The sequence below is a fragment of the Podarcis pityusensis genome (genome assembly GCF_964106645.2).
Source record: "Podarcis pityusensis genome assembly, chromosome: 5".
NCBI classification, from domain to species: domain Eukaryota; kingdom Metazoa; phylum Chordata; class Lepidosauria; order Squamata; family Lacertidae; genus Podarcis; species Podarcis pityusensis.
The window spans coordinates 52,210,581-52,354,759 of NC_138032.1; the positions used below are offsets into that span (position 1 = coordinate 52,210,581).

The 144,179-nt window shown below is 41.7% G+C and overlaps 1 protein-coding gene across 1 annotated transcript; it reads right to left on the minus strand.

The window, feature by feature from the left end:
* Nucleotides 1-26,212: 26,212 nt before the first annotated feature.
* LOC308477090 (uncharacterized protein) lies at nt 26,213-75,693 on the minus strand. Its single transcript, XM_081005345.1, has 2 exons — nt 75,623-75,693; nt 26,213-26,943 (listed from the first exon to the last, which is right to left on the minus strand). The coding sequence occupies exon 2, from the start codon at nt 26,836-26,838 to the stop codon at nt 26,458-26,460; it is 381 nt and encodes a 126-aa protein (XP_080861471.1). The 5' UTR covers nt 26,839-26,943; nt 75,623-75,693; the 3' UTR covers nt 26,213-26,457.
* Nucleotides 75,694-144,179: the final 68,486 nt, after the last annotated feature.

The following is a 144,179-nucleotide window of genomic DNA, read 5'->3' on the forward strand; positions in this document are numbered from 1 at the left end:
ACATGCTTACAAATACACAGATCTCCTAATTATATGGTAGGGTTGTCACCTGGAGGCATGTGGTGACGCCACATCATGGCGTGTGTACTGTAGGAAGTGTGAATCAGTTCGTAGGGCTGATATACCCATGGATGGACATCACTTGGAGATTGCAGCCTCAAGTGATGACCTGCAAGTGTGAACAGACCATTGCAGGTCAAACACTGCTTGAAAGAACTAGGTGGAGCTTTTAAGGACGAGTGCTTTTCAGTGGAATTAATTCACATGCTCAGCTGGGAGTCTACAGTTCTGTTCAGTTGTTGTCTCCCCACCGTCCCACTATGCAAATATCAGGGGGAGCTATGGCAAGACTGCTAATCTTGGGAATTTATTTACTTTATGAATAAAAAGCATTTGTATACCTCTGTGTCATAAAGATATACATATCACAGAGGCCTACAGCAACAAAAACATAAAACCCTACAATAAAACCATTAAAAAGTTGAAAACATACATTGGATGTTCCCAGAAACATGCTTGGGAAATTTTCTCAGCTGCTGATAACCTCAAGGTTGCAGGCTTGATATGGGACACCTGCATATTCCTGCACTGCAGGGGGCTGGGCTAGCCAAACTTGGCCCTCCAGATGTTTTGGGACCACAACTCCCATCCTCCCTAGCTAACAGGACCAGTAGTCAGGGATGATGGGAACTGTAGTCCCAAAACATCTGGAAGGCCAAGTCTGGCCCTGCCTGGGCTAGATGATCCTAAGGATCCGTTCCAATGCTACAATTCTATGGTTCTATTTTAAACTCCCTATTTTTTATTATTTTTTATTGGGTGTCTCCTGATCTATTTCCCCCTTTTTATCTTGTGTCTGAGTATTCCCTCCAGGATTAGTGGTGGGGCATCTGCCACAGGGGATGGGTTAGGCTGTGGTGAGGTGCATGGATGCACTGTCACAGCCAATGAGACATTCTCACTGGTGCATCTGCACAGCCCTGACCTCCCCACTGCCTCCCTGCCCCTTTATTGATACATGGCAGTGATGTCACTGCCAGGAGGCTATAGCTGCAGCTTTGCCAGATGAGCCCTTGGAGTTCTTCTAAGGTCCAGTTGGCATAAGGGCAGGACATAGGGAGGAGAGCCTCTAATAGACCTCAGCACCTGGGCAGTCCTTCAGCCAGCTACTTGCAAGGGGTATTCTATACTGAATCGAGTGCATGACTGGCCTTAAATCAATACAGTGGTACTAGTTCTTTTTTTATTTATTAAAAAACCCACCTCTTTTAATCTTCACATTTGCAAGGGGGGAAGTTCTGAATTATGGCACCTTGAAGGCTGTGGCAGACCACATCAACCAGAAACTATGCAACCATTTGTTTCATGCGGCGTGTGTGAGTCTTGCCCCTGTTAGAAACCAGTAAAATACTTATTCCTCGTTATCAGTATGACTATAGCGTATGTGGAAATCATAGCACACACATTATTAGAAGGCAGAGCTCATAAGTCTGTGTATCAAATGTGATTATGGTGTGGGCAGGTGGAATGACTGCAGGGGTGTGCTCACTGGGCCAGTTTAACACATGAATGAACATTTGGAAAGACAAATGATCTTTTGGAATGGGCATGCTGATTCCATCAAAGGCCAGTACCTGGTGTTAGAGATTGAGAAAGCGGCGGAACAAAATAAAATAATACACATAGACCTCTTAATCCAACAGGACATTGATGTACACGGAAAGTCAGAATCCATTCTCTGGGCATTATGGCTATCTGCTGTGCTTTACAGTTTGGAATCTGATTGCATTTCTCTTCCAGTGCTGAGAATTTGATTCGCGTTCTCAGCCTCCGCTGCAAATTCCATAGACTGACTGAAGCATACAGTGACCATTTCCCTCTGGTTGTTTCTCGACAACTGGAACACAGCTAGGCGTCGCACCTTCTTCCAGCACTGTAAATCAAGGAGTTAATCGCCCCAAACTGCCAAAAATCCAAAGGCATGATCGGGTTTCATCAAAACCTTTGTTACATTAAACATCTCAGTCAGCTCTCATTATCCAGATTACGCAACCCTGTTTCTGGAGCTGATTGGCACAGGCTAGTGTAATAACAGAAAAATAAAGTTGTACGGCAGACAAGACTCCCAGGGGCCATCTAAAATAACCGGCTAGTGCCAAAGCAAGATCCAGCCACCCAAACAGTGAATGTGAAGAAAACAACCCCCAAGTAATGAATGGAGGATATTTTTAAACTGAGCCAGAAATTCAGGACAAAGATGAAAAGCCGAGGAGATCTGCAATTTGGAAGCCCAACAGAGGCTGCTCCTAAGAGACTAGCCGAAAAGTAAGAACTATCGGGTTGTAGGTTGATAGGGCTTACAGGGCATGTTATAGTGATATCTGAATGCTTTTCAATTACTATATGAAGGAAGGAGCTGCTATTACTAACACAGGGAGCAGAGAAGAATTCTTCCCATTTTAGAGATGGGAAGGGAGCGACGGAAGTGAATTAATCCAAGTGAAAATATCATTTGGATTAATACAATTTGTATAATCTTTTGTATAAAGGTCATTTAAATGAAAATGCTATATTGCTCTCGGGACCTCTCTACACACTTGTAGCCCTGCACTAGCATCTTTGGACCTACCTTGTTTTGGAGTGGAATCATTTCATTCCAGCCAGGGTTCCCCTGCAGAATCAGATGGCAGGAGACACTGGTGGCTGGCAGTGTGGCAACATTGCCTTGACTTTATGTTTCCTACCCTGCTGCTGGGAAAGGGACAGCAAAGTGGGCATGGTACATATGCTCTGGCAGAGTCAAACTGGTGCTCCTGCCAGCAGGAAGTGAAAGGAACCCTTTTACAGCAAGGGTGGCTAACCTGTGGCCCTCCAGATGTTGCTGGACTACAACTCCCATCACCCCTGACCATTGGCCATGCTGGCTGGGGCTGATGGGAGCCAGAGTCCAATGATGTCCAAAGGGCCTCATGTTAGTTGCCCTTTTTCTAAATCCATGGCTCCCTTATCCAGAGCTGCATCCTGGGAATTCTCCCTTCATCTACACAAAGACTTGGTATCCACTTTCCCCATAAACTTGTTCTAATTTTGCCACCCAGCCACTCTCATTTCCCACTCTGCTTTGACAACTGTCTTGTATAAAGTTTAATTGCCTCTCCTGAAGCCAAGCGCAAGGAGTGGCCCTTGCTATCTTTAGGGCTGCAGTGTGTCATTTACTACAAAGCCCCAGAATTGTTACCTTTTTCTTTGTAGGCTCCAGACCAAGCTGTTTTACAAGGCAATAATTTGTGGTATCAAAAAATTGCTTCTACAAACCACATCCAGATGTCACATTCAACCAGTGAATGAAACTCTTTGCAATAATAATCCCTGTAGCTTTCACTTCTTTTTGGATGGCATCAAAAATGCTAAATTACACTTTCTTTGTTTTCATGTATATATCAGTAGCAGTTGTGCTAAACAACAGTCATATTTTTGTGTGATCTGTTAATACTCTGAATGACTTGTGCAGTCCAAAAAAACAAAACAAAAACCCCTTACATATGTGATAGGTTTCGTCATGGCCAACTTTCAGATTATTTTGTGTTATAGTTAATGCTCTGGTAACCTCCCGTTTACACTACTGAAAAGGCTTATGAATGGGGCTGCCTTTTAAAACAATCTGGAAAATGCATTTGGTCCAGAATAGGGCAGCAAGATGTTTAACTGGGACTGGGTGGTTTGACCACATTAGGCGTGTGCTTTGTCAGTTGCACAGACTCCCAGACCATTTGCAGACCCCATTTAAAGTGCTGGTTTTAACCTTTAAAGGCAGAAATGGCTTGGGGATCAGGTTACCTGCAAAACTGCCTTTTCCAATATGTATCTACGCAAACCTTAAGTTCGTCTTCGGAGGCCCTGCTTCAAGTGCCTCTGCCAAAAGAAGGGAAGCAGGGAATCACTAAATGTGGGGCCTTTTCTTTGGTGGCACCCCAGTTATGGAACAGCCTTCCCAGGGGGGCCCACCTGGCACCATCCTTGGGGTTTTTTCCACGACAGGTGAAGCTTTTGCCATTCACGAGACCTTTCAAATAACTTCTGTAACCTGGGCTTCTCAGTTTTTATACTTGTGTTTTAACTTTGCTTTTGCAGTGAGTATTAATTTTTGGTTGTTGTTTTATGTACCTTTTGATTTTATGTCTTCTTTTGTATTTTAATTAGGTTTTCTTTTACATGCACACATAAACTTTTTTTGCAGATGGACCTGGCTAGACACAGATGTTCAGAGGAGGGGCACTATGCCTATTACTGGGTTGCTAGCCCTCTTTGCTCATTACTTGTGTGAAGGTGGCACCCTCACAGAACTGGAGCTGCACAATTGGCTCTGCCACCAGCATCAGGCAATGACAGCAAATCTGAAACTGGGTGGATCGAATGAGCTTCTTGATCACAGAGTACTTTTCTACCCAGATTGGATGGCTTACTTTTCTTCTGACAGAGCTCCTAGGTTTTTTTTATCTTCCCCACAACAGGCAGGCATTCAACCAGTGCAGCATGACCCATCGTGCCCCAATTTTATGTTGGGAGACACTGGAGAATGAAGCTCCTTCTTCTTCAGCAAATCTGGTTTCTTTGCCATGGACCATGCTTGAAGATCAGAAGTGATAATGGAAACTAGTTTCGCTGTGCCTTGCATCATACAGCCATGCTCTTCTTTTTCCTTAACAGTTTAGACCTAAACTCTGCCTAATCCCACTGACTTTTGATAGTTCGCATCTTTCCTGAGTTGCCACAAGCATTTACCAATTTCTGCAAAGCTTGTGCCAGATACACAGGGTTAACATTTCCACAAACAGCTGGTGCTAAGCTTATGGTTGCAAGTGCCAAATGTCTTTTGGAATCAGCCCAGGAGAAAACCAGCATTTAAGCAAAGACAATAAAAGTGGCTAGGCAAATTTTCAAGAGAGCCTCTGTACTTGGAGTTAACCAAACTTTTATGAATGTTTTACAAAGTATGTGATATAGTAGTTGTGCTTAGCTATGTGCTGAAACCTGCCTGCCAATCTTGCAAATGTTTTCTTCCCCTGCAAAAGAGGCTTCTGTTTTTCTATTTCACTCACCGTTCATCATTACATTTTCAGTGGGTGCAGGATGAGTATACATGATGGTTGCAAATTGGCCAAAGGCTGTGTCAAATTCCCACTGAACTGTTGTCAGGTGCCAAGCAGGCAGCCTCCCTGGCTTCCTGAGTTTATATAAACAGCCTGCTCAAGGACATTATGGGGTTTTCAGACAGCACAGGCACCCAGGAAGGCTGCAGTATGCAAACCGCTAGGGGGATGGTTTGCTGAATGAGAGAAAATTTTTTAGCCACCTTGAAAGGAACAAAATAAAATCTCACCCATGAGAATTTCACTAATTCTTTTCTCCACTTTGATAATTTTTACATGCATTAATTGACGGAGAATAGTAAATACACACACAGAGAGTCACACACACACACACACACACACACACACACACACACACACACGAAATGGTTAGCACAACAAAGATTGTTCTTAGCTAAGCCTTGCCTGCAGTGACTGGAGTGCAGGTGTACCCTTAGAGGTATGGGGACTAACAGATGACAAGGCCAGAATAAAACAACTTTTCACTTTACACACGTTCTTTATATATTTTCAAACACTTTGAGAAATTAGAAAATATTTACACATATGACCCACCACATTGGCATTTATTCCTTTTCTTTACCCTGTGGTAGTTGTTACTGCTTTCCAGATTAATCTAAATGTAAAATGCAGCCTCCGACCTCGATCTCATAGTTTTTCACTTGGTTTTAGTGAATTTGCATTAGGCTCAGCTTAGGGGCAGGTGTGTAGCTACCCAGAAATAAATGGAACAGTTACCTTTGGTACAGCAACAAAGAGGTGAAATGTGCAGCATGTCCAATCCCTGAATGAAGTAAGTATTTGGGGCATATTTTTTTTAGTCCATTATATGAAGTTGAATATTTGCAGATATAAAGGGCTGCAATATGAAGTGCGGAAAGGGAGGAAAAAAGGGCTAAACTATTAAGCATATGAGCTTCCTCAACTGCACGGTAATTTTGCTTCAGATGTAAAAGGCCGATTACTTCATGACAGCTGGCTTGTAAGTGTATTAAATGGACAGAGGCAAAGAGAGTGTCCTTCAAGATGAATTTCTTGTCATCTTTTCTTGTGGAAAGAGGTTTATCCCATCCCTTCAAAATCTGTAGGGTATCCTATTTTTTTTTAGTCTTAAAATATATATTTGGTTTTCTTTGAAGATGAATAAAAACTGGGATGCTATTATATTCAGTTCCTACTTTGCAGCATCCAGAAATTCCTTTGCTATTAATATGCTGGAGAAACAGATTTCTTTGATTTTTTTTCCGTTTAGAAGATCAAAAGCTGTCAGAAATTGTTTCAAAAGAAAAATAAATCTTTGAGAAGTTGGATTTGAAATAATGAGTCTCCTGCATGTTGCCTATACAGTGCGCAGAACAGTTTAATGATAGTTATAATTTTAGTGTCTTGCTACCAGCATCACTCACCTACACAAAACATTTCAACCATCTTCTTAGGCTCCCCTTACCTGTAAATATAATATCAGGAAACTGGATAGAAATTACATGGCAAGTATTATTTTAAAGTATGCATTAATAGTTGTTGTTTTTTAAATTGTATCTCAGATGCTGTTGTAAAAGCTGTGCGGAATTTTTCTTCCAAACATTGTCACGACGACTTAATTTTACTTTAGTTGGTATTATGAAAAATGTCTTTTTATTTCATCATTAACATCTGGCTGATAAGAAAAGCAGCAAGCTGAAAATGGAAATGGAAGCAATGCGTCCTTAGTGTTTTATTTCCCTCTGTGAAATGCATCTGGCCTGATCAATGCGTTTCAAAATCCTGAAGTCTATTTTCTGTGAAACACGACACACCACTAATTTTAGGTGACACGTTTTGATGAATAATAACGTCAAGTAACATGGTCAGGAGAGATCAGTTCATCATAGGTCATAACTGAAGAAAAGAAGGATAATGAATTTTGAATACTTAGCATCACACCCTGCATTTCCACGGCTTTTACAAGTTGTGTGTTTTTTAGTTTAGTTTTTTTTTTAAATGCCAGCCACAGATAAATTGAGGTTTAGAGGTGAGTGGAGCTTACCACTTTGGGCACTGTCCTTAAGCTGTCCTTGCACTTCAGATGTGATCGGTCCCATCACCCATCCTATAAAGCTTTAAACATGGCACTGGCTGGATCTTGAAGAATGGATCTATCCCATTCTACATGGCTACCATTTGAATGCCATCCAAACAGAATGGGCCCAATCCTGGGAAAGCCCATGAGAGAGATCAAATGTATGTACAGCTATAACCTTACCATTACAATCTGGTGCAAACTCACTTGAGAAGCCACCCCATGGAACTCAAGAGGGGTTTACGTGCGGGTGGCGCTGTGGGTTAAACTGCAGAGCCTAGGACTTGCCGATCAGAAGGGGTGAGCTACCATTGCTCGGTCACAGCTCCTGCCAACCTAGCAGTTCGAAAGCATGTCAAAGTGCAAGTAGATAAATAGGTACTGCTCCAGCGGGAAGGTAAACGGCGTTTCCGTGCGCTGCTCTGGTTCGCCAGAAGCGGCTTAGTCATGCTGGCCACATGACCCGGAAGCTGTATGCCGGCTCCCTCGGCCAATAAAGCGTGATGAGCGCCGCAACCCCAGAGCCAGTCATGACTGGACCTAATGGTCAGGGGTCCCTTTACCCTTTACCTTTAAGCATGCACAGGAGCAAGCTACACGTTTCATTCATTTCAGCAGGACTCACCGCCAGTCTGTTGAAATGAGTCTCTGCTGAAAGGATTGCTTGGTGTATAAAAGAACAAAAAAAAAACAAAAAAACAAAAAAGGGGGGGGGGAGCAGGAGGAGCCTTAAAGTTACCCATCAGTGCCCAAATAACAGAATGAGCAAGCACCCAAGTCACCTGGTTACAGTTTTCCTCACTATGGATCATTATCCTGATCCTAAGCTTTGTTTGCTCCAAAGGAAGTCTCACTATGTTCAGTGGTGTTGCTGCATTAGTCCTGGTTCACTTTCTGTAGTTGCATCTTGGGAAGCACACTCACCATACTGACCACCCCAATCATCCTGTTTACATCCCAGTAACTACTGCAAAAACAGGAAATGATGTAGAATGATGTCTAGGCAAAGGGATGCATGTTTGTTATACTGCAAGTAACAGTCAAACGTGTCTGTGTGTCTGTCTGTCTGTCTGTCTGTCTGTGTCTACGTGTGTGCGTGTGTGCTGAATTTCTTTTCATCCCAAATTTAAAACATTTAGTGCTTCATAAAGCAGCTGCTATTTAACTGCCAATAATGTTTAACATGAATTTGCACACCGCTACCTATCCTTGTACTGTATAATTTATAACACTAAGCCCTTTCAATACTCCAAAATGCCAGATAAACTTTTCTCATTTGCTCTTAATTTGGTCACGCAGGATAATACCAACATCTGAAGGCTCTTTAAACTGCTTTTTTCCCTCTTTAAAAAAAACTGCATTCCTGAAAGCATCACCAATGCTACCTCTGCTCCTTGTCATCTTCCATAATTATTTCCAATCCAAAGCAGTCCTTAATGCGCTTATTAATCTGGCATTCTCCTCAGTGTGAAGCACATTCAGCTCTATTAATTTTTAAAAACCCTTTTTATGGGGGACTGCAGATGCTTGGCTATTACTGAAAAGCTATTAGAAGTTAACACCTTTCTCTCCCCAGAGACTGGCAGCATCCAAATGCCTTCAAATGCCACCCTATTTTACATTATTAGCTGCTAAGACTAAGATATATATATATAGACACACACACACACACACACACACACACACATTCTTCTGAACTGCTAATGCTATTATTAGCTAATGGCAGAATTCTGCATAGCATTTAGATACATATACTGGGTGCACAGAGACAGTCAGAGAGGGTTTGTTAGTTTTTTTTTATTTATCTGTTCCTGAACAATAATATTGCTGAACAATAATATTGTCTCTCCAGAGGTTTCCGCCATTTATGCTATATTTCCACAAGTAGAGATTCCTTAGGCCTCTACTTAACTCTTCATAGTTATCCTTTTCCTAATTCTGCTTTTAAAAATGTGCCCCTTAGTCAAGGATTTGTGGGTGCATCATAAAATCACATAATAGCTCATTTGCTAACAGCCCCATGCATAGGCCTAGGATTTTTTCTTTGTGTGGTACATGTGCACGAGACAATTTCCCTTTCCTTCTCCTGTCCCTTACATTGTCTGTGATGCTGTTTTGGAGAATCCCTCAGCCCTGGAGAGAAGCCCTTTGGGAGTGGGGCCCTATAGTTGAGAAAAGAGGGACTGAAGACCTCCAGTATGCACGGAGAAGCATGTTTCTTTGGATCCTGGCCACAGAAATTAAGGAGAAATGAAAAGAAGAAGAAAAAAGGTCGATGTTTTCAATTAGGTGAAGGGGGTTGCCCCCATTTGTAACTATGGCAACAGAGCAACCTATTTCTAATGGAAATGGATATACTTAACTGGCTGGCTAAGGCCATTATCTTTACAAAGCAACTGATTTGGTTGGTTTCCTCTTATAGTTTCTAGCTCACATCAACAAGATCACAGGTGTGGAAGGGAGCCACAGATATCATCCCGAATGACTCCCCAAACCTATAACAACATGAATAGCATCATGTACAGTTTAGTCTAAAAATGACAAAGGGCAAACTCAACATTTATGGGAAGGTGGCCACTGACTTTAATGGACTTTGGATTGGAACTTTATTGAAGAACAATCTCAGATGAGTAATGGTTTCTCTTTTGAACCTACCTCATTGACTTATTCTTTGGCTAAATAAATGTAACAGGAGCTGTCAGGGAAAGGTCCACAATTCAGCACATGCTTTGAAGAGACAAAAGGCCTGAGATCCAGTCCCTGGTCTCCCTCAGAAGAGCATAAAAGAGGACTCTCATCTCAAGCTTTGGAGAATCACTGCTAGCCAACCCTGAGCTTGACAGACCAGTGGTCTAACTTCAGATGAGGCCTCTTCCTATGTATATTCAAAATGCAAATTTGATGCTAAATATATTTGAAAATCTGCTACAGAAATGAGCAACAATAAATATTTGACGGTATGAAGAGCCGGATAGTATGGAGTTTACAAGCATAAAATTAATTTCACCCTAATTTCACCAGGACCACTGGGTGACCTTAAATCCCAATTTATAATATATATCACCATTTCAACCACCATTTATCATATGGACAAAATAATACTGAACCTATATGAACACTTAGGAAAAGTGAACATGTTGCTGCATTTGTTTTGTTGTTGTCGTCCATGGTTATGCTTATCCTGCAAGAGCTTCTATGTAAAATGGCCCAAGTATGATTTTCAGACAAGACTGACTCCATACCGGCACTTCCGGGTTGGCGCCATCGCCGAATGGCGGACTCCCTCCGAGCTCCGGAGGGAGTCTGCTCGGCAGGGGCTGGGTCCTACCGCACCGGCGATGCGGGGACCCTTAAAAACCACGGCCACGAGGGTCGTGGACATGGAGACTCGGCTGGCACCGCTAGCGCCCTCCCGACTCGTGAAGGAGCCTTTTTAAAGGCTAAGGATCGGGTGCCGGGGAGAAGCGTGGTGCTTTGAGTCCTCTGCTATCCCTGCCGAGCGCAGCCGCATGCCATCCGGCGGAGAGCGCTGACTTCTTCTATTGAAAATTCGGACTTTTAGACAACAACCCGTGAGTAATTTGGAAACTGGGTGTAAAAGGAGGAAAAAAAGAATTTCTTTTTGAATTGGATACGAGCGGGGGGGGATCCAAAAAGGAAGTCAGTCCCCCCCCCTATTGTAAACCTTTCAAGACAAGGACGGGGTAACCAAGGTCCAAAAAGATTTGTTTGCTGATAAAAACTAAGAATTTCACGATGGGGAATTATAAGAACTGTGCTGGAGGATGAACTGAGGGAGAAGAAACGTAACCCCCCCCCCTGGGAACCGGGGTGATTGAAGAGAGAGCCTGGTGAAAAGAGTCGGAGATTTTGACAGCTGTCAAAGTAGCTGTCAAAGTCGGAAAGCAGAGAGGATTTTATTATGAGAACTTTGCTGGCTAAATTTGTTACAATTTGCTACAATTTGTTAAAACTTGGATACAAAATGGCGAAAATATGGATAACAATCGGACTTTTGGACTAGAGAAGACAAAGTTATAACAATCCCCCTAGAGGAGTTTCGGGACATTACAAAGATGGTCGTAAGTGAAAAAAACACCATTGGAATTTTACAGGACTGGTTATCTTCTGGGAAAGCTGCGAAACGGAAACAATATTTTGTCTACAGGGTGTTCAGCTAAAGGAGACAATAGAATTTTCTATTGAAGAAAGGAAGGGACTGAACGCAAGTTTTTGTTCCTGAATAATAATAATCCCTGCAGACTTACTAAGCTTCTGAATTAGAACGTTTCAGCAGCGGAACAAGAGAAAACTGGACTACAATTTGGAAAGAACAATGGGGGGAGTTTTATTACAGATCTGAAGTTAAGTGTTCTAAAAATGTTTATGAAAGGGAAAAAAAAAAAAAAAAAAAGAAAAGAAAAAACCAGCAAGGAGTTGGGGGAAATAGGTGATTTATGGATTGTAAGAATCCCAGGCGGATAACATGGTTTGGTGGTCAGGGGGAAATTAAACCGGGGACAGGGGGGGAGAACTATAATCCAAAGGCTTGTTAACTTCTTTTTTTTTTGAATTAGCTTCGTCCTATCTATTATACTCTTTATTTCTTATTTCTGATACTTTTATTATGTGGGGAGTTTTTATTATTAAAAAAAAGGAAATTGTGGAATGAAAATGGGGTGGGCCTTGGGAAAGAAATTCTCTGTGTTTTATTAAGGGTATTGATGTGGAGTGCAGAAATTTTAAATTCGAATAATGGTTTAACAAATTAAGTTTTTAATTAGAATTGAGAGCTTGTGGAGCCAACAATATGAAAAAGGAATATGGTAGGGGTGGGGGAAGGGGGGAGTCCCAGAAAGCGGATATATGAAAATAAGGATATATGAAAATATGTAAATTCTTGCTTTCTGTATTTTCTTTTTTTTCTGAAAATTTTAATAAATATTATTTAAAAAAAAAAAAAAAAAGACTGACTCCATACCTCTTAGCTAGAAATTAAGCTGTTCCACATGACATAAGCTTTTGAATTCATGACACTGTTTACACATGCATTGCCAAAAAGCTAAACACGCACAAACTTTCAAAATGTGAAGAAAACTTGCTTCTACTTGCATGCAGTTTTCCTCCCTCCCCAAAAATCATTTTAACTTTTCGTTATTCAAAACAATTTCTCTCTAAATTAAAAGAACAAAGTACTGCAACCAACAGACAAAAACAAAACAGCACTGTTTCTTTTGAGCCAAGGAACACCAGGGTACGACAGAACATATTTGTTGGGGCAAAGCCTCTCTGGTTTTACTGAAGATATTGTGAGACAGTGGTGTGTGTCCATGTCATTGTGAGTTCATTGTGTCTCTCTGCCTGTGAATGGCATATGATGGTTTTCATCCACACAGTCCCTGACTGGTGGCACTAGTGCTGTTTCTGCTTGCTGAGTGCAGCAGAGCTGATGGATCACTCTTGCTTACCAAGAAAGGCAGGGGGAGTGAGGAGGCAGTGGGGAGGCTGGCAAGGTACAAATGCCCTGTTCCTACCCCTTTCCTGTCTGATAAGCAACCGTGACACACCTGCTGGTAAGCTAGTATAGCAGCTCCCTGCTACCTCGTAAGCTGCTTTTATTTCCAGGGACTCTCTCCTGTCTCTGTGCCTGCTGCTGGGTTGTTGTTGTTGTTGTTGTTGTTGTTGTTGTTGTTTTTGCACAATTTTTGTATTCCCTGGTGCAGTGCTACCCCCTCCCCTCCTTGTCCAGGCTGAGCATGCATAGGATATTGAGCAATAATTGGAACTTAGGATGGCTCTGCCCATCTCCAGAGCTGACATTCATGTGAAGTCTTCCCTTCCCCGGAAAACTGCAAAGATAGAGGCTGTTGTTGTCTCTCGAGCAAACAAAGAAACATAAAGTGACTTACTTGGGAAGGGATTTTTCTTATACAGATGGGCTGAGGCTTTGATTCCATTGAAGCATGCACATTCTCTTGAGGATTGGAACTTAAAAGCACGTAAAAAATATTAGAGAACATCATTTTTGAGCTAGCAGCAATGGTTGGGAATTGCATTTTCTTTCTTAAAAACAGCTTTATGTCTGGGCTACTCATCTCCGAATCGCACTGCTGTAGAGGAAATAGGGCAGTGTTCAATCGGAAGGATCAGCTGCTGTGCTGTTGGCTACTCTGTGGAGGGCTTTAAATCAAAATGCCACTTTGCACGTTAAGTTTAAAAGGGAAATGCACTTTCTGCTTCAATCCGGGCTGGTTTTCTAACTTTGGATATCTGTATAAATGATAGAAAGTGAGGAGCAACCCCTAAGCTGACATTTATTTAAGTAATACACCAGCAATTGTATTGAGGGTGGGGGGCATAAGTCGAAGACATGATTTGCAGGTTTAAGGTTCTAGATTCAATCCATAGCATCTTGGAATGATTGGGAATGATTGGGGAACCCCTCTCTGGATCCCTGGAGAGCCACTGCAAGTTGGTGTAACTCAGTAGTGCTTACTTCTGAATAAGGATCGGCGAATCTGTCAATTTCAGTTCCTTTCAGCTTCTAGTTTTTCTAGTTTCCAGTTCAGTTCTCCACATTTATGCGATTTTTCTTTAATGTAAGCAAGTAATTGTGAAAATTCACAAGCACAATTCTCCCACAATTCTCCCATTTTTGTAGGCAATTCTACCTAAGACACACAATTTTGCAAAACATTTTCACCTAATATAATGCATCCTGGTATGTTATTTTCACTGATATGTGTATTTATCTTCACCCTGCGTTCTACTTCATGCATTGTGTCCCTGTTACTTGGCTGGAGAACTATACCGCAAAATTCAGGTAAGTGCAAATTTCAAACAGTGGCTGGGTTCCACTTGGTGTGTGTGTGTGTGTGTGTGTGTGTGTGTGTACACACATATATATGAAATTGTGACTTAAGTAGGTTCACCTTTAAAAGCAAACTGAATCAAATTTCTGCCCCCTCCCTCCTTCTCAGTAGACATGTATAGGGTTACACTGCTAGGGAAATGATTGTGTTCAAACATAGTCTGGAATAATGGCAGCAGAATTTGCCCATTACGTTATATCTCACAACCTTGTGAGGAAGCCAAAAGGTGGGGGAAAAATATAGGGCACTCTGACCTGGCTGTTTCAAAAGAAACTAAAGGCAACAGAGGAGCTTAAGTAATGTTAAAGTTTTGTTATCAAAGTAAAAGCCTGATCTCACATCTTTTGACCCAAACAACTCATTGATTAAGCAATTAATGTTATTGTGATCCCTTCGCACACCCCACCCCCTTTCCCATTATCTTTAATTGCCCCTTTCTTTAGAAAGCAGTGAAATCAGAGAGCAGAACAACTTGTTTGGAAACTTTTTAGCTTCTGCAATAAATAAAAACCTCTCCCTAACTGGGCCAATTCCCTTTCTATTAAACAAATATATTAATTGTCTAAAGAGAAGAATGACCCTTTCAAATGAAACATAATTAGGTAATTATGTAATTAGACTGTTTTCTAAAATGCACATTATGTGCTAAGTAGGCAAGACTTGCTTCTTGATTGGCATTCCAGCCTATCCTTCAATTATTCCATTGTTATAAATGTTCCTTTATAAAAAGGCTTTCCTATAGCCTTGTCCACACACACACACATATACACACACCAAACACTGCCAGATAGAGCCTCAGTGGATGGTAACACACCTGCTGTTTGGTCAAATTATCATGATTTTTTTGTGGTGTGTGTTTGCCCAGAAGTGGCTACTACTGTACCTCTGAAATGGGCAGGCCTTGGTATTGATCAGGGCAGTTCATTTGAGTTCTGTTGGGTTTCGCTGTCTGCGTACACATGTAGTAGGGTCATTTTGTCACAGTGCACTTTTGTAAGTAGCAGTTAGCAGTTGTATGCACCTTTGTGCAATAACGTCATCTAAAGTGTCAGCTACCATCCCTGTGGTCTGTACATGCAGATGGACGTGTTTTCAAACTAGTGTGCAAAAGTGTTCTCTATTCCCTTCCCCTCACTTAGTGGTTCCACAGAAGTGTGCCTTTCAAAAGACAGGAGCTGGAAACTGGTGTGTTGCTATTCTGATATTTTGAGAATATATAGCAGTATACGGAGGTGGCTCAATTACTGTACTGCTACCTATTTTGCCTGTTTCATTCATTGACAACAGGGTGAAGTGCAGTGGCACAGTCCTACAATGCCGGTATCCTGCTTTTGTATTTGTATCTTACTTTTCCACCCAGGAACTCAAGGTTGTGTATGTTTTCCTCCCCCCTTTTATACGTGCATCAGCCCTGTGAGGTAGGCTAGGCTGAGTTAATATGTGTTCATAGGACCAGATTGAACTAATGTGGTGTGCTAATGGAAACCAGCCCAAGGATTCCCATTGGTGCACCAGGACTTCTCCCCTCCTCTCCCTTCCACCCTCTAATCTGCTCTGGAGGGTTGGGAGAACCCCTCAGAACAGTGAGGGTGGATGAGGGGAAGGGAGATAGGTTCACCTGACATAATGGCACAACACTGACTTCTACCATCTAGCAGCAGTTCTTGTCAATAGATTGCGGGGGAGGAGGAGATGTAAGGGGTCCGATCCACACAGTGCCAGGAAGTGCAGTTGGCATCTTGGTGAGGTGGGGGTGGGGTGGGGAGATTTTTCTACTGCAGGGTTCCTTTTTCTCCAGAACAGAAATTAAATTCCAGTTTTATCATTAACCCCAACAAATCTGTGATGGTGTTAGGCTGATTAAACTGTTTGCATAACCTTATTAGGTGCTGAAAGGGGTGGGGGTGGAATGTAGTCAATTTAAATGCTAGTTATTTGCCCAGTTAGTAAAAGCCCATTTTTCCTTGCCAAAAGTGTAATTCTTTTGCTTGAGATTTAGACCGTAGATATTGACAGAAGAATAGATAATAGATAATTGATGTCAAAGGCTGAATAAGGAAGTTGTCGATCAGCCGGGGTCTACGTTATCTCTACGCAATGTAAGATCAAGCAATGGCAAATTGTTGCTTGAAAAATTGCTGCATTGAAAAATTCTTTGGGAAGAGTGGGGAATATAGATGGGTTTTTTCAAAAGGCCTGTTTCCCTCTCCTGCCTTCCCAACTGAGCTGCTGGATCTAATTATGTGTATTTTGCAAAATTGAATTTTTAGAGGACAGTTATAATGTTCAAACAAGCACAATGTAGAATAACCCATCTTCACCATCTAATCCAGAGGCATTCATACTTGGTCTGTGGTCTGTCCTCGTATCAAAAAAATAACAGTCTCCTGAAATGCCAAGCAAAACTGGAAGTCTCACTGAATGTAATAGAATTTATTTACGTGTAAATAATATGTGCAGGATAAGGGTGCTCATCTCACTATTGTGAGCTCAGCAATACACTAGAGAACATTTTTTTCCCTTCCATTTTCTGTTGCATGAGATTTTTCAACTGTTCTTATATGTTTTTCAATGCTGATTTCAAATCTGAAATCGATTTTTGTGTACATGCTATAATTATCTTTCAATTTCCAACTTTTGCTGATATGTCACTGGGGATAAGTGGACACTGACACGTTGATCTACCCTAACCACATGGTAATTATTGTTTTGCAAACTTAATTTTTCTTTATTTTTATAGTTTTGTAACCTAGATATTTGTATTTTTCAGATTGGACCATGGCTTCTTCAAGTAGACAAAAATGTGTAAACAAGCCTGATGCCTTTTATTATGCATGTGGCTGCTACACACTTCCTCGTCAAAGATGCAATATAACAGCGTTTGTGAGGCGTGCCTATAAAAGCTATTTTGAAATTCCCCTGGGCAACCAAGACAAGAAATATTTTTTGTCACAATTGTGAAGAAATGCTTAGTGACTGGACAAGGGAATACATTTTTTTGCATACTCCAACTGTACATAGATACACATGTCATTTTCAATGCTATACATGTCATGTTCAATGCTATATAAGTCACTTACATTTATACTCATATTGTACTACTTTGGCTATGTGTTTAATAAAATATTGAATTCTTGCACTGTGAAAAACAAAGATTACAGTATGGTGAAAAGTGAAAAACATGAATTGCAAAAAAAACCCCAAAACACCCTAGAGCTTACAGAACAAAACCAGCTTCAGATATGAAATCAGCATGTCGAAATTAGGTTAGAACAACTGCAGGTGTCAATGCAACAAGATTTTTGTTCCCAAGTGAATTGGAGGGCTGGCTGCATGCTCCGACATGCTAGAAGACTGGTTTATCTTATGGATCAGCACCAACTTTTGCAGCCTTGAACATGCGGTCCCTCTAGATCAGGGGTTCCCAAACTGTGGTTCAGGGACCACCAGCAGTCTGCAAGCTTAATTCAAGTGGTCCATGGTGTGGGACGCGGGTGGCGCTGTGGGTTAAACCACAGCGCCTAGGACTTGCCAATCAGAAAGTCGGCGGTTCAAATCCCCGTGACGGGGTAAGCTCCTGTTGCTCAGTCCCAGCTCCTGCCAACCTAGCAGTTCGAAAGCACGTCAAAGTGCAAGTAGATAAATAAGTACCGCTCTGGCGGGAAGGTAAATGGCGTTTCTGTGCGCTGCTCTGGTTCGCCAGAAGCGGTTTAGTCATGCTGGCCACATGACCTGGAAGCTGTACACCGGCTCCCTCGGTCAATAAAGCGAGATGAACGCTGCAACCCCAGAGTCGGTCACAACTGGACCTAATGGTCAGGGGTCCCTTTACCTTTACCTTTATAGTGTGCCTGCAAAAATACAATTCAAAACAATACAGCATCTAGTACAGTGTAATAGAATTGCTGCGAAAGAAAAAATAAATAAGTGGTCCACCATGAACCTCAGCAAGCTTCAAGTGGTCCATGAGAGGAAAACTTTGGGAGCTGCTGTTCTAGATGTTGTTATATTCCAGCCCCCATCAGCCCCACCAGCATTGCCAATGGTCAGAGATTATGAAAGTTGCAGTTCAAAACATCTGGTGGGCACTATGGCGCGGAAGGCTGTATTACTGAGTTACAACCTGAACTAAGATGTTGTGTGCAAGCAGAACTACTGCCAAAGTTAAGAGGTCAGTCACCAACTGCTTGAACCCACTGAGTCTGAAAAGGTGGAAGATTACTGGTCTAGAACACCCCGTCAGCTTGCACCGAGGAAGCTGTCATTCAGAGATTGCCTGCTAGTACAAACGTCTAACTGGGGGAACACCTGATAATTTTACTTTACTTTCTCTTCTTCTGCAACACATCTAATCTAGATTGCAAACATGCAGTCTATTTTAATTATTGTAAAGCTCCTAGCATGACTACTTCAAGAAAGCCCAGATTTCCCAGCGCATTGCTGGGCTGGCTCCCAGCATAGCTGCATAATGTTTAGTAAGGGTTGGATTCTCCCAGAATGTTCAATAGTTTAGAGAGGACTTGAGTAGAGCACAAGGAGTGAAGAAGGTCATCAAGGGCAGGAGGAGCAGGGGCACGGGGATTAAACGGAGGATGTGTGTGCAGAGAAGGAGGCCGTTTAAGGCACAGCAGCCTTGTGTCATAGCACGGAAGAACAAGATGCTTGATTATTTGAAAACGAAAGCTGAGATTCTGAGAAAGCCAAATTCTGCAGCACATTCCAGATTCCATGCTGAGTGATGCCTATGCAGAATATGCAAAGCTCTGGATTTAGGTTTTCCTTTGCAGCTGTGTGCCCATGTGTTAGACCGATATACATTTCTTCTTTAAAAAACCAGCGGCATTATTTTTGCGATGTTAAAGGAGGAGGAATTCACAATTTCTTAATTCAGGCCATAGCTTTCATACCAGAGGCAGAGCTATGCATGATGGCGAACATCCCAGTATCCACTGGTGTGCAGCTTAGGACATCTGGGACATTAGAATTCCTTCTCAGGAAGTGCCATTAGTAGCTTCATTTTTTAAAGCATGTGTGTTTAAATGTCTGAGTCCATTTGTTTTGGTTACAGTGTCCTCCAAAGAGACAGAGAGCTCAAAAGAGGACACTGATCTTTATAAAAGTTGTATATGTTAATGTATATGTACACACCATTTTATATAGAAAAAAGAAAGTGACTGTAAATGGACATACAATACACCTCACCCTAGTGGGAAAGACTGTGATCAGGTCAACAGTGTGCCTGCTCAGTCTGTGGTCTAGGTCCTAGGTGTTGATGGGTGCTGCCTGCCAATTAGTACTGGGCTAAGTTCAAGGTGATAGTTTGGGTGTGTAAAGAGCTATACAGCTTGCGACAAAGATACATGAAAGATCATCTCACCCTTTATATTCTCAACCAATCCCTGCACTCTGAAGGCGTGGGCCTCCCCCACAGACCATCTTATCAGGAGGTCCATTCTGTACAATATAGGAATTGGGCCTTTAGTATTGTGGGACCTACCCTTTGGAATTCCCTCTCCTTGAATATTAGACAGGCGACATCTTGGTTGTCCTTTTGGTGGTTTTTTTTGCTTCCAATAAACCTTTTATGTAGAGATCTTAAAAGGTTTATTATTCCCCAGTGTTGGAATTATTTATAACATACTTTTAATTGTTTTGTTGCTTGTTATTTGCTCCTCTGGGCTCCTCCGGGAGGAGTGGGATATAACGAGTGGGATGTAAATGTAATGAACTGATTAACTAAAAGCCCCGCTCCTCACTCACCTGCTGTCCCTTCTGGACAGCCTTCAAACAGAGGACAGTTCTCTGTAAAACAGGCCATATGACCACCTTATCGTTGGTGCAATATGACCCAATTCTTGGTGCAGTGCCATTGGCAAAAGCCAACGTTGCTGTGCCTTGCCAAGTGGCAAAAACCACCGTTGCTGTGCCTTGCCCCAGTATTTCACCATGATGTCTTACATGGGGACACATGCAGAAATGTTGTGTACCCAGAGAGGGTTGTTGTAGTGTGTGAAGAGATCCTGTCAGGTCTGGCTCTCTTGCCACCCAAAAGGCAGCACCGCTGGCGCCACTGCAGCTAAACTTGTCTGACTGGACTAGGCTGCAGAGTTTAACCCAGGAGTTCAAACACCTGTTCTTAGGTTTGGGACTCCAAGCAAAATGCTAATGTGCCAGAGCTTTGCATTAATTCGGTTTTGTTCAAAGGCTGTTTTTACAGCTCTTTGACTAATGGCACTAAAATCTTAAACACATCCTCAGAGATAAAAGGCATCATTAGTTAAGTCCGTAACTAGTTCCAAAACATTAATTGCTAGTCTCATATACAGGCCAGGAATTAGTCTCATCTACTTTTAATCAAGAGAAGTTGATGTTCTGTATAATGAACATACCTCAAAGCATCAGATCAAAGGTAACAATGACTTGCATTTTATCTTCCCTCAATGTGCTCTGGAGCAACAGGTGAGGTGACTGGATAAGTTTTTAAACACACCCTTGCTCTTCTAACACTAAATGAAGCTCTATGTGCTGTATAGGCAGGGATCACCAAGCCTAATAAAGCAAGGCTAACTCCTGTAGGTCTAAGCTGGTTTAAATTATCTGTGGGTGTTCTGCTTCAATCCCAGGAAGAACCCCACATAGCAAGTCAGATCAGCTGTCATAGCACCATGAAGAGGGAACAACTTGTTCTGACAAGCATTTGAAGTCTACAAAGTCCTTTGAGCATCTGCCTTCAGCCCACCTTTCCTTGGCTCCAGGTTTTTCTTGGTAAACAAGTTTCTTAAGGGCCAACACTCTGGCCTGAAGATGGACACTTCTCCTGTGCTTCCAGACCTTCCCCCAGGTATACTAATTATTTGCAAAAACATATGCAAGAATGTAGAAAAGAGTTAAACCCATAATACACTATATTTCTGCACCATATTTTTATTACCAAAAACTTTTATTCATATATATGCATTGTCATATTTATCTGCTGATGTACTGGTTACTTCAGGAAACCAAGAGCATATATCCATATAATATATGTATAATAATGTTTATAGTATGCAAGGATTCTTGATATTTGTAGTGAAACCAGAGGGTGGCAGGAAATTGAGATTAATGAGTGAGACAGGAAATATCTATGCAGATAAGGTCAACATACATTTTCAGAAAATTCCATACCTTGTGGGAACAGGGGGCACAACCCCCGTTCTTCTCCCATGTTTTCATTATCCATGGATTATGAACATTTGCCCAGTAATATGCATGCATGAATGAATCAGCTGTTTTGTGCTAAGTCATCCTGTCAATTTCGGAAGTTCTCTGTGTTGATGTTACTGGGCTTTTGGCAGTCTGGATACACCTTGCTTGTTGAAAGCAACTGGGAAGCAAAGAGTTGCATGAATCTTTTTCTGAGTTTTTCTGAGTTGACTTGAAAAGGTGTTTTGGGGATCATTCTTTAGAGATAGTAAGACTGACACTAACCATTGTGACAGATGTACAGCTGCCACTGCCTGAAAATGACTCAGCTCCTGTCCTCCTCCTCCTCTTTTCCCAGCATTGTCTAATCATATCAAAAGGGGCAGTGTTTGCGACACCATCCCTTTCCAAGTTTGTGTATCTCTTCTTTCTTTGATCGGCTGCTGCATGCAAGGGCATTGGCGCAGGGGCATAATGTGTGTGTGGGGGGGGCAGGGGGCCCATAGTCCTGTGTGCATGATTTTTCAGGGGTGCAAGCCAGGTGACCACATGCAAGGATCCCTGTCCCACCCTGCCTACCTCGGGGGGGGGGATGTCTCTCAGAGCCCTGCTCCCTTACTGAATAGTCACCTGGCCAGCATCAGGGTGGGGAGTTCTGGCCAAGAGCCGTGTTTGTTGACTGGACCCCACCATGCATAGGTGGCCAGGACTGAGCTGGTGCACGGGCTCTGTAAATGTTTTGTGCCCTGTGGGTGCATGTCCAACAGTGAGGCCTGGCCTAGCCTGGTGGGTTCTGTTGACCTCCCACACCACAACCCCTCCTGGCATGTGCACACATGCATGCGTGCCCCAGGTGCCAGAAAAGGATGCAAAGCAGCTCCGTTGGTGCGCTTCTAGCACAATGATGCCATGTCATGTGCTTCGTGTTGACTAGACATAACAGCAGGATGAAGTGAAGGAGATGCAGGAGTGATGCCTTTGGTATTGGCCATGCATGTGACATCATGCCCAGTTCCAATCTAAGGAAATGCTCCAAGAATCTAGTTTACTTTAAAGATATTATTTGGGGATATTCCGCCTGGAGAATTAACCACAAATATTCATATTAACGTTTCCACATTGGGAATCATCTTTAAAATAATAAATGTCTTTGTACAAACACAGTTTGCCTTCTGAATAACAATGAAGTTGAGGGGCGGAGGAAGAATTCCATAGGACATGGGTCAGCATCTAATTTCTAAGAGGTACCAGATTTCCAACTGAAGAGTCAGCTTGTGCCCACATATGCTCAGGCACAGGCAATGGAGACAAGAGGAGAACTCTCACAAAGCTTCTGCTGCTTCCACACTGGAGGAGATGGAGCTACAGAACCCCCTCCCTGTGTCTTCACTAGCATGAAAGGGACCAAGTTTCAAAATGCTCTATGTGTGCAGAGGTGGAGTGATGGTCCTTGAGATCAGGAATGGATAAGACATCTGGAGAGCCTTTGGGAGCTGGCTATGGCTCCTGGGCGTCCAGTTCTCCATCACTGGTGAAAGATTTTAGAACACGCTTTCTAAACTGGTGCCTCCCATATGTTTTGACTATAGTTCCCCTCATCTCTGATCATTGGTTATGTTGGCTGGGGCTGGTGCCTCTGACTGCCTTTCTTGTTCCCACACTCCTGCACCTGACTCTTCAGACTGACAGAGTGGCCCAGAAGCAGCATATCCCTTAGGTGGCCAGTAGAGGCACTACTAGGCAGTCTTGAGATCTAGGTCTTGGAGATGGGGGACCCAGGACTGGCAGGTTGAGGAGCCAACCAAACTGGGTCGGAGGAGGTTTTTTTTTTACTGCAGCCTGGCAACAGCTCTCCTGGATTGCCTATTCACCACTTCTTGTCATGATGTAGTTGGCAGGATCACCTGTCTGTTTCCAGGTGAATTGCAGCATGACAACGCTACATTCTTACATTTATATATGGGGGTGGGGAGGGAGAGAACAAGCCGCTTGTCTCCCTTGAGTTCCAGGCACATGTTTTTAGAAATAAATATGACCAAAGAATCTCACAGGGAAAAATAACTTGGGGGACGAAGTCATGAAAGAAAAGTAGTGGGTTAGAAAGTGTTAAACAGCACCCTAACTCCTCTACTTTTGACATTGTGCCAGGACATTTTAACATGGCATCATCTCAAATTAAAACTGGAAGCTATCCCTAGTGTCTTCATTTTCATTTATGGACTGCTAGATTTGGGAATTTGGTTCTGTTCCTTTTAAGATGGTGTACTCCTTTAAGAAACCAGATTTAGATATATATCCTTTAAAATCCTGCAGCTTCAGGGAAGTACAGATCCAGATTTTGGGGTGTAAACTCATATTTTCTTGAAATAATTTGCAACTATCATTATAATGCATCTACCGTTTAAAGTTACCACTGATGACTGTTTAAAATCAAGCAGAAAAGCAAAGACATCTTTGATGGATTATCAAGTTCTCCACATAGCATAGGATTGCAAAACGACACCATACCACTTATCTTTCAGCCCCATTAAGTTTAAGGCGATGAAATTGCTTTAAAGACTTTTGACAACTTCGGCTAGATTCTTTCTATCCCCTTTACCACTTCTACTTAGCCATTGTCACCATTTTGTCAGAAATTAATTCTGTTAGTGGTGAGGTTGGTAGGGATGTCAAACTGCTTTAAAAGGCTGGTAGTTGGATATGTAAGTATCAGTTTGCATCTGGAACTTTCTTAAAGTATCACCAGCATTCCCTTTTAACCCAAAACATTCATCCATAAGCCCTAAACTGTATCTTATTTAAGAAGTATGCATGTATTGTAATTGTACCAGGGCCAAATGAAAGAAGATGGGCCTCTGCCATGAGGGTGGTTTTCATAATTGCAACTCTTTTGATATCAGACTAGTGATTTTCATTAGTTTAATAGAAAGATACTTGAATCCTTTCCAGGAGCTGTTTAATGAATTACCCAGACTACCTCAACTGTTACAACAGCAGCAAAATCACCAGTGGCCAGATTCAATAGCAGCATTAAATAGATCTGCTCTTAGATTGCTAGGAGTCACATTGCTAAACAAGCAATGCCGCAAGTAAGTTAGCAAAGATGGTGGGGCAGAAGTTCTACATGATGATATACATATGTTCTGTGCTGACTGAAATCAATTTACGCACAAGCTGAATAAGCTACATCCTTGCCTATGTGCCAGTTTATATGCAAATATAAAAGTTTATTCTTTCTATCGCTGTTGCCTTTTCTGTTAGAATAATGCACTTTTTTTGGTAATGCTACGGGACCTCTTAAACTTGACAACACTTCGGACCTCAGCAAGCCTTAGGCTGTGTATACATTACTGTTTACTCTGGGTTCACTGCACTCCCAATGCTGTTTGTTTGAAGCTGAGAACACATCACCCGCAATCCATATGTGTCCTGTAACTTCTTGAGAAATGCTCATTTTTTATGTGCTTCCCCTCAAACCAATTTCCATCCAATTAAAACATGGAAGCAGCGGTTAAGCTGTGGTGTGTTCATTTCCCAAAAATCCAGGGATGTTAATACCAATATACTCATTTATCCGTCCTTACACTACAGGCTTTGTTTCTCATTCATTCTCTTTTGCTCGGTTATGAAGAGGTTGTAGTTCTTCTAGCCGAGAACCTCAGGGTCAAAGTTCAGGGTCCCTGCCCTGGCCTCCACAATGGGTGGTCTGCCCCGGCTGTTCCCCATGGCCTGTGCACTGAGCCTTTCAGCCTCCAAGTCCACTCACTAGCTCCTTGTGGGTGTAACCACTTTCTGCTTCCTGCCTGTTGCCACTGCTGGCTTTCTGTGCCCCCAGTTTTGTGCTACGCAGCTGTTCTACAGGTGTGCTTTTAGAAACCATGTATTGACAGAGCCCACAAATCTGGGGGTACGAGCCAGAATAACAATAAAAAATACAGTCAAATTTGTATAAATCACAAGAGAGTTGCATGGTATCAAACAGAGATGGCTAGAAGGCCTGGTTGAGCCTCTTGTTCTGAGGCCTCCTACAGAAGATGTATGGCCACACAATTTCACACAGCCTTTAGAACAGGCTTCCTCAACCTCAGCCCTCCAGATGTTTTGAGACTACAATTCCCATCATCCCTGACCACTGGTTCTGCTAGCTAGGGATCATAGGAGTCGTAGGCCAAAAACATCTGGAGGGCCGAGGTTGAGGAAGCCTGCTTCAGAACATTGCAGTAATGACCTTATTGGGAATATATAGTAACTCCCCTTAAAACACCAGGATGAACGGCCATTATTCATCTTCCCAAAGCTGCAAGCTTAGTTTTGCAATAGCACTGAAGTTCCTAGTTCAGGGGCTGGTTATTCAAATTATACTGAACTGTCTGTCTATGATAATTCGTGGGATTGTTTGAAAAACCAGTTTTGTGCTTTTAAGATGAATACTTCCTCAAAATTAGCCACATGGAACTTTAGGCCTTGTTATTGCTTTCCATTTTTTTATTTTTTGGCTCTGTTGCACATTACCTCAAACCCAGCCTCATACATGTGTTTTCCAGTTTAACTGATATTTTCCAGCATTAGTTTATAATAACCACATGGAAGACTTTCACATCAGCAGAGTTCTTGTTAACTGTTTAATTCAGTGAATGGAGATCTGCAGAAATGACTTAATGACACCTGCACACTGAACCGTACTTTCAATAGTTGAAAGTATAAAATGTATAGCAAATTAATATTTCTCATTTCCCAGTCATTCACACTTTATCTCTGCTTAACTTCTATTTGCAAACAAAGTAAAACAAAATAATTCATATCATATAGTAGAATATTGTTGTTGTTTAGTCGTTTAGTCGTGTCCGACTCTTCGTGACCCCATGGACCAGAGCACGCCAGGCACTCCTATCTTTCACTGCCTCCCGCAGTTTGGTCAGACTCCTGTTTGTAGCTTTGAGAACGCTGTCCAACCATCTTGTCCTCTGTCGTCCCCTTCTTCTTGTGCCCTCAATCTTTCCCAACATCAGGGTCTTTTCCAGGGAGTCTTCTCTTCTCATGAGGTGGCCAAAGTATTGGAGCCTCAGCTTCACGATCTGTCCTTCCAGTGAGCACTCAGGGCTGATTCCTTAAGAATGGATACGTTTGATCTTCTTGCAGTCCTTGGGACTCTCAAGAGTCTCCTCCAGCACCATAATTCAAAAGCATCAATTCTTCAGCGATCAGCCTTCTTTATGGTCCAGCTCTCATTTCCATACATCACTACTGGGAAAACCATGGCTTTAACTATATGGACCTTTGTTGGTAAGGTGATGTCTCTGCTTTTTAAGATGCTGTCTAGGTTTGCCATCGCCTTTCTCCCAAGGAGCAGGCGTCTTTTAATTTCGTGACTGCTGTCACCATCTGCAGTGATCATGGAGCCCAAGAAAGTAAAATCTCTCACTGCCTCCATTTCTTCCCCTTCTATTTGCCAGGAGATGATGGGCCCAGTGGCCATGATCTTCGTTTTTTTGATGTTGAGCTTCAGACCATATTTTGCGCTCACCTCTTTCACCCTCATTAAGAGGTTCTTTAATTCCTCCTCACTTTCTGCCATCAAAGTTGTGTCATCTGCATATCTGAGGTTGTTGATATTTCTTCCGGCAATCTTAATTCCGGCTTGGGATTCATCAAGCCCAGCCAATAGAAGAATATTAAAACACTACAAAAAAAAAAAAAAAAGCAGAAAAAGTTAGTTGAATCAGGCCCAGGGATCTCAGGTTGAAAAGAACTAAGGGTCTATTCCCATTGCAATTTAATATCTGAAGATGCTGCCTCAATCATAGAAATAGTAACAGGAATAGTAAGAGGATAATCTCTCTCTCTCTCCCCACTCTCTCTGACTAACCCAGACATCACAAATATTGAGTAACCAGGAATGAATCCATTTATTTTATTGCATTGCGTTCCACCTTTTTGTCCAATGAGCTCAAGGTGGTGTACTTGATTCTTCTGCTCCTCATTAATCCCTGCAAAGTAGCTTAGGCTGAAAGACAGTGACTGGCCATGGTAACTCATTGAGCTTCATGGCTGAGTGGGAATTTGAATCCCGGTCTCTCAGGTCCAACACACTAACGACAGCAGTTCCCACACATCTATAGTACAGTGGTACTTTGGGTTACAGATGCTTCAGGTTACAGACTCCGCTAACCCAGAAATAGTACCTTGGGTTTAGAACTTTGCTTCAGGATGAGAACAGAAATCACGTGGCGGCAGCGGGAGGCCCCATTGGCTAAAGTGGTACCTCAGGTTAAGAACAGTTTCAAGTTAAGAACGGACCTCCAGAACGAATTAAGTTCTTAACCCGAGGTACCACTGTATTGGTGGGATGAATTACAGACAAACTAAAGACAGTAAGACAGTATAACATATGACAGTTAGAACAAAACTTTCTGCAAATGTGCCACAAGCTGGACAATCACCCTAGAGGGAAGACAAGAGCTGTAAAATCCTTCTGTCTGTGGGTGAAGAGAAGAACAAATTATCCAAGAGCTTCAGGATTGAAAGAGTTGGATGGTGGCTAGACACAAAATTTGAATTATCTTGGGTTAATTGGTGGCAGTCCCTGTGTAAGGCTGATGAAGCAAAATGGATAGTCCCTTCCTTGGAAATGGCATGGTTGTTTCTCTTGCAAAAAGGTGAAAAGGACATCTATGCGTCTGTTCATTGTGGGCTCAGAATTTCAGGTGTTCTCTCCACCCCCCCACCCCCCACCCCCCGGTTGTTGTTTGTGGAATGCCTGAAATGAGTGGTGCGTTGTGTGTGCAAGAATGAGGTGCAGTGCTGACAACTAAGGTCTCGTTGTGACAAATGGGAGCCTGAATCACAGAGGGGCCTCCCATTGGCCACATTGGGACCTTTGTCTCAGGTGGCAGATCAGGGCCCACCCACCCTCTGGACTGCTGGCCACAGTCTGCCACTGTTTGGCATGCTGCTGCCAGGCACTTTTGCCAGGTGGTTCCCCCTGTCACCTTTCCCCCCTGCCCACCCACAGAGTGCGATTCATTGCAGTTCTCATTTGCTTTTGCCCAGCACTTTAAGTTAAAAATTGCAAAGGCACAGGAACTAGAGAACAGGGGGCAGAAATTTATGTATGGTAGAATATGAAGAATAATAGTCATGCTTTTGGTAGGAGTGTGTTCATCTCTCTAGGCTTTGTGCAAATTTACACCTACTCTGAATTGGATTTACTGCACCGTAGAGCACACACACTTTCCTGGGCTATTATATTATGGAGATTCTGAACCTAAAAATACATCAGGGGTATAGGGGTAAAGTTAACCAATCAGTCGAAATCCAGAGGGGGAATTTTGGATTATGTGATAGCCTGCTTTTTTCTCCCAACACTTCCTATGGAAATTATTCCCAGATTTGCAATTTAATTTTGCATATGGACACATTTTGCTGATGCCAAATTGCATGTGGTTTTATCATAAAGAGGGAGCTCAGTGCTGTGCTTGCTTCAGTCAGATACTGACCTGAGTACAGAACACAGAAGAGATCCAGAATAATACCCAGTCATTGTTCTCGTCCCAGAGGACCTAATCACGCAAGGTGCTGAGACCCCCTGATCTCCAGCTAAGTCCGTGCTCAGCACATTCTAGAAAGGGGGGGGGGCTGAAATGCTTTCCAGCCTCCCCCTTTCCTGTCTGAGAGTTGAACATATATAAAAATCAATTGTTAAAATAAAGTTGATTTTTTTCCCCTGTCACCTTTACAGGTCTGTTCCCCAGGATCGTAACTATTTATGTTTTATCACATTTTCACATGGAAAATGTGTGACAATGTTTTTCTTTGGACTTTTCAGGATCAGATTGATGAAGCAGAGTTCAAAGCCAGACATGCAGCAAAAGAGACAAAGGTTTAGTAATGAGCTTGAAATTTACAAAACACAGAAGCAAATATGGCTTTAATACATGATGTGACCCTTTATAAGGCTTGAAATTACTCTTCAAAAATCATTCTGGCTCGACTTCAGAGCACAGTGTATTGTGGGATACCACAGATTGACTTTGAGTAGTGGGCTGGTATTGCAGGAATTTTTTAATTTCCTGTAACTCACAACAATTCTCTTGCAGTTAAACCTTAGAAATGATCTTGCTGCAGTCCTTTTCTGAACAGGGTGTAAGTCAGTTCAGACTTATGCACACATGGATGCAAATCAAGGTGAAGTAAAACATGAAATACGAAATTATACACTTATTAAATCAAAATTTGAAAGTCTATAAACCATAAGTTTAAGGCACACTTAAAAAGCAAATTCTAATAAAAAGTAGCTTAAAACTGCAATCCCATAGCAGTGGCCTGGGAGTAAGTCCCAGTGAACTTAAAAGGGACTTGTATCTGAGTAGACATGGGCAGGGTTGTCCTGTTAATTTGCACTCACAGAGTGGGGAACAATTTGATACAACAAATGATCCTATTAGTAGCTTTGAATAATCCTTTAATTGACTATTCAAACACATTTCCCCAAAATATATCACGGTGCTGGTCCTGCATATCATATGTTTATTCTTGGAATAAATAAAAATATCCAGCCAACATAGACTTCTTTTCATTTCTGCAGGCAAACCACCATGGTAGTGATAACTTCCTGGAAACAATAAAAAGAATCACTGAACATTAGCGAAATTCCTACTTAAGTTCCATTTCCCCCTTCTGTATAGCAGCAGGACACAAGCAATTGGCTTGGTTCCTTGGCCACTCCTCTGCTAATGCGAAGATGGTGATTCCTGCCAGTTCCCTCTTTGGACTGTAGCCTCCCATCATCCCATAGTCTACCCCAATCTTTGAACTTTGATCAGAAGCACTGAAATAACATGGGGGGAGGGAGGGTCTGGGGGGTTACTCAGGTCAGCCCCTTTCCCCACCCTTACTGCACTTAGCAGCCAGACCCCTCCTACTCATGCCAGCATATGAATGGGCTTTCTGTGGGTACTAAGGTACATGTATAGAGCTCCTCCTCATGTGTGGCAGTCTGGTCCAGTGTGCGGCCAGAATCCATGCAAGGGAGCGAAGTATCCCTATCAGTATGTTGAGCAGTTGACTAGCAGGGGTTTCAGATTCAGCACTGATTGGGTAATTATTATTATTTATTAAACTTATATACCACCTTTTCTTTGAAGGGTGGTTCACAAGATAAAAATACAGAATAAAAGAACACAAAAAATAGTTAAAACAAAACAATAACACCCTCCACCACCACAAACACATTTAAAAGGCCACAAAATATTAACCAGCCCAAGGCTTGGTTGAAGAGGCATGTTTTCACCTGGTGCCTAAAGGTGTATAATGAAGGCACCAGACGAGCCTCCTTGGGGAGAGCATTCCACAAATGGAGCTGCTACAGAAAAGGCTCGTTCTTGTATTGTCACCCTCTGGACCTCTCATGGAGGAGGCACATGATGAACTAATGGACTACTGATATTACTGATGGACTGTACAGACCAAAGTTCACAGAGTCTGGCAGAATACACACACCTCCGCAAGTAGTGTCCCGCAACAGGAATCTGCACATACAGGTATGGTCAGAGTAGAGATCCTTCCATCCTCCTCCTTTTCTCCCCTCTTAGGTGCATTTTGAAAACACACACACACACACACACACACACACACACACACACACACCATAAAGCAAAAATTGGGTATAGCATTCCTCACCCCCATCATTAATTTAATATATTCCTGCATGTTCAAAACAAATTCATATTAGAACAAAATGATAACATGCACAATTGTAGCCTTTTCCAGAAGGGTAGCTGTGCTGAACTTTTGCAGTCAAAAGTACAAAAGTACAAATATTTTTTTGGCATTGAAAAGGCTAACAAATATGTTCATCAGGCACATGTACAGCAAGTTATGCACTTAATAACACTTCATGCCCCCGATGGACTGTAGTCCACAAAATCTTATGCTATAATAAATTTGTTAGTCTTGAAGGTGTTGTAAGAATCTTTGTTCTTTTTACATAATATTGTGTTTTTTAAAAAAGTAACTATTTTAAAACTCAGTAAATTACAAATGGTGCTGGACAGAAGTGAAAAAAAACAAACTTGCCTTACAGTGAAGGGAATTCTGTATACAAGAAGGATGCCAATCAAAATATTAAATGTTCATTTTAATATTTTGATCCTGACTTTATGCCTCTAAGAATCGGGAATGCGAGTTCTGGGTTGGGTTTTGTAGAAATGATATACAGCAACAACACTGATTAAAAAAGGTAACTTTATTTTATATGTTCTTGGAATTTCCCCTTTTTAAAAATAACACACAAATGATTGAAAGTTAAGCCATCTTAAGCAGACTAGAATCCTTCAAAAACAGGTCATAGAAAGAACTGAAGCTGAGCCAGTGACAAAACTTTAATAAGCAGGGAACATTTTATAATATCTGAGCCAGTAACAGAAGGATCCAAGCCCTTTGAAATGAGCAAGAATTTGATGGAACCATAAAGATTTTCTTTCCTGGAAAGAAGCAAGTAATTCATGTTTAAATATTCAGTGTAGTTACTTTCTAGTAAACTGCTCACCTCTTCACCAGAACCTTTGGGTTGTAGCCAGCTAAGTTATACACAGAGTAGACCCACTGAAATAAATCGAACTAATTTAACCATGGTCAATATTTGAATAGCTGTCCTATGTGTAGGACTGACATCAGAATAACCTATAGCCTTCCACAAGGAAGGCCCAACGTCACCCCTTGAGCTTTGTGGCTGAGTGGGGGCAGAGGTGGATTTAGGGGAGCACGACCAGTTCAGTTTCACTGGGTGCGGAGCCTTGAGGGCACTGCAGCTGCTGCCACGAGTCTGAGGTAGAATGAAAGGTGAGAGGCAGGGGGGAGGGATTTGGGTGTTGCACTGGGTGCCACTGAAATTTGATACCCCAAGGTCCGCCACTGGTGGGTATTCGAACCCTGCTCTCCCAGATCCTAGTCCAGTACTCTAACCACTACATGACATTGGTTCTGCTGTATTCACCATAGGAACTTCATTAATTTCATCTGCTTTTTTTTAGTGGCATTTGGGTGCGGGTTTTTCTTGACCTTGTGCTATTCCACAATACCATCAAATTGTGAAGGTTCATCTATCTTTTTGTATGCTGCGTCAAAATTATTGGCAGCATAAACTGTTGAAAAAATGGACTTGAAGCAGTGATCTTGGCATAGTATGCAACTCCTGCCCCCAACATTGGTCCCCTGATTCTAAGAGAAGTGTAACAGTCTGTCTGTATGTTTGGGAAATACATGAAGGTAAATATGGGGACAGCTGAAGGGGGAGGGGGCTCATTTAGTTCCACCTCAGCATGCCCATGATGCCAGTTTATGAATTCCTCCATAATTCCTCTGGAGAAACAAACCATCTGTTAAGAATCAAAAGGAAGCAACATTTATGCATTTAGTCATACATAAGAAGAGTTAGTACATAACTTTCTGTTTATACAATTCCCATGACTTTTTCTCCGAAGAATCATTGACAGCCGATATATCTTGTTTATAAGCCTTGAAATAACAATGTGGTTGCATACATTTTGAAGGGCTTCACAGAAAACACACAAGATAAAGATAAGCATCATAAAATTGAGCTTAAATAGGCCTTTTAAAAAGAACAAGTACCGCCATTTTATTGGGATCATAGAGTTTACTCATGAAACTGCACTTCTTAATTTACCTGTTAAAGTCTAGGTAGTTTCCTATCCATGCTGAAATACAAGTTTCCCAGATACGCGGAAGGGACATCATCGAGGAGTTATGGGCGTGCATATATGTTTGTGTTCTGTGGATCATGGTTTCCCAAAGTGTGGGTTGCCATTCCCCTAGGACTATGGAAAAAGTGGAGTGGGCTCATTAGCCCATCATTGCTGTGAGCCCAGATGTGGCCCCTTGAATCTCTCATACACTGTGTTGATTCAGAAAGCACCAATTAGGTAAGATTCATCTTCAACCTTCATTCAATTATGGCCACACAAAGCCTTCCCAATACACTTTCCATTGTGCAATTCACACATAAGTGAACCTACAGGGTAATCCTTCTATGGCAGTGTCACAAATGGTCACCTGTGCAACACCTCCAAATTTCACTCAGTTGCCACTTACTGTTTTCCTTCTGGAAAAAACAAACACCTGTGGCATGAAATGACTGAAAAATGCATCAAATTTTGCCATGAGGGTGTGTTCATTACCTCAACCAATGGGGTAGTAAAACACTTCATCATTTTTTCATAAGCAAATGGTCAGGGAAAGGTCAAGAAAGTGTGTGAGGTGTCAATTGGTTGTCACAAACCATATTTCTCCAAGCAAGGACAGTTTTCTTGTACGTTTCTTAATGGAGCCAGAAAAATGCCCCACGAAACCATTAACGTTAGTTGATGTTAGTTCTGAGTTGTAATAAAGTTTTTTTCTAGATAGCCTACAATATATTCATAACATTTTTACTGTAAAAGATAGTTTTTGTTGTTTGTAATTGAAAACAACCCCCTGTACATTGGAAATATCATTGGGGTAGAAAATACACCCCCAAGCATTAATGTGCCTTTCCTACACACACACTGCAAACTGAATCAAATTCTAGGCCCTGTTCCAGTCCCAGCCCACCATTTGCAAGGCTAGAAGGTTGCTGAGCAACTGCAATGGGATGGCAATTCCTCCTTGCATTGCCATGGGGCGGAGAGTTGCCGTTGGACTTTGAAGGGTAAGGAGGACAGGAGAAATGTAAAAGAAAGAGCAGCATAGGCTAGCAGGAGGAAGGAAGTTAGCTTGGAATATCCCCTCCAGTGCATCAAAAGCCATCCATCTGGTTTTATGCCATATAGTGCATCTTACTGAGTGTAGGTGGGAGGGCCACACCCGCACACTATTTCTGTGCTGACATGTCATAATCATCATCATCATCATCATCATCATCATCATCATCTCATTGCTATTCAGAAACAGGAAAAGGTTTCTATTGGCACACATAACACCAAACATCCGAACACATAAAAGTAAAGCCTAGGCTTTCATGCCAGAAAGGAAGTTGTTCTAAAGAGCCTCCAATAAATGCGAACAACACATGGCCCCCAGTTTGAGGATTTTATCAGCTGCCATGGAACAAGACTCATTATGATCTAAACACTTCTGACAGTTTTTCTCATGACTTCATCAAGTCCCCCTAATGAAATCATCAACGTCGAAACCTGGGCAAGGACAGCTAAGGTATCACCTTGGATATGGGAATCGATATTATATGAAACAATGTCAGCGCTGGATTTTGCTGTGAGGAATGACCTCTCAATCCGGGGCTGTTATTGTAAATAGGGGATCAGCTTTCCACGGCTTTGTTGAGGAGGGCTACGAAAAGGACAAAAGGCTCGAGGCCAAAGCTGAAGTGCAGATGTTAAATGCAAACAAAATCAAGAGTTGAAGCATGACCAATTTAATGCCTGTCCTAACTTGTACATGAGATATCCACTTGCAAGCTGCCCAGGGAGAGGTTGTGATTTTGCCTTCTCCCGATGCCCTGCCATTTCCTTTTGATCTTTTGATAGCAAGAGCCAGAAGCTACTGCTCCTTTACTATAGCTTGCATAGACAGTTATATTCCCCCTTAATGCAGACAGATGATATGGGCTGAAGTGTCCATTTATTTGATAGCTAAACCCCAGTGATCTCTGCGAAAATAAAATAACACCGTTGTCTATGTGAGCAGGGAAACCACACAGAAGACAGCTTTTCAGATAATGGAGCCCCCAGTGGACAATTGTTCGCCCATTTCAATTTACACAGCTGGCTGTCATGTCCCAAGAAGATGCCTTAGGACTCAGAGCCATGGAAAGTAAATTACTATCTCATTCCAAACAACATCATTTCCCTTTGCTCTGGGCAAAATTTGAGGTATGTTAATACAACAATGTTAGGAAATCAGCATTGCTTCTGTTGGCACAACATTTAACCTGTGTAGAAATGCCAAACGCATTGAAAGAGTGAAAGTGAACTTTTCTTAAAGGAGGAGGGAGACGTAATGCACATAATTGATGAGGCTCTTCCATTTCTGAGAGATCAAAAATAAAAAGGAAAGCTCAGCGGGGGTAGGAGTGGGGTGGGCAGTCATATGATAATAGAATTTGCTGTTATAGGGTTGCCATACATCTGAAATTTCCTGGACATATCTGGAATACCGCATTCGGCAGCAGCATGCAGGCAGAAATCGGCAAAAAGACATTGAAAATCCGAACGTATGTCAGCCCCTGCTGGCAGTGCTGTTTTTGCTGATTTTACATAAAAACAGCTAAAAAACAGCAATTCTTAATGCGATTATGCCAAAAAAGCTCAACTACTAAAACTAAGAAAGCTCAACGACTTTGGGCAAAACTAAAAAAAGCTCAAAAACCTGGGCCCTCTGGTTTTTCATTGTTTGAAATATGGCAACCCTACTGTTGGATAAAAAAAAGAGAGGGAATATTGATGTGTAAGAGTGCAATTTTCTGAAACAGCTAACTTTCAAAACAGACATGAATACACGAGTTTTAAAAATGTATATAAGTTCACCTTAAAGTATCTGCCATGCCATACGTACTGTATAGAGAAGCCTGCTCTTTTAAAGATTCACTTACTTCTAATTCTCTTAATATGAGAAAAGTTCCTTGCAGAACATGGTCTTCGGAGCAGAACTTCAGTTCCTAAGAAACTCAGTTTTCACCTACCAAATAAAGAAGGCATGGCAAAGCAGGGGGGTCAAAAGACTTGGGGAGGGGCAGGCCCATGACTGAAATTTGCATTCAATTTGTATGTATTGATGTAAATTTAGGGTGACTTTCAGAGGGAAAACCATTCTGCAAACAAAGCAAATAACACAACACAAAATGGGAGAAGGGGCAGGAGGTCTGGGGGCTAGTGAGAAAGATCTGAGGTTTGGATCTTCTGGGCCACCTGCTAAGAATGTCCCTGATGTCAAGGTGGTGTTCCAGCTCTCCTAGTTGCCACTTTTTGATTCAAAGCTCACAAAGTCAGAAGTGCACCTGGTCTCATTCACCTCAGTGCTGGGGGCACTGCTGCACACATAATGGTGATTGCTGGCCTCTAGAGTGTATCTGGACCAAACCTCAATGTTCAGCTTTTCATTACATTCACAGCTTCCTGCCTGTCTCTTGCGATCCCATTTATGTTCTGCGACTCATACTTCTTAATGTCCAGAGCTAGCTTCAGAGGGTAGCAAAGTAAGGCATTTGCCTGAGCCCCAAGACCAGCAGAGGGCCCACCACCCTAGCTGTGCTGTCATTTTCACTTTGCAAAGAATTATTCAAGAGGATCAGATGCAACCTAAAATAATGACCTTCTCCAGGGGGCTCGCTGATGGTGCTGTGACCTACAGCCACCCCAACGGTGGAACCAGCACTGCGTCAGTTTCTTGATGCTAAAGAATTCTCATCCCAAATGCTCCAAGTGCATAGAAGCTGAGAAAATTGAACTCACACACAAACACACACACACACACACACACACACAGGGCACAGACAAAATTTCATCAGCTCTGAAAGAAAGATGTAAGAACGTAGGGAGAGCCCTTGTGTATCTTACCAAAGCCCTATCTAACCCAGCATCCTATTTTCCACAGTGGCCAACCAGATGCCTATAGGAAGCCTGCAAGCAGGACACAAGGGCAATAGCCCTATCCCACTTTTGCTGCCCAACACCATGTGTGGAACTTCGCTGTCTGCACACTTTTGGAGCACATTTCTGGTTTCACATGTGGAAATCCCATGTTTACATGCAAGCATACCTGGCGCAGCAGGTGAGGGAATCACATTTAATTCTGGTATGATATATATGGTTGAGAGCCTCGCTTTCTGTTGGTTGTTTTCTTTATTTCTTTATCCGCAGAAGAGAGAGAGACTGAACTTTGCACAAAATAGTGTAAAACATTAGATGCAAGCCAGTGCGATATATTTCAAGGATTATCAACAATTGCAAGGGAGTAATCTGACTGTGAATTCATTATCACTGAGGATACTTGCACATGCTGAGTTTATAAATTTGATAATGCTTGGTTTATGAGTTTGATTACTGAGCTGAATTACAGCTCATACTCATTATCTCAATTAATGCATGCTTTACCACTGTGCTGAAAATAACAAAAGTCACAATCAAATGCTAATCAAATAAACTTCTCATAATCAATGGCTATTATATCTGAAACCTCATGGCACAGTCCCGAAAGAACAGAGAAGAGCAAATATAGACACTGCCAGTCCTAATCGACAGGCCTAGGCTAGATGGATGAATTGTCTTGCTTGGTATCATTTAGCTTCCTGTATTCCTGAGTATAAGGCAGGTGGTAGGCTCGGAACTAATTGTGTTTACCTCATTGTGCTGGATGGAAGGTGGGAAAGAAGTTCTTCCCTACTCCGGACTGTATAAAAGTAGGGAGCCTTTGCCATGGATGAAAAGGCCACCAGTGACTACTCACAATGATGGCTATGCTCTGCCTTCATAACTGGAGGCAGTATCCTTCTGAATACCAATCGCTGGAGGGAAGAGTGCTCTTGCGCTCTTGTGTCTTGCTTGAGGATTTCTCACAGGCATCTGGTTGGCCTCTGTGGGAGCAGAATGCTTTACTAGATGGGTCATTGGAGTGATCCAACTGGCTCTTCCATCTTCCGCATGGTGGCTCCCTTGTAATCAAGCTTGTGATCACTCAAATGGTGCAATCCACTCACAATTGCATCTCAACATTCATTTTAATTTTCCTGCCACACTTGCCCCTCTGGAATATTCTTCTTTGCCCTCACTCCTTACGGGCCCATAAGACAGCAAATTTGTTAATTATTAATACAGAATTCTCTAATGTGTTAATTTCCAACATGGAGAGACAGGCCCATTCAACTGAAAATAATGAATGTATGTGCTTGTGGGAGCCGACCAGCAGCATGGTAATAGGCTCCACCCTGAGCTGTGAGCATTCATTATAACAACAAGATTATCTATCCATCATCTATCTATCTGGAAGATTTTTTAAAAAAAGGAATCTTGCTTTTCACAGGTTCTTGGTCACATGGAGAAAGCTTATATGTGCATGGGCTTTCTACAGATGTTATAACAAATGCATGTAGGTCAGAGTAGAACCTGCAGCACTGCCATCACCTGAAACCCACTATATCTGTTTATTATCTCCAGTTGGACAAATGTATCCATAACCATCCAAGAAACTCATGGTTTGAAACCAGGCACAGAGAAGATGCTACCTCCTAGAACAGAAGTTGGGGAACCATTTCTGTTCAGTGAGCCAATTCAGAAAGAGGCCGCCTCTATGTAGGTCACATTTGGCAGGTAGGCCACCAAATTACCTGATGTCACATGATGTAAGGTGGACTGGATCTTGCTAGGAAGCACCTGGGCTTGCATGCAGCACCAAATTTAAAGCATGCTGGCTGCAAGCCCAGCTGCAAAGGGAGTGCAGAGTGAATTTGGTTTGTGGGCCAGAGGTTTCCCACTGCTCTACCAGCAGATTGTACATGTTCACATATTCCTGTGAAGTGAAAATAAAAGATGTGCATAAGAAGCAGAGGAGTGATAGGTCAGGACCACAAAGGAACACTGTCCAGTAACAGCTTCAAAGCTTCAGTTCAGATTTGTATTTTCTCTGACTTCACCTAAACTCTCACACCCTACATGAAAGAAACCAAGATCAAATGTTGACATTAAAATGGTTGTGCATCTTACTAAATCCCTGGGAAATCCACACTTATCATTTGTTTACAAGTGGAGCAGGAAATGATCTAAGCTTCATCAGCTGTAAATTGAAACCCAGATTTCCTTAGATCAAGTGGGCTTACTCTTCATGCAGAAAATTAGATATGATAGCTAAAGCACAAAAAGCTCGTAATGTATTAGCCAACCTTTGTCATTCTGTCAAATGTGATCACCTGTTTAGACCATTCCTTGCACTTGATATAGGTAGTTACATTTTGCAAGATGGTTGTTAAAGGCACTGTGTCTCCAATCACTTTTTCTTGAATACAATAGCAGCAATAGCAACTAATTACTTAAATGGGGCTTAAAACCTCTTTCTTTGACTGCTTTAATGTGTCACACAGTGATCATGAAATGAGATAGCACTTTCTTTTCACGTGTACTTTGATATTACATAATCATTACCATTGTTTGGGAGTCATTCTTTCCAATCCCCAGAAAATGTGGCCCCACCAGGATTCCCACCCAATTTTCTTTTCATGCCTCTGCATCTTTCTCAGGTATAAGAAACGCAGTATGCAGGTAAGCAAAACAGGGATTTTGATCTTCACCAGTGCAATGCTCCTTGCTTGGCTTGTTCGACAAAGGAACTGAATAAGCTCAATGGTGCTATTCTTTTCAATTCTAATGAAATACTGCCAAAATCTCCATCACCACTTTAAGCCAAGGGTTTCATGCTCTTTGCTAAAAGGGTCCCATAAGGGATTTTATATTTTATTGGATTCATCATTTAACAGTCCTGCTTCTTGCTGTAGAAATCGCATAATTCTTTAGTTCATTTTGCTAAGGTATGCCTAGCCCTTTCACTCTCAGATCCATTCAGTTGGATAGGCCACAATCCTATACCCAGTTTCCTGGGAGTAAACCCCTCTCAACTTAATGGGACTTACTTCTAATGTAGACGTGTAAAAGATTGTGCTGTCAGTCTGTTTGTTGCCACTGAAATCAATTAGCTACTTGTGATTAAATTTTCACATTTTTTTTCATGAGATCTAAGTGTGACTAATTTACTCATCTGGATCAAACCATCTTAGCTTCTTCAGATTCACAATTCAGTGTTCTGCTAAACCCACGGATAAGTTTTGATTTGCCATATGGTAGTCTTTGGCTACAATCTAAAGTAAAGTTCACCGTATCACCTGGGATGTATTTCTGAACAAAGATTGGGCTTGTTGAATCACTGGGCCATTCCACAGCCCTTTAAACCACTGCTCTAAAAAAGTAAGAATGTTATTGGACTGAGCTGAGATCATATTTTTGTCTCAGTCATGGCTGACAAGGGATAAACCTCTCTTCCTCCTGAGCTGAAAGCCCTTCTCCCCCAACTACCCGTTAATGAAGAAAAAGCAAAGGAGTAACTGCATGCTATGCAAGCTGTGTAATGTGTAACTTGGCCCTGTTCTTTGTGAAGTTTCATTCATGAATGATAGACTGTGGCTGCATATACACCAACACCTCTCTAATCGTTTTTCTCATGGTCAACATGATGCTCTCAAAGTCGATTTATTCTAGATTCTGCCATCCACAAGGCTTCCTGGTTCATGCAGATTTTTCCTGCTCTTTGAACTACCATATTTGTGTCTATGCAGCCTTCAAACACACACAGTGTGGAATTTCATGTAGGACAGCGGCACTTCTGCAAAGAGATATGAGGATCATTTGCCCCAAAGAATGGATGTTTCCCATTTTTTGCATGTCCAATGAAAGCTTCCATTATGCTCCCTTTCTCGAAGAAGCAATTTTCTTATTCAAACCAGTCAAGAGGCATTTTCCTATACAATAGGCTTGTCGTTGATTACTCTCATTATTGCTTCCATTCTCTGTTAGAATTGGAGTAATTGATACTTTCAATGCATGCCTATTAGAAAGGTAATTTCATATTGTACCTGGTATCTGGCCAGGTAAGGAGCAAGGTTCTGAAGGCAGTTTCATTACCATAATCATTTAATGAGGTCAATCACAAGTCCATACAAACTCAGATTAGTATGACTTAATTAAGCTTTTAGAAAATGATCAAGTACCATCTATTAGGATTTTCAGAATATGATTCAGGCCAATTAGACCGTTTCCTCTTCGATGAAAGGGGTAATAGGAGGTACTCAGGTTACTTTCCAGGTGAAGCAGCAATTTTGCCATTGTTGCCATAGAGTGAAAAAGCTTGGCCAGTGAGAAAACACTAAGCATCAAGGATCACAGACATTTCATATCGTGCAGCTGTGATGACATGCAGGGAGAGATGGTGTAATCTCCCTCCTTCTGACAAAGCATTGGTAATGACAGCCGAGACTGGGGCAGGGTTGTGCTTAAAGCTCTTCCAGCTTCAGCTCAAGAAAAAGGAGGCGACTGCTGCAACACACACACACACACACACACACACACACACACACACACACAGCTTTATAAGAGAGCAATCATTCAGTTTGAAAGTGCATCAAAACAATAACCGCTGGCAGAAAGATCTGAAGTACACCCTCATTATTTCCAATAGCCTGGAGAATATATAAAACAGCCAGTGCAGCAGGGACCCAGATGCACTCAGAGCTCCAGAATGGCCAAAAGCCTGAATTTGCCGCAGCAAAGAGAGGCGGCTGTGCGTCCCATGACTTGTGTTGCTTGTTTGATGATCAACATGGAGGTGGTTGGCAAAAGGAACAGCCAGAGAGACCTGGAAAAGGAGAAGCAACAGGAGGCCCCAGTCAACAAGGAGTTTTTCCATGGTTATCCTCCCCGTTTGAGCTTTCATTTCACCCAACTGTTCATTTAATGTAGGGTTGGGGAGCCTGCGGCCATCCAGATATTGTTAAAATCCATCTCCCATCATCCTTGACCAATAGCCATGCAGGCTGGGGCTGGTGGGAGTAAGAGTCAAGCAAGGTCTAAGGGAGCTGCAGGTTCCCTGAGTGAACGTTAGGTCAATGTATTCTGGAGCTAAAGAGAGAACATACTTCAGTAAACCTTCCAGAAAGAGAGATATCATTCAGGGCTAGGTCAAGTGTTCTTGAAGAAGAAGAAGAAGAAGAAGAAGAAGAAGAAGAAGAAGAAGAAGAGTACCCTAAGGAGTCTCAAAGCGGCTAACAATCTCCTTTCCCTTCCTCCCCCACAACAAACACTCTGTGAGGTAAGTGGGGCTGAGAGACTTCAAAGAAGTGTGACTAGCCCAAGGTCACCCAGCAGCTTCATGTGGAGGAGCGGGGAGGCGAAACCGGTTCACCAGATTACAAGTCCACCGCTCTTAACCACTCCACCACACCCACTCACAGGAAGTTCTTTTCCTGATCCCAGGCATGTGAGGGGCATTTTCTTGGATACTTGCCATCGATAGTAACACAAAGGCATTCTGCATATGCTCAGAGGCACTGTTTTAGTTGCTGTGCAAGTTTACAGGCTCAGTTCTTAGCATATACTAAGCCGCTGAATTTGGTAGCAACTTCAGGATCCTTCTTTGCTGTCATTTTGGAAACACATTTATAAATTCAAAACATGCTCTGGATCAGGGCCTGATGGGCTACAGGAAAAGGCAGGGCTGCCAGGGTTGTGATAAAATTCCACACCATCTTTGCTGGTTACTTGCTGGTACAGCTTCTCAGTGAGAAAGAAGTCTTTCACATAGCCTTGCCAACTTAGCTCTGGATGCAGCGGGGAGTTCTCCTGTTGACCCAGGTCACTAATCACCTGTGTTCCACTCAGAGTTGGCAGGAATGAACATCAGCTGAGCAGATTTGGGTAAGTTTGCATTAAAATGGAAAGTCTGTACGCTCATGACCCTCTAGTTTCAACACCATAGAAATGTCTTTCCAACCTGGTGCTTTCCAGATATTTTAGACAACGCTATGGTGGTTGGGGCTGATGGGAGTTGTACAAGCATCTGAAAGGCACCAAGTTTGGAAAAGGTTGGTACAGACCTTCAGCCAGGCCCAATAAAGTGCATGTAGTGGAAAGAAAACAATCTGTTCTAATTGCATTGGACAAAGTGAACATTTTGCTTCAATATGGCCTCATTTTCTAAGTGAACATTTCTGAGATGGTAGTGTTAATTAATGAGAATAATGTGTAATTTGGCTCTCATTTTCAATTTATGCAAGTCTTTTTATTTTGCAGGAAAAAAGGATACTGTCAACTTAAAAGTCACACTTCTCGATGATTTCTATATATATATATATATATATATATATATATATATATATAGTATTGCTTCCTACAGATTGTAATTAAAAATGTCACAGAAAACAGCGCCTCTGCATTTGTTTAGCTTCTCAAGTTTAATAACATAATAATGATGGTCATGCTGGCAAGACACTATTTATTAAGGTTGAGGGTTAAAATGGAATGCCACCACAACATAAATTCTATGGGTTGCATCCAAAGGCTCATTTCCATTGATGGAAATACTCTGTCTGCTGAAGGAAGAGTCTTTCAGTAGAAAGGAGTTCCTTCCATAGGAGGAGAAAAACCTTTCAAACAAAACCAGATGCTAATCTGCATTAAGACAAGCAATGTATGTGAAATACCTGTGCTACATGGAAGTGAGTTGTATCACCTTGGTGTCGGTGACAGTGCTGAGTCTAGTTTTCCTCACATCATTTTTAAAAAGAAGGATAACAAATAATGGCTTTCATTACTGCTCATAGCATGTACACCATACACCGTGAGAGACAGAAAGGAAAGATGAGCATGCTAAAACAATATCGTGTTTTTAGTAAAGTTTCCACCCTTCCTCAAAACAGCATGTGCTTGTGGTTGTTATTTGCATATGTTAATTCATCCAAATATTTGCAAGTTTAAAATTAACCTGTCAGACAAGATGAAACTGATAGAAGTGTCTGGTGAACCTACATATGAGTCAGGCAAGCCTCTAAATTTGCCCTATTCTCTTTGCAAAAGATGATTATCATATAAAGAAGCGTTCTAGCCATTTGGAAAACTGGACAGTCCAAACTAGTTTCCTTTTCTTCCTTGTATGAAGTTCATAAACTTCCATTCTGCATTATAGACTTATTGCAGACTTAAGGGGTGCATTATAAATACATGTTATATTAAATAAAACTGTTGCATTTGAGGTGCATATGTATTTCTTCATCATGTGAACATTGCCTGAATTGCCTACTTCCCCTGTGTTTCTGTGATATACAAAGAAACTTTGGAGCCTGTTTCACAAAATCCAAATATATACTTGCCTGAAGTGTACCTCACTTTTCTTCTTTTTATGCCTAGTCCTGTACATGAAATGGGAAAAATGCCTAGGTACACAACAGCAAGTACACAACACCTGCAATATGCACTCATTAAAACTTCAGTGTGTGATATGTTGTTGACCCATTATCTGCAAATTCTGCAGAAGAAATATGTCATAGATATTATTTAGATATTGTTTACTAAATGAATTGCATGGTTAGGAGGAACTTGAGCGGCAGATGATTTTCTGCCGGGGTGGGGAAGTGCCTGAAAGGTTGAAAGAAACTCTGATGGAAGATTCTAGATCCTTTTAGGATACTGAAAATCTGAGACCACTGAAAAATGTATGTGAATTATTTCTATGTCTGTTTTATCTATAAAACCTTTTGCACCTCTCCCTTCATTCCTCAAAAGGTTCCTCAGTTACAGAAACTGTAGCGAATAGATTTAGAACTGTTTGTGCATCACTCTTTTGTATGGGGATCACGTGCTTCCAGTTTTATTCATTTACTGGTTTATAATGTACATACCCCACCTTTGCTCTATGGAACTCAAGGTGGCACCCAACATAGACTGCCCAGGTGGTCTCCCATCTTAAGCACTGACCATACCTGGACCTGCTCAGTGTTATGTCCTCATCATTTGCCTTCAGGCTATGTCATGGGAGGAGATATGTACCGGTATGTTCATTTTGATTAGCATCTGAAGATTTCACCAGTGGGCAGCTTGCAGGACCAGTCCAAGACCTTTTGCTCCCTGAGGCAAAGGGCAAGATGGTGACACCTCCCCATTCCATGTACAGAAGTTGACTATGTTCACAAGTGAATCTTATTTCAGCAATGGCAACAGGATAGTGTCCCCCACAGCACTTGAAGTAGCAGCACAGGCTGTAGTTCTGTCCCCCAACAGAGGGAAACAGTGAGGAGTGGGAGTACAAGAACAGCCAAGGAGGTACTGCCACTGCCTTCCCCAGCACCTACCATCTGGGGTGACAACCTCATGCTTCCTAATGATAGGGCTGGCCCTAGTAGTTTGAAAAGTGACACGAATGTGGAATTGAGGTTCCACCTGCAAGATATTCAAGTGCAAGTTGCAGCACAAGTGTTTTGGACCTATTCATGTGTTGTTTTCCTCTGTGTTTTGCATCTGCCTGACTCCCTTGTGTCTCCGTACTTCATAAATGCCACTTTCAGTTAGATTCAGGTCCAATGATGAATTTTAGTCTGTACCAAGCTAGCCCCACCCGAAATTCACATCCTACTGGTTTCCACCCAAAGTATGCCAAGGACCATGCGATTCCTATGACTGTAACATTCATCAGCACCGAAGTCCACTCTGCCTCTCTCCAGTTGCTCCCATGAGGAATATATTATGTATATTTGCTTCACACTGCATGTCATTTGCACCCCTCCCTCCAGTAAATCCCCATTTGTGTTCCCATTTGGACCCAGCAGTAGTTCAGATTTTGCGTCTTAGTGGTTTCTTAGTGGTAAGCATATGTTTGAATGACTCAATGAGTGGAACAGATTTGAGGAGAGCGAAGGACAGTGGAAAATAATAATAAAAAAGGCAATCTGGGGAAGCATGTGCCAAAGGTAAAAACAATTGCCAGCAAATTAATATTTGGAGCAAATTAGAACCTCATTTAAAGCCAATGAAAAAGTAGGCGCATGAGATGCTCATCCTTGGTCTCATGCCTGCTCCAGGTTAGCTATAAATCAGTCCAAAATAAATAACTATATGAATCCTTTGCTTTGTTCAGTGGTATCTCCAGCAGGGATGTGAATGTTCATTATGAATAGCGGCTGAAGGCTTCACCACTCGGCAGTTTTATAAATACTAATGAGTGACATATTGAGAAAAATTGTACCTACAAAAGCAAAGTCTTCTGCCATGCAAATGAGGCCCCAATTCCCTACAGATAAGAATCTTTTTGATGGAGCACATGCAAAATCTACAGCTCTTAATTCTTTCATTAGTATTCCAGGCAGACGATTGCCAAATAACAGGGAAAACTGTCTGAATTGCTGTGTCTGAAACCTAATATTGATTTGTTTAATAGTGTCAGAAAGTCAAAATTCACAAATCTCTTGTCGATTGTTTATGAGGCAGTTAGCAGAGAAATGGATGCCCCTGCTTAATTAATAACTCATTACTGAAATTTGATTATATGCCTGAATGGTTTAAATAGGCTCTAATTCAGTATCTGCAAAGCAGCGTTGCAGCAAAGTAAAATGGATCTTAAAGCTTGTTTTTAACACAAGGGCTGCCAGTACTTCATGATCTCGAAGGCAGAGAGAGAATGCTGACTTTCCAGGGCAAAGTTCGTCCTGTATAAATGCTTTGACACCAAAATGTATCATTCTAATGATGTGATTAACCGAATTCTAGGTAAATACAAGCACAGCAGCACAGAAATATTCTTTGTTGAGAGAGAGAGAGAGAGAGAGAGAGAGAGAGAGAGGACAGCTGAATGTTATTCTGTAGTGTATGATTATTATATTGAGGAAAAGGGCTGGAAAATGAATTGGAAGGAAAATCCTTCAAATTTTTCATTGCCTGTTACTTATAGGTTTATAGCCAAAGGGAGAGTAGCCTCCCTTTCTTGAATCTGCAATACTGTGCCATGAGTTTTTATAAGGAAAGCAGTGTATTAATAACGTTTTTTTAAAAAGCTACATGGAAAAATAATAGATTCCTACTATTACCACTAAGGGACTCGGGTGGTGCTGTGGGTTAAACCACAGATCCTTGAGCTTGCGGATCAGAAGGTTGGCGGTTTGAATCCCTGCGACAGGGTGAGCTTCCGTTGCTCGGTCCCTGCTCCCGCCAACCTAGCAGTTTGAAAGCATGTCAAAGTGCAAGTAGATAAATAGGTACCACTCCAGCGGGAAGGTAAACGGCGTTTCTGTGTGCTGCTATGGTTTGCCAGAAGCGGCTTGGTCATGCTGGCCACATGACCAGAAAGCTGTATGCCGGCTCCCTCAGCCAATAAAGCGAGATGAGCGCCGCAACCCCAGAGTCGTCTGCGACTGGACCTAACGGTCAGAGGTCCCTTTACCTTTACATTTACCTTTTGCTATTACCACTAGGAATTCAAACAGCACTTTGTATTGTGTATAGTATTTTACAGTCGTCATGGTCTTCCAGGTTTTGAGGGCCTTTGGACAAGATGCCTTCAGTGGGCCCTCACTAGAGCTGGCCCCACCATTAGGTAACGTGAGGTAACTGCTTCATGCACTAGATGTTGGGAGGCAGTGGTGGCATCCCCCTGGCTGTTCGTCCTGAGCATTCTGTCCTGCTGCTGTGCCTGCTGCCTCTATGTGAGTTTGCTGTCCTCAAGTATGCCAGAGGACACTGCCCTATTGCCAGTACTGAAAAAAGGTTCAACAGCCAGTCTAGTCAGCTTCTATACATGAAATGTGTGCGGTCCTTGGGCAGAAAAATCCTTTGGGCCATCCCTGGCCCCCTCCCTGAGTGGGGCCCCCTCCTCTTCACCGCTGTCACCACTGTCAAGTTAGCTAGTGAGTGGAAGTTGCTGATCCATCTTGCTGCTGACATTGTTTGTTTGCTTAGAGAGGACAGGTAAACAGGCAGCGACAGCAAGGAGGGAGCACTGTGCATGCAGAATGTCAACCCTTGGCACCTCTAGGCAGACCCGGGAACACTGGAGAGCTGCTGCCAGTTGGCATGGGTAATATTGAGCTGGATGGACCAATGGTCTGAGATTCAGGATAAAGCAGCTTTCTGTAGTCTTATGAAGAGAAGTCACAGTGCCAGAAGTTCCAAGCTGACCATGAGCCCCTGCTCTTGTGTAGGGCTTGGCGGGTGCCCAACAAGGCCAACCCTGCCGCTGGTCCACACAACCAACTTGTGTAGTAAGTTCAATTTTTGCATGGAGAACTGAAGCTGAGGAGCCCTTTCCATATCAGCTTTACTGGACTGAGAGTTTCTGCAGTACAGCTTCAACCCACACCACCACTTCTCATTGCACCGTTGTTCTTGTTTGAAGGAGGAGCATGGGAAGGAGCCACGGCAAAGGTCCACCCCTGTGGCTTTACACTCCTGATGCTACTAAAATGGTGTGGGAAGAACTTGAGCTGCAATGGTGCCATTGGCAGCAAAGATAACCCTGGAAGAGGCTCTCAGACTCGACCCTAGTTCCATCCTTAGTCCTTCTGAGAGGCGGGGTAAATGTAGGCCACTCAAATCCATTCCCCACCCACACTGACAAATGGTGAGTATCAACTGAATGTAATGGCTGATTCTGTCTGCCACTCTCCAGATACTCCTGTGCTCAAGTGGTAGAGGCCTCTCTCAAGCACAGGACAAAACACAGCATTCTGAAGACTGGTTTGTCGATACCTATAAATCACCCACTTAACTTTATGTACGCTATTAACCCTGCTCGTTGCTCAGTCCACTCAGTCAGTCAACAAACATTATTGATGAGCTAAATCCAGCTCCCCTCCCCTAATCACTGTAATTAATGCAAAATGCCTTGAGGGGATTATTTTTAAATTTAGCCAGTGCATTAATTGCTTAATGTCTACAGCTGTCTCCGGGGTGGGGGGATTGTAAGCACTGGCTTTTATTTCATGCACTGTTGAATACTTAGGAATTGCATGCACAGATGTGGTCAGGGTTTAACACTGGCTTTGAGAAACTTGGCCTGCACACTTAAGTATCCTCAGATTATCCTGGTATCCTCAAGAATATGCATTAAGACTGCCACCTTTACCTGCAACAATTCACACTGTGATTTTTCTGGGTTGTACAAGCACTCAACAAAAAATAGGAAATTGTGCAATAGCTTGGTTCAAATAAAGCATGCATGGCCAAACTTAGCCCTCCAGATGTTTTGGGACTACAGTTCCCATCATCCCTGACCACTGGTCTGTTATCTAGGGATGATGGGAGTTGTAGTCCCAAAACATCTGGAGGGCCAAGTTTGGCCATGCCTGAAATAAAGCAATACAAACAATGCAAACCCCACCTGGTGCCCTCCAGATCTTTTGACTTACAATCATCATCATCCTTGACCATTGGCAATGTTGCTTGAGGCTGATGGAAGCTGGAGACCAAAACATCTAGAAGTAACCAGGTTCAGAAAGCTGAGGCAGATGGTGCATTATTTTGGTCCTTTCTCTCCTGGGTCTTTAGTTTGAGGATTTTGGCCAATAGCATTCTGAGAGACCATGTTCAGGCATCAACAAACAGCTGATGACTACTACTCTTATAATGCTGATTTCCTGGCCTTGAACATTCATGCTTTATGTGGGGTTGCCTTTAAGGAAAGCTCAGAAACTGAAGTCAGTCCAAAATGCAGGCGCGAGCAACCTGGCTGGAGCCTGACGACTGGACCAAATAACGCTGACCTTTTACCAATGACATTGGTTACACTGTTTCCAGGTTTAATTTAAGTCCTCATGTTACCTTTTAAAACCCATTACTGCTTGAGACCAGGTAACCCAAGGAAGAACTTCTCCTATACAAATATACCTGAACCGTTGCTCTCTGTTCCATCAGCACTGGGAGTATGAGAGATGCGTACAAGGACAGGGCATTTCTGATGATGATGTCAAAACTTTGGAATGCCTCACCCAAGGCTCTGACCATGCATCTGCACCATGCCGACCTTCCCGCCACCTCTCCTTTCCCCCTCTCCTTCGAGGAAGCAACAGTGAACCATCTGTTGCGAAGGGAGCCCCACCTAGCAGGTCGCTTCTGTTTACAGTGGTACCTTGGGTTAAGAACTTAATTCGTTCTAGAGATCCGTTCTTAACCTGAAACTGTTCTTAACCCAAGGTACCACTTTAGCTAATGGGGCCTCCCACCGCCGCCACACGATTTCTGTTCTCATCCTGAAGCAAAGTTCTTAACCCGAGGGACTATTTCTGGGTTAGTGGAGTCTGTAACCTGAAGCGTATGTAACCCAAGGTACCACTGTATTTACATTTTCATTGTTTTATTACAAGCTGCTTTGAGAGTTCCTGTTAGGGTTGAAAAGTGGCATATAAATGCTTTTACAGATAAATATGTACAACGGATGCTGCTTTGAGTACAAAAATTGCAGAAAAGCAGGATATAAATGAAATCAATAGTTATGCTTACATTCACTAGGAGGAGATCATAATCTCTACCTCCCTCAAAGAAAACCCCACAAATTGTTAGCTGTTTCTGAGCCAGCAATCCTGATCACCTCTTTCGTAGCTCAATGGGAGCATGTCTTAACCTGGCCCTTCCTTACTTGAGCATGAAGCCACTATAACACAAACACATCCAACAGTATTATCCCATTCCAGCTAGAGGAAATCCTTTGCAGAAGCAGACTTCCAGTGGGCAGAGGGCCTTCTCGGTAGTGGCACCCTTCCCGTGGAACGCCCTCCCTTCAGATGTCAAGGAGATAAAGAATTACACAACTTTTAGAAGACTTCTGAAGGCAGCCCTGTATCAAGAGGTTTTTAATGCTTGATGTGCTTACTATGTTTTTAGATTTGCTGTAAGCCGCCCAGCAGAGTGGCTGGGGAAACCTAGCCAGATGGGCAGAGTATAAATAATAAAATGTATTATTATTATTATTATTATTATTATTATTATTATTATTATTATTATTATCCTTAGCTGGGCAGAGAACCAGGCATGCAAACAGTTGCTGCAAAAATGGCCCTAGAGTCCTAGAATCAAATAATTATAGAGTTACAAGGGACCTTTGAGGTCATCTACTTCATTACAGGAGCTACAATGTAGCTGTCCAAGGCAGCCTCTAGTTTAAATATCCCCAGTGAAGATGTTTCCTATACAACAAGAGGCCTCCTGTATACATGTGGCCCTGGTCAGTTTACTAGTAGAGCTGATTATCTTTTCAGAGGTTGGGAGTTGTGGGCAAGGTGATGGATTGACCACTTCCATTTTTGTTTCTTCTAAGCAGATAACTAGCATCATCCTTGGTGAGTTGTTCAGAGATACACAGTTAGAACAGGGCTGATAGATCTTGACAATCATAGGAGAGAACTATTTTTAAGGACTAAGTATTTCAAGCAAAACAAAGTAGACAATGTCTTTCTTTTGTGAATTCATGTGGTTTTCTTTTTTAAAAAAGATTTGCAAAATCTCTTTTCCACCCCATTTACTTGAACTGGAATACTTGATTTTTTTTTGTGGGCTGGGGAGCATCTCTACAGTGCTGAGTAGGAAGTTAGTACTAAATGATCACAATTAACTGTACATGCCGGGTCCGAATTGAAAAAGAAAAAGAAAATGGTCATGAACATTTTTGCCGGGTGCGGCAATGATTCACAATATTGGACACTGCCAATTAACTTCTGCCAAAATATTAAAGTGAAGAGAAGTAGGAAAAATCAGTAAATGTTCATTAAAGCCAGGAAATCCTTTTAAAAGACTACATTTTAACTTTTGCTCAATAGCCACACTAGGGAAATATTGGCTTTTCTTAACTAAAAGTCTATTTCAGAGTGCCCTAAGATTTCCCAGTGTTTTGTTTTTTTAAAAAAATGGACTGAACCTTTATTTTCTTCCCCTAATTTATTACGCTTGATTACGCAGCTGGAATGGGAAGGTAGCTGCTGTTTGTAGTTAAATAACTCCTCACAATTTCTTAAAGAAATGATCTTCAAAGCTTCAATGGGTCAGTGGCTCAAGTACAAAGGAAAGATTGATTTTCATACTCCCACTCTTTGTTCCCAAAGTTTAAAACAGACACGTTCTGGTAAATTAGTTTGTCTATGTTATTAATGGAAGAACTTATTAAACTCCCATAAATACATGGCGGTATCTTGCTTAAAACACGGAATGCATTTGCTTTGAAAAAAAATACACGTCTAAAAGTAAACAAGGGGGTGGGTGGGTTTCTATTTTGATTTGATTTCAGAAATGTGAAGGCTAGAGAATTGTTGGTTTGCAAAATATATTAGGTATGCGTAATGATGTATGGTACAAAGAACTCAAGTCACTTGAAAATATGTTATTTGCATTTAATGAAAAGCATTTGCTCACTGGTATGTGGCAAATCTATGTATGAGAGGAAGGAATGCTTTAAACAAGAGATACAGTCTTGTATGCATGGCAGCTGCCTAGCAGGTAAAGTAAGGCAGGACATAACGTTAATGAAATCTAATTTTCCATTAAAAATATATGTAGTAATAAATGTTTTAACCCCCACCCTGTAAAAACCCTCGCTTACATTGTGTCCTCAGTCTAGCTATAATCAGCGATAACTAGGTCCCATTGAATGCAATGGAATGCATTTTGCATTTATTTAGGCTGTTCTGTGGGTAGACAACAAATGCACAGATGTTTGGTGGTAGCCATTACCTCACCATCCACACATGTGATGGTAGCTGAGCTCTACATAATTGGGAACGCTGAGGGGGGGAAAACCAGGGCCCCTGATAGCACAGAATCTTTCTTAGGTACATAATTTTGCTCCTACAAGTGTTCATATCAGACATGTGTTTCACCATGTGAATGGTGGAAGGCAAAAGCTGCTGCTACCAGCTGTCCATAAATTCATTGTACGTGCAGAGAAGGTCCCAAATGAATTGTTGTTGTTTAGTCGATTAGTCGTGTCCAACTCTTTGTGACCCCATGGACCAGAGCACGCCAGGCACTCCTGTCTCCCACTGCTTCCCGCAGTTTGGTCAAACTCATGCTGGTAGCTTCGAGAACACTGTCCAACCATCTCGTCCTCTGTCGCCCCCTTCTCCTTGTGCCCTCAATCTTTCCAAGCATCAGGGTCTTTTCCAGGGAGTCTTCTCTTCTCATGAGGTAGCAGTAATTAAACTGAACTAGTGGTTTTAATTGGGCTTGCAGGTTATGTTGGTTGGACTGAGTCATGGTTTTTGTTTGTGGGCATATGTATGATGGAAGAGAGTTGACCAAGTTGTAAAAGCATGGTGATCTGGTCAACTTCTGTTACAATTTTAGAATTCATTCTTGTGGTCCATCTGAACATGTGATGAATTGGTTTTGTAAAAAAACAACAGCTTCGAGTCTCAAAAGGTGCCTGCCCTTGGGAAGCTCAAGTGGGAATTTTGAAAATGGGAATGCTTTCAGAGAAGTGTTCCCTCATGTGCATTTTGAGGTTGTTCAAACTTTTAGGCCTATAAAAGAAGTGTGCCAACTACCCTCCTGTCCTTTGAGATTGGCTCACATTGGTACAGTACAAATTTTGCACTGAGTTTACATTTGCTTGACTATTTTAAGTCATGGATGTTTGAATAACTTCTGCCTATCTAAAAAATGAACACAAAACTCTCATTTGCATAGAGAACTAGCACAACAAGGAAAGGGTTAGTCTAAAAATCTTCTCCTTTGGATTTTTTTTAAAGTAAATGTTATTTCTCCCTCCAATAGTCTGAAATGGAAGTGGGACCTGTAATAAAATCTTGTAGTATGAACTTTTCCTTGTTCAAAATCCCAGCAACTCTTACTACATTCCACCAACCAAGCAACCCTGGGATTCCATTCTTTCCCCCACATCCTAATAGTCAGCATTACACGACCACTGAACATGCTCATTTCTCATTAGGCTATTTTTGGAGCACCCCCCCCCCTTTTAAAGATTTTTTGCATTTCTGTAAATCTTGAAAGTCCCATGATTCAGAAAGTGGTGGACTCTCCTTCCTTGGAGGTTTTAGCAGATGTTGGGTAGCCATCTGTCATGGATGCTTTAGCTGAGATTCCTGCACTGCAGGGGGTTAGACTAAATGACTCTTGGGGTCCCTTCCAACACTACTATTATATGATTCTGCGATTCTATGATTCTACTGCTATCTCCCCTTCTTGTGTATGGTGCTGTTTTGGCCACGTAAACTATGGCACCCACATAACTGAGACTGCTATTAGTATATGCAAGTGGGACCCAACAACAAAACATCTCTCTGTGTGTGTGAATGTGTCAGAGGGTTGTAGCCTTCAAAACTTGACCTTTTAAGGCAAGAGGCTTCCCAGTGTGAATTAATGGATGTGTGCCAGTTACTAAGTGAGCAAGTGAATGGCTGGAGTTGTGCCCATCTCCAACTATATCAAAATATTGGAATTTTTTTTTATTGGTTTCTATGGATAACTTGGACTTCTGTCCCCCAGGACATTTAAGAATTGTTCCTCACTGTGAACCAGAAAACTAACTAATCGAAATAATGGGATAGCTCTCTCTACTCTTTTTATATCAGTGTGTCCCTACTTTCCATCTCATTTCCCAAACATTCCATTTCATTCCCTTTCCATCTGGTTTTAGTGTTTTTCCTCTCAATGACCGATCAGTATTCCATGGTCACTGGGCATGCTCAGTCCTCCTTGACCTATTTTTAAGGGATTCTTTCTTTAGATTCCCCCCCCCCTACTTCTGCAAAACATGGGGGTTTACCCAAGTGTGCCAGTGCCTTCCCTCATGGCTGGCCCACCCACTGGCCACATTAAGATACTTGCTTCAGGTGGTGGATCAGAAATGTGTGCCATGCTGAAAGACTGTATCCTCACTTAAATTCTGAAATGAATCTGTAGAACGCACATCTGATTTATGTTTGGACTTTCCTATTGAACAAGTGATAGGAAAACACAAACCTGATTAAGTATACATCCATTTATTTATGTGCATAATCTCCTTAGCAGAGTCAGAAGAATTTGTTCTTATAAGCTCACTATTTCCTGATATTCACTGTTATTGTGGAACAGGTGTTTTACAATGGAGGGCACAACAGTTTAAGGAGGAGAGCAAATATTGTTGACTTATAGAAGAAACAGAAGTGAAGATAAAATTAAAAATATGCTTTGGGAACCTAGAAAAAATAAAAGCCTATCTTGTATGGAAAATATTCATCTAATAGATACATGCCTGAAAATATTGGACTGCTATACATCTAGATTAGCATCATGAATCTCTTCAATAGCAGCTGTGGTAGAAGGCAAGAAATTTAATTTAATTTAATTTAGAAGGTCAATCTAGGGATGTTTAGAGTTTGGAAAAGGACTAGTACTCAATCAATATTAGGCTCTCTCTCTCTCTCTCTCTCTCTCTCTCTCTCTCTCTGCATGTGTGTAATTATTTTAAATGATTTATATTGAATTGCATTTTTCTATTTTATTTTGCATTTTTAATATTACATATATTTATTGACAAATTATATTTTTTTTGCAAATGCATGTAATTCCTTTTTAGAGCCTAGTTCCCGGTTTCCACTATACCCATAACCTTCATGATTATCAGAAAAAAATACCAAATACATTCACACAGATTGCATGGCCTATATTTTAATCACCAGATTATTTTGTAACTTCCAATATTTAAATAATTCCTCCATCCTAAATACAAGATAGGTTTGCATAAACTTCAAGGCTCCTGGAGAAAGGTCTGCTGTGGTTATGATTTGAAGGGGGGAAATGGCACTGACCAGTGAGGGTTATTTAAAGCACACAGATGTTAGCCATATTACCACAACTACACGGTGATGAAAATCATAGGCAAAGGTGAAGGGTTTGTGCAAAAAACCCCAACACACACACACACACACACACACACACACACGTACGTATTGGATAAGGGAAGGACTTCCTTCAGCAGACATGATATTTAAATAAAAAATCATTTAAATGGCAGCGCAGACTTCCACTCTTCATTGTATGCATGAATGTCAACATCTGGTACCAACATTTTGACAATTCTATTAAAATGCCTCACCATTCCCTATCTAACACCTGTTAGCTCTCATTTTCTTTCCTGAGACGCACACCAGTAGACAGTATAGATTCCAAATCATTTATCACTTTTAAAATACTTCCATATGGGGTATTTTGAAGGGCCTGCCTTGGCCTTAGGCAAATGTTTTCTGAATGCATTAAAATTCAGGACTTGGAGAGGAAGAAAACTGTAGACACTAATGTTTCATAGCATTCGTGTCTGGTAATTATTAGTCTAAATTATGGTTCACACATGACTTGACAAAGTGGACCGTGGATTGTGACCCCCTCCTGCCCAATCCTGCACCTTAGATATGCAGCACTGAATATGTTCCAGGTTATTGAGATGTCAATCTGTAATCATAATGCAAATACCCCTTACTGAAAGAGAACGGCTAAGAGGTGTATGAGACCCTGGAGACTCTCTAGATATGTCAGAAATATTACATTTTAAATGAATGACATCAACAAAAGAACATGTGTTTCAAAATGTGCACAATTAGTGAATATATTGGAGAGCCAAGCTCTGAAGAGAACCAGACCGCAAGGGTAGAAAGGGAGGTGCTGTGTCACGTGACAAACTTTTCCAGGAGTTGGATAAAATCTTTGCGTTTTGGCAATGTTAAGGTGACATGGAAAATGAGGCTTTTGTCATGGTCATATAATAGTGTTATGTCATGATTTATGGAAAGAGTCAGAAAAGAGAGATATTCTGGCCTGTATTTACATATCAGACCTGGCTGTCATTTTCCATATCGAATTGGTCACTGAGTTGCTTGTAATATTGAAAGTTAAGGCATAATGTGAATTAATGCACTCAGCACCCGACCCAATCTGCTTGCACACAGATGCAGGTTATTTACAGTACCTTATAAGGATAGAACAGTGGTACCTTGGTTCTCAGACTTAATCTGTTCTGGAAGTCTGTTCCAAAACCAAAGTGTTCCAAACCAAGGTGCACTTTTCCATAGAAAGTAATGTAAAATGGATTAATCCATTCCAGACTTTTAAGAACAACCCCTAAAACAGCAATTTAACATGAATTTTACTATCTAATGAGACCATTGATCCATAAAATGAAAGCAATAAACAATGTACTGCAGTCAGACAATCAATCAATCAATCAATCAATCAGTAGCTGAACTGAGTTCCACATAGTCACACAAAAAAGAGCAACAAAAACAAAAAATAAATAGCAAAAACAGATGGACCTCAGTGTGGCACTCAAAACGGAAGCATAACACTCAAAATGGAGCACGTTTGGCTTCCAAAAATAGTTTGCAAACCAGAACACTTACTTCCGGGTTTGCTGTGTTTGGGTTCCAAGTTGTTTGAGTACCAAGGAGTTTGAGAACCAAGTTATGACTGTATTGTTTTCTGTTTCTTCTTTTTTTCTGTGAGGCTACAGAATGAGCCTATTTTACAAAGGTTTGAAAAAAGTTTCTTCACTGTTTCCAAGAGCTAGCCAAGAACAGCAGCTACAGTGACATGACTGAACGTAACATAATAACTCTCATGCCTCTCACCATCATAACTAATGTACACTCTTGCTGGGAGAGCAGACACCAAGCAAGGGTCAGGAGAGACATGCTTTATTGTAGCTGGGGCAAATGAAGACACCTGGTTTCGCTGGTGCAAATGCACCATGGAGTCTCTTCTCTCAGCAGTCATTTTGCCTCTGGCCATTGCTGTGGATATATGACCTGTCTTGAGGCACAGCATGGTCTGCAACCGATTCCCACACAGCGGGGTTAATGTTGCCAGCCTTCATGTTACGTTTGCAGACATCTTTATAATGCTGTTGGTCTGCCGACAGGCCTGGTGCCTGAGGCCAGCTTCCCATAGAGCACATCCTTGGGGATACTGATGTGTTCTGTTCTGTACACATGACCAACCCAGTGTGGACTTCACTGAGACAGAAGTGTGAACATGGTGGGAATATGGGCTTGGAAGAACACATCTTTCTTTGAGTCTCTGTCCTGCCATGTGATGCCCAGAATCTTCCTGACGCAGCGCATAGGGAAGGCAATGAGCTCTCACTCCTGGCGGGTGCATGTTGGCCATGACTCACTTCCATAAAGCACTCAACACACAAGCCTGGTAGACCTTCATCTTGGCATTGGTCATTAGCACCACATTCTCCCATTCTATTTGAGGCGAGCCATTCCCATAGCTGCCTTACCAATACGCTTGTCCAGCTCAGTGGCAGTGGGAAGGTCGCTGGTTATGGTGGAGCCCAGGTAGACAAAATAATCTACTCTCTCAAGTCTGTAGTCACCAATACTGATGTGGGGAGTGCTGGCGATGTCCTGACCCAGGATGGTTGTCTTTATCTGGCTGATGGTGAGGCCAAAATCTACGTAGGCTTGGGCAAAACAGTTGGTGAGTCTCTGCAGAACTTCTTCAGAGTGCACTGTGAAGGCTGCATCATCTGCAAACAACATCTCATAGATAAGAACCCACCACACTTTTATCCTGGCATGCAGATGTGCCAGGTTGAACAGATGTTTGCTTAATCAAACTATAAATGGTGTATTGATTTTAATATATATTTTTGGCACAGTCTTTTTGTTTATTTGTTTGTTTGTTTTACTCTAGCCTTGAAGAGCCTTTCCAAGGAGGGAGAAAATGCCTTTGTAACTAACACAAGGGGCAGTCAGTCAGTGCCACACAAAACCCTGCTCCAAGAAAGCAGGGCAGGGTGACTATGGGTTAGAATAAGAGCTGGCTGATCAGCCCTATACAAATTCAGTTTCTTCTGCAAACCACATTTCCTATGAACTCCATCTGATGAAAACTGTGTAAATGTACCCAAAGCAGTCAGTGTGCTTTTGCAGCAGACTCACCACTAAAATTACATACATCTCTCTCTAGTCTTAAAGTGTAAATAGCCCTGGATTAGATTTTGTAAAAAATATGAAAATAGAATTTGTGTTAGGAGGTCTGTATAGTCTTTTGCATCTGACCATCCTACATGTTGTTGTTGTTGTAGAAGAAGAAGAAGAAGAAGAAGAAGAAGAAGAAGAAGAAGAAGAAGAAGAGGAGGAGGAGGAGGAGGTGGAGGAAATGGAAATATTAGTTCGCCAGGAAGGAATTTGCTCAGGGAGCTAGAAATACAAGGCTTTGCCTTACTTACACAATTATTAAAGGTGCAGAAGGCGTCTTGTCCTACCTGGCAGATGGCTATCCTAAAAGCATGAATAAAAATTCAGATTTGTGAAATGAACTTGAAGTTGCATTTGAATGTTGTTTTCAGTGCAAACTCTATCATGTGTCTCTTCAGATGTTTGTGCTATTGAGTTCAATGGGACTTACTTCCAGGTAAGTGTATACAGGATTGCAGCTTTAATTATCCAGCACTCAGAATCTTGCCCCTGTATTTTATCATAGATGCAGAGAAGCAAATGGAAGACCCATGCTCCAAGAAACAGCAAATATGTACATCTATGGACAGTTAAATTTTCTGACAGTAAATATATGAATACCTACATTTTCACACATCTGCTGTTTACTAAATAACATTTCAGCACAGTTTTAATCTTATAAGGAAATTGTTTGAAACTTGAAATAAGTGCACTTAATTAAAGGAAGGCTGTGAAAATGTGCATTAATCTGATATGACTAATAGCAAAGTGCATGAAATTGCTAATTAGAATTTCATTAAAGGTGCTGCTTTATCAGACTGTGAATATCACAACCTTTAAAATTCTTTCAGGAAGGCTTAATTCCTTTTCAAACAGAAATATTCTTTAAAGACATTTGATTTGTTCTGAAGGAATTTATAGCTTAGTCTGAAACATTAAATGTTGCCAATATTCCATAGGAGTAATATTTGAGTGAAAATATGTATCAGGTACTTTCTTTCATCAGTCAGATGAATAATCTCCCCACCAAAAAATCATTATTGTTCAAATAATGTAATCAGAACTTTTTTTAGTTAACCCCCCCAAAAACCCTACAATTTAATTTTAAGATTATTCAGACAATATTTTGTTCATACTTAAAACTGTTAATAATAGATATATATTTAGCAGGGAGAAAAGTTTGTTTGAAAATGACAATAATCATTAATATTGTTTTAGAGATGTGGTGGAAATAATCAAGGCATTAAAAACAGAGGTTCTGGAAAATATACAAGAGGGGAAGGGACAATCCTGTGTTAAAAAAAAACCTCATAGAAAAACACAGTTGTGTGAATTACAAACCCAAGCTGAATAAAGCTCACTATGCACATATCATGGCTGGCTGTTTTGACTGTGTTGCATTCAGGCACAGTGAATTTAAAAAATACACTGACCTATTCGTCCCCAGTGCCTCCTAAATCTATTCTAGGGCTTCCTCCAACCCTCCAAGAATATGGGGTGCACATGATGGGGAAGAGGGGGCAACGACCTGTTGTGAGAGTGGAAATCAGCTAACGGGGCATGCTAGTTGGAATACCACCCAAATGCCAACTACTGATGGGCAATTTCAAGGCCCTTACTCTATGCCTTTTAACTGGCCTTGGACCACACAGCCCTTCAAATGATCCTATGTGAAGTAGGACGTTAGAGCCACCTTAAGCCCCATAATTGGTCAGATATTCATTCAAATGGGTACAGAGAAGTGTGAATGGTTCTGCACCCTCCGTTAAGGTCAGTGATGAAGACTTCACAGAGGAGCTTGATGTGAATGCACAGAGCTTTGAACGAGGGTATATCAGTGCAGCCCAGGTTTATATAATAGAAGTTTTGCAGTTGGCTTTAGTACATAATTAAAACTGTGATGTGTCAAGAAAGACCAGCCTAGAGCTTCAACCATGTTGCACCCAAAAGGCAGTGGGAGAGAAGGTCATTGATCTTTCACAGACAAACCACCTAATAGATCTCTCAGGCTCATCTGCAGCCAGTACAATCCTGTGCCTGCCTCAGTGATTAATAAGACATTTGAGAAAGGGTTTCTTGATCTATGGTGCAACTACAAGGGATGTTGCAGGGTCCTTAAAAAGACAGCAAGACCCAGCAACCGGGGAAATAAATTAAAAGGGAAGCGGTATGGTAGGCATCGATAGTGGGCTCTGTCAGGGTAGCATCTGCCCCAAGGTGCCGGGTGCTGAGACTTTTCATTGGCCTCCACTGAGACAGTAAATTTGTAGGTGGGTTTTATTTGTAAAACATCTGGCAGTGGTTGGGTGGGTGTGTCACATGATTAAGTGCTCCTCAATAACTTGCCAACAGGAAGACAACTGGATTTGGGGGGGGAAAGCATTCTAGGCTAGCATTTCTCTAACACGTTCCATTCATTTTCTTTTAATTTTGTAAAACACAAAGCACATTACCGCACATAAATAGGCAACATGGTAAAGGTATTAGAAGTATTAGGTAAAGTTGTTGAGAGCACAAAAACAACAAAAGAGAAGAAAAGTTAAACGACAAAATGAAATAATTTCTCTTTCTTTCAATACTTCACTATGAGTTCACAGAGTTTAACCATTCACAATTGTTATAAGAGATTTCCCATGTCCACTCATTCACAGGATTAGAACTGTGTGAGGGGGGAAATGTGGCTACGTTTGTTGGCCTCACCTCTGTTGCTTACTCTGCTGCCTTCCACACAATAGAGAAGGACCGAAGAGCCTGGCTGACATGTGAAGGCTCCTCATGTGATTGAGAACCCCGGTCATGCAAGGCTCTAAATCAATGGGGGAGATTGTGTGTGAAGAGTAAGGCCCCTGCTTCAGATCTTCTCCTCCAACTCAGGGACAACAGTGGGGCTGGGTAATGGGGCTACAGTACAAAGGGTGAAGCCAGTGGGCATAGCCCCACTCCCCCCCTCATACAATTAAAAGCCCATAAGGGACTGAATGCCTGCATAGTGCTTTTGTCAGATATTAATATTACATTTGTTGGCATCCATCTGTCTTGAGAGACAATGGATTGTGCTTTCAGGGGTGAAGTCAAACCACTGGAGAATCACAGCGTCTGCTGTGGCTACAGAGACTGGTAACTTGTAACCGCTGCCTCCCACATTGTTTCTGCTGTGTTAGCAGCACTGAAGTGACCTCCCTGGGGCACAAGCCTAGGCAGTGTGCATGGAGGTCCTGGGCTGCCCAGATGACAAGACCCTCCTCTCAGCCTCGCTGGATGTGGTCCAAAGGAAAATAGAGCAATACATTTGCCACCAACTTGGCTACAGGAGTTACTGGAAGGAGGCGTACAAGATGCCATCCAACCATTTTAGGGACTCCAATTCAGAATTGTGTAGGGTTTAGTCCTTAGCCTTTTTCTCTCAAAGATGTTCCTCAAGGCAGCGGGTATGGATTTTTCCTCAGGGTTTACTCCAGAAGCCTTTCTCATGAATGAGTATAGCCATAAGGTGGTGGAGGTTTAGGATCAGAGTTTTCCTTCTCCTAGATGAGCTAACTTCCCAGGTTGAGGAGTCCCATCTACCCCTCATTTTCCTCTACAGCACATGCAGTAATCACCTTCTTGACTGTTGAACCCACTATTCGTCTCATGCGCTCAATCCATCACAGCCTGTCTTCGCATGCAGGGGAAGTCCCTAACTCACTGAGGGTTTGAGACCCATCGGCTACCCTCACCTGGTTTAGCCAGCCAGTTGAAGCTGTTCCTGGGGTGTGGTTGTTATCACATGCTGACAGCTCCAAGGAACCACAGGTGAGAGCTGAGTGCAGGGTGGGAACCAAAGGTGGACAAACTACCCTGGAAGAAGCACAATGTGTTCCCCACCTTCATTAACACCCCATACACCCCAATAATATTAAATAATAAAGACAAAATAAGTCATTGCAAAAAAACAACAGAAGTAATCATCTCAGATTATCACATGCTTGTTTTCTATGTGCAGGGATTTGTTTGTTCTGGGAAAGTGTTCAGTTATCAGAGCTTTCATCCTACAGCTTGGTGACAGGTTTATTACCACAGTGAGAACTTCTGCTTTCTTTAACTACAATGAAAGGATTTTTCTCCCATTAATTTGCCCCTGAAGATTATTATCCAATCTCTTACCTTGGGCTGCGTCCCCCCCCCCCCCTAATGAACCCACACCTGATGTGGCATTGAAGTTATACTAAAGCAATGAAGTAATATTAAATTTTCCATGAATTAAATATTATTGTTGTAACATACATTTCACAGGTGTGACAAAATATTTAAGGAGATCCACATCTGCAAATCATGATTATCATGGCCAATGATGGCAAAAAAAAAAATCATTTTACTTTTACTTTGATTTAGTATTCAGAGCACATTTTTCAAATTCAAATTAAAAACTCATCGTCTCTCATTTACATGACAAAAAGATTCTTGAAAATGGATAAAAAATGAACAGAAGAATTTTTATTGGGTAGATAGTTTATTATTACTTTGAGCATTTTAAAAACCACATATGAATAGCAGTTTGGTATGATTTCAACTCTTCTTATTGGTATATTTTCACACCAGTTGGTATTTTATCAGTTGGACAAAATAGAACATAAAAGCTGATTCAGCTTTCCTTCATAAATACTCCAACTTTCTTTATGTACATTTTCTTCCTACAATAAATATACTGATAAAAAAAAAATCAGTCTAGACTCAAATGAATGAAAATTATGCTTATTAAATGTAATGTCTGGAGTCAAAAGTGAAGTGTCAATCTTACCTATCTAACTTCTAAGCAAGACAAACAAATGTGCTAATTATAATATTTAAACAGAAATATAAAATTATTTTTCAAATAGAAAGAACAGTGGCATTGTTGTTCACATTGTAACTATGTGATTACTATGTGATTACATAGTTACAACTATTATAACCATGTGGTACATAACTATGAGGCTTCTCCAGCCTCATTTTGGCAGGGGGGGACCCTATGCATTCAATTTAATTCACTACAAGTAACTGGTTATAGGGATCTGTAACATATGGAATTCCAGATAGTTTCTATGGTTCCCTCCCACCTTGCTAATGACTGTATTAAAAATAGAACTCAAAGGTTATTTTTATTTCTACTTCTGATAACAGTCCTAAAAAGAACATCAGATAAACCTGCTATTAAAAAAACCTACAACCATTTACACCCATCCAACTATTCCTTGAAGACATGCTTCCAGATTCAACTAGCGGGAGCCAACATAATGAATTTCTTTAGTGCAACAGTGTTCCCCTTGCTTCTCTCCCCCACTGCCCCTCAAATTGGCTCAGGGTTGGTTTTCTGGTGAGGAGAACTTTCAGAATAGTGCACAGAGGCTGATAGGAAGAAGGTTGGAAGATTACTGGAAGAAGAGGGGAGACTGTTCTGCTGGACAAGCAGAAATGTTTGCGCTGACAGAACATTTGTAACAAAGCAACGTCGACTCCCTCCCAAAGGCTTCCTCATTCACTTAAAAGCAACGGGGAGCCTGTGGCCTTCCACATGTTTCTGGACTAGACTAGACTAGCTCTCATATATCATGGAAATGTGTGTCTATCTAGCAGACATCTAAATGCCAAATGTAACCAAATAGCATTCTGAAGTGATAGCTGCCTCTCTCAATGGTTTCCAGTCAGGGCCAGCTCAGCCATGAGGCATGGGGAAGGAGTTGCCTCAGGGTGGCAGGCTCCAGACAACTTGAAGGGGTGGCACTGGTGTCATGCACCTGCCAGCACACCTGCCAGTGCAGCACCTGCACACACACACTGCCGCCTGTTTCTCTTTCCAGTGTATGACGCTCCTGTTCTGGTGAGTCAATAATATCTGGGAAGGTTAGAGGTGTGCAAGAAAAATCCTGCTCTTCATGGATTAGGTATGGTCATAGGCATGGATTATTTGACCTCAGTTGCATCCTATCAACCTCTGTTGTAGACAAAGGCATGTCAAGGGGATTCAGATACCTCCCCCCCTCCTGAGTGAAAGTTAATAAGCTCCCCCAGATAGGATTAGGTCCTCCACAAAGACTCTTATTGCTCTATTCATGTGATTCTTTTTTAAGACCTTTGCTGCTATTTAATATCTCTATGTTTCTTTACATCCCAGAGATTTGCAAGAAGAGAGATTGTCCAAAATGCTGCCTGTGGAGCATGGAAAAGCTTTCGTGTGTGTGTGTGTGTGTGTGTGTGTGTACACCCACCCACCACAGAGTGGAATATTTCTTTAAGTTAAAATCACCACGTACTTTCTTTTTTAAATCTTACATTGCTTTGCTTTAACAACAGCCCCCAGTTCTTCAGAACTTTACAGGCAGCATTCTAGACAGTCACACATTATAAAGTCTATGGGAGGGAACAAACACTCACCAGAAAGAGTGGTCAGTGTCAATCTGCCAAGTTTTGAATCAATGTACTGGCAAGATTGCATACCACTCAACCACAAGGTGAGAAAAATATGAAAAAAGGAAAATGAACAGAAAATAAACCCATAAGGGACTATGGAGAAAAGTTAAATCCTTTCCCCACAAAAGCCCCTGGACCTATTTCTCTATAATTTAGCAGATCCATTCTGAAGGAACTCCTATGCCTATAAAGTTCAGCCACTTTGGCTCGAAGTGAAAAAAGTTATAGCTGTTTTTAGATTCCCCCTTATCGTGAATGAGTGGCTTGGGACTCAAAACACAGATTGAAGTAGAGCGAGTACAGAGTATCTCAGAAATAGATCTGCATTTGTTAAAATATACAAAAATATAGATACAAAATGAATCTTAGAGCCCACACACATCCTTGCTATTTACGCTATTAAATAGCCTTAATCTGTATGTGTTTGGGAAATAGCTACATTCTCTATCAATATGATGCCTGTTTAACCCAACAGCTTACAACAGATAACATATATGTACAATCCCACCTCCAACACCTGTGATTCTTCAGGATCAGTTTCTTAAAATACTATATAATCATTAAAGAACTGTGCACCAGCATGTGTGTGGGTGGCAGCCTTGTCTCCTTAAAACATTCTTCTGCATGGACTACAATTGGTGTAATGATACACTCAGCTGTTAATGGATCCAAGCAAAAGCCACTGGCTTCTGCACCACATCTTATATATATAAAAACACATATGTAGCTTTTAATACTTAATTGCATTTCTAATGATAGTGATGCATTTCTCTGTAAGAGTGCTAGGCTCACGTGCTCTAGTAAAATGCTGAACTATGAAAGATTCAAGTTCTTTATTGCCTATTCCTTAAGCTGCCTGTGAATTAAACCTGCTAATTATTATGTTAATGGGTGTGCCCCTGTTTTTACACCCGTCATTAGTCGTTGGAAAAAGTTATGCAATGGGGCTTGCTGAAGTCTTAGGGAAAAGTTAAAAGCGAGGCAAAACCAGGACACACCGTATTTTTCGCTCTATAACACGCACCAGACCATAACACGCACATAGTTTTTAGAGGAGGAAAACAAGAAAAAAATATTCTAAACGAAACAGTGGATGTATGATTTTTGTGGTTCATGCTGTGGCCACAGACATGTGATCTGACAGTGAGTTTGGAGTAGCCCAATGCAAAAATCCTGAGGATCCATGTGGATCCATGCTTTGTAACCACGTTTTTGCACCACTGCGACCCCAGGCAACAGTGGGTGCGTGATTTTTTTGGTGCAAGATGTAGCCATGGACATGCTATGTGGTCTGATGGTGAATTTGGGGTGACCCAGTGCAAAAATCCTGAGGATCCATGTGGATCCGGGCTTTGTAACCACGTTTTAAGTGGGGAGGGAAGGAAAAACACTCAAGGGACAAGGAGCATGCATGGGGTGTGTGGAGAAGGATGCTGCTAATAATGCTATTTAGCGAGCTGAGTGGGGAGGAGAGAGGGACAGAGAGCCTGCTTGCTTTAAAGGAGCCAACCGGACAGGAGCCGCTTACACTCGAGTAAGCGGCTCCTCTCCTCTCCCGCTTTGCTCCCTTAAAGCAAGCAGGCTCTCTGTCCCTCTCTCCTCCCCACTCAGTGGCTCTTCTCCCGCTTTGCTGTTTCAAAGCGAGCCATGGAGTAGGGAAGGAAGGGGAACCATGGATCCTCTGCTCACAACTGCAGCAGATCCCCACCACTACCCGTAGGTATTCGCTCCATAACACGCACAGACATTTCCCCTTACTTTCAAGGAGGAAAAAAGTGAGTGTTATGGTGCAAAAAATATGGTACTTCTGTAGCATATGCCTCTTTCCCCAATATCATCCTGTAGTATCCTTCCAGAAGCAAGACAAATGTCCTTGGAATGGACAGGTATGATTTCCCATAGGATATCCCCTGTATCTACAACTGGGAGTTGCTCATCCTGGCTTGTGTCCAGTGCAGCACTAAGTAACCAGCCCATCACTGCAATAATTTACATTAGCACAGTAGACTGGCCTGCTCTCTTCCTGCCTGCACACACCTTGCACCTGCCACACATCTGCTCCAGAGTGATGGGGCGAACTCCTAGAACAAATGTTCAGAGGGGGAAAAGAGAGGGGAAATTCTTGTGCTGATGGCGCAGTTACTTAGTGCTGCATTGGATACAAGCTCCAAAGAGCTTAGTCTGAACTGCCCTGCAATCCTCTTGGACAGTTGGGAACCAGCATGTAGACTATGATGAGATGCATTGTGCTGCCTCAACTGATGCTCACAACTAACCATGCCTTCGCGTGGTGTATTACCCAGGTGAAATAGAACCTTTCTTTCCAATAGCCCCCTAGAACTATAACCATTTCCATTCTAATGTGCCTCTACCAGGGGAACAGTCCGTCTTTTAAATGGTCCACATTAAATTTCTTGCAAGCCTTCAACGGAAGGAATGGCTGTGCCATTTGATACCCAACTGACAAACCTGCAGTCCGTTCTGTATCCCAGTTAAGGGAAAATTCAGTAGTGCAGCTGGGACCTTGTGCATACATTTCCTTTAAAACAAACCACAATCAGATGTCTGGTGGGGAGAAGTAAATGGGGAATGAAACCAGTTTCTGTTTCATTGACTGGCTGGACACAGAGGAATGGTGGGAGGAACCAGCTGGAACCACCCATCATTGTCCCACCACCACTCTCCAGGTTCTGAGTCTTCTTCCCTCGGTGGTTCCCTAGCTGGTTCCTCCCACCATTCCTCTGTGTTCAACCAGTCCATGACAGTAACTTATTTTATAAGTTTACATGCAAACAGCCCTAGCAACTAGATTTGTCTAGGGAATTGTACACGCAGCATCCATTTGAGACCCGCAGTTTCCTGTTCAGCTAGGTCAGGGATGGGGAGCCCAAGCCTAGAGGCCAAATTTACCCCTACAGGCCCTCTCTCTAGTTTTTGGAATGCTCCCCAGGCCACAGCCTCTTCTCAGCTGCACACCCTTTCCCCAGGCCACATACCTCAGCAGTGCTATTCCATACCTCCCTTAAGTGTTTTTGCCTGGCTGGAATGTGTCCTTTAACTCTGATAATGCATCTTGATTGTCTGAATGGAGGACAGAGAGGAGTGTATGTTGTGTGGGTGCAGAAACTAGCCTACTGTTCCAAAGTAAAATTCACATTAGTTGACTTGTCCACTTTTCCTCATCAATAGCATCTGTCCCCCCCAAAGGGATGTGGCCTTCAGTACAAGAAAAGGGTTTCCATCTCTAGACTAGGTATATATGCTAGGAACTCTGTTCTTGTGCACAATGCCCCCTATCTGGATTAGACTGAGTAACTTCAAGGCTGAAGGTGCCTCTGTGTGGCAATTGCTCCACATGGCCAATATCACTATCAGCAAAAGGAACTATGCACATCATGAGTAGCTCTCTGAATTATTGCCTTTGCATGGAACACTTGCTTTGTCCAGGTAGGTACTTGGGATGCAGAAATACTAAAGGTAAGGCAGAGCCATCTAATATGTGCCACAAAGAAAACATTTTCTTCCTGGTCTTCCGGCACATGTCTGTATTAATTTTAAGCAAGGAAAATAAATGTTGATTAATACGCTGACTGTACTGATACACAAAGAGAGAGAGTGTGTGTATTTTGAGGCAGAGAAGTGTATGTGTTTATGGGGGAGGGGGAGTAGCATTTATATAATTAAGAGGGGTGGTGTAATGGAAAAAAGGGTAGGGAAATATGTTCTTTCTTTTTGTTCACTCAGATTTGAAAAGCTTTGTGGACAAGCTGTCAAAATCTGGACTGTTCTATCCTAACCTTTATAAGTAATCCTAAAAGCCCAGCTAATCAATTGAAGATCATAAAATATTAGACTTAATGCTGCAAAGTGCTGCTATATAATTCACATAACAAGCTCCTACATAATTCAAACAGCAAACATATCCTTCTACTCAATGATGGGAGGTTGTTTAGATCAGCAGGAGAATGTCAACACATGTCACATTTCATGGATCTACTGCTTTTCGAGAACCCTATTAAGTTAATTGCTGGTTTCTGACAGCAGAGAGCATGCTGGGAACACAGCAAGCTTTATTAGCCTTTCGGGCATTTGCAGACATCAGCCATTTTGCCCCTACTTGCATACATGAGTTGCTGCACAGAGGAGCTAAATCAAATTACAAGACAATCAACGCTCTTGGCATCACCTTTATGCTAGGTTCCTTTGACATTCTAAAGAGGTTCCAGTGCCAAACATTTGCCTGTTTGGTTTAATAATAACTTCCTTATATACATTTGCAAGAAAGGGAGGGGTGGGGAACTACCCCAAAAATAATCAAGCCGTTTACATCATTTTTCACTGTATAGGTAATTCATATAAAACATGCAATCAAAAATGTGCTGCCTCACGTCTTCCTAATGAAGCTCCGTTGGTAGCTATTAATAGAAAAGCAGCCTCCAAGTATAATAGCAACACATTATACTTTCCATTAACTATGTGCTTATAGGCATTAATGTCAAGAAATGCCATAGAAAGCAAGCTTCTCACCTCCACCTCCCACGCTTAGGGAGGCTTAGGGCTTTAAAATCTGAACTGGTTTCATAAGTGTGACTTCAGGTTTCAGTCCATCTATAGCTTTTTATGACTGGTTGCCAGGAAATATAAATTGGTGGCCTTACTTGGCGTCAGTGGGCATTTCCTTCCCAGCTTCTGACATCGTCCAACACACCCACACCCACACCCCCCCTAAGAAAGAAAACTTTTATTTTTCAGCAGTCTGATCCAAACCCATGATTTGACTACATCTGTTTTTTAAAAACCAACAACACTGTTTATATGTTTTTATAGTGTTGTTGATGATGATGATGATGATGTAAAGCTTTTAAAATATGTTTTAAATTTTTATTTTACATTGTATTTTTTTTCTCCCACGAGTGATTTCCACTCCTTTGCGAGGAAGGGTGGGATATACATTTAATAAACAGATAAACAAAAGCAAAGCACTTGATGAGCAGACGTTTAGGGTAATTCACAGACTGGAGAGCCACTAAATAGATATCTGGCAAACCAGGCCATAAAGTATCCCCCAAAATGTCACAATAGAAATGAAGACCAAGTCTTCACTTGGGAGAAAAGAATGCATAGCCTTGGTCACTGAAGCCAACTCCAGGGTGCTGTGGGTACTTTGGCACCCACAATAATATATTTGTGGGGCTGGGGCCCCACAAGTCAATGGGCAAAATTGAAACCCTTCATTGTGGGCACCCACAATCTCCGGCATTTATGGCCTTGGCCACTTCCAGATGTGAGGGGGCCTACTTCAAAGTGCTCTCTGGTGGCTCCTCTTTCACATCAGTGCACTACAGGTTCACCCACCTGGTGACAGAAGCAGTGGGCAGCATTGCCCCATGAAGTCATCATTTAACCCCCCTCCCCGGACGTTTGCTCCTACTATAGTGCTGCTCCAGAGCATTGAGGGAACATTTTGTCACCCTCCCCACTGGTGGCCCACATTCTAATTTCCTTCAGTGCCTCCAGTGACACACTGGGGGAAATGTGGGAAATAAAAATGGCAGCTCCTCTTCCCAGCTACCTGATGCTCACTGGTCAGCAATGCCTGATTAAAAGGGGTGAAGACATCTGGGGTGCAAAAGATGCTTTTTTTTCTGCTTGGAAGAGCTTTACAAGAAATGTTGTGAGGCAGGATTTTGTGGTGCTGTTGCACTTACCTTATTAACTGAAGGAGGTGTGCAAGAGGTATTGTCTCCCACCTCCCAGTTCAAATATTTTATGCAACAATCCATAGCACTTTGGTACTGAATAGACACCCTAATTAATATCTATTGAAGAGGCTACTTTTTCTTGGAAAAACTACAATCAGCCCATGAGTTTGAAAATTGAAGGGGCACTGGAAGTAGACATGGAACAAAAAGACTTTCAAAATCTGGGAAATGCACAAGGCCTATTTTCCATCATAAAAATTGGGCCAGTCTGTTCAAAAGCCAAAGGATTCCTGTATTATTATTATTTTTGCCAAAACTCATGTTTTGGGGTTCAGAATTCAAGTTGTTGTACCTTCATTATCACCATTTCCAGTTTATGAGGGGGGGTGGGTGGGAATCAAAGCTTTCATTTCAGTAGCAAGTGGATGCAGAAAATGGCACCTACAGGCCATAAATTTTGCCACAGCTTCTATTGGCATTTGATAAATATGCAGGCTTTATTCAAGTGCTTTTTAATTCACAGAGTTGATCTTTAATCTTTGTGTAGAGACATTATTGAACGAGAAGTCTCTTTCCCCCACAACTTATGTGTATGCTCCAAAAGGTGTTTGTGGTTTATTGGAAAGTGACTCTTGAAAGATGAAACCCTAAGTTGTACTTGAGAACATAACAACAAATGCAAAATTTCAACTGTAGTGCCACGGTTCATGCAGGAAGTGGCTATAAAATACATCATAAGCACTCATTAGTAGCGAGTCCCTGTGGGCTTGAGGCAGCCGCTCATGTGCGGCAGTCATTAAGAAGGTGGCAAAACAGAAGCTTCAGTTCCTTTCTCCTGCAGTTTCTTTATCATTGCAAACCAAACAGTACAAATGAGTTGATGAAAACAGAGTTGAACCATGTTGGATGCGTTACAAAGAATGTTACTGCATAGATTATGCTAGAGGAAGAAGGCAAGAGAAAGGCTGCTGATCATCTTCATCTTCTGCTTCTCTGATAATAACGCCATGCCAGTTTATGAACAACAAAACCAATTAAAGGTCTTCAAGTTAAATCTCTAAAAATGGCACTGGTCCCCCATTTTTGAAGCAGAATGGTGAGATGTAACCCTGATTTAGGCTTCACGGTGCCTAGTATAAGCCGAGATATGCTTGTGAGGTAAAGCAATGTGCTCCATTAAATCAGCAATGGTAAGTAATGAGCACCTTACAATGGCCTGAGGATTGTGTGGGATGTAAATCTCTCCTTCTAAACCTCACAATTATCCTTATAGTTCCTGACTGGGGTGGAATGCTTTTAGCCATCAGGTTTTTTTCCAGGCACTCTCAAGACCTGGCCTGTCATCTCACTCATATGAACTGCCACACCAGCAAACTGGTGGGCAGGTGCAAGGGCTGTCATGTTGGCGCAACACCACAACTAAGGGCATTGCACCATTGTTGCAAGATAACAAAGGGTGTTATACAGATAAAGCAGTGTGGGTCAGCAGTGCTGCATTGGCATCAACTGAGATGCCAGGGATCGTGGAGACATGCTTGTAACTGAGACAGGCAGAGAAAGAGGCAGGCCATCAAGTAGGTAAGGCAATGTAGAAGCAGCTCAATCTATGACTTAGGGGCACGCCAAACTGTGGACCCAGATCAAAATCAGCCATGTGTTGGACCAGGTAGCAGCGGAAGACCTTGGGGTCTCAAATTTCACTGTGCCCTTGTGTGACGCCAAAATTCTCTTGTACTCTATTCTAAATCATAGCTGCAGTGTCCCTTGCAGACACACTCTCCTAAATTCACCTTTGCAGGTAGAAAGAGTGTTATTGGCACCCATTAATCATTGCTGAGCTGGTAGCAGCAATGTCACTCCCTGGCCATCTGCAACAGTGGTATTCAAGCCCAGCAGAAAGCAGCCACTTTCAAAATGGTGCAAATATTAAGGAGTCCGGCTGCTGGAGCCCCAAGTTTGAGGCTCCGGTGCCTTACAAAAGACACTGTTGCTATAACGGTGGTCTGCAAAGCCACCACAAGGAAATGAGAGGAGTATCTTTGTAGCTTGATGGGGCAATACACCCCCCACACTAAAAAAAACCAACAACCTTTGGTCCTAAACCAGGGCTTTGCTCCCCATGAATGTCTACTTGAACATATGCAAGTATTGTAGTGCAGTAAAGAGTTAAAATATAAGGTTACCAAAGGTCCCCATTTCCCGGGGACAGTCCCTGGATTTACAAATCAGTCCCCTGACAAAATCCATCTATTTAATACAAAGTTGGAAAGTGTCCCCGGATTCACTGAAAAAAAATCTGGTAACCTTATTATAGTAAGGATGCAACTGATAGCGGTATGGATTTGCTATTGTATTCAAAGACTGTTGTTACAGCTGTGTCAGCACAAGCCACTGCCTGCGTAATTGCCACCCATGGATTTGGGTGAAAACAGAGTGGGTAATGACTAGGGTGAAGGATTTTTCTGCTGTGGCACCCTGGCAATAGAACAGTCTCCCCAGAGAGGCTTGCTTTGTCTTTTTGGTGCCAGCTGAATATCTTTACATTTACCCAGTGTTTTTAAAAAATATATTCTGCTGATCTGTCTATACCTCTGAGTTTTAAACTGAGCTTTAAATAATATTTTATTTTTAAAAATTAATTTGTTATTCTTCGTACTATTTATGCAGTATTTCCATCTCTCCTCTTTCTTTTTCCTTGTGAGCTATCCAGAGAACCTCTATTATAGGCTGGCTATATGCAGTTCATAAATAATCAATAAAAAATAATAAAGAGTTTGACTAAACTTCTGTGTTGACAAGCTCAGATTGGGCTGACACAGGACCATACTCAGAGATTTGTGTCATGCAAACTCACTAGGGAGAAAAAAAACGTAGAATTTGAGAAGACTTATCAAGAGTTTGGTAGAAAGTACATAGCACAGGGGGGATTGCCTCAAGAAAACAAAGGGCTGTGGAATCTAAAGTATTAGGCACCCAGCAGAGTCTTATACAGCAGTTGCTTCCTAATTTCAAAAACATCTGTTCATTTTAAAAAGTAAGTCTGTACACAGTTTACATTTCAAGGAGGGTTAGCTTCCACTTTTCAATTTCCTTTTGTTTTTTTGATCAATCACTGTATTTGTAATCAGTTCATTCCTTACCCTTCTTCCTTTTCTTCTGGTATTCCCTGCTCCCCTTGGGAAGAAGCTAATTTCACTCCCTGCAGTCTATTTACTGTTTAAAACTAACATGAGTCTATTGTTTTTTTGGCAATCCAACACAAATCCCTTTAAGAGAAGGAAAGTCCCCTTAAGGGCACCTCTGACAAAATACCTTTATATTTTTGCCGCAGTCACCCCCTCCAAGCAAATGCCATTCCCAGATCCTGCTAGTTGCTTTTGGAAGGAGGAAAGGTACAGTGAAAAATGCCAGAGGGAGTAAACTTAACAAAGCCTAAATGAAATCAACATACTTTCTGACAAGCTGACAGTCTAACAAGCTAATTACTATAGTCATAATTAACACCTAGTAAAGCACACAGCACAGCACCTCAAAGCAGCTAGGAACCTGTTAAGCGAGAATAGGATACACTTTAAAAGCAGCCCATTAACCTGCAGAGAAACTCATTGCTCATAGCTTTAAAAAATAAATAAATTGGTGAACAATTAACTAACCATTTCAGGGAAGCAGTCCAGTGGACAACACGGAATGCAGTAAACTGATTAGTACCATGTTATGCCACAGTCATCTTCAGCTATCCTGATCTGTAGTGAATGCATATTGGCATTTTTTATATATTTGATGTTTCATATGTACCTTATAGATACATTTATGCAGGGCTTTTTTTCAGGGGAAGCTCGCTGGAACTCAGTTCCGGCACCTCTCAGGTGGGTGCCATTGCCATTCTAAGAGAAAGATGGAGGCTTTCATGGTGAGTCCCGACACCTCTTTTTCTAGATAAATAGCACTGCATATATGTGTTGTTGCAAAATAAATCCCTTTGGGCAGCCTCAAGGAAAGCAATTCATAAATGTGTGTGTGTGTGTGTACAGTGGTACCTCAGGTTAAGTAATTAATTCGTTCCGGAGGTCCGTTCTTAACCTGAAACTGTTCTTAACCTGAAGCACCACTTTAGCTAATGGGGCCTCCTGCTGCTGCTGCGCCGCCGGAGCCCGATTTCTGTTCTTATCCTGAAGCAAAGTTCTTAACCTGAAGCACTATTTCTGGGTTAGTGGAGTCTGTAACCTAAAGCATATGTAACCTGAAGTGTATGTAACCCAAGGTACCACTGTATTCCCAAATGATGAGTCACAAAGCACTTTCTGTCTTTATTGTCTACGCCAGGAAACATTGTTCCCACAATTGATCTGAAAGGACCAACCTTTGCCTACTCAAAATACCAACGTTTTGAATCATTGATGCTGAACGAGAGCAGACCAAAACACAATACTCTGGCATTCAGGTTTTGTGAATATTAATGAAAAGTTTGAATGAGCTCATGAATGAACTGAAAAGAACAAGATAGTTTTGATGCCACTACCCACTGTGCCTTCCACCACCACCTTCTCTTTAGAATTGGGAAATGTTTCTTTCCCTTGGAAATATTCCAAGTATGTTGCTTCTAAAGAAACATGATTTTTAGAATATATTTCCTGATGGATTCTCAGGAGCCAGAGGTGAAACCATCTGTAATAGGGGAGGGGGGAGAGATTGGATTTGCTTAGATTGGGAATTATTTTTGTAAACAGTTGGAGCAGATGGCATTGTATCAGTGTTCTTACCTGCTGATGTGTGGGGCCCGTCACTGTTGCAACTATCCAAGGACTTAGAAGGAAAAAGCCCTCTCTCTCCAACTCCTAGAATCTGTGAAAGAAATTGAAATGAATTAATCTACTTTGTGCACTTTGGATTGATTTTGTTGTGATAGCAGAGGAATCATAAAGGTAAAGGGACCCCTGACCATTAGGTCCAGTCACGGATGACTCTGGGGTTGCGATGCTCATCTCGCTTTATTGGCCGAGGGAGCCAGCATACAGCTTCCGGGTCATGTGGCCAGCATGACTAAGCCGCTTCTGGCGAACCAGAGCAGCACACGGAAATGCCATTTACCTTCCCACTGGAGCGGTACCTATTTATCTACTTGCACTCTGACGTGCTTTTGAACTGCAAGGTTGGCAGGAGCAGGGACTGAGCAATGGGAGCTCACCCCATTGCGGGGATTCAAACCGCCGACCTTCTGATTGGCAGACCCTATGGTTTAACCCACAGTGCCACCCGCATCCCTTAGAGGAATCATAGAACCATAGAAGTGTAGAGTTGGAAGGGACCCTGTTGATCATCAAGTCCAACCCCCATGCCATGAAGGAATATGCAGCTGTCCCATACGGGGATTGAACCTGCAACCCTGGCATTACAGTAATAGCTCCACGCTCTAGCCAGCTGAGCTATCCAGGTGGCTTGGAGTACATGACAACCATGTTGTCTTCTAGATTTTGCAGGAAATATCTGTTAGCAATATTGAGGCAGAATTTAGATTTCTGCTTGCTGAATTTATATTCCAATGCAACATTAAAAACAACAACTATTCCTTCTTCTCTACAGGAAATAATGTTATGCTAAAATTGCTTATTATTCTTATACACCCCAAAACATATCCAGTTCTTCACAGCTGATATTCATTCTTTTATTTGGCTTTAATAGTAGCATAAAATAGAGATTCATAGTTTAAAATACTTATCTTTCTCTGGATTGTACTCATTATACATACAATTCGATTTCTCTAGATTTGTGCCCATTGTATGATATTAAGTTTGAAAGGAATAATAAAAAAATGTTGGTTCATTGATATCAGGATTTGCAGTAACTTCAGTGGATACGGACTATTCGTTCAGAGTTGAGCAAAAGGCATATTTTGAGAATGGGGATGGAAGTTGCATTAGGAATTAAGAGACTACCTGAGAGTAATGGTTCTTTCCCTCTACAGTGGGCAGAAGACTTGTTAAAAATATTGCATCTGAAAAGTATTTTGAAATTCTCTGCTTTCTTTTTAAAATATCAGTATGTGTTTTTCTGTTAAAACACACACACACACACACACACACACACACACACACACACATTGCCCTTTAGCTGATTTGCCTTCCAGGTCTTCTCAAGAATCCAATTTCCACATTGCTGCAGGATAAAAAAGTCACATAAGAGAGCCAGTGGAGGGGTGTGTTGCTGGGAAAACCAACTGTAAATCCCTCCTCACCTGTGAAGCTCCCTGGATGTCCTTGGGAAAGTTACTGGAGCTCATCCTAGCCTACCTGACAGGTCAAATGCTTGTCTGAGCTCTTTGGAGGTGAAAAAAGAGCAGGATGCAGATGCACCCAATGCTATGAAACTGATCTAACAATGAAACTGATCTGTGTTTTAAAAAGGCTCCATTGGCCCTCTTCTTGAGCTATTTGCTGAAACTTGACTTCCACTCTCCACTTTAAAAAATAAATAAATCGATCAGTTCATGGGTCAATCAGACTAGAGAGCGTCATTGCCAGCTAATAAGCACAAGCTGACCTCATTTTGCTTCCTGTGACAATAGCTAGTATATGTACCAAAGAGAAAACAGGAACACTGATGGGATGCAAGGATATTTAGTCTGACTGATATGGCAGACCTCCTTTTTCTCCCTGCCTGCCACCATCTATGCCAAACAAAGTATTTTTTTGCCATGTAAAATAATAATTAGAATCTGAATGGATGTGGAAACTACGAAAGCATAACACATTAGCAATTGATAATCGTTTATATAATAAAACACTGTGCATTTCCCCTATATATCTCTAGACTGATGCTTCATCTAAAAATACTCCCATGAAACAAAACCATCCAATTACTTGTTTCGTGGATGAATCCCTTATTAATGATCTTGCGGTGAAGGGAAAAAAACATTAATTACTGGACACAGTGGGATCTTTTATATTCCACCTAGTCTGGACAGCACCAATTAATAGTACAATTATTATCAACTAGCGTGGCAGGTTCACTGAGCAGAACTTTCAGCTGCTGATTGGGTGGGGAATGTGGGACAGCATCCCCACTGTGCAGATTCCTCACATGTAAGGGCTATTATGCTGCTAATGTAAGACCTCAATGTATGTATTTAGGTATGTGATTTGCTTGGTCCGCACGAAGCTTCGTATCACCTTCATTGATTTTAATAGGTTCAAGAAGGTTACAGCTCTTGCATGTAAGTGGATAATAAAATTGTGAGAAAGGCATATTAAGAGGGAGAGTTCCACTTATCCTTCATTGATGCAGGCACAGCTAGGCAAATGGCTGGTTATAGATTCAGGTAGGTAGCCATGTTGGTCTGATGCAGATGAAATAAATAAATAAAAATTTAAAAAATTGTTCAGTAGCACCTTAGAGACCAACTAAGTTAGTTCTGGGTATAAGCTTTCATGTGCATGCACACTTCTTCAGATACAGCGAAACAGAAGTCACCAGACCCTTATATATAGTGGGAGGGTGGGGTGAGGTTTTTCTCAGAAGGGTAGTGGGAGACGGGTGATTGACTCAATGGGTATGGTAAACCTGTTGATGACTGTTAATGACTGCAATTAGTCCTACAGGAAAAAGCAAGGGATGGTATGCAGATGATCAAAAATAGCTTTAGCATATGTAATGAGACAAGAATCCAATATCTCTATTCAGACCAGGTCTCTCCATAGTTTTCAGTATAGGTTATAGGTAAGGGATGCAGGATTTACTTTATATATATGAGGTGGAACATCAGCTGGCGTATATGTATACAGTGGTACCTCGGGTTAAGTACTTAATTCGTTCCGGAGGTCCGTTCTTAACCTGAAACTGTTCTTAACCTGAAGCACCACTCTAGCTAATGGGGCCTCCTGCTGCTGCTGCGCTGCCGGAGAACAATTTCTGTTCTCATCCTGAAGCAAAGTTCTTAACCCGAGGTACTATTTCTGGGTTAGCAGAGTCTGTAACCTGAAAAGTATGTAATCTGAAGCATATGTAACCCGAGGTACCACTGTACTGAGTTTCTGGGGAGCTGATGCCTCAGATTGGGACACGGATGCGGGACTGAGTGGATATGGGCTAGATTATTGGTGTGAGTAAGCATCTGACAGCATATAACACCGGTTCTGTAGGAAATGCAAGCCTCCTTGTATGCTACTGGGCCAGATTCAGGTTTTGGTACAAATGCACAAAACTCAAAGCAAGTTGAGATCAGGGTATCTTAAAGAGTGCATCCTCATTATAGGCTGGCTAGACCACTGAGACTGTCAGGGGCTGAGATTTTGGAGGTGCTTCATGGCCCAGAAAGGAAGTATCTCCTGCAATATGGAACACCATCCCAGTGGATTTGTGATTTCCCCCTCCCACACCATTCTGGAGGGTCCCCCAACTGATAGGCTTTCTGTTCCACCTTTTACTGAACTTTAGCAAAAAATAAGTGCAAAATTTGATTGAAAGTTTCATGGCAACTTTTCATATTCTGTGTGTGCATAATGTCATATAGCTTAGATGCCACTGGATTTAAATGTTTCTGGATGGAGTCAGGAGTTTCTTGTTGCTGTTCTGCTCTTGTTTGGGAGAAGCAATAAAGGTCTTGCCTAGCTTCCTGAAACTGTGATATAATGGATTTTTTTTTTTTTAAAAAAAAGCTTTCCTTGGCATGTCATACCCTGCCCTCAGTGGTCCACACCTGCTTGTGGGGGATCAGTTGTCCCAGGGTGTCCAATGTATGTACATCTGCAAACAGACAATCTCACACAGACACATCAGTGGACAATAATCTGTGGCTGTGAATTTTATTCTCCAGTATATGATCATAATCCTTTTGCAACTGCTTCTCTATCTAACCATGCAGTGTGAAAGCCAACTTGTATACACATCACTCTCTTACTTACACACACACACACACACACACACACACACACCACAATGCACCATCTATGCTTAAAAGGAAGAGGTGATAAAATGCTCTCTACTAGGGGATAATCCGTTTTCCCAATAAAATTTAATTCTGTAAAGCTTCACATCTGGGAGATACATCCAGAAACTACATTTTAACACCAGGGAGTTGGCATATCCAGTTCTGAAATATTACCCCTGGGAAAATATGGACACTATGGCTGAGAAGGTATTTCTTCTAGAAATATGTGGAATAAGATGCTAGCAATAAATGTCTGGGCATGATTGCTATGTCATTCCCTTCAATTAATAGGAATAGACATAACAGGTGAATAAATGTTGGCCACTCTGGCAAAAGCCATGGTGTATTATTTTACTGCAGTTAATTAAACCAAGTGTTCAGAACCCAGATCCATTCTGCAAGTTTTCCATAAGCAGAATATGCTATGCAATTGTGGATTTGATCTAAACATCAACCACACTTTATTTATTGGGTCAAAAGCTAAAGGGCTATGAATGAATTTATTAATTTCAGCCACAGACCAGTTCCAGCTCACATACAATATCAGAGAAGTCATAAAACACGATAGGGATACATTTGAATTTGCAATTGGGTATAACAGGTGCAATACAGATATAGCAGCAGTTAAAAATATATAAGTTAAATCTTAATCACTAAAATATAACCTAAAATGTCATTTAAGGTCTTAGCCATTATGGTAGCACAGATTATTCCCTAAGTTTTATGGCAGTCGCACAAAATTTGGCCACCTTTAGCATGAGCTCTGGATCCTTGTCCTGTACCAAGGATTTTAGACATTGAAATTTGGACCCATTTGGAGATTTTTGTCTAGCAGGGATGATAAATGCTGAGCATATATCCTCGTAGAAACGACAGCATAAAAACTAAAGGGGTAGCAGTAATATTGAATTATGATGGCTCTGGATTTGGGGGCCATACCATGAGAAAATGTACCTACTGTTTCCCAGGAAATCCAGCCTCCAAATTTTACAGCACCCAGTTAGAAATGTGGAAAAGTAACATCTGAATGTACTTTGACTTCTACTTATTAAGAACAGAGTTGATGGAGCAGTCAGCTTGCCAGTAGTGTGGCAATTATATTTGCATGACTCCACTTCCTGTGTCATGGGATGCTCTCCTTGGACAGAAAAGTCTGCTGCAATCACAGCTCAGGAAAACTGGCTGGTGGAAAGAAGCTGGGGAAGAAGAACCATTTTAAAATCTTTTTAAAAACCTTTTAAAATAGCATAGATTGGTTTTCATTTCCAACTAAAGGGGAAGGTTTTCAATTGTACCGAATTGTGGTAATAGTAGTAGCAGTAGCAGTAGCAGCAGCAGCAGTAGTAATACTTTGCTGACCAGCTAAAGTCCAACAGCAAATAAAGTATTTCTTGGATTTTAATTGTCCTGTTCTGGTCTCCAGTATAAAAAGCACCATCTCAACATTTGCTTTCATTTCAGAAGTTTCATGCCATACCTAAAGACTTGTTGTTCTGTCTAGTTAAACACTAATGTATTAAAATGCTAATAATTAAGCTGTTACGACTGACTAATGAACTCTGCCAGGTATAAATGATGGTCTTGTTAGATTCACCACACAGCAAGGCTTCCTTTGTACTGAAAATGTTAAAGGTTAAAGAGCTCTTGAAAACAACGAGTAGCATCTAGAAGCAATTACAGTTTCCCCCCTGGAAACTAATCGGCGCTACAATAATGTTTCAATTCACACTTGGAGCGGGGAAAAGAGCTCTATTCATCTGGAGTATCTTGACTTTCAGTACCAGGACAGTAATTTGCTGACCACCACAGTCAATGAATACCTGCATCTCCACCCCAAAGCATGTTACACTGCTGGCTCAGCTTAACGTCACATCAAAAACAAATGCAGTCCTCAAAAAATTCGAAAGGACAGTGAAATTGCACACCTTAATCTAATGCACTGGGCTCTAAAGTCCACATGGAGTTATTATTCCTGTAAATGTTCAGCATTTGTTCAGCACAGGGGTCAATAAAGGCAAAGAGCTGCCTCTTTCACTGAATGGGGAAGCCAGTATGTTCAGAAGGTGCATCTGCCCACAGCACTGCACAGAGAGCTCTCAATTAAGGAGGAATTCAGTTCTCAACCCATTGCTTAGAGGAAGCCCCTCAGACACTGGATGACAACTCCCATCAGCCACTTCCAGTATGCAGAATGGTCAGGGAATTGAACCTGGAGGACAGCACATTGACTACCCCTGCCATGTTGTTGTTTAGTCGTGTCCGACTCTTCATGACCCCATGAACCAGAGCACACCAGGCACTCCTGTCTTCCACTGCCTTCCACAGTTTGGTCAGACTCATGTTAGTAGCTTCGAGAAAACTTTCCAACCATCTCGTCCTCTGTCGTCCCCTTCTCCTTGTGCCCTCAAACTTTCCCAACATCAGGGTCTTTTCCAGGGAGTCTTCTCTTCTCATGAGGTGGCCAAAGTATTGGAGCCTAAGCTTCAGGATCTGTCCTTCCAGTGAGCACTCAGGGCTGATTTCCTCAGAATGGATAGGTTTGATCTTCTTGCAGTCCATGGGACTATCAAGAGTCTCCTCCAGCACCATAATTCAAAAGCACCAATTCTTTGGCGACCAGCCTTCTTTATGGTCCAGCTCTCACTTCCATACATCACTACTGGGAAAACCATAGCTTTAACTATACAGACCTTTGTCAGCAAGGTGATGTCTCTGCGTTTTAAGATGCTGTCTAGGTTTGTCATTGCTTTTCTCCCAAGAAGCAGGCATCTTTTAATTTCGTGACAGCTGTCACCATCTGCAGTGATCATGGAGCCCAAGAAAGTAAAATCTCTCACTGCCTCCATTTCTTCCCCTTCTATTTGCCAGGAGGTGATGGGCCCAGTGGCCATGATCTTCGTTTTTTTGATGTTGAGCTTCAGACCATATTTTGCGCTCTCCTCTTTCACCCTCATTAAGAGGTTCTTTAATTCCTCCTCACTTTCTTCCATCAAAGTTGTGTCATCTGCATATCTGAGGTTGTTGATATTTCTTTCGGCAATCTTAATTCCGGTTTGGGATTCACCCGGCTTGGGATTCACCCAGTCCAGCCTTTCACATGATGAATTCTGCATATAAGTTAAACAAGCAGGGAGTCAATATACAGCCTTGTCGTACTCCTTTTCCAATATTGAACCAACCAGTTGTTCCAAATCCAGTTCTAACTGTAGCTTCTTGTCCCACATAGAGATTTCTCAGGAGACAGATGAGGTGATCAGGCACTCCCATTTCTTTAAGAACTTACCATAGTTTGCTGTGGTCGACACAGCAAACCCCTGCCATAGCTAGAATGAATTAGCTAGTCTGATAGGGATTCTCTCTCTGGGCTCCTGCTACTAGCATGTATCTCTGGTCCCAGAAACCCCTAAACAACTGATCTATCTGGGGCCTTCTGGTTCCTTCTGAGTACTTGGTGGGCAGTCTTGCAAGTGTGCCAAGACTGTTATTGAAGTGCCATGTGCAAGTGGTGGTTGTTGGAAGAAGGAGACGTTGCCCCTGGCTAAAGCACAGCCCTGCTGCAGAATAAACACGACAGCATCCTACAATGTTAGTAATTCATGAATAGGGCTTCAGCGTGTGCTTCCATTTAAACTGCATTGATGCAACAGATGGGGAAAGGACGTCTCCTGCTTATGTGTATTTTAAATTAAAAAGACACATTTGTACTAAGGGATCCATAACTGAGTACAGAAAATACCTTGCAAGAAACAGCCTTCAGTGAGGTCTGCAAATGAAGAAATACATCCAGCAAACCATACCCAGATGGCCTAGGAAAAAGAGTCATTTGAGATTTACTCAGTCTTAGTTGTTATGGATCAAAGCCATATTACTTGCAAACAGAAACTAGTAGCAGTCTCTGAAGAGAAGAACGGATATTTCCAAGGCACAGATAAAGTCTTGCATAGGAAAGAAACATTGGCGATAAAGGCTGACGTTTTATCTGACTTCATGAAGAGCTTATGTGCCCAGAACTACTTCAGTTTGAAATTAATATTTGTATTTTTCAAGACACTAGATGTGTATTCACATACGTAGGGACCTCAAGTACTTCTCCATCCATGGCTTTATTTGTTTTGCTTGCTGTGGCATCATTTGACCTGAACATGTGAAAGCATCAGGCAAAGAGCAGTTTAGGTAAATATTATCCTTTTCTCCTACATTAATTAATAGGTACATTTTGTCTAGTATTTTTGTTCGTGGAGTACGTAACATTCACGGCACATTTCTTCAGGAAATCTGTTTCAGTATACAGTGGTACCTTGGGTTATGAACTTAATTCGTTCCGGGGGTCTGTTCTTAACCAGAAACCGTTCTTAACCTGAGGTGCGCTTTTGCTAATGGGGCCTCCCGCTGCCGCCATGCCGCTGGCGCGCAATTTCTGTTCTCATCCTGGGGCAAAGTTCGCAACCCGAGGTACTACTTTCGGGTTAGCAGAGTTTGTAACCTGAAGCGTTCGTAAGCCGAGGTACCACTGTACAATTAGAATATTTGCTTGCACATATTCCAGAGTTATACAGGGGATTGGTTGTCTAAGAATTTATTAAATGGCCACTGCTGTCTTTTCTGCTGAGAGATGGCTAAAGCCCAATTCTGCTATTCCCTGCAGCTCTTCTATACCACCATCCATGTTGTTCTGTTTGGTCCCCAAAACTTCTATAACAGGTTTTTGCTGCAGCAGGAAGGGGGAGTATCAGAGAAAACAATTCATCCTTTTCTTATGTTTGCAGATGCCTCCGCTAGATCGAAAGCCATTTTGCAAACAAAACAGCAGCACGGGATTTCACCCACATACTCACCCACATTCCTCAGATGAAAACAAAGACATTTCTCACTCCCCACAACTTACCGCCCTTGCCCCCCCATTTTCGTGTGTCCCCAAAACAGAGCATTTCCTATCAGAAGAAAGGTGTGTGTCACCATCACTCCACCAATGGGACACAGGAAACATGCCCTCCAACGTCCTGAATCCCCCCCCCTTAATTCTGATTTTATTTAATTCTTTGGTAGAAAATGCATACCGATAGCGCACTGGCAGGAGAAATAGGGACATTTCAGGATTAAATCAGAAGCCGGGATGGCTTTTGTAATACCTGGGAAATGGGCACACTTGAAGGGTATGGACCCATATCCTCCTCCTCTTTTTCTCATACAAGGACCTTCCAATGTATCTGAAGAAAGCATTTGTTTAAAACATTACGAGGTATTACAAAAATCAAAACAAACAAGCATCCTTAAAAATAATAAAATCAAGATAAAAAGCTCTCAGATTGCAAAGCATGGTAGAATAAAAGCCTGCTTTTACCTGCTTTCTAAGAGCAAATATATATGTAACCAAACCAGGCGGTCCAAGAGTGGAGAGTTTTAAGAGGCCAGTTGTGCGCAGCTATAAGGCTACTCAAGCTTTGCAGCACAGTTTTATTCTGTCAGGGGCACAGCTATTGTAAGTGTGGATCAGGGGAAACAGAAGCTTATGGAACCAAATAGCTAGCTAGAAGCGAGGAAGGGCGAGTATTTTGAATACATACACCAGCCCCAAGATGGCATAGATTTCCCCATTCTGGAGAGGCATGTTGTAGGAACGAGAAATCTTTAGATCATTTGGATCCAAGCCTTCCCCCGCCATGGCTCCTATTTGCTCCTGGTACAGTCAAGGTTTGTCTCTACTGAAGTCAAAGCTTGGACACTGGAAAGGTGAGATCCATGGAAGTGGTTGGAAGGGACTTTACAAAGTTTCAAGATCTCTCCCTCAAGTGTAAGGCCTCTGTCTGAAACATTCTATGACCGATCGGACATCTTCAAGTTGAGGGGGCATTTCATGTCATTTCCATGGGTTTGTTTTATCACATCATTGCTTAAAGTAGTATCACAAGCTCCCTTGGGGACTGATCCCTGTGCAAAAGTGAGACCTAAATATTTTAAATAAACAAATACAAATAAATGCACAACATAAATGGCATCCCCATCATTCCCTTGGTTCACCAATATTTGTTTATTAAACTTTTGGAGAATTAAGACAAGCATTCAGATCAACAGCCCTTTGCAAAATCCATGGCTTTTCTCTCTCTCTCTGTGTGTGTGTGTGTTGGTGTGTGTGTGTACCTTCAACTCTTTCCTTCTGTAATCCACAAAAGTTAAAGGGTGACTTGGTGTGAATACTTAAAGCAACACGGCTCATTCTGAGTTGACAGGTCAGACTTCTTTGGTTTGAGAAAGTAACTTGGCCTCTCTATGTAATTAATTTTAAGGGCACCTTGGAGGAAACCCTATCAATTGTGTGATTTCATGCTGATTTGTTTTCTCAGTGGGAGCTGCTGTTTCTTATTGGGTGGCTGAGTAGTGAGATAATCAAATTCATGTCACCTGCAAGGGGGAGCAGGGTTGAAATGCCTGTCTAAAGTTAAGGGCAAACAGTGTAGTGTGTCGGTGGGAGGAATAGTCTTTGAGTGGACAAAGTCAGAACCTAAACTGAATTTTGGCGACATAATGTGGCCCAAGGAATTCTCAGAATCAGCAAAGATCAAATTAAAATTCGCATCGAAGGGACAACTTGGCTAGAATTTTGAAAGTATATTTTCACACATGGCTCTGCTGTTAACTAGGCTAGGCTGCAGGTCAATAATATAGGGAATTCGTATTTTGTTGAAGGGACATGACAAATACGTCAGCAAGTATGAATCCATGTTTGAATCACAGACCTTCCAAGTGTCCCTATTTTCTAGGGACATCCCTGATTTAGAGAAGCCATCACGGTTTCTGATTTGATCCCCAAATGTGCCACTTTTCCTTAGGGTGCCCCTATTTTCATTGGAGAAATGTTGGAGGGTATAGAGTTATCCGACCCCTGAGCCATCTGATGGCAATTATGTATACCGAAAGGTTTTTTTAAATGTTTAATGTTTTATTATGTTTTTATATATGTTGGAAGCTGCCCAGAGTAGCTGCGGCAACCCAGTAAGATGTATGGGGTATAAATAGTAAAATTATCATTATGTAATGGGAAGTCCCTATTTTCATAGGAAAAATGTTGGAGGGTATGGAATCAGCCACAGCAAAGATCTGCAAAGACTTTCTAGGGATAAATAGAATTAGTTATATTATGGTGCAGTCATATATGTTTACTCAGAAGTAAGTCTCATTGAGTTCAATGGAGCTAATTCCCAAACCAGTGAGAATGGGATTGCAGCCTTAATTATTTAATATAAACATTTTTTTTTGAGTTTTCTCAACATCAAAAAAATGAAGATCTTGGCCACTGGTCCCATCACCTCCTGGCAAATAGAAGGGGAAGAAATGGAGGCAGTGAGAGATTTTACTTTCTTGGGCTCCATGATCACTGCAGATGGTGACAGCAGTCACGAAATTAAAAGACGCCTGCTCCTTGGGAGAAAGGCGATGGCAAACCTAGACAGTATCTTAAAAAGCAGAGACATCACCTTGCCAACAAAGGTCCATATAGTTAAAGCCGTGGTTTTCCCAGTAGTGATGTATGGAAGTGAGAGCTGGACCATAAAGAAGACTGATCACTGAAGAATTGATGCTTTTGAATTATGGTGCTGGAGGAGACTCTTGAGAGTCCCATGGACTGCAAGAAGATCAAACGTATCCATTCTTAAGGAAATCAGCCCTGAGTGCTCACTGGAAGGACAGATCCTGAAGCTGAGACTCCAATACTTTGGCCACCTCATGAGAAGAGAAGACTCCCTGGAAAAGACCCTGATGTTGGGAAAGTTTGAGGGCACAAGGAGAAGGGGACGACAGAGGACGAGATGGTTGGAAAGTTTTCTCGAAGCTACTAACATGAGTCTGACCAAACTGTGGAAGGCAGTGGAAGACAGGAGTGCCTGGCGTGCTCTGGTCCATGGGGTCACAAAGAGTCGGATACGACTAAACGACTAAACAACAACAAACATTTTTTTCGTATTATGTTATCTTTAAAATGTGTTTAAAATGTTTTGTCATAGAAAACAATACCATTGTAATAACTGCTGGCTAAAACATGTTTTTTAACTTAACAGTGCAAACCTGTAAGTTTTACTGTGTTACTCCCTAATTGTGTGTGTTTAGGATTGCAGCCTAACTGATCCTTCAGGCTTTTCTTTGTGTGAAGATCTGAACAAAATCTTTTTTTTTTTTAATGGACTCTACATTGTAGTGAAAATTTCAGGACCCTACATTTGAATTTCAGATAAGGTGACCCATAAACCAATTCAAAAGTTACATGTTAACAAAAGTCAAGGGTCACCAGAGAGAATCTCAACAGGGTCACTTTTGTAATTTACATATCTTCATGTTTACTGCTGTTATTTATTTTATTTTCTTTGCAACATGACGGTCACAATCTTAGGCTACCAAGTTCTGCTGCCAGTGCATTAGTGCAGTAGTACAACCCAAATTTAAAGGGATTTTCTCCCTCTCTGTGAGTTGTTTGGAGTGATGCATTGGCACTTCAAGAAGGAGGAATTAGAAGGAATCTGGCTCACCACTGTTGGGATGGTTGGTTGCTGAATGGCCAGATTCCTTCTTCAATTTAGAGTGCCTTCGAGAGTCTGTCTCCAGTCTCCACTAGTTACCACCAAAAGCAGCATTAATGGTAGGACACTGACTGGGAAAGTGAACTGGCTGGTTCATTGACTTGATTAAGTAAAATGAGGTTCCCTCTATTGTTTTGAGGGGAAAAGAAGATGGGAAGATTAATAGGGAGGGTCTGGATAGGAAATTAAGTTGGGGCTACTTTAATGAAGATGAACTGATTTTGGACAATCTTGATAGAAAATAAATTGGGGCACAATATATGAAGGGGATTCGGAGTAGAAATTAACTGGGGTAAATTAATTGAAGAGACATTACTTAGGAAGGGATCTGTATGGGAGATCTGTAATTCAACCCTCATTCTGCAGAAAGCAAATCTTCTGCATATTGAAAGGTTGGCATATTATTGCTAAATTGGATAAGTCACAAGGGATACACCAGGCATAGGCAACCTTCAGCCCTCCAGATGTTTTGGCCTACAACTCCCATGATCCGTAGCTAACAGGACCAGTGGTCAGGGATGATGGGAACTGTAGTCCAAAACATCTGGGGGGCTGAAGGTTGCCTATGCCTGGGATACACTTTCTATTTACAAAAGATATAATGTTGCTTGGGTTTGGGTAAGATACCCCTTTGGACGGGCTTTGCAAACAACACTGGCCTCTCTAGTCTCTCAGACTGTTTGTGGGGGGACGGGGACGGGGATGAATCAAGATGGAAGTCAAGGTTGAACCCAGAAGCCACTTGGCTTGTGAATGTCAGTGCACCAGAGATGCAAGTGAGCAAATCAACAAATGAGCCATGTGTGTGAAAAACTGTCAGCTTCTTATCCCAATATAGTGGAATAAACAGTACACAGCCAGATGCTAACACAAGCCCTTGTGCTTGGCCGTTAGGCTCCCTTTGCATTCCATTTATCTAGGCAACCTGGGAGACATGAAATTAATACCAAATAGAAAAGGTTAGAGACAGGAGAAGGGGCACAAAGCATCCGAGTTCGGGGGAGGAAAATGCATGAAATGCATTTGGTATGTGAAAGGAGCCAGATGTTTGCAATTCAGATACATGCGATTATCCTGCACTCGGACATCCAGAGACAGAAACAAATGTATCCCTAATATATTCTTCAAACATGAAATGCCAAGAGTATATGTGAAAACATCTGTAACATTTTTGGGTACACTTACTTCCCCCATCTTTCGAAATGATATGAGATAACTTGAAAGACACACAGCAAAATGCTTTAGTCAAGAGCAGCATCAGCAAAGCTGGATGCTACTGAAGTTGGGCTTCAATGCAGTGGGGGTGAGGGGGAGGCGAATGTGAGGCCCCTGGCAGTTTTGGAGAAATAAAAATAATGGCTGGACAGAGCAAAGTCTGTTGTAGGCAATGACTTTATTTTCTTTAGACCTGAAATACAGTATGTTGGTAAAAGGGATATAATTTGATTATACATAATGCTTAACTGCTGCGTATGCAGAATCACAATGGGTGCATCATCCTAACGTTTAGTGTTAGATGCATTCTTTACTATTAATAAACAGCATTGCACTAGAACTGAGCAGGCATTCTGCCAATCATGAGACAGTTTAATGGTGTAACAATCTCTAATCAACTCACAGGAGGATGACGTGGAGCAAACTAGATTCCAGAAATGCCAAGTCATTGGGTATACATTTACTCAACTCTGTTACATTATCCTGACTGCAGACTGAATAATAGGACTCTGGAGCTGGAATGTCTGTCTTCTTTTTCAACCTCTTGCACTGAGGGAGGATCCTCTGTACCAAACACTTCTAATATCTTAGCCCGCAATGTGGAAGACATTTTGATGCTCCTCCGGAACTCAGGGATAAATATATAACATGTAAAAACACAACAAGCCTCGAATGACAACAACAAAACCCTGTGGGGGCAAGGAATACATTTATTGAAACAAACTCCCAGAGGCATTGTTTAAGTGGGGCCTCAAATAAACCTTGTGTACAAATGCTTGCAATGGAACTCTGATATCCTTGAAAGAAAAGCTGTTCGGGCAAATCCAAGCTTGGAAGACTCAGCTACAAAACTTACTGGATGCTCTTGGGTAAGTTGCTGTCTTTCTGCTTAGCCTACCTCTCAAGGCTGTTGTGAACAGAAGTGACCAGTAAAGCAGTTCACCAGTTGGAGCCACTGGGAAAGAGGACAATTGCCAGTCTTATCTGTGGCAGTCATAAGGTGACAGTAAAGGCAGGGGAATCCTGAGCAGATGTGAAGTCGCTGATTGGCTAGCATTCCTGCTGACATCACCAGCCTATTGCCAGTGAGAAAATAGCTAGCCAATCAGTATTGGTAGGCCTGCATGACACTGACTCAGATATGTGCCCCTGTTTCTCGTGAGCAAGAAACCCCCTTTAATCTCTCATGGAACAGACAGATAGGCATTCCTCCTAGCAAACTGCCCCTTAGCTGTGAGGCTAAATGGCTGCTCTGAACCACTGGGAAGGAAGCTGAGATACAAACGTAAGAAATAAGGCAAGGAGCAGTAAATGGAACACTCTGAATACATCTTGGATTTTTCCCATCAATAGATCAACAACTGGGAATACTTTAGCCTGAACAGCTTTCCATACTAAAGTTGTCCCAGGGGACCTGTGGCCAGGAGGGACCTACATATTACAAAGGTCAACTTATGCTACTTCCATGTTTGTTTTTTGAATCCATGAACTTTAAAATAAGAACCAAAGTTCATTCTGCAATTGAAGAGATCCCTCCGTCAGGCAAATGTCAGGAATTAGGCGGTATTTTCCTTCCCTTTCACACTCTCCCGCTAGCAGACCTTCATTCCACCCACCACTTATTTGTGCACAATAGCAGATGCTATGGTTTGTGTTTTCAGATCTGTCGGACTTTTCAATAAAGTTCAAACATCCTAATTTAATTAGCATGGATTTAACAATGAACTAGCTGTGACCTTTCCCCTTAAACCCCTTCCCCTTGAAGCAGTTGTGCGTCTTATTGTTGGAAGACTCATGTTCATATCCTATTTTGGCTTCTAAATGGAAGTCAAGTTTGGTGGCCATGGGCAGCCCTCTTCTCTCTACCCCCTCCCCAAATTATGACCCATTACAGTCGGGTCTGATCTAATATTCTCTGGTAACCCCCCCCCCCAAAACCCCCCAAGCATTCCAGGAGTCTTGTTTTAGTGGATGAGGATAGAAAGATGTGGTTGGCTCCAGATTGCTGCAAGGCTGGTTTGGCCACTCCTGGCTGCCTTGCCTTCTTGCCCATGTTCCATTTTTTATTAGCATAATGCTTACATAACTTTATTTTTTTTAATGAAAGATCAAAGCAGCTGCAGGTAATATCCAATGAAGGTACTTCCCACTTCATACACTGCAAGCATTTCAGCAAATGAACTGAATTCCAGTGCTCTCTTGGAAGAACTCCCACATGATCTGTGTGTGCAGTGTACAGCCAGGAGGATGTAGAAGAGTTAATTCTACTTGTCTATTCTTATTATAATTCATTAGAAAAGGGAGAAACGGCAAGGACAAGGATCTATGTGGGGTCCTCATGAAAGAATGCCCTAACTCAAGAGAGGGACCTAGTAGCAGCAACGGGAGACAAAACATCGTCCCTGCCCCCCCACTCCCCACTACTTCCCGTCCTTATGAAGATGGAAATTAAGGACACACATCTTTTCTCATCTAAAATCATGCATTTTTATGAAGTATGCCCAGCGCTCCCATAATTCAGCCGGGTGCACTTTGCAGACCCTAAAGTGCTGTCACTACAGAAGGTTTCATTGCTTGCACCTGCTAAAACATTTGAGGCATTTGAGAGGCAGTGAAACACATTTGCTTTTCATTTTATCTGACTTTGAAAATCTTTGAAGTGTTTAATAGTAGTTCAGGAAAGATTTCTGCCTCTTAATCATTTACTTGTAGGGCACATTCTCCACTGGTAGCCTGTCAAGCAGAAAACGAGTTTAGTCCAGTTTTATTAAGTGCCGCATGCCAAGTCAGTGTTCATTAAAGGTGTTTTAAGGTTTGAATTATGTAATTTATGAGAAAAAAGAAATAAAAAATTCCATTGTTTTATTAATATGCAGCACAGGATACATTGCTAATATAACATGCATTTTAAACCAACTCTTTGATATAAAAAATATACTTTTTTTATAAGAGGCCCTTGATACTTTTTTAAAGCTCCCTTTCACTGTTCAATAAAATTCAGATATTTTAATTCAGTCAACATAGATTTGGGAAAGGAACTGTTCTTGACCTTTCCTCAATGCCAATTTTCCTTAAAGCAGATTGCACTCGAGGGAGAGATGGGGGGGGGGTCATTTTAAAAACACACACACACAGCCAACAACTAGAAATTACAATACATATAATGCTAAACTCAGGTCAGGAATTGTTTTAATTTGTTCCCCATATATTCTGAGCTAATAGGATATTTTTCAACGGTGCTTTGGTTAAACTCAAACAGTTTGGTAGCCCACCAAAATATTTTAAAGCTGATCCTGGATTAATAATGTAAATATACTTTTTGATAAGTATGTAGGGAGGGAAAATGTGGTTTTTAAAAAAAAAAAAAATCTGCCAGCAGATATGGGGGGGAATATGTTTTCCCTGAAGATTTGCCTGACTTAGGTTACTCTGACGCTGGAAAGATACAAATCAAGTCAAACCAAAACTCCTCCAAATACAGACTCAGATGCTCAAGGCTACCGTGCCAGAAGAGGCTGTGAGTGATAGCATGAGGCTATGAGTGAACATTCTTCAGTGGTCACTCCTAAGTTTTAGGAAGGGAGGAATGTGTAGGGAGGTGGTGGGAGGAACCCATGAAGGCTGAGGTGCATGTGGGGGCAGCTAGCAGGGCTTTGGGGAGCAGAGAGGTAAGAGGTTCAAATCAGAGAGCTCAAGTGCTAAGAACATCTCCAAGTTATCAATCAATGCTACTATACTAAGACGCATCCAAAATTGGGGAAATAGTTTAGTTGCTCCATGATTTAGTAAATAGGGCAGGGGTCTCTAACCATTTAGGCCCCTGGGGGCATTTTTGAATGAGTTCTCTGGGCAGCACCAGCCACTCCTTGCCTTCTGCTCCAAAACAGACCCCCTTCCCAGAGCGAGAAAGTGATCTCTCTCTCTCTCTCCCATCTCACACACACCACTTTTCCAAGTGATCTGTGTAAAAGTCAGATCCAGCAGAGTTAACCTGAGTACTGAAAAGCACATAAAGGTGAAAGATGAAGTGGGAAAGAGCAGCTCTCTTCTAACTTCTTGGCAGAGCTTTAGGTAATTTTTAAAAAGGGAGAGTCACCTTTATCACCTGGTGGCCAAGAGGGCAGTGAATGGTGGGCCTCTGCGATTTTATGGACACCAGAGGAAAGCCCACAGGCACCACACTGGTGATTCTCAAAATAGTGCATCCATTAGCACTATTATATATATATAGCTGGTGATGTGGTCTAAACCACAGAGCCTAGGGCTTGCTGATCAGAAGGTCGGAGTTTCAAATCCCCATGATGGGGTGAGCTCCCGTTGCTCGGTCCCTGCTCCTGCCCACCTAGCAGTTCGAAAGCACATCAAAGTGCAAGTAGATAAATAGGTACCACTCCAGCGGGAAGGTAAATGGCGTTTACGTGCACTGCTCTGGTTCACTAGAAGCAGCTTAGTCATGCTGGCCACATGACCTGGAAGCTGTACGCCAGCTCCCTCGACCAATAAAGCGAGATGAGCGCCGCAACCGCAGAGTCAGCTGCGACTGGACCTAACGGTCAGGGGTCCCTTCACCTTTTTATATAGCTGGTGCCAGCTCCAGGTTGTTGTTGTTTGGCTAGGGGAGTGGCCTGGGCAAGGTGTTCACAGTAAGACCCCTCTGTGAGTGTGTCCACTTCCTCCTTGCACATTCACCTGCTGCTCCCTCTTGCTCTGACCCACACCATTTCAGAGAGAGAGAGAGAGAGAGAAAGAGAGAGAGAGAGAGAGAGAGAGAGAGAGAGAGAGAGAGGTGCATGGAGGGTACTGCGCCTTCTCATTGCTTGCACACTCAGAGAGGGCAAATGAACAAGCAACAACAGCTAGGAGAGGGTGTGGTCAGACCAGGAGGCTCCACGAATGAGCAGTGGGGCTCCCACTGAGCCATGGGCCTTCGCAGCTTCCTGAAGAGGCTGGCTTCTGATGCTGACCTTGCATGTAACTGTCTGAAAAGGACAGGGACAGGATCAACACCAGCATCTGAAAGGCTCCAGGTTGGCAAAGTCTGACCTATGCTATAAAGTCTTATGCAAGCAATGAAGAGGAGAAATGGGAAGCTACCACTAACACAGTGTGGGCTTTGAAAACGGTTCTCCCTTTTTTTTAATGAATAAAAGTCTGACCCATTTAGAGGCAGAGTATCAAACTCCTTTGCATATCTCTGTCATCCTACACACAACTTCTGCTCATTGATTTCTAAGCCAAAGCAGGATCTGACTCAGAGGAACAAAACATGTGACATGAACCTTACCCACGCTGCTTCATCCTTTCTCTCTCTCTCCTCTCTCTCTCTCTTAGATTGCGTCTAAGAGTCAGGTGAAATATTATGTATTGCGATGAAGATTTATTATATATATATATATATATATATATATATATCCATCCGTCCATTCATTTCAGAATGCAATCTGAAAGCCTATGGAACCCATATAAAACATCTGGAAATAAATAAATAAATAAAGCAGGTTAAAATGCAAACTTAAAATTATAGTGATCAAAAATAAAAAAGCCAGAATATCAAAAACACTGGCATTTTGGCATATTTTCAGGGAGAGGGTGTTGCAGGCCCATCCACAGAGTCCCACCCCCCTCCCGGCACGTCAAACTGCTGTGTGGTAAAATGAATGGACACGAAAACTGTCTGGGATTTAAACTGCCACAACTGTATTGATTTCAGATATAGGAAGCTTTGGCATAGGCATTGGGTGGGTATCCCTCTCAGCCCCGCCCTGCTGGGGGAACTGAGGCATGGCAGGGTCTATTTAGGGGTGGATCCATCACAAAATGCAGGTTTACATGGATGGTCCCCCAAACACTGAGGGAAGCTCTATGGACCACTAGCCCTATGCCAGGCATAGGCAAACTCGGTCCTCCAGATGTTTTGGGACTACAACTCCCATCATCCCTAGCTAACAGTGGTCAGGGATGATGGGAGTTGTAGTTCCAAAACACAGTCGGCTCTTTGGATAGAGACTTCTTTCCAGACCCCTTTAATGGGGTATCCTGTTAGTACTGCTGCAGGGAACAGGGAGTGGGTGAGTCACCACTTCACACTTCACACACCACTTTCAATTGGATGAAAGACTCTAGGATTCCGTCCAAGGCCTAAACCACCAAAGTTGTGACTAGTACTATGGGGAAGGCGGAACCTGCAGAGCAGGGAAAATTCCTTCATGGCTCCAAATATGGCAGCCGTCAGAAGACTGCAGCAAAGTCCGGCTAGCTGAAAAGAAATGGTTAGAGCAGTAACCAACTATTAATGAAGGCAGGGGAAGGGTGGGTGAAGCTCCTGGCAGACTGGATGCTGTGCTGAGTGGTCAGCCGGGCTAGGTAGATGGCCATGCCCCACCGTGGATTGGCTCATTTGAAGGACGGGTTTGGTGGGAACCAGCGAACCTCCATCATGTCCAGAGGGGACAGGGAAACATTCTAAGATGGCGCGGTGTGTCCGGGTGAGAGAGGAGGTGCTGCGCTGGGCCACGACCACCACTCACCAGCAAAACAGTAAGCGGTCATTTCCTAATTGGTAAGCCCGATTCTCATTGTGAAAGCAGCTCCTGCCATTTGCTCCAACGAGAACTCTCTCTCTCTCTCTCTCTCTCTCTCTCTCTCTCATATCTGTGAAAGGGGTAGAATCTCCATCCTGCTCACAGAAGGGGAGTGCAAAGACAGACCTGCCCATCATATGTGCTGCTTTTCATAGGGTAATTCATGCAACAGAAAACCTTGATGCTTAAAACATATAATTGTCTCTGTAATTATGCCCTTTTCTGGCTGCTAGCATTAAAGAGGAGGGATTTTTATTTGACTCTGTGGAGGACAATTTATATCTCAGTCTTTCATGAAAAAGTGTCCAAGGCCTGAAATCATGTCAAAATATAAGAAAACACAGTGGAAAAAATGTTACAACTTAAAAGCTAGGATAAAAACCGATGGTCAAAAAGGAAAGGGTGAGACAAGCCCTCCTCTGGACAATGGTCCCACAAGTGGGGTGTGGCAATGCAAGGTGCCATAGGGATGGCACAGAACTTTTATTTTACCCCCACCATAAAAGGCCAGGTTGCTCTTAAATGGCTGTTTCCAGCATCAGCAAAGCAACAAGCCAGCTGAGTTTTGCAGGAGCAAAATGCTAAGCGAGGGTGAAGTTTGCTGTAAGGAAATCAGTTCATCAGTGCTTTGCAATTGGCCTGTTTAATGCACCCCATTTGATTCTCCTCATCGGTTATGAAAGGTCTCTTTGAGGTAGGAGGAGATAGCACCCTTTCTTATGAAAAAAGCAAATTATACCCAGGGGCAACATCCCTGCACAACAGGAAAAGGCCAGCCTCCTCCCAGGAGATATGGCCCCAAATTAAATGCAAGTAATTTCCTGGCTAACCTGTGATTTCTATCTGGTTGTGGCTTCTGGCATATAACTAAGTCTCAGGTTCTGCTATTTCTGTTTAGCAGCTCTCACATGTGCTCCTGCTTTCATTTCCAAACTTTAATATGCAACAGCCCGTCCACAGAAGGCAGTGGAAGGCCAAAAGTTTTGGCTGTGCTAGTCAGCTGCAGCTTTGCTAGGAGACAGGCTGGTTGTTCGTAGTCCTGTAGCATTTTGTCTCTTTTCTCAGAATGCACCAACACATGTGCGCATTTGGAAGCTACAGAGCTGGCGGAAAAGCACAGGAGTTTGTCAACCATTGATTGCTCTGCTCTCCATAAACCTGCATCCTCAGTGTCATAACCATCTCTTTATACCATTCGCTAGAATCAGGGGGGGAAACCTGGCCTGTGACAGAAGTGGAGAAGTCTTACGACTTAGCCTATTGTTTTGTCACTAACCTGGCTGAAAGTGAGACCCAGCAATGCCTTTAAATCATAATGCAAAACTCTTTATCACGGGCAGTTTTAAAAGTCCTGTTAATAGTGTGTGTGTGCTTAATAATTCTTATCTTGAGATACGCATAACTGTGATAGTCAGTGCTATTTTTCTAGAAAAAGAGGTGCTGGAACTCACCATGAACGCCTCCCTTGAATAGCAATGACGCTCACCTGAGAGGTGTTGGAACTGAGATTCAGTGAGTTCTGGCTGGAAAAAAAAACACCCTGGTGGCAGTGTAGGTAACATTCTGTGTGATGCATCATAGCCAAATGCAGTCATCTGTTCTGCAACACTGGCTGCCAGTTGTAATACCACCTGATTGGTCATGAGTTTCACTGAAATAACTGATTCTATCATGACCAAGGATACTTCCAGGTGGGTGTTTATTGTGGGAGGGGTGCTCCTCATTCAACCTGCTTTTGTTTTTGTTTTCAATGTCCAGATGACAGTCTCTATTTCCCACCCCACCCCACAATTCCCGAGTTACCCTTTTCTGGGAGAAATCCAATAAGCTTTTAAAAAAAACTCTACTGCTCACAACCCATTAAAAATATCACAATTACCTGTTTACAATATTAAACCCCCACTGAAAGCATCATAGGATACTTTTCAGAACTTCACATCACCCTTAATCCATATGCCTGTGCTTTGACATCAGCAGCTGTGGCTCTTCTTCATGTTCCACTGTTGGGGAGCCTGATTCAGCATCTTATGTGCTACGGATACAATACAGCACACAATAAGGAAACAGCACACACACAGGAAAACAATCACCTGCAAGACCCACATTTTGCACACGTATGAATTTCTCAAATGACAAAACACCGCACAAACAGACAACATAGAACATGCATGCTTTTAAAAGAAAAGCCAGTTAAACGTCTGTATATGGCATTATGAGTTATAAATATCTATACAAATGTTTGGTCCTGCAGTTGGTTGGTTTTGATGGCACCCTTCTCCTTGATGGCACCCTGTTTCTAAAATGTCCTCTCCTTATGGGTGGTGAGGCAAACAGTGGGTGGGGTGGAGCCGCTCTTTAATATTTCCAAGACCGGTGCTCTTTGGAAGAGGCTAAGCAGTTCTTTGAATCATGGCCATTGTAATTTCTTGCACAGAATTATAGAACTGCAGAGTTGGAAGTGACCCAAATGGTCAGCTAGGTCAACCCCCTGCAACGCCAGATCTTGCAAATCTGGACTATCCGTACAAAGACTATATGCCGACACCCTGAATATTCTTCACCAAACATCAATGAATTTCTGCTCAGTTTTAGTAAGTCACATGCAAAAGCAATGCTTGGTGGATTGTGTTGTGAGCTTTTGAATGGGAAGTACCTTTTAGCTTAAGTCTTTTAACCTGGCTCCCAGTTACTGAGATATGACTCCATTTGTAGATTATTACTTTATTTCAATAAACTGAAAATTCCATACCTAACACCACAATTGTAATAACACTAATATGCTTCCAATTGTAAACCTGTCCAGGATTACACAGCACCTCCAGTGATAAATTATACTGACATCATTAGTCCCCCATTGGCTAGGAAGCTGGACACACAATGAAGTTTTATTGTAGGCATCGTTTACAGTTCTGATAGTTTTACAAGGTTTAATAGCTTTGTATTAAATATATTGTGTTTGGAGTAAGCTAACATCTTGGTGAATATTGTACGCCAAGTATGCCAGGGTGTTTCATCAGAAGGGGTAAATATTTATGTAAGAAACTGTAATATGTGTGACTCCGGTCATAAATGTTGCCTTATTACTTGTCTGTCATTGCAACTGACAAAAAGGACAAATACTAAACTGTCTGTATAAGGGGGCCTTTGTCCATTAGTCCCGAATTAGCTCTGTCACACAAAAATAAAAATCCACACAAAACTTCCATAGGAACTCTACCACTGAAGTAAGTTATGTTATACAAAAAAACAAAACAAAAAAACACTAAACGAATTGGAACTTGAGAACCAATGTTACCTTAATCTGATTAAATTTAGGGCCTTCGTTATTGTTCTTCATGCACTCGTAAAATATGTGTCAGAAGGGACACAAGCCATGAATGTATATATGACATACGGTATGTGTTACATATAGAAGTCTGAGGTACTATTTTAGGGGAACTACTGCAATTTGCTCCATTGAATTTATCCCACTCAACTGGGCTCGATACTTGATGATGCAGAAAGCAGGGAGAGAAGATACACAGGTGAGATCCTCACCTTCTTTCTACTTTTTAAAGAGTCTTGTGTGAAAGGAATAATAATAATAATCTAATTTATTTAAAGATGGGTAATTTAAAGATAGAGAGATGAGCATGCTGTTTCCATTTCAGGAGCAGCAGAAGCCCACTCTTCACATGAGACTCTGGAACTGTAAAAGAAATACGCAGCTTACTCACATGTCCTCTTTCTACATGTTCATATCAGGCAAAAAGGCACCCTGGAAAATGAGGCTAGTGGAACACACTGAAGTTGATCCACTGGGAGGAAGTATCTGACTCTTGTTTAGCCAGTTGCAATACTTGGGTGCTTCCAGCTGTGATCAGTGAACCTTCTCAATTGAAATTGAGATGAACATACTTAGCTATTTTTAATAAAATTAGGAAAATGGCCTGATTTGGAGCCTGTCCTGTTATTGGGGAATCTGTCCTTTCATTGAACCTCCAGCTGAGCTCTCAAATCGCTTTACCTAGCTGCACCTGCAACATTAGGAAGGAAGGGCCCTCTCCCCCTCCCCACTAGTTGCTCTGGCAGCATCCAATACTAGTTCCAAAATGTCGCTATTTTAAGCTTATGATTTGATTGTATACCAGCGAATTCAGTTTGGACAATTAAAGTGGATTTGGCCGTATTGTGCAAAAAGCACAAACAAACAACCCGCAAACAGGGGTTTTTTCTGGTAAGAAAGGTGATAGGAAAATGTACTGGAAAAGGTGAGATAAGGGCAGCAGTAGATGAGTTCATACAACATCCATAAAGGTAAAGGTAAAGGGACCCCTGACCATTAGGTCCAGTCGCGGACGACTCTGGGGTTGCGGCGCTCTTCTCGCTTTATTGGCCAAGGGAGCCAGCATACAACTTCTGGGTCATGTAGCCAGCATGACTAAGCCGCTTCTGGCAAACCAGAGCAGCACACGGAAACGCCATTTAACTTCCCGCCGGAGTGGTACCTATTTATCTACTTGCACTTTGACGTGCTTTCGAACTGCTGGGTTGGCAGGAGCTGGAACCGAGTCAACGGGAGCTCACCCCGTCGCGGGGATTCGAACCGCCAACCTTCTGATTGGCAAGCCCTAGGCTCTGTGGTTTAACCTAATACATCAGAATATATGCTCAGTAAACAGCACTGTTCCCTGGATGGAGACAGCCTGGACACAGAGATGCATTTTTAAGTTCAAGGCTGCACTACTGCATTCTGTGGGGCGCTGCCTTGGACACCAGCCCAGAATCTGCAGCTAGTAAGAATTCTGCAGCATGGTTACTGTGCAGAAACATTTTCTTCAACAGTGGCTGAAATAGCTGCTCTGGCTGTCTTGAAGCTACTGAACCAAGTTTATGGTACTTGCATTAATATACAAACCCCAAAGAGTTTAGGACCTAGGTACTTCAACGGGTGCTTTCTCCCTTACAGACCTACTGATACTCTAAGATCTGCCAGTGATGCTCTTTTGATAGTCCTATGCCATCCTGAAATAAGACATGGAAAGTGCAATCACAATGCTGGCCCCCTGACTCTATTCTGGGATCATCTTGTATGGGGAAGAGTGGGATATAAATGTTTTAAATAACATTTTCTATTTTGTGCCAAGTGGCAGCTTGTAGGTTGGGCTAATATTAGTAGGTAGCTATTGCTGCTGAGCAGAGAGGCTAACCACTACACCCAGTTTGCCATTAGATAGTTGCACAATGTTATAGCTCTCTTTGCCTCCAACGCCACCAGGCATTACCTGTTAGTAAGGTTGTCTTTTTTGGTGGCTGCTCAGCAGTGGCAATCACTTACTATTACCAGCACACAAGCCACCATTGTTTTTGGCTGTCATTCATTGTAGTCAGTCAGACTATTGATTTCCTCCACGAGAGTGGTAGACATGGTAGAGACTTCATCACATGCACTCCTCAGTTTACACAAAACCTTCTCCATGTGGTTGTACATATACATGATTTAACAGAGAAATTCAGTATTGTGGATTGGCACAAAGCCCAGTTCTTTTCTCTTTCTCTCCCACACTGTTTTGTCAAGAGTAGCTGGTAGTAAATGGAGGAATCCCTCGCTTGTAGTATGAGAAAAGCCATGGCCACATATTTCAAACATAATGAACAAAAGTGAAACCTACTATACAATGTTGCAATGTATGCTCTCCTACTAGTAGAAGTTCTCCTCTTCAGCATTCAGCAAAATCACCACCCAGGATACTTTGTTCTATCTCATCCAGTTACCTGGAGTTTTCTTTTCAAAATTACAGGGGTTTCTCATGTCACTGCTGGTTTGTTTCTTTAAAAATCTGTTACTGCTGCAAACTCTGGGATCCCCCAAAGTATGCTAATGCATCCATCTCTTTCTCAGAAGCTACAGTTTGGTTGTTACTCACCACCCAAGTAATAATAATAATAATAATTTATTTCTACCCTGCCCATCTAGCACTGGAGAATTAGGCCATTATTTTCTTGACAATTAACTTTCAGAACAAACATGAGATAAGAAGTGTTTGGGAATTTATCTGAACTTCAGCAAGGGACTTCAGTAATTTTTCAACTCCGGTATTCACAGTTCAAAAACCTACAGACCAAACTGGGTCTATATTAATTTTGTATATATGTGTATCATATTAAAATGTAATATAAGTAAAAAACTTCCTATGTAATCCTGCATAGACCCACAATAATATATGTCCCTTGCTCTCCCTAACTAAGCATGCACACGATAGCAGCATGAATTACTTGCACTTATTTTGGGGTGGGGGAAAAACAATCCTTGTTTACTATCCTTTAAAAAAAAGGCCATAACTGCAATTCACTTTTTAACGACCTTATTTAACTAGTTTCTGAAGTGGCTCAGCAGTTCTCTCAGTCATCACAGGCTACTTTCTTTATTTTGCAATAAACAAGAGTCAAACCCCAGACTGCAAATTTGTCAGCGATAAGGATACCAGCTCTCCCAATAATCTATAAATTCAGCTTAATGGGGCAGATATCAGAAAAATGTGTTGGACTGAAGGAAAATAAATCACACGTAGTTTCCTGGCATAAGCTGGCACTGTGTGTCTTATATTTCAGTCAAATTATTCCATTTGTTTCTAAAGATATTTTAATCCCACATGACCTCAAACTTCCCATGAACCAGGGCTTGAACAAAAGGCCGCCCACTGTCTTTGCAGTAAATCTGTTGTCTCCCTTCTAGGTCCTCAACCTGGGATCATAGATCACCCCTGCCCAGCATCTTGCTTCAATTTACTCAATTAACTTGAGTAAAGCACTTGTAAGTTTGCAGATGTTGCTTTATTATCAAGGCCTAAAAATGTACAAGAGAGTTCAGGAGCCTGAGGTTATGGGGAGGTTGTGGAGATGGGGGATGGGCTGTAGAGGGAGGGGGATAGGTGGAAAAGTGCACACTTCACAATTGTTTTCTCAAGATGGACAGGAGGAGAGTCGGTACATTGTTTCCCTGACAAGTTTATTGAAATCATAAGATGCACCTAAGTCTTACAAGTGGAGGAATGTTTGATGCTATCTTGCACAAAGATAGGCTATGAGGAATCGGCATTTCACCTCAAGATGAGATAATGTTGTGATTAACAGATGTTTAATTGAGCCATTCATCAAGTGAGGAACCTGCCTAGAAGTCAGCAAGGCTAAGTAAATTATTTCCACCCCTGCAGGTGTTGGACTGGCACTTCTATTACTCATGTAGAAATGAGCTTTAGAAGATTCCCCCCCCCCAAAGAAAAGATAATTTATTTCAATTGGATTGGATTTTATTTAATATGCTGTACACTGAAAGCACTTCGGTCCTGTTTTTCAAGCAAGCTGTTGAGGTGTGGAGGGAGTGGCAGGCTAGTTCTAGAGATGGAGATGAATATGGATTACAAAAATATTTGTGGCAGATTTTCATGTTTGTTTCCAGAGATTTCATTCATTCAGTCAGTCTCTTCATTACTCTTTATCAATGGCCAATATTCAGAAAGAAACTATGTACAAATATATAAAATAATACCAAACCAAATAGAAAACCAGAGCAATACAATTACTAATAACTGTACTGTGCTACATAATGCCGGGCACAGAAAAACAAAATTTTAACTATGCTAAGATTAACCCCCAGTGAGTTTTGCATGCAGCTACACATTGTTTAGCCACCCTGGAAGAGATGAACTGTGTTCTGACACAAAAGGAGTAAAAAAAAAAAATGCATAAAAGGGTTTTGATTTGGGAATAGGTTCTGGAGTTTTGTGCAACAGCAGTGCCCAGTGACTCCTTTACAGGTCTTCCACACCTTAGAAGAGGGGCAGAGGCATGGGAGATCTGGAAGAAGGAAGATTTATAGCTCACCCAGTTCTTTTAAGAAAGACATTCCTCCAATACAAGAATATCCTAGTTGTGGAGAGATTAGTACAGTCCTGTCAGTGTCAGAGTTATATCAGTATATCTTGGAGGACTTTGAGAATGTTCACTTAACAAGACATTCAGATAAAGATGAGTGTCATTGACAACAAATTTGGATTTAATCAAGAGCAGTTTGGAGAACAGTGGTTTGTTTGGATCAGTTCTGTTCTATTCAGACTTCAGTTTGCCTCCTTTCAGAGTAATGGACAAACTACTTAGGTGAGCCTTCTTCTTGGCAGACCACTATAGTCCCCATGATGTAAATGGGGAAAAACTGACTCAAATCCACACATGTTGATTTAAGCCTTTTGACGATTATAGCCTGGAAGATACTGAAACTTTGCTTGGTTTCAAATAATTAGCTGGCTTTTGTAATTTGCCATTTTCTAAATCATTACTTCACTCTTTGTCCTTAGCGTGACCTTACAATTTGTTATTTTAACAGTTTAAGTAGACAATAAAATATAAACATATACTAGATGACCCAAACACTGGTTGCTTAAATTACTGAAATAATGATTTATGAGCTACAAATTACAGTCACAAATCAGTTTTAAATGGTTGGAAATTCCCTTGTGAATACTGCATGAAAATTTCTGAAGAAATTTCTTTGCATTAAAAGGAATTGGAATTTTTTTATCACATGTGGCAGAGATATTGTTATGCTTAAAAATATTGATGTATTTTGCATATACTGAAGTGATATGACATATGAACAAAGTACTGAGTTATCATGGTATGAACAAGCTGTTGCTGATTTTGTTATCTTATAAAAGGGTGTGTGCAGACATATGCAATTTGAGGAGTGAGCCTGCTGTGAAACATACTCACTGCATCCACCCCCCCAATAACTTTTTCTTCCAGCTCAAGGAAAATTGGTTCTCTGCAGGGCTGGATTAAGACCTTTAGAGGCTCTAAGCATCAGAAAGATTATAGTGCCTCCATATGTAATTCAAAATAAAAACAATAAACTGTTAAATAAAATTTGAAAATATTCACGCATAGATTTATGACAACAAATAGGAGGATCTGATTTCTTTGCATTATTTTCATCTACGTTCTTAGGATACCCCCTGGTTTATGTGGGGATAAACAATAAAAAAAGCAACAACAGAAAAATGGAGGAAGAGTTTGCGGTGCAGTGCAAGGAAGTACTCATTGAAATCACATTCGTTTGTCATCTTCTTCACTAGCTGTTCGTTTTAGTGCTCCCATTCATTGGGGTTTCCTTCTCTTTTTCCATTTTAAACATACATTTCACATGCCCTGTGGCTGCGACAGGTCATTCTGGGGGGGGGGGGGGAATGGCACCTGTCAGGAGCACCCACAAATGTCTGTCCCACTGCTGCTAGAGACAGAAATTAGTTCTTCTGACGATGCATTTTGGAAGGAATGCTGATCTGACCAAATTGGTCCATTTCGTTCAGTTTGCCATTAAGGTGAAGGTAAAGGTAAAAGGTAAAGGGATGCGAGTGGTGCTGTGGGTTAAACCACAGAGCCTAGGGCTTTGCCGATCAGAAGGTTGGTGGTTCGAATCCCCGTGGCGGGGTGCGCTCCTGTCGTTCGGTCCCAGCGCCTGCCAACCTAGCAGTTCGAAAGCACCCTCAGGTGCAAGTAGATAAATAGGGACCGCTTACCAGCGGGAAGGTAAACGGCGTTCCGTGTGCTGCGCTGGCTCGCCAGATGCAGCTTGTCACACTGGCCACGTGACCCGGAAGTATCTTCGGACAGCGCTGGCTCCTGGCCTCTAGAGTGAGATGAGCGCACAACCCTAGAGTCTGTGAAGACTGGCCCGTACGGGCAGGGGTACCTTTACCTTTAAAGGTAAAAGACTGCTGGATGTCCAGTCAAAGGCGACTATGGGGTGCGGCGCTCATCTCGCTTTCAAGTCGAGGGAGCCGGTGTTTGTCCACAGACATCTTTCCGGGTCATGTGGCCAGCATGACTAAACCGCTTCTGGTGTGACTGAAACCAGAGCGCACGGAAACGCCGTTTACCTTCCCGCCGGAGTGGTATCTATTTATCTACCTGCACTTGACGTGCTTTCAAGCTGCTAGGTTGGCAGGAGCTGGCACAGAGCAACGGGAGCTCACCCCGTCGCGGGGATTCGAACCACCAACCTTCTGATCCGCAAGCCCAAGAGGCTCAGTGGTTTAGACCACAGCGCCACCTGCGTTCCATAGTTTGCCATTAGGAGAGAGAGAGAGAGAGAGAGAGAGAGAGAGAGAGAGAGAGAGACTGACTAGTTACACCCAGTACTGACATGCAACCTCTGAAAGATTACCTCTGAGGGAATCTAACCCTCAAAATAACGAAGGTTCTATACACCCTGCTGTTTTAATTTTAATTCCCTCCCCCTAGTGTTTTGTATGTCTGTTTAAATTATAATACAGTGGTGCCTCGGGTTAAGAACTTAATTCGTTCTGGAGGTCCGTTCTTAATCTGAAACTGTTCTTAACCTGAGGTACCACTTTAGCTAATGGGGCCTCCCGCTGCCGCCGCACGATTTCTGTTCTCAACCTGAAGCAAAGTTCTTAACCCAAAGTACTATTTCTGGGTTAGTGGAGTCTGTAACCTGAAGTGTCTGTAACCTGAAGTGTCTGTAACCTGAGGTACCACTGTAATTATTTCTAAATCTGCGTCTATACATATAAATTAGCATATGCAAATGTTAAATGTGTATTTTATCTTCTTTTTGCGATGCATTTTCTTCTTCTTTGGTGATGCACAAAGGGTCAAGGAAAATACCTAAATTCATATATAAATAGCACAGTTTTACATTTCCTTGCTTTTTGACTTGTCACTTGTCCTAGCCTTAACTGTGCACTTAATGAAGCTTCTGCAGCTGAATGAATAATAAAGAGTAGCTGAATAGCTGGTGGCAAAATGGAAAGGCGTATAGAATTGTAAAGGTTAACAGTGCAATCCTGTGCATGACTGCTCAAAAGTAAGTCCCATTGAGTAAAATTGCAGGCTACAAATCTAAAACCTTTAAGCAGTGACTTAAAACCTAATTATTATGGATACAGCCATTCAACATTCATTTCTCAATATTGTTCCCTTAAGAAACAACAATTTAGTCAACCAATTATTTTATCTCTTTTAGGGATATTTTCTTAATTTGCAAAACAATCTACAAATATAATCAGCATGCTAAATACATGTGGTATCTTGTTCAGAATGCCATGTTGGGGGAAGAATGCAATTAAAGTGTCAAAATATAATTGTTTTCTTATATTTAATTTAAAGTGGCTGATTCGCATTGGCTTTTCATGTTTACGAGCTAAAAGACAAAGAGAGTTACTAGCACAACTGCAAGTATTTTAATAACAGAGATATAAAGCTCGGAGCATTTGTTTTTTAAAAAAGAAACAATGTCCCTATGATAAGGCTGCTGCTATCAGAACATATTAAACATCATGCAATTCATTTTTTATTTCTCCTCTTAATCGCTAACTTAATGAATAAAAAATTGGGTTAGATTTTACTTGAGTGGAACTACGAGGAAGCGAGAAAAGAGAATGCTTCCCCTACGCTGCCTCTGTCTGATACACCATGGTGTTTATGATGGGTCTATTTCCTGATCTTATCCAGCATTTTAGAATATGGTGAGGAGAGCTTCAGGAATCAAGAAGTCTCACAATTGGTGTGTACTTCCTCTTTCCAGGTTTTTGGGTATTGAGGTGACATTTCCTCGGCTGCTCCCAACTGCCATTTGACTCATCTCATCAGAGAATCATTTCAGAGACCATTCCAACCGTTCCTTATAACAACCACATGACATTATATAAGTTTTTCCACTTAGGAAAGATCATAGAAAGCCATCTTCTACCAAGTCAGACCTTTGGTCCATCTAATAAGAGTATTAGACAATACATGGAAGGGCAACGGTTCTCTAGAGTTTCAGGTTATATCCAGTTATAAAAGTTTTAAATTCATCATCAGCACTGAAGCCAATACCTGCAGATGTGGGGATTCAATCTAGAATCTTCTACATGCAAAGCAGATACTCTGCTCCTGAGCCATGCCCTTTCCATTTCTTTATCCCTTTTGTATTTTATTAGATTTTATACCTTTATTATTAATTGCAAACCACCTTTAGCGAGCTGTATAAAGGTTTATAAATATAGATGATGATAGACAGACAGACAGACAGACAGACAGCTAGAGGAAGGGGGCTCCTGTGTCTCCCAACCCATTCCTCCATCCAACTTTTGATGGTTGTGAGGTAAAACTAAAAGTCTTCTTATTACAGCAAGCAAGGGAAAAGGCTGAACAAAGGAACCAGTGCTGGAGCAAGATAGGAACACAGTGTCTGTGTCTTCTTTACTGCCCTTGGAGACGCAACAACACTTCTGAGATGGAACTTGACAGCCTTCCATAAACCACATTAACAAGAGTAAGTGTCAATATTCCTGAAGCATCATAAATGGAATACATGAATTATTTGGGTCAGTTGTGGGGAAAATATTCTCATATCCCAGTCCACATCTCAGACCCCTTGTGGTGCAATCCATGTTGATGGTGGAAGGTGAATGAACACTACAGGTTTTAAAACTGTCTCCCTTTTGGGAGAGCAGAAAAGTAGTGTAGAGTTGTGATGAAGAGACAGGAAGCAGAACTTGCAAGTGAAAAATGGGGGTGGAGAATTGGGACCACCAAAAGTATGTACTAATTGTCTGAACCCAGTGAGACATTGCATAGAATTGGTAGCAATTAAGGGAGGATCCTCTGTTGTGTGATTTACTATATCAGCTCCCAAGGAGCTCGTGAAATCAAGCTTTAAAAAGAGTCTTGAGGTGAGAATGATGGATAAAGAGCATGAATCTGAGAGGGAGTCCACTGAAAATGGCACTTCGCACATCAATCACATTTTGAATTCCTCCTTTTTACTGAGGGCTGTTCGCTTTCTTTGGCTTTTACCCACTCAAGACAGCAAGGAAGGAGTATGAATCTGGATGTGTTTCAAAGTTCTTTTGACTAATAGGCCTCTTTTCCTGCAAAATGCTTTCTACCATGTTTGCAAATACATCAATTAAAAAAAAGTAGAAGCCCATAAAGGAGATCAAAGATAAGATCAAGATTAGTTAAGCAAAAGAGAACAAGTTGTAAGAAAACAGTGATTTTCTCGATGAAAAAGTACCCACACTTCCTGCCTGTCTGAGTGTGCAATTTGAAGTTGCCTGAGGCAGCCAAACTACATACAGTATATAAATGAGGCAGGTACTGTAGAGAAATTCAGACATGAAAGAACCCTCTGAACAGGTGTCAAATACAATTGATTAGTACAGCAGATTGGGGGGAGGCTAGCCGGAAGAGAGAGTGTGTGATAAAAGTTAAGGAAAAGAAAACAACAGCTTCATAGCAATGGCTTGTAGAGAAAATAGTCATAGAGTGATTGCAATTGATACCAAATACGGTATATAATAGAAATCTTAGAAGCCAATGTGTGTGTATGAGAGAGAGAGAGAGGGAGAGAGAGAGAAAGAAAGAAATGGATGGGAGAGAGAGAAATGTGTATGTGTGCTTATACACAAGTTGTTTTGTTTTTTAAGGACAAGAAAAGAGCAAACATTGCTGACTGTAAAAAACAGAAATAGTACTCACTTTCAGATTGCATCCCTCCTTTTGACTTCTGCTCTAGCCCAGCTATATAATATATGAACACGGAAGCAGGTGCCTTCTCTAACTGGGGAGGAAACTGTATGCGTACATGCAAATAGATACTGTACACACAATTCCTCTGCCTGATCCAGCAGTTAGGGCTTCTTCCTGGATGCCTTGGGCAATCAGTGAAAATGATGATAATGCTGATGATAATTTATTTATTAATTTCATTTTTGGATCACTTCCCACGAGGCACCCTGAAGCGACTTGCAATACAAGCGAAACATACACAGAACAACTGTATATATAAAAACAGTGAAAACATTTGCATATACAGGCACACTCTGTTTTATTGCGCCTCACTTGACTGCGCTTCGCAGATATTGCTCCTTACGAGGACATGGGTGCAGCTGCAGGCAGCCCAGCCGCCTCCAGGGGAAGGAAGCCCCCTGCTCCCACTATCGCCCCTCTTGTGGCCACGAGAGTGGAGCTGGCTAGGGCTGGGTTTTTCCCCCTTCCTGCCCCTGCAGCTGGGGGGGCGGGGGCTGGCTTAATAGACTACAGTATAGTGTAAACATAACTTCTACATGCACTGGGAAACAACAAAATGTGAGGCTCGTTTTATTTCGATACTTGCCGTATGGAAGTGTTGTGGGCCCCGGTCGTTGAGGGCTTTGTGAATTAACACAAGTACGCCAAACCTGTCCTGGTAGCAAATTAGCAGCCAGTGGAGCTCTCTCAGCTGTGGGGTAAGATGTAATCTGTTCCCGTGAGTTATCTGGCTGCTGCAATCTGCCTGAGTTGAAACTTCCAGAGCAGATACAAGGCAGGTAAAGTGTGTTAGAGTAATTGAGCCTTGAAGTGCCCAGTGCATGGAACACTGTGATCAGGTCTTGTGATAGTTGCAGTTGGAGTACCAATCAGAGATGGTAAAAAGCACTCCTAGTTACAGACGCCACATTTTCGTGTTGGGCTGGTGTGTGTGTGTGTGTGGACATGCACCCCATATTACCAGGTGTGGGGATCTGAGCTGGAGCTAGGAGCGGATTGGCCCCTGGAGAATGCTGCCTGCTGGCTCCTGCTTGCCATTACGCTGCTGAACCTGCAGTCCCCAGAGGTGAGTCCTGGCTGGTGCTTTGACCCAGGGGTGAGGGGAGCCAGCACCCTCACTGATCCAGCCCCCCTGCTGCTTTTGCCCCTGAATGGCAGGAGGTTAGGAACTGGATCTGGGGGTCCCACGTCACCATTTTCATCAGTGGGATGTTGAAGAGTATGGCACACCCCTAGTGCTATATAAAGAGATATGAAATACTTTATAAACTAACACAAAAAAGACAAGTCTGTAACCTGCAGTGCTTTACATGAGTTTTCTGCATGCCTTGTAGGAGGGAGGGCAGATACAACAAGGGCAATATAACTTAGAAGCAATCAGAGGTAAGCTTAAAGTCTTGAGAGTTAAGCATATACAATTAATTAAAATTAATTTTAAAACCAATCTTCCCTGCAAAAGAGTCTTTCTTACAGAGTGGTTTCTGGATGTCTAAAAAATTAGTTTATTTAAAGTCCCCCCCCCCCCCGTCTATTTATTGCTTGGTGCTAGACATCACACTTCAATAATGCCTTTCGTTTTGGGTTGAATTCTGTGATCAGTAGGCAGTGAACACATCACCTCGGTCTTAGACATACTCAAAAAGGGTCTAAATCTGTAGGTGCACAATACATCTTCTAGGATTGGGTCCAGGAAAAAGCACCCCAAGGGGCAGGTTCAGGGATATATATATATATATATATATATATATATATATATATTAAAGATGATCAAAGAAATATTGCTTCTTTACTCCTTTCACCAAGCAGATGTGCAACGTGTCTTGGGAGAGAAATAGAAAAATTCCTGAGTGATTTATTTGATGAACTCCGTTTTAACCTAGCTTATTGCATGCCTGATTTCATGATGGTGGTTATTAGTTTCAAGTTGAAAATGACCAGATAGAGACTTGTTCACTTCATCAATATAATGCATTTATTGGTTGTCAGGAGAGTCACATGGCAACCAAAGAGTAAATCTTCCACTGCCTTAAAGTGTGTTTCCAAGTTAAAAGATTGCTTGATGTATAGCTGAAACACCGAATAAAAGAAAAAGGTAGAGGGAGATATATTGATTCAATTTTCGGATTAAAAACATTAAAAGCAGATGCATTGTTTATAACATTAGGATTTTATCAAATGCCTTGCATATGGAAAAAAAATCATATCTACCATACAAATGTTTGAATTAAATAGTCCTTGCCAGAGAGGGAAGAGGGAGAAAGAAATCACTCCCCTGTGCTTTCTGTGTTCTATAGAACATGCTACAAACGTAGGAGAACAATAAATTGTAGAAATCAGAACTCAGTTTCTAAATAAATGAGGTTAAAATGATGGGGGGGAAATACATATTTTAAAGACATTTTTAGAATTTAAAAATACAGAATATTGATAGTCTACCAAAGGGACTTAAGAATACAGTGGTACCTCGGTTTACGAACAGCCCTGTTTACGAACGATTCGGGTTACGAACTTCCGCAAAACGAGAAGTTTACCTTGGTCTATGAACTTTACCTTGGTCTAAGAATGGAAACCAAACAGTGGAAGGGCACCGGCGGCGGGAGGCCTCATTAGGGAAAGCGTGCTTTGGTTTAAGAATGGTTTTGGTTTAAGAACGGATTAAGTTCATAAACCGAGGTACCACTATATGCAGTCTGATCCTAGGCATCTTCACTCACAAGTCCTACTGACTTCAGTGGAACTCACAAGGGCAGCTCTAACCTAGAAACAGGGGTGGGCAACCTGTTTGACTACAGTTCCCATCCTGACTGTGACTTGTAGTTCAGCAAGATCTGGAGAGCACAGGTTCTCCACTCCGACACAGAAGCAAAAATAGTTGGAAGTAGAGCTTTTCTTGATAGAGGTGCACACCATTATGCACCGGGTGGAGAAAGTGGATAGAGAAAAACTTTCCCCACTCTCTTGTAACTCTACAACTCATAGACACCCAAAGAAGCTGAAAGTACATATTCACACACCATTAAAATGGTGGTGCTTTCTCCTAGAAGAAGTAGCAGCGATGGTCACCAGCTTGGATGACTTTAAATGGACAAATTCATGAAGGATAAGACAGTCAGTGGCTCCATCTAACCTCCATGGTTGGCAGCACTATGCCCTGGAATACCACTTGCTGGAAGCCACAAGAGGGTAGAGTGCTGTTGTGTTCATGTCCTCCTTGCGGGCTTCCCATTGTGACCTTGCTGGCTTGAATGTCTTTAGATGTTTTATTTACACATATCTACAACCTGAAGCTTTTGATGGAGGGGCTCGAAGCAGCAGCACCCTAAAATGCGGCCACTTACTCCATAGTAACAGCACCAGCATCCTTTGTCTTCAGCCCCACTTGCTCTGCAGTGCACATCCCAGCTTCATTGTCCCTCTCTGCGTCCTGGTTACATCACTGCCAACCCCTTCCTTAAGCTAAGCTCTTTATCTCCAGAGGGAGGGAAGGAGGACTCCATTCATTCACACTTGAACATAGTTTCCCTTTAAAACTTTGAACTCCTAATGGTTAACCCCCCAATCCCACCCCAAAGGCGGTCACCACACAAAGAAGTCTGCCTGACTTCATTAACACTGGTAGATTTGGCTAGTATTGTGAGTGTCCAATACACAACCCAGGCAGTGTGCCTCCTTAACTAGCTTTTACACGTGCTAATAACAGAGGCTCATCAGTGGGTCCGCCATACCTCTTGCCACCCCAGTGCACACTTGGGTCTGTCTATTTCCTGGTTCTAACATGCCAGTTCTAATTAAATTCCACTATTTATTAAACCCAAGCATTTAGTACCCACAGACCTATACCAATAGTATTGAAAGTGACCTCATCCGCCATATGTCTTTACACTGATGGTCCGCAATGTAGGATGGAGACCACTTGTTGCAGCTGATGTTCTGTGAACTACCAACTCATATGTTATGCTGGGGGGCGCGGGGGGGGGGGAGCCAAGGCAAGATGAGAATCATTTCTCAGACTTTACAGGGAAGTTTAGTTGACCAGCCAGTTCATTGTAATTTTAAAAGCATGAAATACAATATTCTATATTTACGCTTGTCACCTTGGTAATCTTAATGAGCTGCATCACAACGGGCTAATTATTCCTTTTGGAATTGGCTTTATGTGCAATGGTTGGATTAGAATTCCCAGCCTTGCTTGTTCAAGGGGAATCTCGGCTTTATTGCATATAAAGTTTGAAACTTTTTATATTCTATCTGCGCATGCAACCTTATCCACATATGTCCAAAAATACTCAGGAGGAAATACTGTAACAAGGTTTTACTGCTTTGGGTTCTTTTATTAATACCACATGTGCTGTTGTAAGGTTAAGTTATTAAGTGATATACAATAATTGTCTCTGCTCTAAAGGAGACATTTTCATTTTAACTATACTCAGGTGGATCCGCTTCAGTATCATTTATCAGAAGCATATTTTAAGAAACATCTCAATAGGACACATCTCCACCCTCCCACCCCCGTCTTTGTAACAAGACTTGAATGGTCCATCTTAGAAATTAAACATCCTTCCCTTTCATGCTGCACAAGTGCTAGAAGTTAGCAATACATATTTACAACGCTATTGTCCTCTCAAAACCAGAGTTAATTTTTGCTGGGTTGGTGCACTTGTTGGAACCCTGTATATGAAGGCATACAATGACTCTGTTTAGTTTGCAGGAGAAAATGATGTCATTTGCAAGCAAGCTTTCAGCTGTGATATTTTATAATTGTTTAGATGAAAACACGATAATCCTCTCCTCCTTCACATAAGCTGCAATCCATCTTTAAAACTGTGATAATTCATAAAACCTGCAGCTTAATAAACTAACAAACCCCAGGCCTATGTTATTTTAAGGGAAGTCAATCTTTGATCAGTCAAGCTGAAATGGGCCTGATAAGTGCAGGCCTTACGTGCAGGGAGCAGCTCTCCAGTTTGTTATTGCTATTTGCTCATCATCCTCAAGTGCAAAATAAGCAGAAGTCTTTCCTAGGCGTCTTATCTCTTTTCACTTTCTTCTCGAGATCTCTGTCGCTTTAATCCAGCATGTCTGCTGCTGGTTAACAAGGAAATCCTATGTCAATTATCGCCAACAACTTCCCGCTGTGAAGCTGTGGGGAATTGAAGCTTTTGAGAGTCTTTTCACACCAAAGAGTGGTGCTGGGCCTAATTAAATGGCCCTCATATCCTGCCAGCCTACCAGTGGCCAAATGATAGATAGCTAATGAATGATAACCTAATTTCTCCAAGAGCTGTTTTGATTCATATGGCCAGTTGGGTTCTCAGGTCTATTGAATTTAGGGGCTTGTTGTTTGCAATTATGATGGGAAGAGAGAGCCCTGAAAGGTAAAACTTGGAAAGATATCCGTCTCATCGGCTCATTGTGCACAGAGTTTCAATTGTCAGAGTATATGCCTATTGCATATCAGAAAGGATATTGGTTATATTAAAAAAAAAATTGCTTTGCTGAAATGAGTTGACCCTTTTGCTAGGAATGAATTGCTCTGGTGACTCTTACCACATGTGTGCTGCAAAATTGTCCCATAAATCCCTCTCATAAATACTATCTCCGCAACTATTATTTTTACAAAATCGCCGAATGAGGTATCTGCCATCACTCACGCACAGCTGTCCCAATCCTCTCCCTTTTAATTTACTCCGCTCCGCCGTGGCCTGAACAAAACCACCTTCGCCGCTGCTGCTGCTGCTGCTGCTGCTGCTGCTGCGTGTAACCAGCTGTCTGCATTTAATCCTTGCGTGAAAACAAAATGACTTACACAGGTGGAGCTGCTAATCAACAGTTCTCCCCACTTCCCCATTTTAAAATGGCGCATCAAGTGATTTCATAAATACTGCAATCACTTCAGAGAGGTGAGAGTTTGAAGCTTTTTACATCTAGATAAACTACTTCCCCAGTAAAGTTAGCGCAGAGGATTAGATCATGGGTAGGCAAACTAAGGCCCGGGGGCCGGATCCGGCCCAATTGCCTTCTCAACCTGGCTCGCGGCTAGTCTGGGAATCAGCATGTTTTTACATGAGTAGAATGTGTCCTTTGATTTAAAATGCATCTCTGGGTTATTTGTGGGGGATAGGAATTTGTTCTTTTTTCTTTTTCAAAATATAGTCCAGCCCCCCACAAGGTCTGAGGGACAGTGGACCGGCCCCCGGGTTAGATCCACCTTCTAGTTAGCTGAACTTGGCTCTCTTTCAAATCAAAGGCAGAAGTTAGGAGGAACCTAACTTTCACGTCCCATGGATTTCAGTAGGAATTAGGCTCAAATAATGGAGTATGGATCCAACCCAGAGATATGATTTATTGCAGGAAACTAGACCTTGGTTCATACATTCATATTGCATGCCCTCCAACGTTCCTCAAATGAAAATAGGGACATTTCTCACTCCCCCACAACTGACCCTCTTTAACCCCCCTTAGATGGGGCAAGATTAGACCTGGATGCACAAAGCATTAAAAAATAATAATCAAGATTCCTTGCACTCCACTCCCCCTTTCTTCCCGCCCTGGTGGCCCTGCCTTCTACCTGCCCCTCAGAGCCAGCGTGTCATGTGGGGCTGGCCCCCAGCAGCCCCAGCTTCTCTTCCTCCTCACCTGCTTTCCAGAAGCTGCTACAAGCTGCCCAAGGGAGGAGGCCAGCATCATTGGTCATGGAGAGGTGATGGAGTGGTGATGGGATGCAATTCAATGATTCTAAGTTTAGGAAGGTTTCAAGAACAGAGAGTCAGCAGCTTAATTTCATATCATGTTTGGACCCATCTCTGAACATAAAAACAAATAGTAAGCCGTATGCAATATAGACATTCCCCGTAACCCCTTCATCCCTTCATCTATATGAGCAGGCTAGAACACAACCAATGTCTAAACGGAGAAAGAAATGAATTCAACAAAAGAAAAGGCTATTTGCTAAGTTTTATAAAATACCAATGGATCAGCAAAGAAATTGAAACCCCTCTCTGCAATATAAAAAGAAATTGGCAAAGGATCTCCAGTGAGAAATTCTAGAAGTCTGGAAATTCTTATACGATAAAAGATCATGATTCTCCATAGCTATACATTATAAAGGAACTACATAAAATGGCTATGTAATGGTATTGGTCCCCGTGGAAAGCCAATGTAATAGGAAAAACTGGAAATGGTAAATGCTGGTTTTGTGGAGTTTCACTGGAACTATGGATGCCTTCAGCATCTTGCAGGACCAGGCTGAAACAAATGTTATGCAAAACTGCATTCAAACAAGCCAGTTCCAAACAACATAAAACAATCCATACACCAAAAAGAGAGAGATAAGATAGACCAAAGAGCTCAAGTTACACATATTATCCTTGCATAAAGTGTATCTGCCAAGGTGACAGAGTTAGAGGTGTCATGGGAACCCAATTCCAAACTGCCTGACTTTTAGCATGTAACATCCCCTCTAATGCTCTATTAATGTCATTTTTGGGGTAGTTAATTTCCTTGGGGAGCTTTTATTTATTTATTTATTAAAAGGAAGGTCAAAGACCTGCAGCTGCTTTGAAATTTTTATAAAGACTTTCTCCCGAGAGAAGCAAATGCCAGTGCGAAGCACTTGTATCCTCTTACAAACGTTTCCAACCTGAACGTCCTAGCCTGACTTCCACTCTAAAAAGGCGCTCCCATGTGAAACAATGGGAAATATATGAAGGAGGGTTTCACCTGAATCATGGTTCAGCCCGAGTGTCCATTAATTATAGGCGATCCCTGGAACACATATCATAGTAATCAGGAAGTCAGTGCCTCTGAGAATGTGCCAAGTGCTTTCACCTCACTACTGAATAACCACACCCAGTCCCAGTTGTCTGGAATAAAGGGCACAGGTTTTTGGTTACAGTCTTGGTTTCCATCTGGTTTCCGCACCATCACTGCTTGGTTTGGACGTTAAATGCTGGATTGCACCCCAAATTAGTCATGCTTAGCGTGAACCCACTGAAATCAATGGGACTTTAAGCTTCATTTCAACATGACTAGTTCTGGATCCAACTCACTATATAGATGCAAGTTTGTTTCCTTTAAACACCCACACTGGTTTTGATCCACAGACGTAAGCACGCATAACACTGTTGGATTGTGGCTACTGTTGTGAGTCTGTGTATCATATTTTATAGGTGTGTGTGTGCGTGTGTGTTTTATAGAGTGGGGAAATGAGGACGATGACAATATCTACCATGAATATGTGGAAGAAGGAAATGAAGAAAAGGGGAGGTTCATTTATGAGGTACATAAAACTCTTATTGTTGGAAATGACACCAAAGCACAGTGATCCCATCATCACAATAACCAGCAATGAGGAATCCCTGTTTGTTTGCAGGTCGGGGGCTGGATTGGCCATGTGTCTTACGTTACAGAAGACTGTCCTCCATTTGAAGGGTTGTCGGAGGTGCCCACTGTTTGAAGGGCTGTTCAGACCAAGTCCAGTTTACAGATGAGGAACCCTAAGAAAGGAGAGCAACTGCCCACTAGCAGTGAGCAGGCACACAGGTCGCCTGGTCACAGTCTTCCTCACTATGGTGAGATGTATTGTATATAGTAATTATTTCCAAAGTTGCATCTATACATATAAATTAGCACATGTAAATTTCATGCAAATCTGTTACCTCTTTTTTGGCCATGAGGAATGGGGCAGCGCTGGGGCTTCCTCATTACGAGTCTGCTCTGAATTAAAACGTATTCAGTGATGTGTGAATGAAACCGGATGTAGTCCACATTTAGAACGACAAGTTCATTTTTACCCTTGTACATTCTGAAGATAAAAGGAAGATGTATTTATTTTCCATTTACGCCGTGCATTAAAATAGGCCTATCATTTCAGTTATGATTTCCTATATGTCTGTAATAAGGAAAGTGTGGTGATAAAGAACAAAGCCAATAAAAGATCCAAAACCAAAAGCATATGTACTCAAGGTTAATACACACAGCAAAATGTTGACTGTTAAACAGATGAACCCACTGAAATGTAAAATATTCCTCCACCAAGGGCTTGGCAGCTTTGAAATGCTACACTTTCTAGATTTCATCTGTTAATAATCTAAAGGGGCTTCTCTCAGTTAAGCAGATTACCTCACCGTGTTTTATGGTAGTGGGTATATTGGGTCCTCTCCTCCCTTGCAGCTGCATTGACAAACAAGCTGAGGGAATAAGAGAATGGCACCATATCTCACAAGAAAATAGGAGGCATCAAAAAGGAGGCAAGAACTTCACAAGAAAAGAACCCAAAACCACACAACCAACCCAAACAGCACTAATCAAGGCCCTTACTACTAGGGGAAAATGTAGGACCAGAAAAAAAACGAATCAACTTAATTATCAACTATTGCTGATTAGATGAATATATTGCCACAAAATGGACAATGGGTTGCAGAAAATATAGTTAAAAATAATTTAGCAAGCCAATTGTCCAACCAAATCTGAATTTTCAGTACAGAGAGGAACTGTTGGTCCATCTAGCGTGGCACTATCTACACTGGCTGGCCACAGCCATTCAGGGTTTCAGACAGCAGACATTCCCAGACCTACCTGGGACCTCCCCTGAAGATGCCAGGGATTGACTCACAACCCCAGCATGAATCTCCCATCACATCTTCTCATAATTTAAGATTTATCCATGGTATCTGTGAACATATAAAGACAGTATTGAATAGTTCGTGCACGGCATTTCTCTTACATAGCTGATGGTAGATGTTTGATACCAATACATTCCTCCAGAAGTACTTGCATGTTCCTGGGAGACAAATACCTGGTATACGTGCAGTAATTTAGATTATAAATGGGTACCACATCTCTCTCTCTCTCTCTCTCTCTCTCTCTCTCTCTCTCTCTCATCATCATCATCATCATCTATCCAGTGCTTTTTTTCTGGGGGGACACAGGGGTACACATACCCCTAAACATTTTGTGAATATTTGTACTTTTGTCTATTTATTGTATTTATTTTCCACGATGTGAACTATAAAATGGTGATTTTCTTGAGTCAAAATGAGAGTACTCCTAAACATATTTTTTTTATATAGAAAAAAGCACTCTCTGTCTATCATCACCATAATGTCAGGTGAAGCATCGATCCTTGCTTACATGGTTTGAATTTAAACCATGAGGGCCCAAGCACAGGGCAGGTGCCAAGGGCCAGCTGACTGGCAGTGCTTGCAGATCCACTTCTGGCATCTCTCCCTGCTCTACACCCAACACCATGTGCAATGTCAGCTGGACAGCAGGTGGGAGTGGCTTGGGAGAAACAGTCAAATTAGGACCCCTGTAAGCCACAGATTCCTCCACCACTGTTAGCCTTTCCCCACTGCCGCCTTAATCCTTTTTCTTTATCCCCTTACTTATTTTCTTCTGGGTGCTGTTGGTTCCATAGTATGTTTAGGATGACCTAGGGCAAAATGAAAGTGAAAAGACTTGAGCTTGCAGCACCAGAAGCAAGACACTAAATTTGATAAGATTCATTGCTGTTTAGCTTACAGGGTGCAGCAAATCTTTCTTCTAAGGAAGAAACATTTCAAGTGTCAATAGCTATGTTTTAGCCATGCATGATAGCTGGAGTAATATTGGAGATGGGGCCTCTGAGTCCTTAGCTATAAGCAAAGATTACTTTTAATGCTTTTCCCCCTCTATAAAGCGAGATGAACTGTCACTGGCATGTAAGTGTGGGCAAGGGTGGCAGCAGGGCGGCGGGGAGACAAAAATCACATATTTTTCCTCGGCCAATTTTGCACAATAGCTTGGGTCCAGGCATTATTACAGCCTTGCCTTTCATGTTGCTATAGCTATGGTTGTGTTTGCATTTCCATAATAAAACCTATTTTCAGGGGTTTATAACTCAACTGTAAAAAATTTCTTCTGTGCTCCAGCTTGGCATAACTAGGTATCAGACAGAGAGCTGCCGTCCCCTCGCTTTAAAAATTCCAACTCTTCTGCAGGAATGGAGTCTTTTGTATAAGGCTTCATTGCTGCTCATTGGAATTTGCCCGAAGGCAAGAAATCACAGTTAGGATTTTTAAAGCTCCAGGAATAATCACTGGGCCAAACTCTACTTACAAATCCCTATTCAGGGAACCCAGCTTCAAAAATGATCAAGGCCACGATGAACACATAACATTGCCCGAGAGTGGATGAATCTAGTATCATTTAAAATGCATCCATTAGAATTTATAGCTTTCCTGAAGGGTTTCAGGAAGCATGAACAGATCAAATATTTTGCAATATAAGTAACACTTTAGAAATAATCATCAGCTAAGGGAATTGAGAAATTATTGGTGAATAATAAATACTAGTTTTTGTCAAAGTTATATCAGCTATTTCTTTAAAAGAATACTGGACCTGAACAGGTGAAGGAGATTATGGTTAAATAGGTTCATGATGCAGGAAGACGCATCCCCAAGGTGGGATGGGGGTAAACCTGCAGAAACACACACACACACACACACACACACACACACACCACACATGTGTTCTCTTTGGTATGAATGTACAAGACCACTTTTCTAATATAATGATCCTGCTTGTACACAACACCAGTAATAATACATTGAATTAATAAAAACTATTCAAGCAATTGCTGGAAACAACCCAGAAAGAATGGAGATTAGTATCATACGTGGTGGGATTTTAATAATAAGAATCCAAGGATATGAGATCTCATTAGATCCAGTGCTCCTTTTATTTAACTACACAGATGGTTCAGTGAAGAGTGAATGTAAGGAACCCATCTCACATGGGTCGACAGCAGAAAGATTACTATATGCAAGCAAGTGGGGACTGGAAATGACACCACCAACAACTGAACTGATTGCTAAAGGAGTTCACTGATGCTGAACTCCTGTGTTTCCTGCTTGGCAGGGGGTTGGACTCGATGGCCCTTGTGGTCTCTTCCAACTCTATGATTCTATGATTCTGTGATTCTATGGTGGAAAGGAGCTGTGCAGAATAGCTTCAAAGAGTAGCACCAGGAGGGAGAATCAGTTTACACCTAATGGAAACCAGGTCCCCTCCTAGATCAAGGCATGTTACTACTGCCCATCAGCTGGTTGGGAGTGCACCTTCTTCAGCAAAGGTGCAATGGGGTGCCCACTTTAAGCTGCTGATTCCTTTGAAGTCGCACCCTTACCTGCCTCACAACTAACGTCATCTGTGATGAGAATGATGGGCCCATGTAATTTGATACAATATTATTGAGTAATTAATTATTTTTTCTCTCCTTTTACATTATTTGTTATGTGTTTGGAATGTAAGGTAAATGGACGGTTAAATCCTGTCAAAGGCGACTATGGGGTTGCAGCACTCATCTCGCTTTCAGGCCAAGGGAGCCAGCATTTGTCCACAGACAGCTTTCTGGGTCATGTGGCCAGCATGACTAAACTGCTTCTGGCACAATGGAACACTGTGATGGAAACCAAAGTGCACAGAAACACTGTTTACCTTCCTGCCACAGTGGTACCTATTTATCTACTTACACTGGTGTGCTTTCGAACTGCTAGGTTGGCAGGAGCTGGGACAGAGCAACAGGAGCTCACAATGTCACGGGGATTTGAACTGCCGACCTTCCGATCAGCAAGCCCAAGAAGCTCAGTGGTTTAGACCACAGCGCCGCCAACAACAACAACAGTAAAGGAGATAAAAAGCGACAAAGGAGGAAAACCAAAGAAGAGTGACCAGTCCAGTGGTGTTGCTGGGTTTCTTGTCCAAATCTATGCAGGGGTGGGCTGTTTAACTGGCATGTAAGAGGGAGGATTTCAGCAAGTGCACCTACTCCCCCCCCACTACTGAAGTACTATAAGGAAGAAGTTTAAGCTTCTAGCATTTCCCCTTCTCCAACATTAAAGGCACGCATAGGTAGGAGGGGCCCCTTCCAGTCCAAAGCGACTTCCACGCCTCACTTTTCCTCATAGCAGGCCTGAAGCACCGAAAATTTTCACACTGCTTTTCTGTCGATAAACTCTGAAAACACATTATTTAAAATAAAACAACTGTGTACAAGAAAAAATGGCAAAATGATCCTGTCTGTCAATAAAGTTGCAGGCCTAAAAACAATTTAAAGCAGAGCAGCAGCAGCAGCAGCAGATCACCAGACATTAAAAACTTGTTGAAATGAAAACATGTTCAGTAAACACACACACACACACACACACACACACACACACTGAAAGACAAACCAGAAAGGAGCCTGGCAGATCTTTGCAGTGATCTTGGCTCCAACTAGCCCCAGAAAGTCATCAGAGGGAGAATATATAAGGAGGATTGTGTGTTAATCCTTTAAAAAGGTTTTCAGTATCATGATATAAGAAATTAATCTGAGCATTGCATAAGCACATTAGAAAAGCTCTTGTAAAATGCAAGCATTGAAGTTCCAGTCTTGGCTAAGATGGTTTAGTCGTGGGCCTGGAAACAAAAGTCAGCCAAGCCAATAGTGCGGAAGGAGGGAGGGAGTGTTTTGGGACACATAAGAACATAATAAGATCCTGCTGGATCAGTCCAATGGCCCATCTAATCCAGCATCTTGTTCTCACAGTGGCTGACCAGGTGCCTGTGGGAAGTCAGAGAGCAGCGACACCTTTAACAAATGCAACACATTTAAAAAGTCTTGGAGAGATGCTTAAAGAAAGCCTGCCTCTTGCTACACCTGTTTGGCAACAAGACTGCTACTGCCTTGTAAAAGGAAGAGGCTTCTGCAAGACCCTGCCTAGAAAAAGCTCTCCGTTCTCCTGGGTGTTGTGCAGAGCCAAGAGTGGGATTTACTACCCTAATGGAAGCAAGCATCTTGAAGCCTTCAGGAGCAGAATTTCAGCATAAACTTGAATATTGTTGAATACTTTTCATGCTGACTGTAATTGCAGCTCAATGTATATTTCAGACATTGGTTGTCTTTGCACACAATGCCAAACAATTGTGTGCAAACATGCACACATGCATGTGCACACGCACGCATGCACATGCGAGCTCCCGGTGAGGAGATCTCAGTCACTTTGCTCTTCTCCCCTCCTTTTAGCTCAGTACTGCACTGCCACTAACCCAAGTCTGTCAAAACCCGTAATAGTGATTAAGCTCTCCTACCTGCCTATTGTTCTAGGATCCAAGCTTGGTACATAACAACTCCAAACAAGTGTACAGTCTGTGCTAATTCATTCATCCACCAGAATCAAAGCATTAAGGAAAGAATGCTCAATCCTTCAGACTACAAAAAGAATTTAACCTGTGAATTACATCATTTGGCCTATCTTGCAGAATCTAGATGATGTGAAAAGGATTTTGAGCAACTGGATGTTCAACCCTGCTAAATGTTTTAGTACTGCTTCTGTCTAGTTTTTCTTCTATTTTATATTGTGATTTCAATTTCATTTCTTGTTTTCAGAAGCCACCAAGTGTGTGTGTGTGTAAAAATGGAAGCACAGGTTTTATAGTTTTAAAAATATATATGCATAGACTTCTTGTGTAACTTCAAAGTTTATATGAAAGTAATGCAAGTTGGGAACACCAAAATGAATGAAAGTGTTTGAGTTCCCAGAAGGTTTATCTCAAAATATTCAATATATATGATGCATTCTCTCTCTCATCTTTATTGTGAATTATCACTCAGATTTCTGAAAAGGCCTCTAGTGGTGAATAAACTTATGGCCATTAACTTTCCAGGGCTAAGACGGGTTGGAATATCACACATTCAGGAGCTGCAACCTATTTGATAACTAGCTAATGTTCACACCTAAGCTTTAGAATATTGTAAAAAGTACATTTTGTGCAAAGTTTTGAAATCAGCACCTTCACATTAGCCAATGTGAGGGTACAAATAAATATGATGCAAAGCATTCACAGGCACAAGAGATAAATCTGCATGTGCAAAAAAGAGAATTGCTTGCAAACACTGCTGGGCCATTTTTTAAGGAGGCTTATTAAGGAAAGAAACTTTAGGGCATTGCAAGATTCCAGAAGGAAGTGCAACTCCATAATGAAAGCTGAATCACAGTCAGTCTGCGAAGAAGCAATGTTGAAATGTATTGTCTTACAGCACTTTTCTTTCTTGGAATATGCAAAATATTATAGTGAATGGAATATATATGTAGATCTTCTCTCATGGGTGTGGGAGAACAAAATCAAGAGTGATAGAGGCAATTAAGCAACTCCTGGTTTCAAATGTATGGGCTGGGCTGGAGGGAGAGATGTCAGGCACCAATTCTTCTCCCTGCTCCCAACTTACTTGTGAAGGCAACATCTTTCCACTGCGTAGTCCAATATCTCTTCTTCCTATTTATCAGTGGCTGCTGGGCAAGGTGAGATATAAACACCCCAAATAAATACACACACAAACACTTCCCCTTCCCTTTGGCACAAATATACATACATCCAGGCTCTAGTCTTGTGTTCAAAAGACCATGTATGTATTAACATAAAAAAGCAAGCAACCACCTGAGTGCCAGGCTCTGTAAAGGATGGGAAGGAACACCTGTCACCGACTCTCTACTAAAATAGCCTCTTAGGTGCTGCAGAAATTACTACAAATAATTCACTTTTGCTTGTAAAACTGGCATCACTGTTCTGTATGGCAGGTATTGCATTAATGTCACCATTGTCTTCATTCTTAGGAAAAGCTGTACCACCAGTAATCAGCCAACAAATAGAATGTGTTGGAGATGTGATCAGATGAGATATGCAAATTTATTATTATTTATTATACCTGCATCAAAGTAATGACATGAGCTACAAGTAATGACATGAGCTACAAGTAAAGAAATGAGCTACAAGTAAAGTCAAACAAAAATAATAACCCCCACTATCATTTTAAAACAAAGAGGGCACTGAAGAGACTCTTATCCTAGGACTAGGTGAATCACATTGAATGGACAAGTCTGTCAATTTCAGTTTCTCTCCATTTCTTATTTTTAGTTTCCACATTAGTTTGCAAATTTGTTTTTCAAAGCCCTCATGAAATTTTGGCAGCATTTTAGTGTGAATTTCTGCCCCCAAATGCATTTTTGTATGTTAGTTTTTTGCTAATATCTGCATTTTTATGGACATGGTTCTATAGGAATATGCATTTCTGTACGCATTGCTTGGCTGGAGAACTGCACTGCAAAATTCAGAGAAGTGTGAATTTTGAAGGATCGTTGTGGTTCAATTTGTGTGTTGTTTCAGAAAGTGTGGATTAGGTAGGTTCACCTTTTAATGCCAATTGAATTGTATTTCCCCATCCCTACTTGGGACAACATTTGGCATAATCGGTGGCACTGTCTGGTTTAGCTAGTAGAGGCTCTGGCTTCCGCCAGCAGCTGCTGTAGAGAGATAGAGGAACAGAGTGGGTGACCCTGTCTGCTCATACTATGCTCCTGCTCTGCCAAAGAGAACTTTTTTCATTTGCTACTGGAAGTTCAGGACTGTGGATCATTTTTATATCTTTCTCAGCTCCCTGGTGTTTAATGCAATTGCAAACCATTTTGTGGAAAGGAGTGGATAGACAGGCATAGATTTAGAGGGCAGGGGTTGCCTATCCCTCCTTCAAAATAGCATGAGTCAGGTAGAATCCATGGATCTCAACATATTCTGCAAGTGGGTGATACCTTTAAACGCAATATCCAAAGGTAGTGAGGCTTTTCAAATGAAATTGCAGCCAGTTCAGAGTTGTTTGACAACATTCCAGGATTAAATTAGATTCTCCCCACTCCCCTGCAGGGAAACTGAAGTGTCTCCACAATACTTTCTGATTTTATTTTAAAGTTGCCTGTTGTGCTTCTGAGTTACAAAGGGGTAAGTCTGCAGAAAAATTCAGACTTTTTTTTTGTATTTTGCCATTTCTAAGAGTCGACTTATTATATAGTACTTGCTATGTAGACGGTTCTATGCACTAGTTACAACAGCAATCTCCTTTTATTACGGTATAAATTGGACAGAGATTTTGAGAGAAGCCCATGGGAGTTAGGTGCCTAAACCCTTTAAGGTGCTTTGAAAATCCCATCCACAAATGTTAAGTAGTCCCCATATGTGCCAACTTCAAAACAGTATGATAGGCAACTTGAACTGCTCAGGGGGGTTCTGATGCTGATAATATACTACTTAGAGGAAATGCCTCATGCCATCCAGTATATGATAATACCTGAATTCACAAGAAAGAGCTGTGAGCCTCTAGCTCTTACCAGCTGTAATGCTGAACAGATTACACAGACAAATCAGGGGGTGAAAAAGTAATATGCTTTCACCTCACAGCAAGAGACGCCTAGGTTCAGGAAGAGGAAATATGTATTAAGAGAGCAGGTTAAAAACTGACATTATCCCTGACTTTCATGAAATCAAAATTATAGGCAGGATGCTAAGTTATTATAATGTATTTATTACCAGGATTGCTTTCATATTTAACTGATTTGGCCCATCTTGAGACCTGTTTTAAAATGCACCACCTTGTCCACCTTTTCCATTTTCATATGAAAAACAGGAAAGCAAAAACTAATTTACTCAGGGAGACACATCGACTGTTTGCCCGTTTATCTCTTACAGACCACCCCTCAGTCCAATGTTGACAGTACATGATATTCCATTAATCTGCCTAATGAAAATTTAACCAGTGTTATAAACAAATAATTGGCTATTATCCTCTCAAAGATCCCGAATAAATTACTTCTGCTTATTCCACCGCCCCTCCCCACCCTTCTCTATCTCGCCTTCCCTATTGATGTTGTAGGAAGCACACTGTAAAGCCCCGCTGTTGCTAGTGGGGAAAGCGGGGATAGGCAGGTTTGGGGGACTGGCGGAAATATTTCCACACCTGCCAGTTGGTAGCTTCAAATCTCTTTTTGAAGACTAGCCTGGCTTTGCAAAGCAGATGCTGTCCTGCCAATGTTTTCTCCTAGCTCCTCCTCCTGGAGTCCAATTACATCCCTGTTTCCCCCAGCTCTCTCAGAAGTAACTCAAGAGTCACCTGTGCTGTTTCCTTTCCCCTCCTCCTTCTGGATCTCAAAAGGGGAATACGCTTTTCTTCATCCAATGCAATTAAAGTTAAAGCAGGCTGCGGAATAACAGTCTGTAGGTGCCATTGCATTAATACACATAAACACACACACCCACTTTAGACCAAAGTGTTTCTGCTCACATGGAAATAAATTAAAAGATGGGTTCAACTATTCCAAGCAAAAGGAATAAGGCAGCTGATGGGTTTCCTGTTGAAAGGCACTAAAGCTCAGTTGTAGAGCACATGCTTGGCTGGTAGAGAGATGGTCCCTGTGAGTTCAATCCCTGGCATCTCCTTTTTCAAAGGAGTGGATGGTGGAAAAGACCTCTCTCTGTCAGGGGCCCTGGAGAGCCACTGCCAATCGGAGGAGAGAATTTGAATGTAACTGGACAAATAAGTTTGGCTTGCTAGAACAAATGTTCATGGGGTGGGTTTTGTTTCTGTTGATTCTGGAGCACCGTTTGCAGAGTGGAGAAGATCTCAGACTTGGATTCCCATGTGGAATCAGTCAATTCTTCTCAGTATTTTTGGAGTTGGAAGCTGAAAAACCACATTGGTGCCCCAATGAGGTTAAAAAACGGGGAGGGGAGAAGTGTCTCCAACTAAGTTTTACTCATAGTAGATCCATTGGAATGAATGGATCTAAGGTCGCTATGTCCATTAATTTCAATGGACGCATTCTGATCCAACATTGGATACAATCCAATGGTAGTATAATAAACTAAGATTGCAATCTGATGTGCACTGATAAGGTAGTAAGTCTCATTGAGCTCAACAGGGCCTGCATAGGTTGGGTTGGGCAATTTTGGCCTTTTAATTGCATCTCCCAAATCTGTTAATAGTACCACCCCAAACCTGAGGTGGGGTGCCTAATCACAGGGCCATTTCTGCATAGGTTTTCACATAGGTTTTAGATATATTAATAGATAGATAATTTAGATACAGTGGTACCTCGGGTTAAGTACTTAATTCGTTCCGGAGGTCCGTTCTTAACCTGAAACTGTTCTTAACCTGAAGCACCACTTTAGCTAATGGGGCCTCCTGCTGCCTCCGCGCTGCCAGGGCACAATTTCTGTTCTCATCCTGAAGCAAAGTTCTTAACCGAAGGTACTATTTCTGGGTTAGTGGAGTCTGTAACCTGAAGCGTATGTAACCTGAAGCGTATGTAACCCAAGGTACCACTGTACTTCTTAACATTCTTAGTTAAATCTCTCAGCACTTTACAGATATCTTGGAATAGTGCAATGAAAATAGTAATTACAATAAAATGTTAAAATTAGAAATCGGAATCCAGTAAAAACCTTATAGAAATCCCCAAATTTAATACAATGTAGTCAACAACTGAACAGGATGGCATGCTTAAATATCAGAATAGGCCTAAGTAAACAACTGGATTTCAAAGAGACATGTAAAGGGTCCAACCTATGGGGATTTCTGACCCAATTGTAGATCTGAGCCAAAAAGAAATAAAATGAATTTCAATACGGACAAATGTAAGGTTCTGCACTTAGAAAGGAATCACCAGCTGCACAAATATAAGATGGGGAAAACCTGGATTGCTGGTAGTACATGTGAAAAGGATCTTGAAGTCTTAGTAGATCACAAGTTTAACATGAGTCAACGGTCTGATGCAGCAGCAAAAAAGTGAACGCTATAATAGGCCGCAACAACAAAAGTATAGTGTCCCGATCAAGGGAAGTAATAGTACCACTCTATTCTGCCTTAGTCAGACCACACCTGAATTACTGTGTCCAGTTCTGGGTGCCACAATTTAATGAGGATATTGACAAGCTGGAACGTATGCAGAGGAAGGCAGCTAAGACGATCAAAGGTCTGGAAACCAAGCTGTATGAGGAATGGTTGAGAACATTTAGCCTGGAAAAGATGAGACGGGAGATATGACAGCTAACTTCAAATATCTCAAAGGCTGTCACATGGAAGCTGGAGCAAGCTTGTTTTCTCCTGGCTACAGATGACAAGAAACATCAGGAAAAACTTGTTGATGGGAGGAGCTGCTTGACAGTGGAATGGGCTCCCTTAGAAGGTGGCAGACTCTCCTTCATTGGATGTTTTAAAGCAGAGGCTGGATGGCCATCTGTCATGGATACCTTGGTTGAGACTCCTGCATTGCAGGGGGTTAGACTAGATGAGCCTCAGGGTTTCTTCCAACTCTACAATTCTAATATTATATTAATCTCTTTGGGGATGACATTCTAGAGGGTTGATACGACAACTGAAAATACTTGTTCTCCAAAGAGCTTGTCTTCTTCAGGGGTGCAGTGTGTGTATTAACTTCTGGTTCCATGTCTTGGAATGGCTTTCAAAATGCTCCACTGTCTGTCATTATACTAAAGGGCTATAGGCTGCTGTTACATTGCATATCCTTTTTATTTATTTTTCAAAAATCTTTGCTGTAGGAAATCCTGGCCAAAAGAAAAAAGGCTTCTGGCAGTGGCGTAGCGTGGGGGGTACAGGGGGGCCGGCGTAGCATGGGGGGTGCAGGGGGGCCGGCCGCACCGGCCGCAACATCTGGGGGTTAGGGTTAGGGGGCACAAATCCACGGGTTAAGGGGCGCAAATTACTTGCCTTGCCCCGGGTGCTGACAACCCACGCTACGCCACTGGCTTCTGGTCTTCTCGGTGAAAGAAGTCCAGGCACCAAGAACGGAAGTAGCTTTCTCCTATTAGTGGCCAAATTAAGGGTGAGCTTTAGTCTTGGGATCCTAGATGTTTAGTTCCAGATTGTAGTTTATTTTGCAAATTGTAAGTCTCCAGCAATTTTCAGTTTCCAGTGATAGCCAGAGAATGTCCACTTCTCATATAAATGAACAATAACGATGGCATTGTTAACATAGCTAAAAGCACATGCTATGGTCAGAGGTGTAAAACCACAAATGCAAACTGGTATTAAATACGTTTCCATCTTTCCTTAAGTACTGAAAGGGAGGAGGGAGAGGCAACTGAGAACTCATGTACTAGCTACAGAAAGTTAGAATACTAGTCACACCCATTGCAAATGTATCACAAGCTGATTTAAAGAGGGATCCGCAAATTTGGGGCGGGGCAGGGAACCAAGCACTTTATATATCTGTACATTTTCATATTAGGCTCATAAATAAGATTTCCAGCATAATGACAAATTAATTCTTCCCTTTATAATTTTATTAAAATAAGCATATCCTATCTTTTAACAAGACCTGACATATGCTTACACAGATACTACACACCCTGTAACCTAATCTGCTAGCCATCTTGAAGCAATTAACTCCTTCTAATCTTTAGCTAACAAAGCCCACCATGCAAAATGCCCCTGGAGACCACCAGTCTAAAGGCCTCCGCAAGCTCTCTCCCAACTGGTTCTCTATTATTCAACATGTAGGAGCTTGCCAGAGTGTTTAGAGAGCGGGGATTCATTTGAAACAACAAAGATGAATCATCACAGATCATAAGATCTTCATTAACTCCTTATTTCTCTGCTAATTAACACAAAAGGAATGACTTGTCTGCTTGACAGGCAGTGAATGACCCACAGCTCTGTGGTTAATGGGATGCAAATGACACCTAATGAGGGTCTCTAGCTGCCGTCTGGGCAGCTGGCCTACCAGGGTTATCCCTCAAATTCAGGCAAGGTTGGATTCGAAAACACTTTATCCAACAATTTAGGCTCCTGAGGAGTAAATTCTGCGAATCAGCTTTCACATTCTGATGAATATACAAGGTTTATCCAAATGCACAATCCTCAACCTCATCTAAACAATGATTGCCGTTCTCTTGAATTTAGTGATCATGGTGTATTTTTAAAATATACTCTGAAATCCTGGTTTTATTCAAAATTAAAATACTCTTTGATTGCTTTTGAAATATTTATCCATGTTTTAAAACACCCAAGCAACTCTGATATGCTGTAGTAAATGTCTATTAATCAGTAATTATTAAATTTTAGGACACCAGCAATAATTCAACCAAATGCCTTTGGTATGCGGAAGCATCATCTCCTTTGGCAAAATATGGTATTTAACAAAGGGTGGTTGTTACACGGCAAAACAAGCCTTGTGACACATATTTCCACCATGTACTGCTCACAAACAACACATAACATGGCATCATCAGAAATGAGGAAATAAGCCTTGTGGCGCAGTAATTTCTGAAAGCCATTGGTACACCTCAAGAAACACTCAGTGCCTTCACTAAGCAAACCATTTATCAATAATAAAGTTGGTGCTGTACCTTATAAATATGCTCCTAATACGTGCTAGACAGTGACACTGTACATACTAATAAGTGACATAATATTATTAACTACTAGTAATCTCAAAAGACTCCCATTTCCCCATTTCCCTCATGATTTACCAGGCAAGTGTCTTTCTTTAAAGAACAGGCTGAGGATATGTTCAGTGTTCTGCTGAAATGTAATTAACTTTTGGAAATTCTTTTTGAACATGTGATAGGAACATAAGAAGCTGCCTTATACCAAGTCAGACCATTGGTTCATCTTGTTCAATAGACTAGCAGCAGCTCTCTAGCATTTCAAACAAGGTGCATTCCCAACCCTACCAATTAAATTCAGTTCCACTGAAATAATTCTCAGTTCTCTTGAAAGATATTGCACTCCAGTTATAAAATAGTTTGACACAAAATATCTGCTCTGACTCTGAACTCTTTGTTATCTGGCCAAATTCTCATCTATGACAGTAACCAGCACAATCTTTCCTTTCCTTTCCTCCTATTTACAAAGTGTTTCCAGATGTAGTGACCATCTTTATTTATTTAATAGATTTATACATCAACAACTTATCCTATCAAATTTTAAAGCAGCTAAAAATGTAACATAACAACAATTAGTCCCCAAATTGCCTTATGCATTTAAAGCAGTATCACACCACTTTAAATAGTCATGGCTCCACACAAAGAATCTTGGGACTTGACATTTGTGAGGGTGCTGAGAATTGTTAGGAGACCCCTATAATTTGCAAAGAGTGATTTAACAACCAGTTCCTCTTCCCATGGATCTCTGGGAATTGTAGCTGTCTGAGAGGAACTTGGGTCCCCAAACAACTCTCAGTACCTTTAACAAACTACCACTTCCAGGATTGTTTTGGGAAAGCCAGGATTGTTTAAAGTGCTATGGTACTGCTTTCAACGTGTAAGGTAAAAGGTAAAGGACCCTTGGATGGTTAAGTCCAGTCGAAGGCAGATCTGGGGTTGTGGCTCTCATCTCGCTTTCAGGCCAAGGGAGCTGGCATTCGTCTACAAACAGTTTTCCGGGTCATGTGGCCAGCATGACTAAACCGCTACTGCCGCACGGAGGACCATGATGAGTGCCAGAGTGCACGGAAACACCATTTACCTTCCCACCACAGTGGTACCTATTTATCTACTTGCACCAACATGCTTTTGAACTGCTAGGCTGGCAGGAGCTGGGACAGAGCAACGGGAGCTCACCCTGTTGTGGAGATTCGAACCACAGACATTCCAATCACCAAGCCCAAGAGGCTCAGTGGTTTAGATCACAGTGCAAATTGGAACATAGGAAGCTGCCTTATACCAGATCAGACTATTTGGCCTGTGACTCTGACACCAAAGGAAGACAGATTTTGAGAACTACTATCAAGAAGGAGCTCAACAAAGCAACAAAGACAAGGAGAGACACAATGCAGAGACTTGCTTAAATTTGAAAAGTTTCTTTTGCATGATTTGAATACACCTTACAATATTCTGGATGCTGGGAGTGAAACTGATGAAGCTTCGTAGAACTATAAATCTAGGCCAGCATACAGTTTTCCAAATTAATATCGAAACTCTTCATTTTCCTATTTTAAATTTCATCTGAATGCCATAAATAAATAAATTTGGGTGCCTTCACATTTATACTTGATATGTGCTGGTTGTATACAACTTTTAAGCACTCCTGTCTGTAGAGTTAATCTCACAGATCTTCGGCTAGTCCAACCACAAGATACGTATAGCGTGCTTAACATTATAGCTGCAATCCTATACACACTTACTGGGGAGTAAGCCTTGTTGATCCTAATGGAGTTTACTTCCAGAAAGATCTGCAGATCTGCACTGTCCATCAAATCTTGACTGAATGAAAATTAATTGAATACTATTGAAGAAAACAGGTCTTTTTTTTTTTACTGGTTGATAAAAGTAAAGGGTGATGGTGGACGCACTGTATCAGAGAGAGAGCTGTTGGCAACCAGCAGGACCTCAATCAGCAGTGAGCTGGATCATACACTTTAGAGGAAAATGAAAATCCCTAAGTCGCCAGACAGCCTCATAGGTAGAAGAGTTCCTTCTTCATTGCTACAGTACAAGGCTTTGGGGAGGGGGAGCAGGGAGAAAGAAACCCCATGAATTCTAAAGTAATTGACATGTCACTGCTAAGCCTCCAGAGACACAGAGGAAAAATAAATGGGAACTTTTGAGTATGTTCTTGGATTGTAGTTATGGATGTGTTTCTTCTCATTTCAGAAATAACGTTTATAATTTTTAAAATCCATATTTCTTCCCTCTATTGTACATTGCGAAACTTACATCTCCAGTTGCCTAGAGCTAGCACTGTAAAACACTTTGGTTTCCTATTATTGTCAGCTTACATTCAGAGAATCTCTATGTGCGATCACCTAGCCATATCTCATCCCCGTTCCCTTTCCAGGTTGCACACCCATCAGGAAGAGCGTGGCATGCAAAGTGTTAACTCTGCCACATTTTATTTCATTAAAAAATCTATATGAAAAGATGCACGGTAAGTGTGCGAAAGGGTGCACGACTCCACCTCTTCTGGACATGGACGGTTTCTCCTGAGGCACTCAAGGGATTAATGAAATGAAATTGTTTTCTGGACTTGCAGCACTTTCTCTTATCTTTTAAATCCATAATGTCCCACAGAAGCCAATAGTGAAGCCATTTCATTCAGCAGCCTCTCATTAATTGCTGGCCTTTGGGAAAATGTATATTGATACAAGCATGGAACTATATTGTGCTCAGTGCCGCCACAGAAAAATTAGGACAATTTGCTCCAAACATCAGGAATCCAAGAAAAGCAAACATTATATTATTAACCATTTCCCCCCTTTATGTTGTGTGAGATATATATATATATATGCACAAAGAATAAACTCACAGAGTCATCAGTTTTCCAGATAATCTTTTAGGTTAAGTATGTTCCTACATTAAACTGATAATTATCCCTCCCTCAGCTTCCTCTGTCCCCAGATACCAAGCAAGCTGGATTTGGCTTCATGTATTATTTATGGAGCAGAATTAATATGCAGATTCACAAAAACTAAAAAACTCATAATTATTCATAAAGGGCTTTAAGGTTACTTAGTACATATTTATGAAACTTTATGTTTGGCGAGGAAGTGCATTTGAAAGTATGACGGGAGGGTATTGGCTGAGGTTAATTACTGGCATGTAGAGTAATCTAGAAATAATCAAACTCTTTGAATAAAAATATTTGTCAGTATTTCTGATCTATATTTTACTGAAGCAAAGAACATCAATAGCCTTGTAAATGTATTCAGGAATGGCTTGGCAAGAAAGGAGATTTGCATATCTAATGCAAACAACCAATGAGGGGGGAAATGTCTAGTTAGATACCTTTGATCACCAGGCAAGTATATGGCAGGGATTTAGCCTATTGGTTGTTAAAAAGCTGTGAAACACCAGGAGGTTTCAGCCAATACTTGCTATGGTGAAAGCCCATGGTTATGCCTTGGTATGTGGGAAACTCTGGTGTGGTATACATTGGCAGGCTGTGTTAGGCTGCATTAGGTAAAGGGACCCCTGACCATTAGGTCCAGTCATGAATGACTCTGGGGTTGTGGCACTCATCTCACTTTATTGGCCGAGGGAGCCGGCGTACAGCTTCCGGGTCATGTGGCCCGCATGACTAAGCTGCTTCTGGTGAACCAAAGCAGTGCACAAACGCCGTTTACCTTCCCACCGGAGCGGTACCTATTTGTCTACTTGCACTTTTAATGTGCTTTCGAACTGCTAGGTTGGCAGGAGCAGGGACTGAGGAACGGGAGCTCACCCCGTCGTGGGGATTCAAACCTCCGACCTTCTGATCAGCAAGTCCTAGGCTCTGTGGTTTAACCCACAGCGCCACCCGCATCCCCACAAGGCTGCATTAATCCCACAGTAATGCACAAAGCTTGCCACACATGGCAGCCTGCAAGGCTACCTTCATACAAGAAGGCCCTAGGGTGTCCCTGGGGAAAGGGCACCTGCTGTTTCCTGAGTTACACAACCTGCTTTCTTTGCTGCTTCAATCCCAAACTGGGAGAGCAAGGAGCTGCTCACTGGACATGCACATTGCAGAGTATTGTCAGCAGCAACAGAACACAAAAGAGGTAACCACATCTCACAAATAATGAGGTCACGGGACACCTATGAAGCAGCCTGCCTCAACTCAATGCCAACTGCACAGGCGCCGAATTTCATATTCCAGGTTTCAGCCAGAGAAGAAATGGTTGGAGAAATGGTACTCCATTCATAATATAGCCAAGCATCACCAGTTGGACAAATCTGTATTCTTAACCAGATAGTTACGAACTCAGGCAGCATCTTTAGTTTAGTATGCCTTTGGACACATGACTCTGCTTTATACCAGTTCAAACCTCTGGTCTACCTAGCCCAGACTAGCAGGAAATCTTCTCTAGCTGTGGTACCAGAGATATAGAGGAGACCAGGAACTGAAGGTGGGCTCACCTGGATGCAAAGTATGTCTCTCCTCTTTACTCGGTTAGCAGAGGACTATCATATGTACCTGCACCATCAAGATCATAACCTGTGCAAAGCTGGAATGCTATTCATACAAAGAGCCTCACATAGAGCAAAATATACCCACTTGACCTGGGCTTTGGCCATATCAGGAACCATATGCGACAAATTCCAGAGAAGTAGTTGTGAGGAAATCATATGTCACAATAAATTGGTTAGGCTTTAAATTGTCCCAAGACTTGTCAACAGTATCCTGCCATAATTTACAAAGTGGCTATATCTCATCTCATACTGATGAGCGAGGAGACTGAGCTCAGGATGAGACACATCCAAGGCAGATAAGGTCAAGAAAGAAGTTAGCTAAAACCATTTTAAAAACTGAGGAGAAATTCCAGAGAGAGTTCTCAGGCTCTGTTGAACAGCAGAGCCAACTTCCTGTCCGTTATCTCAAGACCTCCTGATATATTCTAAAACAGTATTACATTATTAGGAGTATTGTTTGCATGCTGCCAATATCAGGTGAAACATAAATCTTGTGATCTGATCTCATCAATACGAGTACAATTATATAGTAGATATACTATATCTTATAATAAATAGCTAATGGTGGATATGGGACGATAATCTGCTCCTCATCACCATGCCTTTGATAGTTGGGGAGATCTGAATCAAGGCCTCAGGTGCTGAGTGGAGCATTCAGGGAGGAACATACAATAAAGTACTCAAGTCCCATGTCATTTTAGGTTTCACCAGCACCTTGAATTGAGCCCAGAAACAAACTAGCAACCAACGCACGTTAAATAACTGGATTGATACCCACTGCAGAGAAATAGCTATATTCAATTCTGCTGCACCATTAGTTGCCAGACACTACAATGGCAATTGCACTGCTCAGTCAAAGACAGGAAAGGATCTTTACCATACCTTCAGTGCCAGAGGCAGTCATTGATTGGAGGCTCTTGTAATAGGCATTGTCTCTTTCACCTATCACAAATGTTTATAGATACGGGATACTTATGAGAATCCTTCTTGCTCATTGTTGCAAATAGATTTTTCATGAAATGCACGTAAAGGTTTTATTTTAAGAAATAGACATTCAACTATTATTGGTCTACCAGTGGCAAATATTCATGAAATATCTGTATATGAAACAACATGGTTAGAAATGGTATAAACTCAGATTACTACATGTCAGGATAAACCACGGGGGTTGGCTATTACTATTGTGCTCCATTTGTAAGTGTCATAAAATTCTTTTCCCCCTGTGTTGGAGACAGAATAACATATTAGATGAATGCTTGGTCTTATCTAGCAAGGCAGTTCTTATGTTCTTATGAATTATGATAGGGGTTTCTGTGAATTTTTGACACTGTTAAAACTCAAAAACTGTTTGAATAAAAATGACCTATACATCATTTAAAATAAATGATGTGAGCTAAGTGGCATTATTATACTGTTAAAATATGCATGAATCAGTTGACTTTGTAGGTTTTGCAAAACATTACATTTACTTTCATTACTAGGTCTTGCATTTGCTGGGGCACGTGGAAGGGCAGTGAGAACTCGGCTCTGCAAACAGCAGGATCATGAGTGCTTTCCTTTGCAAGTCCCTCTTTTCTGCCACGTGCAAAGAGCTGGCAAAACACATGAGGAAGGTGAAAGTGTAACATGGCAGGACTGAGAATGCTCTCCCATAATATATGACAGTCTGATACATGAGATATTAGCAAAGGGTGGGCGGGTGGGGGAAGAGGCACTGTGAATCAACAGATAATAAGGCAGATGCTAAGCTCTGTCTCCCACAGATGTCAGTGGGACTTGGAAGTGCTTGAGTTTGACTGCACCTACCCAAGAAATTAAGAGTTCAGGACCAAGTTTGCATGAAGTTAGATGTACCTCTGCACAATGTATGTGATCATTAATGGGATCAGGACAGACAGAGAAATTTAAACCCCTAATGTGGTCCTGAGGAGGAGCTCTCTTTTGAAGTTGGTATTTGCTTCTTTTGGAGGGGGTACAATTCACCATTGGTGCCTTGCCTGCCCTGATCCTGTTAACTGTCAGACAGCAACCCCCTCCCTGCAATTTGCATTAAAAATAAATCAATCTGCAAATTAGAAATAAAGAAACATTTAACATCATGTCTTGCCCTGTGTCTGTAATACAGAATAAAGATGTTAATTTGTGGCCATAAAGGTTGTAGCTTTTTAAGCTATAGAACATATTTCTTCCCCCCAAAATAGAGTTCAGTAAAAAGGCATGAATATAAAAAATGCTCTTCTGCTCTCTTCTCCACATCCAGCATATGGTAGCAGGATATTGGCCCTTTGGCCCTTGTGAAGCTGGAAAGGATGAGTGCTATTATACCAACACATCTGTCAGTACAAGGATTTCTACCTGTGCAACAGGACTTTCCCTCCTCTCCTTCCTCTACACGCAGGGTTGTGGGTATAAACTTCCTCTTTCACAAAGACTTAACAATAACCATGTTTCTCACCTAGCATTCTTCATGAACGTTGGTTGGGGTGGGGGCAAAGGGTACAACAGATTCTGTATCAAGCTAGAGGAGTTCACCTGTTAATAACCTGCCCTAAACACACATTCATAAAATTACAGCATATATTATAGCAGGAGGAAGCCTTTCATTCCTAACTGAAGGACTACCAAAGGTTTGTCAACTGATGCTCCTCATGGCACAGGAGCAGAAGCACGTGCACTATATGCTGAACAGCAATCATCCCATTTCTGTGCCATATTCTGCAGTAAGAAAAGATGGGCTGGAGACACCCATCTGCATTTAATATTCACTCACACAAATTTCTTTAGCTATGCACAGGGAGAGACAATGAGCTATGGAGTGCATTGAGTAGTATCTGACCACTAGAAATTCTGTTCATCAACCATTCCTTCCCACTGGTTTCTAGTAAGCATTGAGCATAGACATTCAATATAATATTCACAGCCTTACGACTCCAATGTTTCTCAAACTTGGGTCTCCAGTTGTTTTTGGATTACATCTCCCATCATCCCTAGCTAGCAGGACCAGTGGTCAGGGATGATAGGAACTGTAGTCCAAAAACATCTGGAAACCCAAGGCTGGGAAACCCTGGACTGGACAATTGTTTTTCATTAAAATGTGTGGGGGTGGGGGTGGGGGTGGAGATGAATCTTAGAATAAGGGTTTCACAGCCAGTAACAAATTGCATCCTTGGGAATGATGCAGCACTGCAAAAACAGATGATCAAATCAATCCAGACTACATGTTACAAGACAAAGGTGAGAAATAAACCAAAAGTCAACTTAGTCAGAAACACTATATGGTTCCAAATGAACCTCCTCTGTCCAGTCTGCACCACAAATGTGCATCTGGATTTATACCATGCTAGATGCCATGGTTTCTCTGAAAAAAAATCTGGGAACTGTCTGGTGAAGTGCAAAGCACTCCCTGTTGCATGTACCCTGGCTTTACCAACATAGGGAGAACAATAATTCTCAGAACCTCCTGTGCTGAAGGACTGCCAAAACACTTTTAATGTCTATGGGGTGGATATGCCTTTAAATCATGCACATACATAAGTCAATCCCCTTTCCTCAGGACAAAGTTTTCTACAGCATTTTAGTATCAACTATCAGAGATCCCATCTAGCTGCTGTTCCTGATGTGTCAGAGGAAAATGGAAAGTGTAGAAGGGAAAATAGACAAAGCAAGAGATTTATTTGTCTTGTTGATTAGTTGCTGGACATCCGTCCTCAGGCAAAATCTAAGTTTCGGTATGTATAGCCACTAAAAGCAAAGGCAAAGAGATTTCCAGGGGAAGAAGATATAAATATTATGACCATTTTTATATCTCAGATTTCTTAGAGTAACAAGCTGGGCAGTTTTTCAAAGAGTTCTCATTATAAACTTAAAAAGTCTAGCATAATGTAGTCAGAAGATATTCACAAACATTATCAATATTTCTGAGTTCACAATCACACCTTTGGCTGTTGACTCAGAGCATCTAGTTTGGTTCATGGTGGTGGCAATGTTTACACTTTGGAATCTATTATGCATAGGAAAAAAAATTAAGGATTAGCGCTGACCTAGGTGCCACATATTTCCATGCAAAACTAAACAATCGGGTTATTTATTCATTTAATCAATTCCATATATTTGCCATCATCATCACAGCATTGAGCAAGCCTGATTTCCTCTAAGGTCAAAATCAACATCATATTTCTCCAGAAGGATCCTGCCTTTCATTGTTAACATGGCTAGTCTGGTTGGCATTCCGACAGCGTTAAGTTCACATACCATGTTCCATGCAACCAGCATTATCTTTTCAGATGGGTCATCTATTATACAACAGCTGAATCAAGATGAAAGGCGCAAACATTAGCCCGAGAAGACATGTACATCAAAGGATGGGCCTTTATAAGGAGAGGGCTTGGTTGATTTATTAATTGTTGCGGGGGGACGGCTGGACTCACAGGTGTTCATTGTAAACCTTTGGAAACGCCAGACTCAATAATCTGTTTCTAAAGCCTTGCTTAGGATACATAGTTGGGTATCATATGTCTTACCATGCGCCGTGTTTAGCATATTTGAAAAAAACTCAGATAATTAAAAACATTATTCTATCACAGCAGTTTTGTGGGAAATTCCATGCTACAGAATTTCGCAGGATTCAAATTGGAAGGGAGTCCCACACAGTTTCAGTAGGTCTTTCCCAATTAGAACGACTGTACACCCTAGTATTTCTCTTTTCTTCACTACTTCTGAGAATCACAGGTGGACATCCACAGTGTGCATTTAAAGCGTGTGACTTTCCCCAATAATGCGGGAAACGGTAGTTTGTCCCTCACAGAGCTACAATTCCCAGCATGACAGTCCCCAGGATTCACTGGGAGAAGCCATGTACTTTAAATGTATGGTGTGGAATTGACCATAGAGTTGTAAGTTACCTAGTTAATCCCCTGCAGGAAATCCAGAGCTACAACATCCCCAACAGATGGCTGTCCAGTCTAGGACTGAATGACTTCAGCAAGAGGAAGTTTGCCATCATTCTAGGTCACTGGTTCCATTGCTGAATTGCTCTTACCATCAATAATTTTCTCTTAATGTTCTACCTTGCTTTAAGTTAAGCCCGTTTGATCAAGCCCTGCCTTCTGAGGCAGCAGCTGACAAGTTTTTTGCTTCTTCTATGTGAGAGCCTTTTTTGTATTTGGAGGTAACCATCATGAGACCATGATAAATGTGCCCATAAGGCCCCTCTGGGTGACAGCCAGAGTGGGAGAGTCTGCAGTACCCCCTGTGAGAGATGGGGTGTGGGGCCTGGATGTTTGAAGATTGGATTCAAACTATTGGAAACAGCCATAGCATCTTGAGCATGTGGGTGTTTTGAACGCAACTTTTTTTTTTATTCCTGTGTTGATCTATATTGTCTCACATGTTTAGTTTTAAGCTGTTGAATTAGACGGGTTCGTTTGTATTGCTTTATACAAACTGTTATGGATTCATGTTTTGTATTTATTGATGGTATTATTTCCAATTGTTTCAAACATATATATTGGAATGATTATACCCAATTGTTCACTTGATATGTTGTGAACCACTTTGGGCACAATTTTGTGGAAAGGTGGCACACAAATAGACAGGTGGTGGTGGTGATGTTGAAAACCCTAGGGTTTTTTTTTTTGCTCCCATGGAGAATTTGCTGACATATTAGCATGGATGCTTCAAATCCCATTTACAAAATTGAGGGAAAATAGATGTAAGGTGAATTCTATCCAGGTTATCACATCCAAAGTGTTGTGTAGATCCCAGTGAGCATGTATTCACTTCTAGAGCTAAAAATACCCATTCTTTGCTATTGTGGCAAATCTACCACCCATATTCACTAAACGAAATTTTACTTGGAATCTAATTGTATAAGAGAGCTTGTTAATACCAGACATGATTTTGTTCTTGAACCTGTGGATGAAATGAACCCACATGCAGGCACATGTGCAGTGCAACTGGCACTCACATCTTGATGGGCTGGGTAGATTAGCAGCAGAGGGGCTTTCAAAGCCCTACCACTGTGTACTGATGTCTAGATCCAAAGTAGATGCACATGTCTCCAGGCTATGCAACAGGATCTTGCAAGTCTTTGGTGACATGAAACACTTCTACACACACATTTTTTTTTTTTATTAAAATCAATCTTAAAGATGAGGAAGATTTTTAAAATTGAAATAAATAAATAAATAAATAAATAAATAAATAAATAAGAACCTATTTCCCCAGCCAAAATTATTAAAATGAAATAAACAAAATTGCTCTCTGGAACCATTCTAGATGTAGAAAACCACCCTCCCATCATCTCTATGTTTACTCGGGGATAAATTCTACTGTAGCCTGTGAGAGAGCCTTTGAAGTAAGTGTGGATGATGGTTCACATTCAACAACACAATCCTAACTATCTCTACTTAGAAGTCCTATTGAATTCAAGAGGGCCTGCTCTCAAGTAAGTGGGGGGTTAGAATACAACCTACATGTCTATGCCATGCTATGCAGGTTTCCCAATCAGCAGGGGTTATGGTTCAGATTGAAACTGTACATGTTCAGGTATATTTATACAGTTTCCACCAATGACCTTAGAATCGATATCTACTTGCAAGTAAAAGAAAAATTCTCCAGAGAACTGTTATTGCCAAAGCAACTGTGTCATGAAATTAGGTTACACTGATGGATCCAGGTTAAATCTCTGAGCCTTCTTTGTTTTCAGATCTGCAATGAAGGAAAGAACAGGTGCAAGGGGAGTGGCCATCAGTCAGAGTAAGATGGCTGTGATAAATAGCTCTTCAGACAACAGCAATAAAAAGGGTGGCGGAAGCTGCCTCCGAAAACAGCATGCAATAAAACATCACATGTTTCTGCAACAACTAGAAGCTTCCAGAGTGGGTGGAAATGCTTCCCCCCTCCTCCACAGCCCAACCTGACCATAGGTGGAAAAGAATTCTTGCTGACAATCCATCAATGGCTGGTAGGACTCAAATTATAGCCACAGAGACAGGTTTAAGAAGTGGAGAAACTCATCAGTTGAGCCAAATTACTTGCTCCCCAGTGTTGAATTGTTAACATCCACTTCTCTTTAATCATACCACAATTTATGCACAAAAACTCCCTTCACAATCTTGAAGGGTGGACAAATCTGTCAGTATCAATTTCTCATTTTCCCAATCTTAAATTCAGTTTGCCACATTTTCCGCATCGGTTTGCATTTGTTTAAAAAGTCCTCACAAACATTTGTTAGCATTTTATATTAATGCTTTTGTTTATGAATTGTTGTATGAAATTTTGCCTATTATAAAATTTTTGGAAAACAATTTCCCTAATATAATGCATTTTGTATTCTGTGCTATTCTCTCCCCCCCCCACACACTTTACATCAGTATATGTGTATTGTATACATTACTTGGCTGGTGAACCACATTGCAAAATTCAGATAAGTGTGAATTTAAAAGAATATCTGCATTTCAGTTCCCAGATTATTTTGGAATGTGTTAATCAGGGAGATTCACCTTTAACTGCAAAGTGAATTGAATTTCCCTATCCCCACCATGTGATGACAAGACAACTACAAACTACACACGCCATTCTTATTGATCAGGGGTAAAAACGGCTAGTATTATTTCTGCATTATCAGTATATTCCCACCATTTCACCTCACAGCATTCATTCCTGATAACACCCATGGATGCTCTCATGCTTCCTA

Excerpts from the sequence above, each read along its gene's own strand:
- LOC308477090 (XM_081005345.1), bottom strand. The coding sequence starts at position 26,838 with ATGGCAGAAAGTGAGGAGGAATTAAAGAACCTCTTAATGAGGGTGAAA.